Source organism: Oncorhynchus mykiss, chromosome 12 (assembly GCF_057628025.1).
Source record: "Oncorhynchus mykiss isolate SJ-2025 chromosome 12, ASM5762802v1, whole genome shotgun sequence".
Taxonomy (NCBI): domain Eukaryota; kingdom Metazoa; phylum Chordata; class Actinopteri; order Salmoniformes; family Salmonidae; genus Oncorhynchus; species Oncorhynchus mykiss.
Genome location: NC_143033.1, coordinates 75,325,544 through 75,469,722, shown reverse-complemented (window position 1 = coordinate 75,469,722; position 144,179 = coordinate 75,325,544). Strand labels below are relative to the sequence as shown.

General features: G+C 42.0%; 6 protein-coding genes across 16 annotated transcripts; 1 reads left to right on the top strand and 5 right to left on the bottom strand.

The window, feature by feature from the left end:
* Positions 1-32,065: 32,065 nt before the first annotated feature.
* Positions 32,066-47,421, bottom strand: micall2a (mical-like 2a). 6 transcript variants are annotated; one of them, XR_016485263.1, is made up of 20 exons: positions 47,045-47,421; positions 46,086-46,134; positions 43,980-44,121; positions 43,475-43,653; positions 40,008-40,141; positions 39,421-39,927; positions 39,132-39,289; positions 38,701-38,776; positions 38,336-38,534; positions 38,021-38,226; positions 37,791-37,901; positions 37,640-37,699; positions 37,402-37,466; positions 37,108-37,225; positions 35,898-36,000; positions 35,733-35,806; positions 35,237-35,351; positions 34,534-34,567; positions 33,435-33,481; positions 32,066-33,358 (listed from the first exon to the last, which is right to left on the bottom strand). XR_016485263.1 is itself a non-coding variant. In XM_021624939.3 (18 exons), the coding sequence occupies exons 1-18, from the start codon at positions 47,185-47,187 to the stop codon at positions 33,276-33,278; spliced, it is 2,370 nt and encodes a 789-aa protein (XP_021480614.3). In that variant the 5' UTR covers positions 47,188-47,421; the 3' UTR covers positions 32,066-33,275. The 6 variants fall into 6 exon arrangements, 1 of the variants encoding a protein (XP_021480614.3); XR_016485262.1 differs by lacking the exon at positions 34,534-34,567; XR_002475706.3 differs by lacking the exon at positions 38,336-38,534.
* A 3,827-nt stretch (positions 47,422-51,248) lies between these two features.
* LOC110538241 (visual system homeobox 2-like) lies at positions 51,249-53,357 on the bottom strand. Its single transcript, XM_021624938.3, has 3 exons — positions 52,693-53,357; positions 52,197-52,354; positions 51,249-51,876 (listed from the first exon to the last, which is right to left on the bottom strand). Exons 1-3 carry the CDS (start codon positions 52,925-52,927, stop codon positions 51,436-51,438), a joined length of 834 nt encoding a protein of 277 aa, XP_021480613.2. The 5' UTR covers positions 52,928-53,357; the 3' UTR covers positions 51,249-51,435.
* Positions 53,358-59,087: 5,730 nt separating this feature from the next.
* On the bottom strand, positions 59,088-81,004 carry LOC110538240 (integrator complex subunit 1). Of its 3 annotated transcripts, none has more exons than XM_090193314.1 (48): positions 80,092-81,004; positions 79,576-79,657; positions 79,194-79,478; positions 78,884-79,080; positions 78,657-78,794; positions 78,393-78,558; positions 76,884-76,989; positions 76,570-76,756; positions 76,216-76,361; positions 75,776-75,917; positions 73,335-73,511; positions 73,062-73,170; positions 72,873-72,993; positions 72,657-72,734; positions 72,322-72,503; positions 72,101-72,197; positions 71,914-72,005; positions 71,747-71,807; positions 71,445-71,642; positions 71,095-71,224; positions 70,836-71,010; positions 70,516-70,670; positions 70,241-70,420; positions 70,002-70,106; positions 69,621-69,788; positions 69,318-69,429; positions 69,053-69,211; positions 68,778-68,924; positions 68,495-68,593; positions 67,942-68,063; positions 67,393-67,650; positions 67,041-67,200; positions 65,126-65,257; positions 64,397-64,577; positions 64,027-64,156; positions 63,828-63,943; positions 63,616-63,703; positions 63,207-63,478; positions 61,943-62,072; positions 61,699-61,832; positions 61,317-61,509; positions 60,895-61,022; positions 60,648-60,754; positions 60,347-60,460; positions 60,180-60,250; positions 59,975-60,066; positions 59,622-59,731; positions 59,088-59,455 (listed from the first exon to the last, which is right to left on the bottom strand). In XM_090193314.1, exons 2-48 carry the CDS (start codon positions 79,628-79,630, stop codon positions 59,340-59,342), a joined length of 6,621 nt encoding a protein of 2,206 aa, XP_090049440.1. In that variant the 5' UTR covers positions 79,631-79,657; positions 80,092-81,004; the 3' UTR covers positions 59,088-59,339. The 3 variants fall into 3 exon arrangements, with proteins under 3 accessions (XP_090049440.1, XP_021480610.3, XP_021480611.3); XM_021624935.3 differs by having other exon boundaries at positions 70,516-70,665; positions 70,838-71,010; positions 80,092-80,135; XM_021624936.3 differs by having other exon boundaries at positions 64,027-64,153; positions 70,516-70,665; positions 70,838-71,010; positions 80,092-80,129.
* A 5,786-nt stretch (positions 81,005-86,790) lies between these two features.
* On the top strand, positions 86,791-96,522 carry mafk (v-maf avian musculoaponeurotic fibrosarcoma oncogene homolog K). Of its 3 annotated transcripts, none has more exons than XM_021624934.3 (3): positions 86,791-86,931; positions 95,444-95,522; positions 95,610-96,522. In XM_021624934.3, the coding sequence occupies exons 2-3, from the start codon at positions 95,478-95,480 to the stop codon at positions 96,045-96,047; spliced, it is 483 nt and encodes a 160-aa protein (XP_021480609.1). In that variant the 5' UTR covers positions 86,791-86,931; positions 95,444-95,477; the 3' UTR covers positions 96,048-96,522. The 3 variants fall into 3 exon arrangements, with proteins under 3 accessions (XP_021480609.1, XP_090049439.1, XP_036794192.1); XM_090193313.1 differs by having other exon boundaries at positions 86,906-87,032; XM_036938297.2 differs by lacking the exon at positions 86,791-86,931 and adding an exon at positions 87,504-87,734.
* Positions 96,523-104,975: 8,453 nt separating this feature from the next.
* tmem184a (transmembrane protein 184a) lies at positions 104,976-122,472 on the bottom strand. Its single transcript, XM_021624933.3, has 9 exons — positions 121,962-122,472; positions 117,438-117,665; positions 114,149-114,314; positions 111,370-111,460; positions 111,003-111,078; positions 109,935-110,026; positions 109,550-109,719; positions 109,213-109,419; positions 104,976-107,015 (listed from the first exon to the last, which is right to left on the bottom strand). Exons 2-9 carry the CDS (start codon positions 117,663-117,665, stop codon positions 106,777-106,779), a joined length of 1,269 nt encoding a protein of 422 aa, XP_021480608.1. The 5' UTR covers positions 121,962-122,472; the 3' UTR covers positions 104,976-106,776.
* Positions 122,473-127,759: 5,287 nt separating this feature from the next.
* On the bottom strand, positions 127,760-129,047 carry psmg3 (proteasome (prosome, macropain) assembly chaperone 3). Of its 2 annotated transcripts, none has more exons than XM_021624931.3 (3): positions 128,902-129,047; positions 128,236-128,466; positions 127,760-128,104 (listed from the first exon to the last, which is right to left on the bottom strand). In XM_021624931.3, the coding sequence occupies exons 2-3, from the start codon at positions 128,449-128,451 to the stop codon at positions 127,952-127,954; spliced, it is 369 nt and encodes a 122-aa protein (XP_021480606.1). In that variant the 5' UTR covers positions 128,452-128,466; positions 128,902-129,047; the 3' UTR covers positions 127,760-127,951. The 2 variants fall into 2 exon arrangements, with proteins under 2 accessions (XP_021480606.1, XP_021480607.1); XM_021624932.3 differs by having other exon boundaries at positions 128,236-128,461; positions 128,902-129,029.
* Positions 129,048-144,179: the final 15,132 nt, after the last annotated feature.

Sequence of the window (144,179 nt, the reverse complement as noted above, 5' to 3'; positions counted from 1 at the left end):
GTCATTTCAAATTGTGTTTTAAAATGTCAGCATGTATTACATTGCACAACAACAGTGCCTTGTAAAGCGAGAACTGTACAGTATGTAAAACAATAGGAATTCTCTGACAAAGCCACACAATACATAACCAAGAGCTGCAATGTCTATATTCTCCAGTATTAATGGCTTTCGTCTAATACCATATCCTGCTGTTCTGAGATTGAGACAACATGGAAATACTGTATCTACAAACCTACTGCAAATGACTGAGCTACATTATAAATAGGCATCCCTTTGGAAATATCAGTGTACTGTACTGACAGACAGAGACAGTGAGACAGATACACACACTCACACACATACATACAGGCACTCACTCCACTATGAATATTATGCTGAGAAAAACTTTAGAACTATTGAATACAGAAATGTATTAAAAAATAAAATGCAATATTGCTCCTCCGTGAACAAATGACTATTTCTCATAATTCTCGACTGAAAACAAATTCCAAAGAGCAACACATCCGGCAGTCATGTCACATCATGAACGGATTCATGTGTATTAACATTCAGAGAGGATACAGTGGGTTGTTGTTTTAAATGTCATGGTGAAATAAACAACGGAATAAATATCTTTAGGAAATTTGTTTTGGCACTGTGCATCAGAATATCAGATTTAGCTATGTGAACCTCCGCTCAGTCATCATATACGTGCCCTCTCTGCAGCTACATTTGTTTTGAGACTGATAAAGTTATTACGAGTATGTCTATAGCTACCTATCACCAATATATGGCCACACTTGATACTCTGCCAGGGATCAGGTGAGATATATAAACATAATAAGCCCTACTACTTCCTCTGATTATCTGACACAAGGTGCTGGCAGCTCTTCACAGTTGACATTTCTATTGATATTGACACTGGAAGTGATAGCAATGACATAGACTTACTCTCTTCTGCGTTAGTGTGCTGCTTTACGGCCCTTATCGTCAACATTTCAATAGGTAGAAGGAACGACCTGTCATGGATCACATTTCAGAGGTGTTTTCTCGGTCGTTTCAGTTGTTTGTGACCAGGCCATACTGCTGGAACTGCTGAAACAGCATTAGCTACAAACACACTATCAGTGGTAAAGCATCACTGTAAAAAAAATAATAAGCATTAAAACAAGTACTAAATCTAATGGACGTAGGGTCACTGGGTCAGTATGTCTATGTGGTGGTCATACCATTGACATTGTGAAAGAGAGTTGAGTTCTTTTTAGAACCATTATTAGGGCACCCGTAGTAGAATAACTCGGCCGTTGTTTACCATAAAATGACAGCTGAGGTTAAAAATAAAATGCTATGTTGCATTAAAATCAGGCAGAGAAAAATTAGCTTACACCTTTTACTCTAATGGATTTCTGGTATTCTCTGAAAAGTACACACTTCTATGTGGAGGCAGAGGTATTTCCATGAATACAAGGCAATAATTAGAGCACAAGGTCACAGGCTATGAATTCATAATTCAAATGATTTGCCTAAGTAGAATATTACAATGAATGTGGGAAAAATACACTAGAAACAGAGAATTTTGGTAAGCATTTAAAATGTACTGTTTACATGTCTGTATGGAATTAATGTAGGGTGTATTTTAAATCTTTAAGTGGCCTATATGGCTTTTGTCATGCTCCCTACAAAAGTATAGCAGAGATTTTAACTATTTGTTTCACACTCATTGTGTGTCTGGTCTAGTCTTTAGTCTTTAGATTAGAGCAACAAAATAATATGAAAATGTTCTACCTCTAAGTGGATAATGGATTTGGTATTGAGCTTTCCCATGACATTTAGAGGTTAATTTGTGCTGGTTTCATGGTTACTTATTGATGGTCGGCCCGGAAATTTCCATTCATCACGCTTTTTATTGACAGAAATGATTAATATACCGTCAAATCAAACAGGATGGTAAGTCTGAAGTGGTGTTGTGCCATAAACACACAGTGCTGAGACTACTTTTTCACGTCAAATTGCACATACTATTATACTAAGGCCAGGCATCAACCTCAATCTCAGCTCTTTGAACTCAACAGCTCTCAGTTCCTCAATCACATTACCTGTAGGAATAAAATAAGTTCAACATAACCCCCGCTTATAGCTATGTCAAGGTCAACCACATCTGCGTATTCAATCAAAATGGGTATTTTGTGGTAAACATACGATTTAGATACAAACCTAACATTTTGTCTGTGTTGAGGGATGGGTTTCTTCCTGACTGGTCAGAGATGTATGGCGAGAGGTCACAGTGTCACCGAACCAGCATGTCCAGCTTTGATCCAGCCTATCAACTCTACCTGGGAAGACAGAGGAGAGGAAGTAGGAAGGAGAGATTATTCACAGCCTGGTATCAGCTCCTCCTGACCACAGATTTGGTTCCCCTCTCTGCCAACCTTCTGACAGCCCTGGAAAATCAATTGTTTCACTTTTTGCCCCTACACCAAGAATGCACTAGCCTCTGATAAGGTTTTCCACTGTTTGTTAAATTCCCCTAACTTTTTTACCCAGTTGTTGTCACATGCATTGAGTCAGTGAAGAATTGTTTGGGATTGAAGGTGTAATCAGATTATTTTAGATGCTGAAGAAGTACACTGTGGAACCCTCCACCATATGCATTAACAATTAGGAAGTCGCAGACACTTCATCAGACACGGCGTTGACACTTGTAGTCAGCACACATGAAAATGGATGGCATTTTTGTCTGGGAAATTTGTTCAAGTCATAAAACATACAGCTCTGTGATTCTTAGCCATCTTCTTTATAGTTTCGCCTTCCGTCTCATCTCTCATCCACTAATTCCAAGCGGTTGTGGCCAAATGTGTATAATTTCACATCCACAGATTCACACGGCATGTCACCAACTCGGAATGAAGTATACTTATGTTCAAAGGAGTCCTAATATGGAGTGATGGGGGGCCTACAGTAGCTCAGAGCGCCTGACACACAGCTGTCTTTGCTGTAAGTCTTGGCAAATCCACTCGACAAAAAAATCCTCTCTTGAGAATTCTTTGTGTGGTAAATTACGTCTGCTCTGAAAAAGTGAAGTCAAAGTGAAAAGGTAATGTAAGAACTTTCCTTTACCATTGAATGGTAGAAAACATGAAATGAATGATTAGACTCAAATGTATGAACGAAAGGCTATTAAATAACATTTCCAATGACCTACTAAACACATCAACTGTTTAAAGATATTGACATTTGGTAAAAAAAATGTCAAGAAGTAAACACGTTAGATACATAGCGTATGGTTACTAGACAAGGTTAATCTCTTGGGTTAATAAATACAACATTATTTCCCCATCTTAATAACAGGCGTGGCCTTTTTGGAAGTTCCTCTATCTGCAAGCTTTGTCTATTCAGGTGGGCACGTTAATTGTATGATTGCATTTGTCCTTTGTGCTCACCCTTGGGGTCGAGAACAAATTACAGCGCTCACTGTGTTAGCTTTATATTTGTCCGTCTGCAATGCAAACCATGGCAAAAGTTCATCTTTTTTGTGTAATGAACGTTACATTATTTATGTCATGAATTATTGATGAACCTGAGGGGAACTTCACATTCCTGAATGGGGATCGGGCTGATAATCAATCCCTGTCTGTGGCAGCTCTCCAACAAAACAGTCATTAGTGGCTACTTCTGTCACTCTCGTTGGTGGTTTGAATCATCTTAAAAAAAAAAAAAGAACTAACCTAACCACCTTAGTAATAGAGGCAATCTGCAATGAGGGTATAGATTACAGTGTTATCTAAGGTGGTGAAGCCGCTTTGTAATTTGAAAATAAGCACTGAGATATTCTACCTGTCTCATAAAGACTCAGACAGTGAAGTCCCCTGGTGCTTTGAATATACGGAATGCAAGTTAAATGACAGAGTGCTTTGAATTAATACACTGTACACTTCCCATGCACTGCTATGAAGCACTGCTACGAAACACTTCTCATGCACTGCCATGAAGCACTGAGCTGAGATACTGATGAGAAAACACCATTCATGGTGTTTTTCAACCTCACCACGCTTTCTTAGCTTATTTGATTCCCCATTCTCCTTTTTAGTTGATTCAATACATTTCCTATTTGCATAAAACTGTCCGGTAAGATTATCTTCACTTATTCGATCTATCCTAAGAGTCACCTTGTTCAGGATCTTATAGGAATAATGAGATTTTAAATTGGAAGACACTCACACAGAGAATGAGCCATTTACAGTTAATTCATCTCATTGAGGTACATTGCTTAGAGGTATTGGAGGGTTTAGATTTTCATTCAAGCATCATATTTAACAGTGTCTGCTTGCCTCCACTTTACTTGCATTGAAATTTAAATGGCCTGAATCTGACAGATCCAATATTGCGGTCCACCGTTGCTATTTTCCTGAGAGCAAATATATTGTCAGAATCCCTTTATTCACAGAGAATAAAGAGTCAGAAAGAGGGTGATCACATGGGAGCCACCAGTATTTTTTACTGTCCCTATTTATAGGTAGACTGATTCACATCAGGAGTTATTGATTCTCATCAACTCCATAGTGTGGGAATTTTAAAATGATTTTGTATGATCATTGGCTTTGTTGCATGATGAAACAAACCTGTTGGCAAATTAAACAACATATCTTCAATTACTCAATTAATATCACACAAAATATACACACTGTGAGTGTGTGTGTCCGTCTGTGTGTGTGTGTGTCTGTGTGTGTGTGTGAGAGAGAGAGAGAGAGAGAGAGAGAGCACGAGCGAGAGAGAGAGGGTGGGGTTAATTGGCTTTTTATGACTCCAATTAAATAACATTATGCATATACTGGCTTAACGGCTTATATGTGGCCTCCATTAACAATGTCCTCTTGATTGGTTCTTGGGCTTAAGGTCTTCTACAGCTCAGCTACTGCTTGTCATGGACTTTAAACCCATATATGAAAAAAGCTTTGAAAATAATAATAAAAAAGATTCATATTGGATGTGCTTAAAATCCTGAAAAGGAGAAAGATGATGAGAATACCTCTGTCGGGGCACAGCACCTATGGCAAAACAACATTTGCGCATTGCCAACCTTCAAATGACAATTAAATGAAATAAATCTCCAAATTAAGGCACTAGTCTGTTATATTTAAAAAGCGGTCGCGGTGGAGAGAAAACAAGCATTTGCCTGTCCTGAAGCTGAAGCTGAAGCAAAGCTGGTGAGGTGTTAACTAATCTCTGGTGGCCAGTCTATGCACTGCCGCCTCTAATTGCTCCCTGTATTTCAGTCTGGTGTGAGAGCAGCCTTTGTAGCAAGCGCCCAGCTGGCCCCCAGAGGTCTCACACCTTCATTATCACTCTTTATTGCACAACCTTATACGGGCACTCAGCACCAAACAGCCGGCCCGTTAAAAATAGAGCCTTCTCTCCTCCTCTCCTCCATCTCCTCCCTCTCTCCTCCTCTCCTTTTGGTGGTTTCAGTTTTAATTACCAACACGGAGCCAAAGCCAGAGTCCTCAGCAGGCTGGGTTTTTTTGTTCACTAATTAAAGTGAGGAGAGAGTTTATTGAAGGGACTCTGACTCTGCTCTCTCATCTATTATTAAGAGGGCAGGACAAATCATTTTCAAATTTAAACGCTGAAACCTGTCCAGGGACAGCTACAGCACCAGGGCTGGCTGGACGGCTGGTTGGGGGAAGGTAGATCGAGGTAAAGTTGACAACATAGTAAGACAGTCAAGGAGGCAGATTAAAAAGGGAAGGGGAGGAGAGAATGGGAGTGTTTTGTTTTCAAAGGAAAAATGCAGGCTCACATTTTCCTTCAAAATACACATATACAGGTCAGGTTTAAGTAGGTGTACCACAAGGGTGCACCCTAGGTCCAATCACTTTTGCTATCTGTTTTTGGGGACACTTCAACTTTTATTTTACAAGTGGAAAACCTAACTACACTACAAATGTACCACATCACACAACCAGCATCAACAAATCTAATGTAGTCCTGTCAGGATTGATTGCTGGACCCCACTGTGTGCTCTGGGTAAACAGTGGGCATAAATACCAAAACAGCAGGCTGGTAATGTGAGAGCACAACTTCCGAGACAGATTGATGTTCCTAGTGATTCTCTAACCCCTCCTGTTTCACATTTCTAATTGTCTAAACAGCCATGGCCCTGACAGCTGCACAGGTACCTCAGTCAAAGAGCTCCATTCAGAGAGGACTCACTGAAAAAAGAGACAAACAACAAGTTTGAGATGTGGCAAAGCCAAATAGGGGACAACAAGTACAACAGTAAAGCACTGCAATCTTTTCATCATTTACAAAGTATATGTAAAATATAAAATGTCAATAAGATCTTTTAAATAATTACACAAATAAGAAACACATTCAGAAGTGAGCATGAACAAAATAGCCTGTTTCCTAATATATTTTAATCTGCTATTCTAACCTTCATAGGAGAAGGTGCGGTGAAAAGAAAGGGAGAAATAATGAATTTCGCTCGGGTGAGGAGCCAGTGAATCTTCCTTTGGCCTAACAAGCAGCTCGCGTCCTTAGGGCAATTAGTCACTGTCAAATGGGGGCATATGTGGAACCCTCTGCATGCTTGTTAAGTAAAAACCTACATAGAGGTCACTGACATTAAGAAGAATGCAATGTAACCACGTAGCTACATAACATTGTCCAAGGTATAATGTCAGATAAAAAATAAATGAAATCTAATTAAATATTCTTGCTAGTATTGATACAAAACAATACTGAAACAGGTTTGTACTGTATTTGCTTAATTTCAATAATACAACAAAGTAGTGGATGCAATGACATCCAAAATTGCAATTGAATTCAGATACTGGGGTTATACACAAACACCTATAACCTATATTAAGAAAATAAATTGACCAAATAGGTGCATGCATTTGTTCTAAATTGGACAGCAAACACACATTTAGGTGACTGTGATTTAAAATTGAATTTCACAGGCGTTCAATGCGTCGGATTGTTTAATTTCACTATTTATATGCATTAGAAAAAGGTACATTTCTTTCTGGGGATGGATTTTTCCAATATATAGAGGGGAGGATATATAGGTCAGAGACGTCCACGCCTTATCAGTAATTCACCATTGCCTGGTTATTAAGGACAGCTTAGGTGGAGAGGGCTGGAGTACCAGGAGGGGTTAAGGTGAATTGATTGCCTGTGGACATGTTAAACATGACCCTGTCAGGTCTCCACTCCAGTCCCAAAATGCGCCAACCTGTGCGCCTCACTCCAAGTAATCAGCTGTACAGATGCTTTAATCAAATTCAGAAGCCCCGAGAACTTCCCCCCAGGGACTTTTCTACCAACTTGGAAATAATCGAAACCCCCGGCAACAGACATTTGCACTGTTATCGTGTGAGAGCATAGAAAATGCTTCTTGATCTGAGCCTTCTTAATGCTTGCTCCAAAACTTAATTGTTTACGGGTGTAATAGAAACGGACGGTGTGTTGTTGTTGTTTAAGGTTAAACAGATCGGAAAGTAATCACGCGAGTGTCTGTTACTCTGTGTGCCGGGTTCAGATACAGCAGCTTGCGGCAGAGGGGGCAGTGGGAGGATAATTATAGGGTAACTTGGGCTCAATCTGTCTGTGGGCGCCCTCCCCCTTTCAAGGGGTGTTTCCCTTGATTAGCCCAACTCAGGGTGCAGCCCCCTCTGCGAACGGCAGATTGAAGTTCATCACGGGGGTCTCAGCTGCCAGTGTGTTGCGATGAATTGCCTGCTGTAAGAAGGTGTTGACAGGACCAGCTGGACATCAGAGAGTGATGATGAAAAGAAAGGGAAATTCACAGAGTCACCACAGACACAACGGCCCATTGGGGACAGAGAGGATTGGTCACCTGCTGGCAGGGGGCAGAACTGCAGCCACAGCCAGGCCAGAGAGGAGTGATAGGACCACTATAGGCCTACCTAGAAGAAGCAGGGCGGCCTCTTACCCCTTTGTGTGTCACTGTCCCCATTCACGGAGGTGCACTGAGACGCATACTGCTCTAGAATTACTGCCATATACACTGAGTATACCAACCCCCCCCACCCACCCCCCCACCCACCACCCCCATACTTTGCCCTCAGAACAGCCTCAATTCGTTGGGGCATGGACTCTACAAGGTGTCGAAAGCGTTCCACAGGGATGCTGGCCCATGTTGACTCCAATGCTTCCCACAGTTGTGTCAAGTTGGCTGGATGTCCTTTCGGTGGTTGACCATTCTTGATACACATGGGAAACTGTTGAGCGTGAAAAACACAGCAGAGTTGCAGTTCTTGACCCACTCAAACCATTGCGCCTGGCACCTACTACCATACCCCGTTCAAAGGCACTAAAATCTTTTGTCTTGCCCATTCACGCTCTGAATGGCACACATTCACAATCCATGTCTCAATCGTCTCAAGGCTTAAAAATCATTCCCTTCATCTACACTGATTGAAGTGGATTTAACAAGTGACATCAATAAGGGATCATAGCTTTCATCTGGATTCACCTGGTCAGTCTTTTCATGGAAAGAGCAGTTGTTCTTAATGTTTTGTATAATCAGTGTCTGGCTTTTGATAGTAGTATAGATGATCTACAGTCAGTTCACAGTACAATAGTGCTCATGTGTCCTCTTATCTCGCGCCAGCACATGTCATCACTGCTGGTAACTAATGCTATAGTGAAAATGAGGTTTTATGGTGAGTGTTTTGGTGAATAGAGCCTGGTTCTGCACATGCCCTGAGGTGAGCAGAAGCTATATTGGTGTGATTCTACCATTCAATGTATTAATGAACTGCCTAAAGGTGCAAATTAGGTTTTAATGGGTGTTACTTTACTGGGATGTGATGTCTCTACCTCAGACAAAGCACCCCTCATTCACAATACCCATTTTTTCTGCCTCTGCAAGAATAACCAATTACAGTTTATGACCACTCCACTAATGCCCAAATGAAATGCAAAAACATCATCATTTTTAACTTATTAAGATAAGATTGCACATTCATTTGGTTGTCATGATACTCAACTGAAATCTTTTCTCCTCTAAGATGGAATACATCACTCAAGTGGAAAATCCTTTTACCCCGAATGGGGCACTGGTTTATCGGGAACAAGGCCAAACCATTCCGTAGTTTACATTGTGGTTCCTGCTGTTTGAACCCTTTTTCTGCTTCCTTCCCTACCCAAACATCACTTGATTATTACTTTGGAAAGGCGTATCGTGTGTATTGTTGGGATGTATCCCCGTCAAGGAAAAGATGGTGAGATTTTATTCTGGTGCCAATTGCAGTATGTCTGTGTCCATGGTACCCTGGTTATGATAACATGTCTCTCAGCATCCCTGACACCAGCCACTACTTAATTAGAAACCATCAGCACAACCCCAGAGGAGAGGTAAGGACAGGAGAGGAGGGGAGGGGAGGGGAGGAGAGGGGAGGGGAGAGGAGAGGAGAGGAGAGGAGAGGAGAGGAGAGGAGAGGAGAGGAGAGGAGAGGAGAGGAGAGGAGAGGAGAGGAGAGGAGAGATGATTTATGATGAAGCTCCTTGGAAAGAACCTCTGACAAAACACAACATGTCACCGGGCGTGCTCCAGAGTGAGCTATGGATGTATTATCTCCTCCTTTAAAGCCATGTCGATTATTTATGAGATCAAACCCTGATTTAAGCTCTGATATGTTTATCAAGCTCTGTTGGTTCAACACAGTAGGAGCTATGTGATACTGTTTGTTTGCTTGCCTAAACCATATGGTTCCCCCTGTATGCTAAAGCCAAATTCAGAGCAGATATGCTAATGGGGGTGTCAGCCAAGGAAAAGAGTGTCCGAAGTCTATGGGGAAATTTGAAGAGCCCTGTCTCTCTTTGTGTCTAATGGTTGAATTGCATAGCATTTTTTATGGTTTGACACCTTGGCTAAAGCTCTGGGTGAATTGCAAAATCAATTGCTTTATTGATCTATAACTAATTAGGGGAAGATAAACGGTCTAACTACACACATACTGCCCCTCTGATGAGCCAATAGAGTATCATATATATTTCTCCAGTATTGGAGGATTTCAGGAGAGCTTTAGGAGGGATATCTAGAGGTATTTCAGGCCTTGTTAAAGTGTAGTACAGTATGATGAGGGAAATTGATCATCAAAGAGCATGTTTTGATATAATTTCTTATTAAGGAAAATGTACAGCGTTAGATTTGTATGTAATGTGCAGCATAATCATAGACTTCACTTCATAAAACATATACTAAAGCTTCCCTTTGTCTTCATTTTCTTACCTAATTATTTCTTTTTTTTTATGCCAATTTACAACCATAGGCCTATTAAAACTGCCTCTCTTGTGTGACTATTGCTTTATTGGTTGTTGTAACAGTCACAAGTGATCAAACCCTAATTAGTTTCAGCTGACAGGGCGTGCCCCTCAGGTCAAAGATCCTGACTGATGTCATGGGGATGATGGTGAGGAGAAAGGGTCAAGGAAGAGCCAAGGGTTCAACCCCTCTCATTACCGCGGCAACCGCTGCTCGTCAACACACCAACTAAATATATTTGTGCTTATAGTTCCTATTATAATCGCTTGTAGATAGTATGTTCGAAGAGACTGTTTTGGATGCTTGTTTGTCATGCACCACCTCTCTCATGTTCCTGGACATGTGTCTTGTGTAGCAGGACAAGTTGGTCCTCCTGGACAGACTTAGAACCAGGGGCTCCCTCTGTAGGAAGGTTCTAGAACTGTGCTCACCTCACAACAGTGCCAACACTCACCGCAGCTGAGCTCAATCTCAGACAAGACAAAATGCTCTCAATGCTTGATTTGTCATAACAGATGTTCCAAAAACTATTTTCCCCTTCAAGCCTAAAAATCAGAAGAAGTAAATTAATAACCACTCCCTCCCAAGTTAAGTCCCCCAGACTCAGTTCTTAGCCAGTACTAAGTGCCCTTGTTGACTCAATTGGATTAGCACTAATATGTAAACACAGGAGGTAAGAGGAGTAATCCTCTAATGAGAAGAGAACATCTTAAAAATAAATAAGTGGAAATGCCATGTCTTCCCTTTAACTGAGGCGGATGTCGTATGTAAGCTGGATTGATTGAAATTGGGTCTTAAAGTTCGGGCCCGGAGATGTTCGGAAGCAACTGTTTTGACCATCCAGTGTCAACATAATTACCCGTTAGTAACTTAGTTGGATAATAGGAGTGTACCCTCCAGGGGATGAGACAAAGACTTGTTAATTATTAAAAGCTTACATCAGCCAAGCGCCAGAGAGTTGCAATTATTAATGTTGTTGTTCTTGTTTGTGCTCAAACACTACCGCTGCTGTTAATATCCTCATTAACCAAAATGAATGATTTTATTACTCTTGATTTGGTTAGGGGTTTGTTAAATGCATCAGAGCTCAGTTGTCATTGCTTATTGAAGGATAAACAGTGCTGGCTCATGTCATGCTGCAGTGGGCCTCTGCTTTGCAACTTATCTTCTTTAATAGTTTTAAAGCTGTGTCCCAATTCAACCATAAACATCACACTGCTCACAAATGACATTTCCAGATTGATAATGAAATTCACCGCACTGTTAGCAGACGATGCTTGTTGATCATATACTGACTAAAGCATGACATGTCCTCGGCTGTATTATATTACTTGATGTTATTTTTATTGAAAGTCTCTCGACTGAGAAGGAAAACTTGGTAACACAAACCATGTTAGAGTTCAAAATGTATATTATGAAGATTGTACTTAAAATACATAAACGTGCATCTAATTAAGTGGCTTCTCCTCACACAAAATCACTTTCAACAGAAATAATCATTCTCATAATTCAAATTGTAAAGCTAACATAATCACTTCTGAGGCCATTAAATGAAAATGGCTTCGTGTTAATTACATTATGTCTCAAATATTCATTCTGATTAAATTACAGCATTACAAATTAAGAAAATGAATGCTTTTCATGTAATGGCCTGATTTATATTTTTTCTTGTCATGTAAAAGGCCTCACATGGTCTCCTTTATTTATTGGAAATAATGCTAAATATCATATTCCCGTAAATGGTCTAACTGCAGCACTATTGAACTAGTCAGTGCTACATCTTGCTTTCATGCTTCAAGGAAGGAGAGCAGTAGCGATATAAAAGTGTAAATTCTTGGTCCCTAAGGATCTAAGATATAGCCTAGCGGTATTTACAATCTTAATAACATCCCTTCAGATTGTTTGGGCACAGTGTTTGGCTGGTAATAGGTCTTAAACACAAGTGTTTCTCTTGCCTCTTGCCAATACTGATCACTGCGCTCCCTACAGTTGCTGCTTGAAAAGATTCTTTAATTGAGCCCATCTTTGATTCCCCCTAGTGAGGATGGAAACAGAGGATCTGTTAACGGGATCCATTAATCCTATGCAAGATCTCTCAAGATCTCACATCTGGCCTAGAGCCAACAGGACTCCATGGAACAACACTAGACAATAGTCTGTAAATTAAAAACAATATAAATATTAAAAGTTGAGAAACTACTTCACATATTTTGATGTATTGAGAACTATTTTGTGCCTCTATTTGTTTATTTCACAATATGTATGTTATTTTCAGTACATAATATACTGTATCATGTCCATGTTCTTTTCAATACCTTATATCAAACAGGGTTAACTATACATTAGCTGCTGACGGCTTTGTATCTTAACTGTTAACCCGAGTGTATTCCAAGAGCACAGATGCAAAGCTTCTAAACAAAGCCAAGACATTTGAGATGTCTCATATACACAAATCTATAAGTAAATCAAAAAAGCCCATACTATCGCTCCCACTCCCCATTGCAGAGCCTAATCTGAACCATATGCAATTTTAAAGGGTGTTCCTCGTTCTAATGGGTCCCTGGGGAGGAAGGGGTTAATTGATGCAGATGTTGATAGCTTCTCCATGTGACGCAGGGATCCGCTCCCTAGTGGCTCCTATTAGAGAGACTTTTAATGAAGTACTAAACAGAAGGCTTTCCCTTCAGTGGGATAATACTACCAGCAAACAAAGCACTTCACTGAAAAAAACAGGGTTCACCATTGATTTGCCTGCCAAATAACAATCATTTTTGCATCAATGCTGATTTCTTGACTTGTATTCCCTAATGAAAGACAAAGTGAGAGAAAGTCAATTGGAGAGCCATTATTTTGACTCTGAAACTTGACCAATGAGAGAGAACCTTGGTTTGGAACCATCATCTTGACTGCTCCTCTGTTAGATAATTTGCTCTTTCAGTCATTATCCAATTGCCACAGATTTAATAAATGCTTTGTAAAAGGATACAGGTCATTTTTTGTCATTTTAATTCAATATTTTAGAAGAAACTATAATCATGCTTGCCACCCATTGTAAAGTAAGGAAATTCAAGTACAATGAATATTTCAGAAATCCAAATAACAAGACATGTGCAAAGATATTTAACAGGTTGACTGAAATACATAAGACATGTAAATAACGTGATTGGTTTATGTTTAATAAAGAAGATCCTATCAGTAAAATCCTCCAGCCAGCTCTAGGAGATGGCAGTGTGTGGTGGTAAAAGTTGGCTAAACTGATGGTGGTGTGATGAGGCTTCACACTGAGGATTACTAACCCATAGTCACTAAATCCTCCTCATTAAAGTGACAAACCCAAACACATAGTTAGTCAGGCGTGATCTTCAGCTGTGTACGGCATCTGGCCCTGACGTCCCAGCCCTCGCCACCACCCCCACCCCCGCCCCTCTTCAAGAGCAACACACACACGTGCACACGTACTACACATGCACACGCACATTAACTGTAACCTCTATCCAATTTAAAACAATCAACATTCCTTTCATTTCTAATTTACCCACAAAACCCTATTAGTGTCCACTATGATAAACTAGCTGTGGTTTACGAAACGAGGCCACTATCTTCCTCTCCTTCAGTCTGGAGGAGTTCTCTCTCTTCATCCCTGTCTCCCTACAGTCTGCTTCTCACTCGATCCATCAGCCTCTTCCATCCTGATTATCAGGAGACGCCCATTTCAAAGAGACATCTTAATAGTGATGTCAACGTATTAATTAGAAGTGTTAATGAGCTAAAAGCAACCCAAATTAAATTAATGCAGCAATAGACAGAGAGTGAAATTAGCTTCAATTTCTGTAAATTATTCTGAAGTGTGCACAACATATCAGCCTGTCTGAACATTCCCATCCCCCAAAAGCTAATCAAGAGCTACATTGCAATTAGCTGCTTAATTAAAGCAACACTCTGCTCGGAAAATCCGGCACAATTAAGTAATGGCTGTTATAGCATGAAGACAGACTGTATTTTTCTTCGGGAGGAGAAAAAAAAGAAAATAGAAAAACAAAACATATTTTGTCCCTAATGGCCTGCGGGGGATTGAGCCAGCCAAGATGTGCCAAGATGGAGAGGGTTCCATCCCGTGCTTCAATGGGGTTCCTGTGCTCCAGCTGGAAGCTGTGTGAATCGATGACAGCTCGCCAGATCAAACTGCTTTGCCCAGGGTCTCCGAGCCATCTGAATTGGCAGTGACTTGGGCGACTGCGTCCTAATCCCCAGTTTTAGTGTAAGCAGCTCACTGGTTTCCAGTTGGACGGGGCAGTTACAGGCTATTAACTCTGTCTACATATTTCAACAGTGGACCTGTTACGGACCCCCAATCTAGTCCAACAACGACACTGGACACTGCTCTACTCCAGTTAGCACTGGTTAGTCAAAAGCCCTGGGAAAACACTCTCATAAAGTGATATTTTCTATAGCTCTAGTGATGAGTAGCATCAGCCTGTGAATCATTTCATACACCTGTGATAGTTGGAATGGATGAGCCATTAAATTGCTTGAATATGGCTTCGCTTGCCTACTGTGCTAGGAGTAACTTGATATAATTTTCATGTTTTTGTTTGGTAAGAGGTTGTATAGGTCATAGATTTAAATAGAACACAGGCCTGTACTCTCAACTGTCCATTTGTGATGACTTTGTCACGTTTTCTCCATCCAATAGATAAATCATGTCTGGGAAAGGACACATTATAATTGAGTGGAATTAGCTTTAATGTTCTGCCGTTTCAAACTACACACATTAGCCAACACTGTGCTACGATAGACATAGCTCAACAAAAGAGGTTCCAATGCCTTACAGGGGAAATGATAACATTACGTCCATAGTGACGGAGCCCCTGCAGTTGTGTATTCCGTTATTTACTGGTTTTAGAAACTGTGTGTGAGCAGAGTGAGCAGTGAGCTGTGATTAACACCCCACTTGGCGGTGGAGCCCAGGGATGGCAGTGTAAACGCCATCCTTCAGCAGGTGTAGGCCACAGCAGAGCATATGCCATCAGGTTGGATGGGGCTTCTCTGCAGAGACTGTGCTCCGTGATCGTTTCCCTGGGCCTGCCTCTGCTGGGAACGGGCGTCACTCACACAAACACCATCTGCCAGGAACAGGTTCACCTGCTAGGAACATTTAACAGAGGGCCTAAGAGTGGTGCCTTCCACTCTAGAAGAAACCCCATACACCTGCAGAGAGTGATGCCTTCCTCCACTAGAACCTGCAGAGAGTGACGCCTTCCTCCACTAGAACCTGCAGAGACAGACAAAAGGAGGACAACAAAAACGCTCTGTTCTGTTTTGCACTGTTTTTGCACAGCGACACGGGCTCTTAGTTTCTCTTTAGAAATCATCCATGTAAACATTATAACACCAGAGACAGGACACACGGGGGATGGATCCTCCGCCCCAACCCGAGACTGCTCCAGGATACCTTTCCCTTTGCTAAAGAGAGGGGAAAAGACACCTGAAGTGTTTGACGCTAAATTAGGTTTTCAAAGACAATAATTAGTTGTCTCCGCCTAAAGGTAAATTACCTGGTACCCAATTGAGCTGCCTTCTAATTATAGGCGTACGCCTCAGAGCCATTGCCAATGATTCTCGTTCCTGTGGTGGAAGATGTGAAACATGTTCAGATACACGGAGACGTGGTAACGAACGGCCTGAAGAAGACAGAGCTTAAACACATTGTGAGTGTGTGCGTATATGGACTCACGCTGTGTGAAACGCTGGTGTGAGCCTGACACTTCAGCTTCAGTGGAATGATAACCTTTAGTGATTTCTCACATGCTAATAATTGCATTGTGTAATGGCTATAGTATGGTGGCTCACTCACGGTTTTCCGTTATAAGTCAAAATTGTCAAATGAAATACATTTTTGTCAGACTATCTGTGCAGACTAGTTTCGGTCTTTTGCATATTGTAGGCATCACAACACTGCAAAGCGCTTTGTATAGATACAGGATGGTGAAAGGGTATAGAATATTTGCACTCACTGGGTAATTAAAGAGATCCAGTCTGTGATGGAGGTCTAGGTGCCCTTTGGGTCTTGGCATTTTCCATTGTTATGAGGACTCTATTCTCCGCATGGCGGCAGTGTGACTGCAGACTGGTAGGGGACGGGCTGGGGAGACACCGGAGAGAGGGGCCAGTAGTCATTTGAATTCATCACTGCTTCTGATTCCCTGACACTAATTAATATGTAAATTCCACATTGTTTGTTAGCTGCTATGTCAAACTTTGATGTGAGGAGCGGCTTCCAGGTTGAGATTTACTGTAGATTGAGGCCTGGATACCTGCCAAATATCCTAGCCAGTCGGTAATCGGTAATATTTTATTTAAATAGATAGACTAATAAATGTCTCTACAGCTTAGAACCTGGGAGACAGGCTAATGATATTTTATTAAGTCAGAGTAATTGAGGATCCCATCAAAATATGTAATTAAACACTTAAGCATAATTATGCAACACAGTAGGACCCCGGATGAATTCATTAAAGAAACGTCAATACATCCATTCATTTGAATTCCTTTGTCCCTTTTCTACTTGTCATGATTAACATTTTAATTGGCTTCATTTGTGACAGTGTAAAATAAATGTATACTTTATTTTTAATTAGCAATAAAGCTGAGAAATTAGAGCTGAGATGTGTTCATTGTAAAACAGAGGAGAAAGTTGTCATGGCCACAAATAGATCTCCTCAGTTTGAGGTCAAATGTGAAAAAGAAAGAAACTCAGTCAATTGATTGTCATCTGTTAAAATATGTCATGCATACCTACTACAAATACACATGTGATCCTGCTGCATATGCAGCAGCACAAACTATGTTGGATTGAATATGGGAAAAGTGTGCTTGTGCGTATGCATGTTAGTGTGAGTGCTTCTGTGTGCCTGTCTGTGTGTATGTGTGTTATCAGCAGGCTGCTTAGGTTTGATGCATACCTGGAGAGCAGCTTAATATCCTTGGGCTGCCACTACATGGCAGGCCAGGAGAAAGAGACACACACACACACACACACACACACACACACACACACACAGAGAGAGAGAGAGACAGAGACACATCCCTGGACCCGGTGGAGCCATTTACCTTTCTCCAAGTAGGTTCAAGATATTAATTAAGATAAATCTAACTCAATTCACACATTCTGCCATCTGGTTATTTATCAGAATTATGTTAATCATTTCTGTAGGGCAGGAAAATTATTACCCATTTTGTGTATAATTCATATTAATATTCAGAATGAAATAATTCTGTATTCTGGGTCCATATGGACCCTGTGCACCATAGCATCTCTTCAGCAGAGTATAATAAGTGGGAACACACAGACATAATGCATGTGTCAAACATTCTCCCTTAAGTGTTCTCACAAACAATATGGCCATGCAAAAACTGGAATCACATGCAACTGCACAGCCTGGAGTGATTATGATATAGGTCATACATTTTAATTGCCTTAGACTACTAAACAATAATTCTATTGGGCCAACGATCCATTCACTCTACTTAAAATGTCAGAGGAGCCAACCCACGATATGAGATTAAGTAGTCTGACAATGACATATTCTGCTTGAGTTGCTTATGATTTGGACTAATCTAAAGCAGCATTGTTGGCTGCTAGAAGCGGGCAGTTAATTAAACACAGAGGAGATAATTAAGATGAGACGACTGTGTGGATCACTGGTCAGTCTGCCATTATTTGGGGGACGGGCCTGGCAGGTGGCACAGCGCTCTGTCAGGTGACAGCTCACAGCCTGCCCAGCAGATCAGATCACAGTAGTCAGCTCACTGTGGTTCCCCCTGGTACAACCCCCTACAGTTACAGTGAAAATCTTAGTTCAACCAAGGCCTCATTTCTGGGCAGCTTTGAGCATGACTTTCCAGCTATATAGTTACTGGCTGGTCACATGCCTGGGGCAGGGGAGAGGCAGGGTTAAGGGGAGTGCCAGGGCTGAAGTAGATCACACTCCAGCACAAGCCAAGCACTAATGAGGGTGAGGCTGGGGCCAAACGACGGCCATGTGATTACATTTAGATCTGGGGGGAGATCTTGACCCATGGTGGCCCGCATCTAAGTGACATTTACCTTGGATAACCACACTGCAGCTGAGGCTTATTAACCTTTAATAGACACGAGCACCTCCGCACATCTTACTTGGCAAATGGATTATTAAATAGACCAACTTCAACATGTAGGCTATTTTGGGAAGTCCCGTGACCAACTATGCACTAGCTTCATGTAGGGGTTAAGTGTAGCAAAGTAGTAATCTTTTTCAATATTCCTCTAGCGATGTTATTTGAGACTTGTAGAGCACCGTCCCACAAGTACCAATGGTTCCCTGCAGGGAAATAATCTGGCATAGTTTCAGGAAGTCAATTTCCAGAAATGATATCCTGATTCCCTTCATAAATTGCAAAGTCTAATTTCTATATTTCAGCAATTTGGACCATTCAGCCGAACATGGAAGGAAAGCATGGATATCGAACGATTGTAGTTATCTCCTACACAATAAACAATAAATATTACATTTAAATGGTTAAAATCTGGATCACATTTGTTTTCAAATGTCGTCAATGCGCTGCCAGACAGACTGGGATTCTTCTTTTTAATAAAAAACAAAACAAAGAATGCATAAAAAGAAGACAGGAAAAGCTCCAGGCCTGTTATCATGCTTGTAACAACCATACCTCTGACTCCTATGTCTGAAATGCTATATAGCCCGTTTTCCACCCAAGCCAGAAGTCTTTTAAGTCATGTGTTTAAGTGTGCTGTATCCACCAGAGCCTGGGGTGCTTTGCCATGTCAAATCAATGCTTTCGAGTCGTGGAGAAGTCAGTCATATTTCACTCGGTTCTGCATTTATGAGTAAGTGGATCATACTTTAGGCATTGCCATGCTTGTGTGGCAAAGGCGTTCTCGTATTCAAATAGGAGATTATGGCACAGCGTGTGAGAAATGTCACCTAAGAGCAATGACCTACATTATGTATAGCGTTCCTTCAGGAGCCAGTGGCTTTACTCTGCCACCATCACTCGACGCTGGTCACCAAATCCAGACCAGGCCCCTGAGCCAAATATGGGCTCCGGCTTAAATGAACAATGCATAGAAGAAACGTTAGCGTCGGGTAATATAGTAACCGTTGAGCATCAAGCCTTTTTGTGTTCTGTAAACTAAAGATCTCACCTAATACATCTCTAGATAAGTATATTTGATAATGGGGCATTACTGAGATGTATAGACACTCCAAAAGGAAACTTCCCATAGAATTATTTTCTCAACACTCACATTCCCAACATTTGACTCCTGCATGATGTGAAGAAATGCGATGCAGATATTAATTTGTCAGTAGACTGTTACTTGCTACTAGTAAAGATGACCGGCAAGCATTCTGAAACGGAGTTCAGAGCCACAAGTCCCATCCATCTGAGATTGCAAGGTTACATGCATCTTTAATAATGCAAACGGATGGGCACAAAAGGCCTTACCAATGAGATCTAGAGTGAATTATAGCACCTTGAATGTCAGCATAAACATACAGGTAACTACCAAAATAAAGGAAACACTTGAGTAGATAGGTATTATAAGTATCAGCTAACCACATATGGTATATCAGTCGTATGCCTGACTGCATAGTCGATGACGTGACATTAAACCATTGGTTGAGCCATGCAACGCCTGAGCAGGGGAATGTGACCATGATGTGGTTAGCTGATAGGTAAATAACCTATCCAGGTGTTGTAAGATCTGGTGTCTGCAATGTTTGTTCAGAGGAACGTGCAAGCGATGCAAGACTTTGCTCTCACACAGTCACACAGAGTGTCTGTGCATGTGCACAGGTGCGCTTCACACTGCTACAAACGTGGTAGTTACAGGAACAAAACAGTAGAGAAGTTTAGCCTCAAGCTTCAACGCTCCTGGTTGTTGAGGAAATTGACCCAGTGCTACTGTTTACTTGGTGCTTCTACGTTATCTTGCCATCTAGTCTACCTTTAAACCCTGACCAAACCTAACATACTGTATGAACGGACCCATTTCCTTATAGATCACTGCCCCACAGTGGCAAGAAGTGACATCCCAAAAAATACAACACCTAAATGGTCCTAACCTTCCACGCATAGGCTACTTTGTCACGAACACTAAAAGTGAAACTAAATAATGTAAAAACGTAATAGATTTTGTTAATGAAACTTAAAGTAAATAAAAACGAGTAAATCAGATCTGAAAACTTACTGAAAATAAACTGAATTTGAAATACAAATCTTGTATTTGTAACTAACTAATAAACTTTTTTAGGACCTTGTCTTTCGTAAAAATCCAAATAACTTCACAGATCTTCATTGTAAAGGGTTTAAACATCGTTTCCCATGCTTGTTCAATGAACCATAAACAATTAATGAACATGCACCTGTGGAACGGTTAAGACACTAACAGCTTACAGACGGTAGGCAATTAAGGTTACAGTTATGAAAACTTAGGACACTAAAAAGGCCTTTCTTCTGACTCTGAAAAACACCAAAAGAAAGATGCCCAGGGTTCCTGCTCATCTGCGTGAATGTGCCTTAGGAATGCTGCAAGGAGGCATGAGGACTCCAGATGGGGCAAGGGAAATAAATTGCAATGTCCGTACTGTGAGACGCCTAAGACAGTGCTACAGCGAGAGAGGACAGACAGCTGATCGTCTTCGCAGTAGCAGACCACTTGTAACATCGGTACATCCGAACATCACACCTGCGAGACAGGTACAGGATGGCAACAACAACTGCCCGAGTTACACCAGGAACACACAATCCCTCCATCAGTGCTCAGACTAACTGCAATAGGCTGAGAGAGGCTGGACTGAGGGCTTGTAGGCCTGTTGGCAGGTCCTCACCAGGCATCACCGGCAACATCGCCTATGGGCACAAACCCACCGTCGCTGGACCAGACAGGACTGGGGCGGTGTGTCACAGCATCATCGGACTGAGCCTGTTGTCATTGCAGGCAATCTCAACGCTGTGCATTACAGGAAAGACATCCACCTCCCTCATGTGGTACCCTTCCAGCATGACAATGCCACCAGCCATACTGCTCGTTCTTGGCGTGATTTCCTGCAAGACAGGAATGTCAGTGTTCTGCCATGGCCAGCGAATAACTCAATCCCATTGAGCATGCCTGTGAATGGTGGATCGGCGGGTGAGGGCTAGGGCCATTCCCCCCAGAAATGTCTGGGAACTTGCAGGTGCCTTGGTGGAAGAGTGGGGTAACATCTCACAGCAAGAACTGGCAAATATGGTGCAGTCCATGAGGAGGAGATGCACGGCAGTACTTAATGCAGCTGGTGGCCACACCAGATACTGACTGTTACTTTTGATTTTGACCCCCCCCTTTGTTCAGGGACACATTATATAATTTATGTTAGTCACATGTCTGTGGAACTTGTTCGGTTTGTCTCAGTTGTTTAATCTTATGTTCATACAAATATTTACACGTGAAGTTTGCTGAAAATAAACGTAGTTGACAGTGAGAGGACATTTTTTTGTTGCTGAGTTTAGCTTTTATTTTTATCATAAAAACACAAAATAAAAATAAAAACCTTGGTAGTAATTGTAGTAGTACATTGACTGTGTAAAAAGTAGCCTAATAGTATTAGATGTAGATTGGTAGGTTTAGCTATGCTAAGTCAGGTAGCTATTGTAGTGTTTAGTGTGTTTCTAGTTTCAAAATTTGTCACGTGCACAGGATACAGCAGGTGTACAATAGTACAGTGAAATGCATATTTGCAAGCTCTTTCCCAACAATACAGAATATAATAAAAATGTATATAATAATTATAGAAATAGATAACACAAGGAATAAATACACAATGAGCAATGATAGCTTGGCTATATACATGGGGCAGTATCGCGTTGATGTGCGGGGGAGCGATGTAATTGAGGTAGATACAGTATGTACATACAGGTAGGGATACCTACAGTCAGAAGAAGTCAGAAGTTTACATAAACTTAGGTTGGAGTCATTAAAACTCGTTGTTCAACCACTCCAAAAATGTATTGTCAAGAAACTATAGTTTAGGCAAATCAGTTAGGACATCTAATTTGTGAAGGACAAGTAATTTTTCAAAAAATTGTTTACAGACAGATTATTTCACATAATTCCCCGTATCACAATTTCAGTGGGTCAGAAGTTTACATACACTAAGTTGACTGTGCCTTTAAACAGCTTGCAAAATCCAGAAAATTATGTCATGGCTTTAGAAGTTTGAGGCTAATGTACATAATTTGAGTCAATTGGAGGTGTACCTGACGATATATTTCAAGGCCTACCTTCAAACTCAGTGCCTCTTTGCTTGACAACATGGGAAAATCAAAAGAAATCAGCCAAGATTTTTTTTTTTTTTTAGACCTCCACAAGTCTGGTTAATCCTTGGGAGAAATGTCCAAATTCCTGAAGGTACCACGTTCATCTGTACAAACAATAGTACACAAGTATAAACACCATGGGACCACACAGCCGTCATACCGCTCAGATTGGTTGAGTCAAGCGGGCCAATGCAGATAGGTATTGGTTAACTATTTAACTAACTATTTAGCATTATTATGGCTTGAGGATAGAAGCTGTTCAGGGACCTGTTGGTTCCAGACTTGCCATGAGGTATCAGAGAGATCAGTCTGACTCGGGTGGCTGAACACCGACTGGTATAGAGGTCATAGATGGCTGGGAGCTCGGCCCCAGTAATGTACTAGGACGTACGCACTACCCTATGTAGCGCCTTGCGGTCGGATGCAAAGCAGTTGCCATACTAACCGGTAATGCAGCCAGTCAAGATGCTCTCAATGGTGCAGCTGTAGAACTTTGAGGATCTGAGGGAATATGCCGAATCTTTTCAGCCTGCTGAAAGGAAAGAGGCGTTGTTGTGCCTTCTTCACGACTGTGTTGGTGTGTGTGGACCATGATAATTCCTTAATGATGTGGACATCAAGGAACTTGAAGCTCTCAACACGCTCCACTACAGCCCTGTCGATGTGGATGGGGGTGTTCTCAGCACTCCGGTTCCTGTAGTTCACAATCAGCTCCTTTGTCTTGCTGACGTCGAGGGAGAAGTGGTTGTCCTCGCACCACACTGCCAGGTCTCCGACCTCCTCCCTCTAGGCAGTCTCATCGTCCTCATGATCAGGCCCAACACCGATGTGTTGTCCGCAAACTTAATGAAGGTGTTGGAGTCGTGCGCAGGGAGTACAGGAGGGTAATTAAAACTTCTTTGGGATCGGTGTCCCTTCCACAGGACGGTTGAGCCAACGTAGGCTAAAGCGATTAGCATGAGGTTATAAGTAACAAGAACAATTCCCAGGACATAGACATATCTGATATCAGCAGAAAGCATAAATTCTTGTTAACCCAACTGCACTGTCCAATTTATAGTAGCTATTACAGTGAAAGAATACCATGCTATTGTTTGAGCAGATTGCACAATTTTGAACATGAAAAGTTATTAATAAACAAATTAGGCACATTTGGGCAGTCTTGATACACAATTTTGAACAGAAATACATTGGTTCAATTGGATCAGTCTAAATCTTTGCACATACACTGCTGACATCTAGTGGCTAAAATCTAAATTGCACCTGGGCTGGAATAATACATTATGGCCTTTCTCTTGCATTTCAAAGACGATGATACCAAAAAAATACAAAAGAACGGTTGTTTTTTTCTTTCTATTATTTTTTTTTCTTTCTGTTATATTATCCTACATTCCTTTCACATTTCCACAAACTTCAAAGTGTTTCCTTTCAAATGGTACCAAGAATATGCATATCCTTGCTTCAGGGCCTGAACTACAGGCAATTAGTTTTGGGTATGTCATTTTAGGCGAAAATTGAAAAAAAGGGGCAGATCCTTAATTAAGCAAGCACCCCTGAGGGGCTCCGTGTTTAGGGTCAGCATGGCGGATGTGTTGTTGCTGCCCATCAGGAAGCATCATTGCCGGGGTTCAGCTGTGTGTCCACTGTGCCACCATTAGGCACATTGCCTTAAGATGTGCTACTTTTGTAATGTTTACTATGCTTGCCAAGTCAGAGCTCAAAATCAAACTGATATGCTTTGATGTATTTCATCATTTAAAAAAAAAAAAAAATTGTTACCCCCTTTTTCTACCCAATTTCATGGTATCAAATTGTTAGTAGTTACTATATTGTCTTATCGCTACAACTGCCGTACTGGCTAGGGAGAGACGAAGGTCGAAAGCCATGCGTCCTCCGAAACACAACCCAACCAAGCCGCACTGCTTCTTAACACAGCGCGCATCCAACCCGGAAGCCAGCCACACCAATGTGTCGGAGGAAACACCATGCACCCGGCGACCTGGTTAGCGTGCACTGCGCCCGGCCCGCCACAGGAGTCGCTGGTGCGCGAGGAGACAAGGATATCCCTACCGGCCAACCGCTCCCTAACCCGGACGATGCTAGGCCAATTGTGCGTCGCCCCATGGATCTCCCGGTCGCGGCCGGCTGCGACAGAGCCTGGCCTCGAACCCAGAGTCTCTAGTGGCACAGCTAGCTCTGCAATGCAGTGCCTTAGACCATTGCGCCACCCGGGAGACCATATTTGACCGTTTTTAATGATGTTGACTACTTTAAACGCCTTCTATAGAACCGCTGGCCCGATCGGCACCTAATTTGGTAAACAGCATCTATGGATGCACATCTTCAAATATATTCTAAGACTCTAGCTAAAACAATATGGCCGCTATGAGCCGATGGCTTGCACAAACATTTTTTCCTGTCCAACATCGCCACAATGTGGCCAAACTCAACTATACAGGTTAGCTACTCATATCCTTGAGAATGTGCGCCAAATTTCATCATTGAATCAAACAGATCAAGAGATACAAAACATGTGCCTGTTATAGCGTCACTGTGAGGTCGATATGAAGGTACTTGCATATGTTGAGTCTGACAGTGTTTGCAATGCGTGTACCAAGATGTGTTAAAATACGAATATCTGTGACTGACTTATGTGCCAGACCACGCCCACGTGAATGTTTATTGGTCAGTAGCGGTCATGTTGTTTGACATACTAGGCTGGAAAATTGTGGGTTGAGAGACCTTGGTCCATAGAGGCCAGATATCAAGTTTAGTGCAAATCAGTCATTCCCTGCCAGAAGAGTAGCATCAAATCCATCATGGCAGACTTTATGGGTCCTTGAGGCAAATGTGTTTCTTGTGAGGAGAGGGACCTGTATACCAAATTTCAATTGCTTGTTATAGTGCCGCCAATTGGCATGGCATGAGAGGGTGTGGCCCATGGATCTTTACCATCATGTCAAGCAGCAAATATAATAGGGTTGCACCAGCTTAGTTGCTGTAAGGTTCAGCGCAGAAAAATGACCCAAAAATAGTCATTAATATAGCTGCAGTGTTAGTGGTTGATGGGTGTGTGAATGGTGATGTGAGGGTGTGCGTGCAAGAGTGTCAGCGTAGGTGAGTGTGGGTAAAGACCAGAGAGTGTGAATAGAGTCAGTGCAGATAGTCTTTGGGTGAGGGTGGGCAGTCATTGTCAGCTGTTCCAAGAGTCTTATTGCTTGGGATAGAAGCTGTCTCGGAGTCTGTTGGTTTGAGACCCAATGCTAAGGTATCGCCTGCCAGAGGGTAGCAGAGAGAACACTCCATGGCTGGGGTGGCTGGAGTCTGGCAATTTTTCGGGCCATCCTCTGACACCGCCTTCCTGTGTTTGATTGTTACAGTGGGTTCATTTAGTGGGTTGGAGTGAGCTGTGGGGCATAATCTGTCTTGGAATGTGTTCCCCCTGTGCTATAATTATTTCAAAAATTGAAAGGCCCATTGCAGTTAATTTAACAATGGGAAGTTAGCTTAATGACAGTAGCTGATGCAGTTATTAAAACAGCTGTACCTCTTGATTGGTTATTTCTGTTCTGATTTCACATTTGAATAGCATGGAAACAGACCAAGATTTGATACTCTCTAAGTTTGTCTAAGTCAAGAGAAAATGTAGTTGATGTGGTTAATAAAACAGCTGTATAATTTGATTGGTAGAAGACAGCTGTTCTGATTTCCGATTTGACTACTTCTCTGCTAAACTAAGATTTCATACGCGTTAAGTTTTTGACTAAGTTGTTGGGAAAGTGGTCAAAAGTGAAATTGTTAAATTTAAATTAAAGGTTGGAAGTCATGGGAGTTAACAATGGGAGCTTTTGAATGTTGAAGAAGTCCAATTAAAGTGGATTAAGTCTTTTAGGAGGACACAAATCTTATTTTACAAGAAACCTATTCCAGACCAGTCTGCATGTTTAAAGTTTGAATTGAGTTTCTAGCTTAAAACGGCGTAAGATGAGCAGCGTTCCAAATAACAAAGTTAGAATTAAGTTGTACGTTATTTAAAGTGGGACTGTTGTCACAAGTTCCATTAATAAGAGCTGACATGCAACATGTTAGGCCTGGGCTAATTACTGCCCTAGGTTAAGTATAGCCCGGGGGCTAAGACTGCATTGCACTCAACCTTACAACGCATAACGGTGTTGTAGTGTGAGGGAGAGTCAACAGCTTCTTCTAATTGGCCTCAAGTAGGCTCTCTTTCATGCCTATCCTCAACATGTTAGATAAATGAAAGTGTACCATAACCATACAACATAGTTTGGGTTTAATGCTCCAAAGTCATGCTAAAGTGTACCAGCATCAGACGGCTGGTAAAAAGCCATGTGAAGAGGCTCTACTAAAGCCACAGACGTTCATCATGGCTTTTACCCTATCAAAGTCTAATCTGTTGGGGATTTCATGTGTGTTAACACAGCTACAAACGCAGAGAGCAAACACTTCGACAACAGTGCATAAATGTCTCGATATATTAAACAACCAGACAATAAATAACCTATTCAATTCCAGGGATTTGCATGAGAAATGGGAGTATTAGTGAACACAGACATCCTCAACATCTACTTTGAAAAGAAGACTGACTTCAAACATTATCCTGTGAGTGAGAGGAAAGGAGAAGAGAGCCAAGCCTGACAGAGAGAGAGCCATGTCTGCCTCTCAGTTTTTGGCATATCTGTGCACACAATACCATAGATTAGTACAGTGTCACCACAGATCTGCAATAAGCTAATTACTTAATTAGCTGACCCAATTCGAGAAGCTTCTTTTAGCATATTTACACATAACACATAGCTGTGATTCATGACGACTGGGTTTATTTACGGGGTTACAATTACGAGGGTGAAATAGAAAATGTTATGGTCAATAATGCTCCTTTCATGAAAGTTCTGTAAAATTACATTTGTGATCATGTAAAACATTTCCAGTCCATCACGTACTCATGATTGGAATGCTCAGACTACTTGATATGCGCAGCTACTTTACGTCCGCTATGCGTCAGTGTCGGTGTGTCCCTGTTGAAACAATTAAGTTGAATCTGGGAATGATTTCACTGCACTCGCAATAATTCTGGACAATGGAGCATGAGGGTTAAACATAAAAATAATTTTCTTATTAGGTTGAAATGGATTAATTTACATTTTCTCCTCGCATACTTTACATATACTGTATGATCTCTTGCACAGCGCAGGAAGGTTTGGGTAAAAGAGCACTATTTGTATAAGATGAACTCATCTATATGCTAATTCATTGGCATGTAGACCTGCTTCATTTCTCTGATTCATTCCTGTTTACCTATTAGCTGTTATAGATGCAATAGGAAATTGGAATATTAAAAACCAAAAAGCTGAGGGCTACAAAGCATTAGCAGTACATCACCTGTTATTATAGTCGTATTAGGGTGCCACTGTTGGCCTTTGTTTAAGCTGCGCCCAAGAGCCAGGCTCCAAGTGAGGTTTCGTAAATAAAATGAGCCATCCCTTTAGTTAAGTGGGACCTGGTGCACCTGACAAACCATAATGAGGTTTCAGATGTACCTAAGCCGAGACAATGTTTTATGGAAACGGGACCAAAGCCTGTCTTAATATGGAGCTAAGGTTTCTTTTCAGGGGGGGCAGTCAAACTTAGTGTCTCAAAGCAACTCTGTTACATGTGCTTAGAACTACTGTGCAAGTTGAATACAACTACCTTTACTAAAACGACACATGGCAACATCAACATGGGCTTATATGGGAGATGTGACAGATCATATTACAACCAGAGCCTAAATGCTAATGTAATTTCACATGAACTGGGCTTAAAGAGATCCAAATCGACCAGTCGCTGATACCCACTTCCGTTGTGTTTAAGAGGATGACAACCTCCCTCTTATTGTCTAAGTAATTCACCAAAATTGCCACTTACAGCCGCTCAGAGTCGTACGTTTCATCTTGGAGCTTCCTCTGGTCTTTGCTACTCATCCCATTCCGACTTCCTTCCCGAAAACGCCACCACTTCATTAACCTTGCCAAGCAAGAGATAAGACAGGCATTGCATCAAAGCAGTCTGCCCACAGAGAGAACAGAGCCCAGTCTCTCCACTACACAGCAGCCTTCACACACGCCCAAGCAGACACTACACAGACTCATGCGAAACTCACGAGCTTGTGTTCTAAACTATCTGTCACTCAGAGGCTGTCTGAGAAACTAACTACCATATATCCGTTATGTTTTAAACAGTATTGAGTGAGAAGTGTGTTTTTTGAAAGCAAGGTTAGCTTCCCACAATGCACTGTCCACAATTGGAGCACTGTCCAGAACACATCCAGGAGTCTGAAGGGAACATAACATATTGTACCATACTGTAGAGTACTCAGTTACACAGAAACACTGTCGATGTTGCATTGACCTCTGACCTTAGAGGCATGGACATGAAAGGAATGCTTGATGGAAAAGGCAGTGGAAAATAACTATTACCAAAATAAAGTAATTGGCTCTGACAGCAATAATTACTGTAGCAACATATTACAAATATTTACTAAAATAATTTACAAGACTTCTATTTCTACTACACGTTTGTTTCACTTAATCCCTCTGCCCACAATTTCTGAAAAAAAAATAAAGGGTAGAACATTTTCCTTTGGAGGAAACTGCAAATCCCTGTCTGGATTCTGTTAAAAGGCTTAAAATGTCACTAAATGCCAGGGCTGAGACTCCTGCTAACATGTAGGTCTTTAAGACAAGATGTTAAAGCGTTGAAAGTTACCTGAAATTGACGAGGTTAATATTCTTATCGCAAACTGAGGGGTTCTGTGAAAGTGGATATTGAAAAAAGGTAGACGGCACAGTAACCCTTCATATTAGAGGGTATCAAACAGGACTTATGCAGTGTAAACAGCAATTACTCATTGAATTGTTTATCATAGTCTTTAGATACTGGAATACAACAGCATAATTCAAAGAAATTAAATAACATGGAGAAGACATCACTATCTTCATATGGGGGTATTACTATTATATTACACCAACCAAACTGTTCTTGCATAGCAGACTGGAATTCAACAATAAAATCACTTAAAAACATCCCTTTATGGAACATCTGAAATGCCAAATATGTCCACAGATGCATCTCACTTATGATTAGCACACTTTCTGATATCAAAAGGACCAAAGGCCAAATTCTGTTCCTGGGTTTCTTTGGAGACCATCCTCTCTGGGTTTTCAGCCAAATGTGAATCGCAGGTAAAATACAGTGAAGTCCGTCATCCACGGAGCCAGCACATAGGCTGAGGAGAGTGAGACGTTCTGGCATCTATTAAGACTTACGTTATGTATATTGTGTTGGGAGGGGAATTTTACTGATCCATAAAACCAGCAGGAAAAGGATAAGTGTGAGAGTTTTATAAGACCCTGTGGTAAAGCAACTGCATTGCAGAATCTCTGTTAAGTTAAAAGTTGCTCTGGCGTTGAGCAGAAAGTCAGGAAGAATCCTGCATGCCCACTGATAACATGGTTGGATTAGGGATGTTTAAGGGAAGTGAAAATTATTCATTTGAGATGGATGAAAGCTGCACTTGTCAAGTCTACCAGTCATGTACTTTATATATTTAATTTCCAGTAGCCAGCACGCATAATTTCTCCTCAATGCAAATTTCTACACTGAAATTGTGAGCATATTTACCTCGGCTCGCTCAAAACGTTCTTACACAAAAAAAGTATTGTCTCTAAAAAATGAATTCTCCATTGAAGTCAAACAGTGAACAAAACAATGCGATTCGGATTGCTATATTGAGAAACTAATTTTACACATACATTTACAATTTAATGACTACACAAACTGTCATTTGAAAGTATGCTTTAAGATTAAATGAATGTGACGCAGTTTAGACCCTGGTTATAGCACATCTAATGACAACTTCTAGCACATGCTCAACTGTGTATAGTGTCTGTCAGTCCACTAAAAGGGTTGCAACTACTGTATGATAAGTCATAAAGTCTTTCCCTTTCACTTAGTGTTGGTCTTACAGCCTAGCAACTCATAGAACATTTCTCTCTGTACAAATATTATGATCTCTCTGATGAGAATTAAGTCTCCAGCCTGGATGGCCAATAAATTAGAGGCACGCTTCTCGTTTACTCATCAGAGCTAATGAGCCTGATAAAATTACCTCGAGGATCATAATTACAAGCTAGTGGCAGAGACTCTGGCACTCTGAATGAGTACAACACACACACACAGAAACACATTTTACACAGAGGGGTTTTTAAACACACAGGCCCTCAAATACTTACTGGTGCAATGTAACTATAGCAATTTAGGCTAAAATGATCAAATATAAATTACCCTAGATGGGTAGTGTACTTGATGTAAAACATGCAATACAATGTTCTTCTATGCCATAATATCTTGCGATCCTCCACATTGAGATTTACTGGTAAGAATACCTGTCTGTAGAGTATGGCACAAATCCATATAAAAAAATCATTTCAATTCATTGAATGTAAAACCCTGAATAAGTCAGTATAACATGTGTATTTTGTTAGAGCCAGTACAACACATTGCCACCCTTTCATAAAGATGAACCACTCCATCAGTAAAGGCATATTTTGATGGACAGCGTGGACACAAGAGCTCACCTCAGAGGATTTTGTTTCAGCACATTCACAGGACGAATTGTTTTACTTATGAATATTAATGTCCCTCTAATTTGAGGCCGTTGTTAATGCTTGTCGCTAGGAGCCTGGCAAATCAGGTCCCATTCCTGTTAAAACCATGTATTAGACACCCCCCTGACACTAAGCCCTCGCCTTTGATTCTTAATTGCAGAAGCGCAAGCATTTGCAGTAGATGGGGCGCAAAGCTTTAATTAACTCTATCACACGTATTCTGTCTTGACTGTCACCCACATCACGCATGGTGTACTGCACCAATACCATCCCCAGTTTCTCTCAGCTAGAAAGATGCCGTTCCAAGTTCATGATCACAATTTCATGCCTCTTCAATTGGGGATGTGTTTATAAGTAGCTGCAAATGTTGACGTGAACAAATTATCTTGATGCCTTCCCTAAAACCCACATTAAATGCAAAAAAGTATGTAGCTCTGAACAATAACTGAGTTTTGATACTTAAGTAGTGTCCCGGCATAGCTGGTCCAGAACCAAAACATGTTAGATGAGGACTGATCTGTACAGTAACAAAAAAAAAAAAAATCAGGCTGTAACTTTGTGCTTCTATGAGATAGAACTCAAGGATCAGTTAAGATTTTTCATTAGGAACTGAACAGTCTCTCACATGTGAAGAAATCAATTCAACATACATCCCCTACAGTTGAAGGAACATGTTAATTGAAACTATAAAACATCATGGCCGATAATTGCTTAAAGGCCAACTTAAACTTAAAAAGTTAGATACGAGTGCTTTCAAAAGAAAGGATGTTCAAATTATTTATTGGACAGCAAACTCATTTCAATGAAAAATATAAATACACATGTACAGATTCATTTAACATTCTTTCCAATTTTTTAAAGTCACGAGACACTGGGACCTGTGCATACCTCAAACAGCAGTTTCACAGATGACGCCAAATGCCAACAATGTTTACTTAAAACAATGCTTCAGCAGATCATTCTATACTAATGTATGTTTAATTAAACCAGGTTTAAGATTAAAAGCTCAATACAACCACTAGTCTATAAGCCTTTTCCTGTGCATAAGCTACTGCTCTACGTAAGCTTTCACAATGTTATTGCATCAGCAGAGTTGGAACTTTTTGCAGCATTTATAAAATTAGCAAAGAAATTAACTGTCTGTACTGTGGCGAATTGGATTCAGGTTCCTGCCTGGTTCCTATAAGGTAAAACCATGGTGCCACCTACAGCACGACAGGAGAAATACAGCCTTTAAAATGTGGCAGTGTAGAACACGCTGCTCACCACTTCACTGGTCTAGACAGATTCCACTCAAAATGTTACTGTTTGTAATAACATACTTTTTGGAAGCATAATAAAATACATTGGTATTAAAATAGACATACTGGAGCTAAAAACATCACTCAAAGGCACTCTTCTTTTGATACTAACTTCTTAAATCACAGTGATATGGATTCTCCTTCACCATTATCCGGTGCCACAACACCAGTTACATAATTTTGCATTTGACTCATTCTAACAGTGACTCTTGAACACCTCTTCACAACAATCCCAAACTAGATGTGTGGGGGGAAAAAAAGTTAAAGTTAAGCAAACCATGAGCTAAATTGTGATCTTAGATATACACCACACCTTACAAGGGACAAAAACAGCACCTTATGATCAGTCAAGTGTCATGAGACCCATCTCAAGAACAACTGAACACTAAATGAAGAGTGAAAGCCGGGAGTCTTCTCAAACAAAAAGCATTTCTAAATGAACCTTTGCGACGAAACCCCAACTTGATCTGATAAGTAGCTGAAAAAAAAGTTGGTCTTTGACCTTCAGATCTTTCAGGATGAGCAACAGACAATCTTGTTACTTATTAGCGCAACTCCAATACCAGCATGAACACAAGTTGGTGTACAGACGCACTTGAAAATATAAACCTTATTTAAATACGATCCAGACACATTGGAAAATGCATTCCCCCCCAGAGCAGGGTAGAACAATCAAAACACGGCGACCTTTTTAATACTTTTTCGTCTGAACAGCATTTTGAAGGACTTCCTCTTGATTTTGGATTTTTTAAGTCCTGTCCACCAGAACAGAGAAAATGACATTAAGGAACATCCCAGGGTTTACAGACAGTGGCATTTTAAAATACTCACCAAGAGTCTGCATCATTTCATTCAACTGCTGATCCTCTTCATCTTCCCTAAAATAGAGAACATGTTTAGGTTTTTCAAGTTACACATCCAGCTTGACCTCAGTGACCGCTTGAGACCATTGCAGATATTGAAATGCTCCTCACATTTAAAAAAGAAAATGGGTCACAACTAGAGGTCGACCGACTATGATTTTTCAACGCCGATACCGATTATTTGGAGGACCAAAAAAGCAGATACCGATTAATCGTCCGATTTTGTATTTATAATAACAATTACAACAATACTGAATGAACACTTATTTTAACTTAATATAATACATCAATAAAATAAATTTAGCCTCAAGTAAATAATGAAATATGTTCAATTTGGTTTAAATAATGCAAAAACAAAGTGTTGGAGAAGTAAAAGTGCAATACGTGCTATGTAAGAAAGCTAACGTTTCAGTTCCTTGCGCAGAACATATGAAAGCTGGTGGTTCCTTTTAAAACAAGTCTTCAATATCCCCAGGTAAGAAGTTTTAGGTTGTAGTTATTATAGGAATTATAGGAGTACTTCCCTCTATACCATTTGTATTTCATTAACCTTTGACTATTGGATGTTCTTATAGGCACTTTAGTATTGCCAGTAACAGTAAAGCTCCCGTCCCTCTCCTCGCTCCTCCCTGGGCTCGAACCAGCAACACAACGACAACAGCCACCATCAAAGCAGCGTTACCCATGCAGAGCAAGGGGAACAACCACTAGAAGGCTCAGAGCGAGTGATGTTTGAAACTATTAGCGCGCGCTAACTAGTTAGCCACTTCACTTTGGTTACACCAGCCTCATCTTGGGAGTTGATAGGCTTGAAGTCATAAACAACGCAATGCTTGACACACAACAAAGAACTGCTGGCAAAACGTACGAAAGTGCTGTTTGAATGAATGTTTATGCGCCTGCTTCTGCCTACCACCGCTCAGTCAGATACTGTATGCTCAGTCAGATTATATGCAACACAGGACACGCTAGATAATATCTAGTAATATAAACCATGTGTAGTTAACTAGTGATTATGATTGATTGTTTTTTTTATAAGATAAGTTTAATGCTAGCTTGCAACTTACCTTTGCTTACTGCATTCGCGTAACAGGCAGTCTCCTTGTGGAGTGCAACGAGAGAGAGAGGCAGGTCGTTATTGCGTTGGACTAGTTAACTGTAAGGTTGCAAGATTGGATCCCGAGCTGACAAGGTGAAAATCTGTCGTTCTGCCCCTGAATGAGGCAGTTAACCCACCGTTCCTAGGCAGTCATTGAAAATAAGAATGTGTTCTTAACTGACTTGCCTAGTAAAATAAAAGGTATATATATATATATATATATATATATATATATATATATATATATATATATATATATATATATATATATATATATATATATACACACACACACACACACACACACACAGCCTTGCGAAAGTATTCGGCCCCCTTGAACTTTGCGACCTTTTGCCACATTTCAGGCTTCAAACATAAAGATATAAAACTGTATTTTTTTTGTGAAGAATCAACAACAAGTGGGACATAATCATGAAGTGGAACGACATTTATTGAAATATCCAAACTTATTTAACAAATCAAAAACTGGGCGTGTGTGTGTGTATATATATATATTTTTTAATTAAAAATCGGCACCCAAAAATACCGATTTCCGATTGTTATGAATTTGAAATCGGCCCCAATTAATCGGCCATTCCGATTAATCGGTCGACCTCCAGTCACAACTCGCATCAAATTGTGCAAGCAATAAAGTTGCGCTAGTTCCCTACCTGAGCCTGTCTTCATCCAGTCCTTCTACAATGGCGTTTCTACAGTTCACAATCTCCATCAGCCTCTCCATCAGACTGCTCTCTCGCCGACGCTCCTCTGTCGACTTCAGATGATCTGTGACACCAGGGATAAGAAGACCTACGTTAGACATGGGAGCACTACACCACTACATGGGAGCACTACACCACTACATGGGAGCACTACACTACTACATGGTAGCACTACACTACAACATGGTAGCACTACACTACAACATGGTAGCACTACACTACAACATGGTAGCACTACACTACAACATGGTAGCACTACACTACAACATGGTAGCACTACACTACAACATGGTAGCACTACACTACAACATGGTAGCACTACACTACAACATGGTAGCACTACACTACAACATGGTAGCACTACACTACAACATGGTAGCTGCTGATCTGTTAGGGGGATGTAAAGTGAACAGTTGAGGTGCTGTGTGAACATTGTGCCTCCTACCTGGTTTCTCCAACAGTCTGCGCAGCTCACCCTCCACCCCAGGCTGCTGCTCCTCCAGGTCTTGAGTCTTAGCTCTGACAAATGCAATAAGTGATTTTTAAGCCATTGTAAACCCGAAATAGTGCAGATACATTTGGGTAACATTTAAACTTGACAAGTACTCACATGTACACAAGCTCCGACTCCCTCCTAATGCATGTCTGCTTCTTTTGGATCAGGTTGAACCAGTCAACCATCAGAGGGTCCATCAAAATGTCCCCCCTGCCCTCTGCAAAAGGCCAGTGAAGTTCATTGGCAATACATAAAAATAAATAACATCTATTTGTGCAGGACTTATGAACAAAATGAATCAGTGTTCCAGTCCAACATGCACATTGAGCCTTTGTCAGTGCCTAAGGGCTCTGGGTATACAAACACACCAGCCACAACCAATAGTACAAACTGGGCTGAGAGAGAGAAGAGTGTCCCATTAACTCCCCCTGCCTCCTATCAGCAGGACAGACAGGTGCATGTAAGGAGTGAGGGAGGGAGTAAAGCAGTGAACCGGATAATAATATTAATATAACTGTGCCCAGATGGTGACCTTGAGCAGAGCAATCAGGCCCCCCTACTGCTCCTGCTCTGTTTGCAGCCACAGCCAGTCTCTGGGGCTGGTCAGCTCTTCACCACCACCTCTCTATCACTCAAGGGAGATGGATAGTATCAGAGAGGGAGAAGGTGCCCTCATGTGGGCAGTGCCTGCCTCTCGCCTCATTGGGCCGTAGAGGAGGGAAATGGAACCTGTTCGCCAGTCACACCTCTCCCCTCCAGGCTGTGTGGGTTTGGATTCCTGTGTAAAGTCCCAGGTGGGCTGCAGGGATAACATGCTCACCATCAGAGCACAACTCAAAACTGAGAATAGTGGAGGGACTGGGCCATTTCAATTGAAGTACATTAATAAATATCTAATCATGAAGGCTGGTCTATTTGGAAGTTTACTTGGAAATAAACTTTGATAGAAGGGGAGAATCTCAATTGCACACTCTCCCCTTCTCAAAACCCATTGGAGAAGGTCAGAGGGGAGGGGCTTCTGGCTTTCTCATCCAACGGGTTGAGGAGGAGCAGGCAATTGAGATTCTCCCATGGTGTCCTTCAAAATCCTGTCCTGACAAAAGACCCAGTTAAGGTTGAAACATGGTCAGTCTTCTTTAACATAACTGTGTGCAGAAACACTTGTCATTTAAGTCCTTCAAAAGCCAGACCAGTCCCAAAACCAATAACTTAACTAAAACGAGAAAGTGTATGCAGAAGACCTCCCTCTCACTGGCAATCGCTATTAGTCAACATCAACAGAGGGAGGGACACTGGGAGTAAAGGGAAGTTCAATGGAAAGTACCTTCCTCACAGCTGCGAAGCCTCTTCTCCATCTCCACTCCCTTCCTCTCCAAGTCACCCAGGATGTCTCCAATCTCACACAGCTCCTTCACTATCTGGTCCATGGGGATGTGACGGGACTTACATTGAACAAAACAAAGAAAAACCCATGGTGTCAATTGCTAATCCTGTGTAATTATTTAACTGACATGAAAATATCATAAGAATGACATATTATCACATAGTAGAGCTTATCAGAGGAAATAACTATCCTAACATGCCACTCTTTATGTATGAGACAGAACTGATAACTTACCGAGGGTGACCTCATTTCAGACTGGGAGGTGTTTGTGGGTGACAAATACTTTCCATTTTTGGAGCCTAAGAGGTAGATAAAAGAGGATTATTACATATTTAATGGCTGACAATCAGGGAGCCATTGTCACACAAGACTTAACCTCGGAAAATAAACAAGCTAGGACATATATAAAAAAAAGATTAAAACATCAATGGTTGAGAATGTCTGGTAATAGAAAGTGAAGGCCCAGTCTAACCTGTGGAGCTCTGGCGAAGCGGTTTAGGAGATATAGGGGGAGAATTGCCATCCGTTGAGCCTAAAAAAAAAATGTAACAGATTAAACTGCAATATATAGATTACAAATATATTGTGGCAATGCAATCACTGAATGGAGTTCTTGTCTTTACCCGATCCTGCAAAGCTGTGGTGAGGCTTATTTGGAGTGGGAACCCTGTGCCAGACAGGAACCAGGGGAGGAGTGGACAACAGAGGAGTAGAATAATTACCATCTTTAGTACCTAGAAGGTGAAGCGCGATATAATTTAAAATCCCAACAAGTCTTTGAAAATGTTTAGGGTCTCAAATGATTGAGTAATCACTACTCTGCCAAGTATAGAGGATAATAAAAAGCATGTACCCAAGCCTCCAGAGCCGCAATGGGGCTGCTTGGGAGACGGAGCTCTGTGAGACACCGGGCCAGGTGGAGGAGGGTTGAAGGCAGGTGGGGGAATCGGAGGAGAGGTAGAGTGGATGTTGACGACGATACTAGTAGCAAAGGACTTCAAGATGGCTTCAGGTTTGGGTTGCTCAACAATGATCGCTTGGTTCTCAGAGTCAGAGGTCCTGGAGAAAGAGGGTGCATGTAAGGAGCAGGAAGATATTGGACTTTCCCCTGAAATCAACCATTTTGGATTGAACATACAGTAAGTAAAAAAAGAACATTCAGCCTCACCTTATATTTAGAAATAATGGAGGTGAGAAAACAGTGGAGGGGGTCATCAGGGGGAATTCTGGGAAACTAGTTAGTGGTGCACTAGGGTTCATGTCAGCCATAGCACTCCTTGGGACTTGTGAGGATGGGGGAGGAGAGTGGCTGCAATTTGAGCCAGTCAGCCATAACAGAGCAGGGCGAGGCAGGATGAATCCGCAGGCTGGAGGAGTGGATACATGAGACGCCCAACTGGTTAGCGCTCCAGATCAGATATATAATTGAATCTCTCACCCGGGTGACAATACCTGCCTTCCCTTTGTGTGGATGTACAGGATTAGAAAGAAAGTGGTTAATAAATAGATAACTGATGAGCAGTCCAAACTTACTTCAGTCCTGGTCCATTTTTAACAGGCTTGAGCTTTGATCGCCAGTTAACAGGAGCCTCTGCACGGTCTGCATTTACTGCCAAAGAAATACATTTTGAAAGGAGACTATTATTCAAGCTCATTATCAAATTCTACAACTCAATTTAGTGTTTAAAAAAAACATTAAAAAAAGAGGGCTAAACAAGCTGGGATGTGCAAATTAAAAAAGGATGTTAGTGAAGACTGCTAATGCACTAGAAGCTCATCTTATTTTCATGCTCTTAAAATAAACTTTTGTTAAACTGTATGGAAATGCTGTTCGCGGCTACACCCTTGTTTTAACAAGGTAATCGAAAGCGTTCCAGCTTTTGAAGTTTCCCTTATGACCCATTATAAAAACATGATCGTGATAAAAAAAGTTCTGAAAATGAAGTGGAATTGAAAAAGCTTGCCTTTGATGGTGGAGGATACGGTTGTTGGTCTGGCGCTGGCTTTGTTGACAGTGTTAAGCAATTCCTTATTGCTGGTGAAGAGTTGTCCTGCTGTGCCTGGCCCACATTCAGCCTGCTTCCAGCTGGGGAGGTCATCTGAGTTTACCATATCTCCAAACCTGGGAAGCAATACTATCACCATTAGGTTTGGAAATGTACATTTAATATTAGCTGACATCCACAAAATGAGATGAACTGTGCACACTTGAAGACTAAAAGCCTGTAGGTAAACACATAAGCCTTTTCTCACCTCCTTTCTGCTGGTCGGATAACAAAGTATCTGGTGTTATTGTTGTTGCAGTTCGCCTCAACTAGTTTCTTGGTAATGACGGCCCTGGCTCGGTTCTTCTCTTCCTCAGGACTCAGGGGCACCCTCGGCAGTACCGAGGGCTTCTGGCTGCTGGAGGGGGCCTCTGGGGTGGAGGAAGATGACTGGAAGAACCTCTGCCGTGCTGCCTGGGTTCTCTGGGCCGAGCTGGTCCATGGTTGGGGAGCTGGGGTGGTGGTCTCCACGGGCTTCAAGACACCCTTGATGGGAGTCAAAGGCACAGAGGTGGGGCGGGACACAGACTGGACTCTGCTGGTGTCACTTTTGAATTCAACGTTGGCACTTGGGCATCCGGTCTGGATGACAACCCCAGAGGGAGGCTTGTTGTAGTCATTCTTGGTGTTCTGGTGGTCATTACAGATGAAGCAACCTGGCTCCTTCCCTGGTTTATAGGCCCCAGCCAGGAGGACGTTGGAGCATTCACTGCACCTGGTGAAAGGTGCAACAAAGGTATCAACATGTTTTAACCATAATGATGGAGCTGCTGTCTGTTTAAAGCGGAGATTTACTTGAAGCAGCTCCTGTGGTAAAGCTTCCCATCGATGAAGTGCCGTTGGACCAGATGAACGTGGCATTTGCACACAACACATTTACTGCTGAGAGTGCCCGTCTTATTGGAGCTCTCCACCAATACATCTGTCTTCTGTGGAGGGGAGAGAGAACAATTAAGCGTTTGTCATGTACTCATGTAAAAAAAATTTTTTTTTTTAAGTCTGTCAACTGCATTTATTTTCAGCAAAAATGTCATGTTCATATAAATATTTACACAAGATTCAACAACTGAGACATACTGAACAAGTTCCACAGACATGTGACTAACAGAAATGAAATGTGTCCCTGAACAAAGGGGGGGTGGGTCAAAAGTAAGTCAGTATCTGGTGTGGCCACCAGCTGCATTAAGTACTGCAGTGCATCTCCTCATGGACTGCACCAGCTTTACCAGTTCTTGCTGTGAGATGTTACCCCACTCTTCCACCTAGGCACCTGCAAGTTCACAGACATTTCTGGGGGGGGGGGGGGGGGGGGCTAGCCCTCACCCTCCGATCCAACAGATCTCAGACAAGGTCCGGGCTCTTCGCTGGCCATGGCAGAACACTGCCATTCCTGTCTTGCAGGAAATCACACACAGAACAAGCCATATGGCTGGTGGCATTGTCATGCTGGAGGGTCATGTCAAAATGAGCCTGCGGGAAGGGTACCACATGAGGTAGGTGGAGGCCTTCCCTGTAACTAATGCACAGCGTTGAGATATGCCTGCAATGACAAGCTCAGTCCTATGATGCTGTGACACACCGCCCCAGACCATGAAGGACCTTCTACCAAATCACTCCCGCTTTAGAGTACAGGCCTTGGTGTAACACTCATTCCTTCGACGATAACCTCAAACTCAACCCCAACCATCACCCCTGGTGAGACAAAACAGTCAGTGAAGAGCACTTTTTGCCAGTCCTGTCTGGTCCAGCAACGGTGGTTTGTGCCCATAGGCAACGTTGTTGACGGTGATGTCTGGTGAGGACCTGCCTTACTACAACAGGCCTACAAATCCTCAGTTCAGCCTATTGCGGACAGTCTGAGCACTGATGGAGGGATTGTGCATTCCCGGTGTAACTTGGGCAGTTGTTGCCATCCTGTACCTGTCCCGCAGGTGTGATGTTCGGATATACCGATATTGTTACACGTGGTCGGCCACTGCGAGGACGATCCTGTCTCCCTGTAGCGCCGTCTTAGACGTCTCACAGTACGGACAATGCAATTTATTGCCCTTGCCACACCTGCAGTCCTCATGCGTCCTTGCAGCATGCCTAAGGCACGTTCACACAGATGAGCAGGGACGCTGGGCATCTTTAGTTTGGTGTTTTTCCAGTCAATAGAAAGGCCTCTTTAGTGTCCTAAGTTTTCATAACTGTGACCTTAATTGTCTACCATCTGTAAGCTGTTAGTGTCTATACGACCGTTCCACAGGTGCATGTTGATTAATTGTTTATAATTCATTGAACGAGCATGGGAAACAGTGTTTAAACTGTTTACAATGAAGATCTGTGAAGTTCTTTGAAAGACAGGGTCCTGAAAAAGGGACGTTTCTTTTTTTGCTGGGTTTAGATACATTACATGACCAAAGGTATGTGGACACCTACTCATCAAACATCTCATTCCAAAATCATGGGCATTCATTTGGAGTTGGTCCCCCCTTTACTGCTATAACAGCCTCCACTCTTCTGGGAAGGCTTTCCACTACATGTTGGAACACTGCTGCAGGAACTTGCTTCCATTCAGCCACAACAGCATTAGTGAGTTCGGGCACTGATGTTGGAAATGAGGCCTGGCTCACAGTTGGCAGGCCAATTCATCCCAAAGGTGTTAGATGGAGTTAAGGTCAGGGGTCTGTGTCAACAAAACAAAGGAGATGATCATGGACTTCAGAAAACAGCAGACGGAGCACCCCCCTATCCACATCGACAGGACAGCAGTGGAGAAGGTGGAAAGCTTTAAGTTACTTGGCGTACACATCACGGACAAACTTAAAAATGGTCCACCCACACAGACAGCGTGGTGAAGGCGCAACAGCGCCTCTTCAACCTCAGGAGGCTGAAGAAATTTGCCTCGTCATTCAAACTTTTACAGATGCACAATCGAGAGAATCCTGTCGGGCTGTATCACCGCCTGGAACAGCAACTGCTCCACCCACAACCGTAAGGCTCTCAAGAGGGTAGTGAGGTCTGCACAGCGCATCACTGGGGGCAAACTACCTGCCCTCCAGGACACCTACACCACCCGATGTCACAGGAAGGCCATAAAGATCATCAAGGACAACAACCACCCGAGCCACTGTCTGTTCACCCCGCTATCATCCAGAAGGCGAGGTCAGTACAGGTGCATCAAAGAGGGGACAGAGAGACTGAAAAACAGCTTCTAACAGCCATCACTAACATTGAGTGGCTGCTGCCAACATACGGACTCAAATCTCTAGCCACTTTAATAACTAAAAATGGGATGTAATAAATGTATCACTAGTCATTTTAAACAATGCCACTTTATATTATGTTTACATACCCTACATTACACATCTCATATGTATATACTGTACCATCTACTGCATCTTACCTATGCCGTTCGGACATCAATGTATTTATATGTACATATTCTTATTCATTCCCTTACACTTGTGTGTGTGTGTATAGATAAGGTAGTGTTTGTGAAATTGTTAGATTACTGCATGGTCAGAACTAGAAGCACAAGCATTTCACTACACTCGCATTAACATCTGCTAACCATGTGTATGTGACCAATAAAATGTTGATTTGATTTTGATTTGTCACTCCAGAGAAAGCATTTCCACTGCTCCAGAGTCCAATGGTGGCGAGCATTACACCACTCGAGCCAACGCTTGGCATTGCGATCTTAAGCTTGTGGCCGCTCGGCCATGTAAACCCATTTCATGAAGCTTCTGACAAACAGTTATTGTGCTGATGTTGCTTCCAGAGGCAGTTTGGAACTCGGTCGTGAGCGTTGCAACAGAGGACAGATGATTTTTACACACTACAGCGGTCCCGTTCTGTGAGCTTGTGTGGCTGACTACATCGCAGCTGAGCCGTTGTTGCTCCTTGGCGTTTCCGCTTCATAATAACAGCACTTACAGTTGACTGGGGCAGCTCTAGCAGGGCAGACAATTTATGACTTGACGTGTTGGAAAGGTGGAATCCTATGAAGGTGCCACGTTGAAAGTCACTGAGCTCTGCAGTAAGGCCATTCCACTGCCAATATTTGTCTACAGAGATTGCATAGCTGTGTGCTTGAATTTATACACTTGTCAGCAACGGGTGTGGCTGAAATAGCCGAATCCACTAATTTGAAGGGGTGTCCACATACTTTTGTATATATAGCGTACATTCAGTAGTTCACCAAAATGTATACCTGTCCAACATCTGATAAGTTTTTTTTTTTTTTAAGACATTAGAGACATGTGTACTCCTCTAACCTGAACAGCAGCTCTGGTTGCTTTGGGGGAGGTTTTCACCATGAGAGAGGAAGGAGGTGGACAATTCTCTATGACCATTTTATACACCATGGTTTTGGCCACCACCGGGAGGTTCTTCTTTCCACGTGGCTCCTCCTTGGAGCCCTCTGCTGGTCTTTTCACAGCACCCACCCCTCCAACTGGAAAAAACAACATTGGCCATCAGAAAGCAGAGGGTTGAGCCACAATACTCTAGTCTACAATACCTGAACCAATAGCTCAGTAGAGATGCTTTGTGCATGTGAAACTGAAATAATTTGGATATACAACATCTTATAAACCAATAACCATAAACAATTTGAAAAAAACATTTGCCAAGTTTTCACCCGAATGAACACAACATGACACCTGTGTACTTTACACAATCACCTTAAGTAACACCTCACCAGGAAAGGAAATACTTATAGTGCAACATATAGGCTAGTGCTCCAATGTAACAAAGCTGCCTCAAGTCAGACAGTCTTACTAGGGTTGCGCCCGTGGAAGTAGTTGTAGTACTGGGAGATGTAGGTGAGGACGCTCAGTCGGTCTGGGATCCTCAGGGCCACCATGTCCTCTGCATCCAGCAGAGCAGCGATCCCCAGCTTGTCCTCTGCAACCCGGAAAGCCTGAATTTAAAATAAAACACTTGTTTTAATAACCAACCATAAAGCCATAGAGAGCCAAAAATTAGAGGGGTCAGGTATATTGGAGTACCCCCTAGTAAGCAGAACACATAACGGTTCGTAAAAATGTACAAGATTTGCTTTGTAAATGTTTTTAAAAAAGCTGAGGTAGTAAGGAGAAAATCGTACATAATTTGAATAACACTTTCCCAATGTTCTGGAGGGTTTCTTAATATACAAAGCAGCTACTTAATTTAACTGTAAACAAGCCAGACAAAATGGTCTCTTCAGAAATAGAAAATCGTAAAGTCCAGCCAGCAGCTGTTTGTGGCCCCATGCTGGGGAGGTCTGGACAGGGGGTGAATAATGAATAGCACATTTCCTGTGCACACTCAGCCCTGGGAAGAAGGAGGGAGAACGGGGCATTGTTCAGGATCAACCTGGACGTGCTCATTAAAATGTTAAAGTACAGCCTTGCAGAACGGCATATCCGTTCATGTTGGAGGAGAATAGCCAAACAACTTCTACATTTGAGATTCTCTGTATAATAGTAACGGAATTGGCAATTGTTGCTGTACCGTAACGAAATAGAGTCTGGACAAGACAAATGCATATTTGTAGTCTGCAGTGACAGATATACCCACCACAGAGAGAAACCTGAGACACATGAAGGACTGGGACCTCCTTGTCATGAAATACAGAGGACTACTATCAATGTGTATAGGAATACCTCAGACTAAAAATAAATAGCTACACAAAATGAGTGTTTGGACTCCACCATGGGGGAATTCCTTCCTAGCTGGTTGGTCAAATAGACTAGCGTTAGTAAAACAGAGAGAAAAAATAAAATACTGGTTTAAAACACGTTCTTATGCAACATGCCAAGCACTGTTGTCTCACCATACTGTCTAACATTTGTAAATTGACCTTTTTCATGCGGATCGAGTAGCCCACGGATAACAGTAAGCCTCATTCATAATGAATAACCCAGGGAGTCTCTTCTGGTACTCAGGTTCTTAAACAGACGCTGTGGGGGATCGGCACGACTAGCAGCTAGTGTTTTGCAACAGATCCTGGAGTGCATAGAACACTATGAGGTCTGTAATCCTCAAACTGAGGAAACCAGCACAGAGAGAATGACTAAATTATGGACAAGTTGCAGCTGCTTGACTCATTCTTATCCCAACACACTTCCTGGTGTGAAGGAAATAGGGTGGGGGGGGGGGGGGGGGGGGGGGGGGGGGGGGGGGGGACGACAAAAGAGTTGGTCAAATAATTCCACAAAGAGTAAGCTGGCATCTGTCAAAGTATCAATATAAATGAGTGTAACTAGCCAAAGTCACTACCAAGTGAATTGTTTACATAGTGTAAGACTGACTTGACACACTCCATGCAACTCGCAGATGACATTCTCCTCACAATAAAACAGCAACATGGGACAGACCTTGCATAGCACCCCTAGCAGAGATGGTTTCCCAAACTACAGTTGGTATTTGAATAACCTTGCCTGGGACATGAAATCCTAGGAATAAATTTTGTCCAGTTATCAACTGGGAAAGACGTTCTGCATTTGGCCATTGCGTTTACATACTATGCATACTACAAGCTATGCATGCTACAAGCAATAAGTCACATTTATGGTGAGCCATCATTCTTTTCACGAGTTGCATTTAACATCACCCTTCAGAGCAAAACTTGTTTGCCCCAGTTCAAGAGACAAACCTCTGAGATATATAGCAAAATAACCATGAATTGACTTGTGCACAATTCCAGTCCTTTGGAGACTTCGCTAATAAAAATAGGCCTGAATGTTACAAAGGACTTGATGCATTTCTAACAATGCAATCCCCTCAAACACAAACCAACTGACTTTCTGATAAGATGGTCAAACAGTTCAGTATGGTCATGTCAATGTACAACCTTTAACTGTGATGATGTTACATGCATAAATAGACAGTAAATCTTACCAAGTTGTTGTTGTCAAAAATATCCTCTTTATTCAAGGAGTCGTAGTCTCTGAATATAGAACACAGAGAAATGAATAATTCACATTGTGGAGGTTGATCAAAGGTTATTCTCAAGTGAATTTGGGTGACTAACTGCCCTGTTCAAGGAAAATAACCAGGTTTCTGGGATACATCAAAAATAATATTCTAGTCCACTAGTTCAGCAATAAATCTTGTGGGAATGGTTATGCTGTGAGGTTTCTTTGTTTGCCTAGATAAATAGGTTAAATAAAAGTTTAAAAAAATATCAACCAAATTTTGTCAATACTTTGGCTAAAAGGACGCTGGAGAGGGGGGATTCCCGCCACCATTGTTAGACAGGAAGCCACTGGGAACACTTCAAAATAAATAGAACATGATCACAAATATCACTTTATTTCTATTATATGTAGTGTTCGAGGGATTACATTAGGCCTAACGTTACATGACAACATTACTTAAACAAAAAAAAAAAAAAAAAACATTATTTGAAGCTATAGCCTAAGCTACTAAATGTGTTTGCAAAGTAGAAGACAAAATGACAAAAAACATTAACTGTTTGGTTATGATAAGGTACGTCGACAGTAGGCCAAGGTTTCCCAAACTCGGTAACGTTGCACGTTTTGGTTTTCGCCCTAACATTACACAGCTGATTCAAATCAGGTAATCAAGCTTTGATCATCGGAATCAGCTGTATACTGTTATGGCAACAAACAAAAAAAAGTGCACAGAGTTTGAGAAACGCCGAGGTCGGTTATTCGTAATATGATTCAAAATATTACAAGTTTTAACTGTAACGTTAAAGCTAACAGCAAATGCCCATCGAAGTGTTTGGACCTATTGATTGTTTCCAGCTGGTAATGATTTGTTGCACCTGTAACCATTCCGTTGAACATCAATTCTCCACCCAAATCTATATTTTAAGTCATTATAATGCTTACATTAGGTCCGGTCTGTATTTATGGATAAGCGCACAGAACGCCAACCCGTCCCTAAAAGAAGTTGTCATGTTGATGATAGCCACATCTCGGTACCCATTGCACTGAAGTTTGCACCACTGTTGAAGCGCCTTGATGGCAGCCATCCTTCCCGGAGCGCGTCCTGTCAAATAAATGACTTCCGAAAAAAATATATACCAAAGAGAAGTATGCAACCAGTGGGTGTTATGTCTTATTTCAGGTGAGTGCAGGTAGTAGAAAGCAAGATACCGATTACCAAGAAAGAAAAGCCAGTTCAAACTGTTCAGTGTTCAATCATCAGCTGATGCTCGCGACTGATACGCTACCATTGCATACCTCATGAAAAAGTATATTGGCGTGACGCAAGGGGGCGAGGCTCTGGTTCAGTAGCCTAGTTAACGCTGTTAATTACCATTTTACACCGTGACATAATTGCATTTAATAATAATCATAGTGTGGCAATTAATCGGTAATTTTTAGTGTCTGTCCGGTTATTAAATATTCATTTGCATTATGTCCTGAATAGTCTATTTCAGAGAGGTAATAATTGGCATAAAAGTATATAATATCAATGTTTACACTATTGTTGAAGTCTGTGTGGTTTTAATATCAATAGTTTTCATGGACAAAATGGGCTATAGGCCTACATTAACGCACTAATGAGCAGACGTTAGTGTTGAAGCCTTAATGAGCAACTCAATTAGGCTATGAATACAAAGGATTCGGCTGAGCCCTTGTTTGCTCATTTGCATATGGGTTATTTGCATATGGGGCATTTTCATTCGAAAAACCAATGATACATATTTTAAGTTACAAGTTACAAACTCAGAAGAGGCTTAAGGTCTCCATTAAACGAATTAATCCAGACCCACATACCCATTTTGGGTCACCAATGGTGGTTTCAAATTTGAACCAAATGAGATGGGCCCAAATGAAGATTGGACAACAATCCAGAACAATTTGAGTGTGTCTGAAATTTGAGTAACATAGGAGAAACTGACCCACCAAGAACTCGACAACCTCAACTAGATGCATAACCTACAAAGAGATTAGATGGACATTGATATATTTACACACAGCAAAAAACAACATTTACTTGGTGTAAATAATACAAGTAGCCTAATATATAGTAGGAACAACATACCAATAAAATAAAACAAAATACATTGGGAAAAACTTGTGTAGTAACACTGCAATTACACTAAAACGTTTTATTAACATGTTTTTTTATATATTAATTGTTTTAACATAATAGCAAAATATTTGTTACCAGACCTTGAAATCTACAGAATATAAAGATATGGATAGTTGAATTATTACTGAAGCAAATGCACACTGGCAATAAATATGTGGCTGACAATGAATATACAATAATGATTGAGTAAAGGAAGGACAGTTATGATAATACCTATGGGGTTTTCTCGTTTGGGAAAAAGAACGTCCTCCGTCCTCTCTCCTCCATGACCAGGAAACCGATAAGTGGTCAAGTCATTATTGGCAAACGAAAGTGTCCTCCCCTTCTCGATAGCCAATTTTCATCAAGGATATTCATGTGTATCCTACCGCGGAAGTTTTGAAATCTTCCACACCCCCTTGGAATCAGCTTTTGTTTTGTCAGAGGAGAAAAACATGCACACGTTTAAAAACAATATGCTACTTATTGTTTGTTTTATCTACAAAATCTCTTGCACAATTAACTTAATTTGTTTTGATCACTTTACACTTATTTTGGGATCCACCCCAGTAAACGTAATTTTCCTAATGACGAGTGAGTGGAGAAGGACCGTATAATTTCAATTAAGCGCATTTCCACCCACGTTCACTCCTCGCCGACTGTCCTCGATTCACTTTTTCCTTTATCAAAGGAGGCAAGAGAGGACGGAGGAGGTGAGCAAATCAAATTGATAAAAGGCCCATGAATGGAGAAGAGATTCCATTACCAGAGGGGGGCACTGTTAGACTACAGAGAGACTTTTGAAAACATACCCTGGGCATAAGTGACATAGGCGCTTGACCCACGGCCTTTATGGTACCCCCAACTAAAAAAAATTAGTCGGGGACTCAACTTAATGTTGAGCTTCAGAATAGGATAATACACAAGGTGCAATGTCGTGCATTTTGCATTAGCAGTTTTCCTCTTGCTATGTCAGTCACTCAATTAGCTCGTCAGGTAGCATTTTTTAGATTGGTAAATTAGTCTACCTGGCTATCTAAACTTGTAGTAATTACCTACCGGGCATGAAGGGCATGTGTGCATGAGCCCCCTTTGATTTGGTTAGTCACTCTCAATCAGATATCATATTAACATGCTATAAGTCATGGCAAAATATGTAGAATTTCAGTAAATATTCTGTACAACTGCACATTTTTCTCTCTGCGCCATGGCAAAATGTGTAGAATTGCAGGAAATTAAATTTAAAACTTTAAATGTTTCTCTCTGCTGTCAAGAGGCTAAGGCCGGCCCTGCACTCAAGATTTACATTCTCCATTCATTAAAATCCTTCCAACTCCCTAGTCATATCCCCAGATTCTGCATTGGAATTTGCAGTGACCTTGGCAAAGTGGTGTCATATCCCATGTTTCTTCCACAGAACTAAAGGCTGTTCATGTCATACAGGAGATTGGCCATACAAAAAAGGCCAACGTCTAAGCCCGAAGGAAGTGCTCTGACTGTGAGGCTGAAAATCCATTAGACTTGGAACAGCTGCTCTTTCCATGCTCTGAAAATCAACATAATACAGTTTAGTAGGACAAATAGTGCCACCTCTGGAAAAGTAGTGATAATATACAGGCTATTCTTATAGTCCCATCCTGTAAATATGTTTTAGCCGACTGTACTTTTTTTAACATCGATATACGGTATAGCTCAAGACGATACAATATGTGAGTCGTCTTAATATACATTTCAACAATACCTATAAAAAATACAAACAGTGATAGCCTCTCTGATGTATTTAAATGACAGCACTGTTGTAAAAAGTTAATCTTTCTCAGCAAAAAACAACATGTATTTGCCTCTTAATCTTCAGAAAGCGTTCCTGTCATTGGGGCCAGTCATTTTTCAGCCACTTCCATTGTTTCCTACGAGGGCCTGTGGCAGCACGCAGACATCCTGCCTCTCGGTCTGCAGTGAAGGTAATAGGATAGCCCCGGCCAGGGTTGGGCTTGTCATCGATGAGATCATTGAGAAGTCATCAGAGCGTTTCCTGTTTTAATTTGACCCTAATCTGATGGCTAATGTAAGAGCATTTAGTCACCAGTAATACAGAAGAATATCTAAAGACCCTGGGGTGATGGATGAAGATCAGGACTGCATATCTGAGTTTTACATGTTTTATGTACATATTTATTTAGGTGTGAAAAACCATGAATGTATTAAATTAAGAATTTATTCTGAATTGACTCACCTGGATAAATAAAGGTTCAATAAAATGAACCACCTCAGTGGGGAATGTGAAACGATAACAATGACATCTTTGTCTCATGTGTTCAAGAGTTCAAGATAGTGAATGATAGAAACTGAAATTGTTCAGCCAAAGTATAAAGAAACATTAAGGATAAAATGTTAAGATGTTACTATGGATATACTATATATTTATAAGATGTTACTATGGATATACTATATATTTATAAGATGTTGTTATGGAAATACTATATATTCATAAGATGTTATTATGGATATACTATATATTTATATGATGTTACCATGGATATACTATATATTTATAAGATGTTGCTATGGATAACCTATATATTTATAAGATGTTGCTATGGATAACCTATATATTTATAGGATGTTGCTATGGATAACCTATATATTTATAAGATGTTGCTATGGATAACCTATATATTTATAGGATGTTGCTATGGATAACCTATATATTTATAAGATGTTGCTATGGATAACCTATATATTTATAAGATGTTGCTATGGATATACTATATATTTATAAGATGTTGCTATGGATAACCTATATATTTATAAGATGTTGCTGTGGATATACTATATATTTATAAGACGTTTATTCTATACATTTATAAGATGTTACTATGGATATACTATACATTTATAAGATGTTACTATGGATATACTATATATTCACCTCATCCTAGTCTGAGCATTTAAAATACACGTTTAGCGTGATTGTTGATAGAAAAATATGTCCAGTACAGAAAAATAATGGCATTTCAAAACACAATCATTTTTTTTAATACTAAACAAAAAATCAGCACCTTTTGTAAATGTTAGTTCATATCCTCATTGAATAACAGAATGAATAAAACCAAGGATGGGGTATTTAGGCAAGTTGCCTCAACCATGATGAGGTCTTAGGGACCTGTTTGCAAAAGCCATGCAGAGAGAAAGAGCCATATCAGTTGCTCTCTCTGTCATCAGTGTTCTGTGTTTGTGTCTGCAGTGCTGATGTCTCTCCTCCTCCTGACCTGGCCACAGTGCTATGGATCTCAGCCTCGTGCTCCCTGGCCTTGGCCCTCAGCTTGGCAATGCTACAGCAGCGGAACTCTTCTGGACTGGGCCCCTCCATCCCCTCCCATTCCCCTGCTGGCCCCTGAATCATACCCTGTATGGGGGTGGTCATCACAGCAGAACGAGGTACTTTAGTCCAGGGATAGCTTCCTTTGTCCTGCCTCCTCTCCCAGTGCTCGCTGTCAGAGCTCTCTAGCTCCGGTAAGCTCTTGTTGGGTTTGTCTGTTGTTGTGTCCTCGGCATTGTCCTTCCTGGGAAAGGGCTCTCCTAGCTGGCCCTGCAACTTCAGCTGCCTCCGCATCTTAGCCCGGCGATTCTGAAACCACACCTGGTGAAAATGGAACCAATGTAATATGTAGTATATGAGAGAGTGAAATCTCTTACAATGCAAAACATTCGTTTTGAAAAATGTTTCAGTATCCACTAGATTTAACAGTTTTTTTGATGTATTCATAAACAAATATATATATATATATATATATATATATATATATATATATATATATATATATATATATATATATATATATATATAAAATACAGTAACATTGTGGCATGAAAGCTGATAGAAACAAAGATGGCTTCTAGAAATCAGTGTTCATGCATTAGTGACAATGGTTTGGAATGAAGAGGGTGTTGGGACCGTACCTGCACTCTGGCCTCGATGAGGTCCAGTCTGAGGGCCAGAGCTTCCCTCATGAAGACGTCAGGGTAGTGGGTGTTCTCAAAGGTCTTCTCTAGCTCCTCCAGCTGCCAGCTGCTGTAGTTGGCCCGCGCACGACGCTGCTTCACTGGCCTCTGTTCATCTGGAAAGCACAGCACAACCACCAATTACACAATCGCCAACGGTTGACAAGGAACTAATGGCTCTAGATTGGATAATTAGCGCCGCCGTTCATTAGGCCCTCTTTAACCGTGCTTGATAATTGATTGTTTGTTAGGAGCTGTTAGGAAAATCTTTTGTAAACATTTACACTGCCATTAGACAGTGCTCAATGAGTCTCTATGAGAAAACACATTCCACCAACTAATAAGCCAACACGTATCTGTAATAAATTGTCACACATGAATGTAAATATCCATGTGCTCTCCAAAGTTACAGTAATTCTGACATTCTAAAGGCAGACTGTTGGTTGGAACTCACCCATGCTGGCCGTGAACTGCCCCATCCCAGCTGCCTGTGTGGCCAGGAACAGAGACTCTTTGCGGTGCTCTGGTTGCAAGTAACTCCGCAGGGACTCATAGCTGATCAGGGGCCCAGGGATCAGGATCTGTGGAGGGGAGCCCAGTCTGGTGGGGAACGCAGGGAACAAGTGAGCTGCGGAGGAGTGGAAGACTGCAGGTAGAAGAGTGGAGACCAGCTGCCCAGGGCCAAACATTATCCAAAAGCTCTTAGAGGAGTCCCGAGTCTTAAGTGTCAATCCACTGGTATAAAGGGAACAGTCTGATACCAAAACAATGGGACGTATCTCAGGAGCACTTCACAACATCAGACTAAACATTCTTGTTGAGGTTGGCACAAGATGGAGCAGAGCCAAGTCTTGAGGCTTCTTTACCACAGTGAAATCAGATAGGGCTGTTAATGAAGTACATCACCAGATCCAGAAGGAAAGGAATCACAGAATCTTCCACCATCAATTCTGAGGGATGAATTGCAGTCATCAGCCATACACTGACTCTCGATCCAGAAGGCTACCTAAGATGAAGGTTGAATTGGAGACTCAGGAGGAGTTCAGGTGAGATGCAGGTGATGGGTGGGGAGGCGAGAGAGGACTGCACTCAGCAGGTAAGGGGGTCTCACCTTAGTCTGGTGAGGTTCTCTCTCCTATCCTGCTGTTCCCCCCTCCTTCCTTAGCAGTCACATGACTCACAGTGGGCCCAGACTGACTCCTGGGTGTGAGAGAGAGGGCTGGGCTTCAGAGAAATGGAGACAGGAATGTGAATCTGACCCATGATCCATCTCCAGGTAGATTTTCACACCACGGTATCATTCAATCAAAGTCCATTTAGAAACACAATGTACACTTTATCTTCTTCAACACACCAATCCCATACAAGGTTTTGCATTCAACTTACATTATAGCAGCACCTTCCACTCTCCATTTAATGTTGCACTCTGCATGGATTTGGTGTCTGAGGTTTACTTTGAACAAGTTAAGACATCTTTTAGCTTCGTAAATTTCAATCAAAGTGATGGATCAGACATCAAAGTGTGGAAATGACATAAAAAAAAACAGCGCTTGAACGTTCAGTTGAAACACGTATACCACAAATATTTGAGAATATCGCTCGTCTTTCAATTAATAGTTGTCAAGCAGCAGAAGAAGAAACGATTCCGATGACAAACTGGTACAGCCCTTCGGAGATGATCGAAACAGGCTCAAAGGTGCCAAACACAGAGCCACTGTTGCCAAGGTAAACAAGTTCACGCTAATTACACCACCTAATTGACATGAAGTTGAATGATGACAATTAGCTGGATCGAAAATGTTTACCTAACACTTATTTCCTGATCTGATGTTCATTTTGGATGTTAGATACACTAAATGCAGTCATTATACACTCCAGAAATGTATGCAATTAAAAAGAATTGCTTTCCTAATAGCTAGGTCTAATCTTTCAAATGAAACGTTCAACAAAAACAATGGAAATGCTGTCATTAAATGACTAAAGTGGTCCCATCTAGTCTCTACTAGTCTTCCATCTAAAATGGGATCACCTGTTCAAATAGAAGGTTTTGTTTAGTCTTCGACTGAAGACAGAGTTCACTGACAATGGCTGTGGGTCAGGGCTCCTTGGCCTTTGAAAACAGATTGAGCTTTTGGAATTTGCACCTATTTCATGTCACCCAGATTTGTATTTTTTATTAAAACGTCTCCTCTTTCTCTCCAAGTAATATACACAATCCTAACATAAAGACTATAACAAATACATTGACAGAGATTCCAATCAATAGGGAATTAATGGGAATAACGATCACCGCAAGCGTTGGAATTGTAAATATTGTGAATTTGTATGATTGTTTGCAGGGCTCCCTTGGGTTCAATGGGATTTTCCAAGTTGAAAAACATTTAAATACAATCGAATAAACCTATAAAAAAAGGTATTACCAGTGTTATACACATATGCAAGCAGGTTTTGTTACTGTGTAATATGTTAGAGTTACTCAATCCCTCTTTCATGTCATCAGGTAAACTGTCCCAAATCACAGCTTAGTACGGGGCCTCAAAGTAAATCTCCACACGTGCTGGAAGGAAGGTAATACAGCACTGTACTCCAACAGACCGTGACAGAGAGAGAGCATTCTCTCACATAAGAGCTACACGTATCCACTACAAAACTTATACACAATAATTAGGTCTCATACGTTCACACACACACTCTCTCTCACACACACATGCACGCACGCACACAGACAGAGAGACACACACTCTTTCTCTCACATAAGTCAACTCACGTTGCTGTGCATACTCTTAAAGATCATCCACACCTTTCCCAAGCAGCCCAGCTGTGGCCCCAGTGTTGAAGGATCTCTGATGAGTTGATCATGATGGGGACTGACTGTCTATGATGTGAATGAAACACAGGTGTGTCAATTAATCCGGAGATACGCATCACCTAACACACCCCGCTAAATGCTTATCGGATCAGACGGCGGCTAGAACACGCCACTGTCATGGTTGTCACCACAGACTGGCGGTTTGAACTGCATACCTTTGATCAGTTCCAGAACATCAGCAGGAGACATCTGGCCAAAGCCATGCTCCCAACACCAGGGGAAGGTGAATCACTGTCTAGTCAGAGGACAGCACCTCTCTCTCCTCTCCAGTGGGGCTTTCATCCACACCTGTTCAAACACTTAATAAAGCCGACGCACAGGTATAGAGGTCAATAGACAAACATCAGAAATGCCTGGACAATCTCTATGTTAAGATGAATCTGTGAGCATGTTTATTGGTGCGTGTGACAATGAGGCATCAACGTTCACTCTGCTCCAGCAGCCCCCAGTCATTTCTTGGCTTTGCCATTTCTCCAGTCATTTCTTGGCTTAGCCATTTCTAAAGAAAAAAGGAAACTAGATTAAAAGTGTCTAGTTTGAAGGGTGGGTAAATAAACATTGTTTGTGGGTTAGCACTGAATACTGAATGGCCATCTCTGTTCCATTTGTCCTTGGCACACAGGTAGACAGAGGGATTTCTGGGATGTCTGAAAGTGCTGCGTTTGGTCTGTCCCGGGTTCCTCTAATGCCCATTGATCCAGCTAATCAGGGGAGAAATTGGTGAAAAACCAGCAGGGTGGTTTAGCCATCAGTAAGGGGCTCGTGTACAAATGAGCTGCTTGTGGATAATTGAAGGAGGCATTAGGACAACAATGGCAGTGGCTCACTCCAGTCTTCACTGGTCTCTCAGGTATTCCCAGGTCCCTGGATCACATGGCAGCCTGTGAAATCCACAGTAGGCTTAAATAAATATCACAGCATCATTAGTGGGCATTCAACATTGGGGGCAAAATACACATTCTCCATGGATTTTAAAAACCCACCAACGTTGTTGTGCCTCATTTTCTATGACTGACTTTAGTTTGAAATGGGCTTGTTTGAGATCGTATATATGGTTTACAAATGTAAATGTAAAGGGATAGAGGACAAGAGAAGCAACACAAGGAATGTTGGAATGAGAAAAGCCAATACTCTGCAGTATAAGACCAACACAAAGAGAAGCTCTTTAGATTAGTGCAGTGTTCGGCAATACATTTACCATACATAACAAAAGCCTTCAATGTTATTTTTAAAAGGACCTTTGAAACTGGCTCAACTATCAGATTTAACTGTGGATGTGTTAGTACAGGACCTTAGATGACAGAGATTGGGAACAACGCACAGTCATTAGAATGACACTTCAAAACATCCGACTAAAGTTCTGCCAAATGCCTTGTGAAGATGGATGATGTTCGTTGGTGTCATGGGACTGTGCATATGGCTGGTGTCATTTGCAGTCTGTAATAAGCAGCAAAGAACACTGATAAGATCAACTTTTAATGAGAGCATAAGTGAAGCTTAAGGGTTGCTAATGACTTTTCAGATTGCCCGGCAGATTTTTCAGACAGGGTCGACCTAAACTACACATTTTTATTTCCGATTCATTTCAAATTGTCAAAAAAAATGCCATATGAAATCACAGCAAGGTTCTCTCATCATCGGTTGCTTGTGGTTGCACTTACTTTCATTGACCAACTTGAACTTTAAATCAAAGCATGGCAGTACAACTGAATTCTGTCTGTTATTTAATGATTGTGATGGATGTGTTTGTCACATCCAGGGAAGACAAAGGGACATGTGTTGTAGAGCAGAGGAAGCCCCTATCTGCTCGATGCCTCACTCTCTCTGGTTGCTAAGAGTATCCTGCAGAGAGCAGGCTGATTGGTTTAGTCCTGGATCACTGGCTATGGGATAAAGCTGAGAGCCCAACCTGCTTTTCATGACAAAACGTTCAAGGGAAAGCGGCCACGATCCAAGAGCAATCACACTTTAGGCTTCAAAGTGCCAGGGGAAAAGAGAGGCGAGAGCCGGTCCACATTTCTTCCACGCCGACCAAGTACAACTCATGCGTGGAGGAAGACGAGATGATCTAAGGAAAGGAAGACAGGTGTGCTGGGCAGGTAGAGGCACATCACAGCCCCTCCCAGGGGTGAGTGAAAGACAAGGACTCACCCCCACCTTCCTGCACTGTCCACTTTCACATGAACTAGCAAATCACCATTAAAACAACTCTTTAAACTCATCTTTATGGGTTTGCAATCTGTGACTTTTCATAAAACCATGATAGGGCTGTTACAAAATACCTCATGTGCAGCAGTAAAAATGATTAACTCGGAGCATGGCACATTGAGACGGCTTTAGTACAGACCGCATCACCAGGTGCTTCTGAGGGCATCAAACGCTAGTCTGATGTGATGATGAATCAAGGCAGAGGTTATTAGCATGTCAGTGGCCCATCAGGCTAGTTAATGACAGCCCTCTCTTTCCATCTCCTCCTCCTCACTGGCTGTCACTCATCTCTGTTCCGCCTCACTGCCACCAAGCCAATAGGATGCTGGCGCCTCACCAAGAGCCCAGGCAGCTACGGCATCTGTTGCTAGCTGATGGATAACCACAAACACAACTTTCAACTCCAGACTGTGTGAACTAGAGAACACCTTACAGGTGCAATTAACTCATTAACCAAAAAACAAACAGTGGGAGGAGAGCACAGACAAGTAGAACAATTGCAGTAGATAGTTTAAAAGCAATAGATTTCTAACAAATTTGGAAAAGTATAGATATAAAAATACACTCAAAACAAATGCGAGGCAACATGTTTTCAAATACAAACTAAATAATACAAGAGGCTTTTTTTCTGAAGAAATTGTAGCACAATTGTTTGCACTACAAGCAATAAGAAACATATTTGGACAATTAGTCAACCCATCCAAGAGTCTTTTTCATTCCAATTGACTATGCACAGCAGCACATATAACAGTGAAAACCATGATGGTGGCAGAATCACTTGCACATTTGAAGACATATCCACCCCAAGCTTCCGATCAATTATGACATGTTAAAAGGGTAGCAGCGAGCAGATCATTGGACATGTGTGGACCTCATTGAAGGAGGCTGCTTTCATCATCCCCATGTGTGCAGTATGTAGAGTGGCTGTCAGTCCCAATGGACAACAGCGTCCCCTGACCCACCAGTGTGGGCATGTTCCACCTTCACATAGGATTCTCCCATCACTAACCAACTGCTTCCTCTCCATGTCTCACCATGTAATCCAACACCAGCAGAGTACATTTCAGTGCTGGCCAAAACAGCCTGCCCACATGCAGCCTTCAAAACAGCGCTTTGGTCTGTATGATTGAACAATTACTGCCTTGGTTAATTTCCCATAAATGGGCGAGGAAGGAACACTTAGCTGGGTTACCTGCATGCCTGCACGTTGTCTCGTCTACCCCTTTGACTCCATCGCGAGGGTTTCTGATGAAGTCAGTGACACTGGGCAAAACAACTCACACTTTCATGGCAAATTGGTTTCCATCGCATGCCTTTAATTTGTCTTCTACACCCCAGTGAAAAGAGTACATAACTATGACAGCCATTTCAAACATGATCTGGCTCAGAGAATGCATGGGATGAAATATGAAGGCACCAGGGTCTTGCTCCATTAACTGTTGCTCCGGTTCTCTTGTTTGAGGTGGTGAAACATTGATGCCCAAAAGCAATAATTAGTTCTGCTGAAATTCCAAAGATTGTGCTCCACAATTTCAGCTGGTAACTGACTTCTCTTTTAAATGTTTAAACATGCAGCACAGACACCATTTTAGTCTGAACTCTGAGGTTAGAAGCAACAGAAAAGACATGTCATATGGCACCGTGGTTTTATGTGATGTTATTCCTATTATACGAGAGACAAAAATCCATCATTTCAAAAGTTTCCATTTCTGACAGTGGTTGATAGATAGTGCTTCTATTATTTTTTTTAAATAATGAATACGGGCTACCACTGCAAAACAAGCATGAGTGACTTTATTATTATTTTTTTTTTTACAATAGTCATTATCACCATCTTTTGAATACTTCGATATTACCGTTGAATCAAATAATCAGTTCGTATCAATCCATAAATCCTGATGAAATGACCAAATGGATAAAAAGAACAGAGCAGTTGTGTATGACACGAGTCTAAATCTACAGTACAAAAACGTTACGGTGACACTGCCTCCCGTCAGAGGAGAAGGACTTGTACCTCCGGGTCCTCATGTTGTTGCCTCCATGTGCAGGACCTTCATGGACTCAGAGATCATAGAGCTGGTGTCAATCTGCCCATAGATCCCCACCAAGAAGGCCTTGTGGAGTAAGATGTCTGCATGCTCTGAGAAGAAAAGCACAATGAAGCAAAACAAAAAAACATGTTTGAGCGTGAATCCTTATACATCTTTAAAACACAGAACAGTTTACTTTCCAACTTGCGAGTTTAGAGCCATAATAAAGACCAAGCACAGAAGCTGTGTAGTGCTGAGAAGATAGGACAATCATACCTTGACAGAGCAGCACGTATTCTGGCAGGTTCCTAAGCGCCGTCTGCACCACGTCAAAGTTCCCGCTGCCCATACAGTACATGAAGGTGGGCAGGAAGTCTGCTGCAGTGCTGCAGCACCACCGAAAAAAAAAAATCTTAGGACACACAACTTTAAGGACACACAACTTTAAGGAAACATTGTTTTACATGAAAGACAACACCTTACAGGTATCACTACAGCAACATTTGCAGCTAAACATTCCTAGACAACGCATCGATAAATTAATATCCAGCCAGACGACTGGCGCGCTCGCTCTCTCGATTCCTATAAAAATAAGCAGAGAAATCCTAGTGTCAGCATTCTGATCTTACCACGGGTTGTTCTGGATGCAGCGCAGGGCCAGGCTGAAGGCCATGTTACGACACAACTCCTCAGTAGAAGTCATCAGTCTCTGCAGGTCATTCTGAGGGCAGCGAAGGAAATGAAAACCTGTTTACTTACAGAGTGGTGCAGCAGAGTGTGTGTTGGGGGATTATTTGTTCATAATAAAGGTGTGTTATTAGAAGGCGAACTTACAGTGAAGTACTGGATGATCTCAGGATTCCTCTTGGACTTGTCCTCCACCTCGGTCAGAACTTCCAGCACGTCTGAAACACAGTGGGGAGCAAAATGTTGGTAAAGTTCAGCAAAATCCCTGAAGTTACGTGTTAAACTGACCCGAGAGTGTATTATACGTTAATGACCTTCGATGGCTTCTCCCCTGGAGATCTTCTTCAGGTACTTGGTCATGTCAGCTGCAGTCAGTGGAACGGAGGCCGAGATACTGACCATGGGCAGGGAACCAGAGGACGACTCATCTGATCGGAGGAAACCCAGAGACATGTCAAAAACACAGCATTTAGCGAGATGGTTGATTCGTATGCATCTGTACGCAGTCAAAATGTGTCATTCATATATTATACATGTTTTCATTTGCCAAATTGCTGATGTGTTCACTTATGTTTTTTCATTCAAGGCAAAGTTCTCACGAGTGGATAAGCTTACCATCTCTGTCCTCTGCAGAGCTGTCAGAGGAGCCAGTCTTCACAGGCAGGGTGAGGCCAGCCAGCAGGGATTTGAGCAGCACGTCAGGGTGCTCTGACGAGAGCCCCCTAGTGGGACAAACAGAGAAAAACAAGTCACTCCTTCGTTGCTCCACACAATGTAAAATAACAACTAACATTAATGCAATTGTGTTGCCAATCCGAATGTCTCAATAATCATTTTTTTTAAACCCAGTTCAATGACTTACTGTAGGATATCGGAATGCTTCTGTAGATAGGGAATGGCTGTTGCTGCATCGTGGGTAATATACTTCTGAATGAACTGCACATATTTACTGAAGACGGCCAACGGATGCATACGAGGTCTCCTGAGGTTCTGCAGGGAATATGGACCACAACATTATTAACTCCATGATCAATAAGATAGTTATTTTAATGCACAAAGCAGTTGACCTTGTAGAAATACTACTGTTCTGTGAAAGGACATTAGATCTAGTCAAGATATCCAGCCAACCACAGCTGTAGCAGTGGCAACAATCTATTCTTTCTCCACCTATGAGAAGTCAAATAACTCTGAAACGCTAAAAAGAAAAACACAAGCAAATGTCACCAAACCAAATGGAAAACCCTGAGGCTGATCTGTGAGTGCGTTCCGTGTTCATTCCCTCACCTGCAGGATCTTCATGAAGGAGAGCAGGCAGTCCTGCAGCGCCCTCTGGTGTTCATTGTGGAACACTAATGGCTGCAGCAGCTCCAGGATGGCCAGCACGTTGCTGAAGAATGTCAGGTGGTTCTGGCTCCGGAACTCCTGGAAGTTGAGGTGGATGCGTCCGTGGAGAAGCGCTCCGATCATTGGCAAGTGTCTGGAAAGTTAAGAAAGGTAAGCTGTGATCATTCTCCAGACGTTCCACCTTACTACAGCAAAGGTGAGAACAAAAACATTGACAAGGTGGTTTTAAATAGTGTCTGTGATCGTAGCTATGGAGCTACAATCTACCATAAGAGGTGCATGAATTCATATATCCTATGTTTGTAATGAACATGGTGTTCACCTGAGGAGGAGGACAGGGTGGGACACAGCCAGCTTCCTGCAGGCCAGGTTAGCGTCTGACATCCGGTTCTCAGCCGACTTTGTGTCTCCCGTATCGCCTAGCAACGTGACCAGACGGTGAACCAGGACGTCGTGCTGAGAGGGAGGGATCACACATCAGTCCTTAAGACCTCTGACGGCTTCTGTGCCAGCCAACGGCTTTGAGAAACAGTTAAGCGACTGAGCCAGCTGAAGGTCTTCTCTACCTTGCATGTGGTGCCGTCGGCAGCCCCCTCGCTGCTCAGGGTGGCGTCAGGTAAGGTCACGTGCTGGATGACCTCTGGGAAGTGCAGGTAGAGCTGGAGCAGGAGGTTCTGGCACCGCTTACTCATCACACTAAGGAACACACAATGGCGTCAGCTAGCACACATCAGACAACAGTTTCCACACAGCAGACAGTCACAATGGTCTCCTACTACAATGCTCTCGTCTGATGTAGGCCTGGTTAGTTGGCTCATGCATGTCCGACCGTCTACGAATCAACAGGATTTGTATTCACAGGTCATCACTGGCGGTGTTTTCCAGAAACAGCAACAACCTTGACCAAGAGTCAGATTCCACTGTGTCTTCAACAACCATCATGTAATTGGAATAAACACCAGCTAATCTAGCGATGAGCCTTAAAAGAAGAGGCTTTAAAGAGAATGCCTATCACACAGGGAAGTGTTTATCCCACACAAGGCCAAACACAAGTCTGCTTTGTAAGATGGGTTTTAAGCAACCCATGTTTTCAGTCGCAACTATTTGTACAAGACAGCTTAGCTGTGCATAAAAATATTGTAATTGGATAGATAATTTTGCTGCTTGACCTTGGCCAGAGTTTCCCCATTAAAATTGGTTTAATAACCAGATGCAGACTCATGAAAGAAGGTTTGGCTTCCACAAAGAGAAGTTGCACCCTGATCTCTGACAGGCAGCTAAGTCGGAGCAGGAATCCACAACACAGGCAGCACGTTTAGAGCTGCAGCCCTAATCCTCTTGGCTTTATTATAATACACTGAGCTTTTAAAGAGATCACAGAACACACGACTTCTGGTCGTTTTAATTTCACACCAATAGACCTAATTATCGCCTTTCCCCTGGTCCACACAGCGTTGTGTCTGACAGAACATTCAGTCTGTGAATTTCATCTGTTCCGTCTGGGGGTAATCTAGTGATATGGCCCCAAGTTTATCAGCTCAGTTTAAAAGAGGCCAAAGACCAAGTTCAATACTGGGGCTAATTAGGGAGGGTGAAAAATATGTCTAACTAAATGAACTGTGGGCACTTTAGTGAACCTTATGAGACCAAAATATTATGGAGTGTCATGTCTGCTGTTGCTGAAGGAACAGATGGGGTATTGAGAAAGAGAGGGCGTCTCTGTCTAAAGTAGATCACATAGCAAACAGATCACCCTGTAAATAGTATTAAACTCCCATTGGACAAGCCTGACTAAGTATGTCAGTCCGAGAGCCAACAACCCACCCATACCTGTCTCCCCATTTCTTTGTGCAGTTGATGAGGTATTCCGAGACTTTCTTCACTCTCACCAGGTCGCCATGGCAACAGCTGTGGAGCAGGGGCAGCCGTGACTGGATGAGGGAGCAGGAGGTTTGGTCCAGGGTGCTCTTGGCCTTGTCGGGGGCGTTGGCAGGGGGCGAGGAGTCGCCGCGGCTGTTGAGCTCAGACTCTGACATGATGAGGTCCACCAGACTGATAAGCTCCTCCGGGTTCAAACGCAGGACAAACGTATCTGTCTGTTTCTGGAGAGAGGGAGAGAGCACAAGAGAGAGGTGTTGGAAGCAGTCAGGCTGAGGGGGAATAGTGCTCTTTGATTTGTGTCATGTGAGTGGATTAATTGAAGTCATTATTTGAGGGCTAGACTAGTGTACCGTGCTACCTGTGGGGTCTTCTGGTCCCGGCCCTGCCAGATACGAGGGATGTGACTGCAGGCCCACAGGAAGTCCAGAGCAGAAGATGGGTCCAGTCTGGAGAACAGCATACACAACACCACTACAGAATATTACAATACAACTTTCACTATTTGGGAAACACTGTCAGTGTGACTACTACTGCTGAAGGTAATGATTTGGGATTGATATATTGTCTGACCGCTGGTCTTGCTGCTTGCTGAGAAGAGCACTGATGCACTGATGAAGAGTTGTCCAGTTGGACTGATGGGTCAGCAATGCCAAAAGGTATGGTCTGTAGGAGGGAGTTCCTTTACCCTGGAATAAATCACATGAAGTAAGGTGGTGAAGTACACACACACACACACACACACACACACACACACACACGCTGAGATTACCTTGTTGAGAGCAAAGAGCAGCTTACGCTGAAGGTCTGGACACACAGATGTGACCTCAGGGTCAAGAAGTCCCAGCCAATCAACAAGCAGCCCTGAGCTGGACCCAGTCTTTGTCACCTCGGAGCTGCTGCTGAAAGGGAATTGAATAGATCGACAGGCTCAAGGTCAGGCTACATGAATGATGAATCTATACAATCCCTCAGTCAAACAAAGTACTGATTATTAAACATACAACAGTAATATGTCTAAGGCATTACAAAACACATAAGATGCCAATGCCACAGTTAACCAGATTTGTATGTTGTTGTTTGACTAAGGGCAAAAAGACAGGTCTTAAATGATTTAGGCGTGATAGAATTTACATGCTTACTTGTTTGTATCCACCTCCATTTTCACAGCTTGCTCTTCAGTCTCCTGGAGAAGCAGCGCTATCACCATGGCAACAGGGCCTGCGGTGGTAGAGCCGGTCCCCGTCTCTGTTCCAATAGTCATTAGCAAGGCCAGCAGTTCCTCCAAATATGGAGACTTCCCCTCCACTAGCCCCTGTAACACTGGGAACAACAAACAAACAGTACTGAGTGTTAAGTGATGTGATGGTTGTGCCATTCCCTCAGCTACGGTGGAACATTCAGAAGTAAAAAAAAACAAAAAAACAACCTGGCCATGATGCTGAGCTCAGGAGAAATCTTGTGATTCAGAGGAAAAATAAAACATTGTAGGGGCAAGTCAAAAACCACACACCAAAACTATGAACTACCAACTACCATTATCGCATTTCTGCGTAACCTAGATCACCAGCTTGGCCGCAACCAGTTTAAAGTCAAAACATCCTTCATCTGGGCTTGATGGAGAGCTGAGCCCACATTGGACATAAACAAACTGGAAGCTGCTGGTCTGGTTTGGTTTCAGAGAAGAGCTTATAAACTCATAAAGGAACAGGTCAACAAAGGAAAAACAGAGACTCAGACGCGGCAATGAAACAAACAGATCTGGGGAAATTGAGTAACATCAGCCACCACATCCAAACTGGAGCAGAAATAGTGAGGATAGTTGATGTTCTAGGTTGAGAGAGAGTGAACGACGCACTAAAGTACCATACCTTTGCCTATCAGTTCCGGCTCTGCATTACATCTCTCCCCTGCCTTCAGTGTGGCGATTATAGCCCTCACGGCCACCTCGGAGTCCCTCTGATAAGCCAGGGCCTCAGCCAGGTGGAGGAAGCCTGTACGAACTGCAGAGGATAGGCATAAATCAGTTATCATCACACTGTTAACAGTCGATTACCTGACCATCTGTGACTAGGCCCAAGTATGTGTGTCTGTTTCATAATTATATACAGTTGAAGTCGGAAGTTTACATACACTTAGGTTGGAGTCATTAAAACTCGTTTTTCAACCACTCCACAAAATTCTTGTTAACCAACTATAGTTTTGGCAAGTCGGTGAGGACATCTACTTTGTGCATGACACAAGTAATTTTTCCAACAATTGTTTACAGACAGATTATTTCACTGTATCACAATTCCAGTGGGTCAGATGTTTACATACACTAAGTTGACTGTGCCTTTAAGCAGCTTGGAAAATTCCAGACAATTATGTCATGGCTTTAGAAGCTTCTGATAGGCTAATTGACATAATTTGAGTCAATTGGAGGTGTACCTGTGGATGTATTTCAAGGCCTACCTTCAAACTCAGTGCCTCTTTGCTTGACATCATGGGAAAATCAAAAGAAATCAGCCAAGACCTCATAAAAAAATATTGTAGACCTCCGCAAGTCTGGTTCATCCTTGGGAGCAATGTCCAAATGCCTGAAGGTACCACGTTCATCTGTACAAACAATAGTACGCAAGTATAAACACCATGGGACCACGCAGCCGTCATACCGCTCAGGAAGGAGACGCATTCGGTCTCCTAGAGATGAACCTACTTTAGTGCGACAAGTGCAAATCAATCTCAGACCAACAGCAAAGGACCATGTGAAGATGCTGGAGGAAACAGGTACAAAAGTATCTATATCCACAGTAAAACGAGTCCTATATCGACATAACCTGAAAGGGCCCTCAGCAAGGAAGAAGCCACTGCTCCAAAACCACCATAAAAAAGCCAGACTACGGTTTGCAACTGCACATGGGGACAAATATCGTACTTTTTGGAGAAATGTCCTCTGGTCTGATGAAACAAAAATACAACTGTTTGGCCATAATGACCATCGTAATGTTTGGAGGAAAAAGGGGGAGGCTTGCAAGCCGAAGAACACCATCCCAACCGTGAAGCACGGGGGTGGCAGCATCATGTTGTAAGGGGTGCTTTGCTGAAGGAGGGACTGGTGCACTTCACAAAATAGATGGCATCATGAGGTATGAAAGGTATGTGGATATATTGAAGCAACATCTCAAGACATCAGTCAGGAAGTTAAAGCTTGGTCACAAATGGGTCTTCCAAATGGACAATGACCCCAAGCATACTTCCAAAGTTGTGGAAAAATGGCTTAAGGACAACAAAGTCAAGGTATTGGAGTGGCCATCACAAAGCCCTGACATCAATCCTATAGACAATTTGTGGGCAGAACTGAAAAAGCGTGTGTGAGCAAGGAGGCCTTACAACCCTGACTCAGTTACACAAGCTGTCAGGGGGAATGGGTCAAAATTCACCCAACTTATTGTGGGAAGCTTGTGGAAGGCTACCTGAGACGTTTGACCCAAGTTAAACAATTTAAAGGCAATGCTACCAAACACTAATTGAGTGTATGTAAACTTCTGACCCACTGGGAATGTGATGAAAGAAATTAAAGCTGAATTAATTCATTCTCTCTACTATTTCACATTCTTAAAATAAAGTGGTGATCCTAACTGACCTAAGGCAGGGAATGTCTACTATGATTAAATGTCAGGATTTGTGAAAAAAATGAGTTTAAATGTATTTGGCTAAGGTGTATGTAAACTTCCGACTTCAACTGTATATGTGCAATGGGGTATAATTTTGTACGCAGCCAAGGACATGATAAGGACCACCCACCATCAGTGAGCCGGTGCTTCTGGGAATACTGTCCAGCGAAGGACTTGAGCAAGGCCCGCAGCGGCCCCGCCTCCACGGCCGGGTTCTCCAACCATGTCATCATCTCCATGACAGCCTTGAAGAAGAGAGAGGAGAAGGCCACGTCCTGCAACACCAGCCGCTGAGTAGAAGAGATGGAGGAAGACCGAGAGAAGGAGAAAAATACAACCCAATACATTCACATCTGTTTGGTGTAATGACAGACATGCATGTATTCTGTCGTAGTGGTGACTGATGAAACACATACATAGGCTACAGAGAGAGACAGAGATTCAGCACTGTCTAGAAGGACAGCAGAGTAAATCAATCATACCTGGTAGAGATGCAGCTGGCGCAGCATGGGGCAGGACAGGGCGTGGCTGCGGTTCATGGCCATGACGAGGGCCCCGGCGTGGGCAGAGCTGAGCAGGGCAGCCAGGGCCTGTAGGAGACGCACTGACACCCCATCCTGCTGGGGGTGCCCCCCCTGTCTGGCACGCACCAGCTCTTGGGCCAGAGCCTGCTGCAGGGCCAGGGAGAGGGGCCGGGTAGGGGGGCTGGGCCTGCGGTGGTCCACCTTCAGAGGGAACATCTGTGGAGACAAAGGCAGAAGTATTAGACCCTCAGTCAGCACTCTGAAAAACAGGTGGTAGGTCTGACTATAGTACTACCCAAACAACTCTGTCAGCTAGGATAATCAATCACTTTACTGTAGGCTACTTGTGCAGTTATGATTAAAAAAGCCTTGTGTGTCTGTTTTATCAAACTACAAGAAAATGGTTGATGAAATCGGAGAGAAAAAATGATTTGCTCCATAAACTTCAAAAAGACTTCAGACAGGTATTAATGTGTCATCAATCTCCAGGCAGAGATATATTCCTACCTGAAGCAACATGCCGGTGAGGTCATCCTCAGGCCCAATCACTGGGATCTGATTGGCTCTCATCTTCAAGGAGCCACTAGGAGTTTCCACAGTAACTTTGGCTCTGTTCACCTCAGTACTATCTGTAAGGTTAAACGTCATAGTCTTCGGTTATTTACCGGTATGGACCCAAAATACCAAAACTGTGTTTATACTGGGCTGTTCCAAAACATTTATAATAAAGGTAACACAGAGAGGCATAAACAAATGTAATCACGTCGTAGCAGTAAGAGACTGTATGGGGTGGCAGGTAGCCTGGCGGGTAGGAGTGTTGGGACAGTAACCGAAAGGTTGCTGGATCGAATCCCGAGCTGACAAGGTACAAATCTATCGTTCTGCCCCTGAACTAGGCAGTTAACCCACTGTTCCCCGGGTGCCGAAGACGTGGATGTCGATTAAGGCAGCCCCCCACACCACTCTGATTCAGAAGGGTTGGGTTAAATGCGGAAGACACATTTTAGTTGAATGCATTCAGTAGTACCACTGACTAAATATTCCCCTTTCCCTGACTGACCTCTGCGAGGAGGGAGAGAGGAGCTGAGCAACCCGTGGAAAGTGTGCCCCCCTGTGGCGCCTCGCTCATGCTGCACCTCCACCAGATGAGCCATGTAGTCTGTAGCACAGGACATGCAGAAACATCAGGAATAGAGAACATACCGTCAGCGCTAAATAGTCAGATTTATGCACAGAATCTTCAGGAATAAATCCTATGAGCACTAGCTACATAACTGATGGAAACATTATCCACGTGGCATAGATATAGTGTAGTAGGATAGTTTGTGGTCAAGTTCTCTCACTCTTGTCCATGATGTTCTGTTCCAGTGTCTGTGAGTCGTGGGATACAGCCTGGTCCAGGTACTGCAGCAGCTTACTCATACTGGACACAGGGATGCCAAATGACTGGACAAACAGCAGCAGCTGCTGGGGCTCCAGATCCTGCAGCGCTGCAGAGGACAGACATTGTATCATAAATGGCAGAATTATATTTTTTATACACGGTCGTATTTTACTCTGTTAGACCTACACCATATACCCTTCTACCTGCATGCATTTAATGTGTTTGGACTTGTACCTGCATCCACCAATCGTGAAACCTCTGACCGGATCATCCTCAGCTTCAACCAATCAGGTAGCAGCAGGGCCTCCTCGGAGGTGTCCACCAGGAAGGCGGTGGGGAGGGGTTTCTTGTCGGGGAACCAGATGTCCAGGAGGTTGAAGAAGTCACTCTCCTCTGAGAACAGAGACACATGAATCATACTATACACTGAAAACCCAGACTGAGGTACAGTAGACAAGCCATGTTTGTAACAACAAGTGTGGTATTCAGAGATACATACCTTTGGGTGGCCCGAGCGTCAGGAGAATGACCATGGCATGGACCACCAGAATGTGCATGGTGGCTGTCTCCCCTGTGGTCCAACGCAGAAACACCTGGTCCTGAGATTCTGACTATAGAGTTCAATAGTCAAAGGAGTAATGTAATTTCAGTGACAACTGTATTGACAGCAAGCACCTCTAGTTGAAATGATCGCTAAGGGTCTACCAATATGAAACCATCAGTCTGAAACCATCTTCCATTTAGATGTAGAAAATGTGAGGTTACCCCCCCACCCCCTCCCGTGTAATGGTCCAATCCTCACCCAGCTGTAGAGGTCCTCTCCCTCCTTGGTCTTCCTCATCCTCCTGATGTAGCTCGAGAAGATGGAGATGAGGGCTGAGAGCACAGCGTCTGACTCGGGCCGGCAGGAGTACTTGGAGAACAGGCTGTTCATGATGGTGGAGCGCTCGACAATCAGACGGGCCACATCCTAGAGGATCCCAAATCAAACCCACCTCAGTATCTAACTATGAAGGCAATACAGGGTCGTGTTCAGTAGGGAAGAAAACGTTTTGAAACTACCTGAACTTGTTCAATAAGAACACAGACTTTAGTTGTCTTTTTGCTACGGGGTGCTCGACTGAACACATAACCCAGGTAAATAATTGGAGGTATGACTGAGGATAAGAGGTGTCAGGGCTACCAGAGCGAGGTCATTGTGAGACGCCTGCTCCTCCACTGGTGCATGCTGGGACAGGTAGATGAGGTAGGCGCTGATGGTCTGTGGGTCTGTCTCCATGTGGATGGCCTGGGGAAGAACAGAAACACAACACACATTCTTACCACATCCCTTCAGTGAAAAAAACTGTCAGCTACAACCTGACAATGAGGCTAAATACGGTTCACATTGGTACGAATGATCTAGACCAGTTCCCTACTGACCTGCTGCAGAGCTGTGGAGGTCATGCCCCGGACGCTGTCGAACAGGGGCAGCTTGGGGAGGTCCTGCAGGAGCCACTCGTATCCTGGCAGGAGCTCAGCATCTCTAGAGTCCTCCTCCATGGGCTGGTCCCTCTCCTCTCCATCCTTCAGACCCCCCTCAGTCAGCACCAGAGACAGACCCTGAACAACAGCAGAACAACCAAAGTAGATGAATACATCTCCTCAGCAAATCAATGAAACACTCATATTAGCGTGTCCTGTCTCTTATAATGCACCTTCATAGCCAGGACTCTTGACGCCACCTGAGAAGAGCTGAGGCGGCGCAGGAAGTAGTCCAACACCTCACACGTGGTCTGTTCGTCAGCTTTAGGACCCAACAGCAGATCCTGCAGCCGTCCAAGGAGCTGCCGCTGCTTTTGTTGCCTCTGGTGTAGCGAGAGAGACAAGAGAAAAAAAATAGCATTTGTTGTTTTGTGTGGATTAAACAAAACATGACAAGTGTATCCGTTGAGATGCTGGAGTCAGGGATTTCTCTGACCACAAAAGCTATTCAGAACAAACTAAAAATATGACAGCTGTTAAGAAACGCCGGCATACTTGTCTTTTCTTGGCTCTCTGCTCTCTCCTTCCTCGTCATCCTCGATGGGCAAGTTGTCATCTGCAGCATCGTGAAGCAGGAATTCACACAGGCACTGCACAGGCAGCACGTCTAAGGACCCCTCACTGGACTGCACCAGGTCAGCCAGCCAGGGCATTGACTGAGAGGAGGCCTGTGGAAAACATAGAACACAGTTGTAGAGTTCCTTCCAGAGAGAATACTTTCTATTGGCAAGAGAGGATGTGCTCTTGTTTACCTGTCTCTGGATGATGTTGAGCAGGAAGTCAGGGTTGCGAGAGCGACAGAGGAGGTGACCCAGGCGAAGGGACTGGTTAAGGCTCTTCACCTGCTCCTGGACTGCGGGTGGGGGTTTGCGAGGGGGGCCCCTAGAAAAAAGAAACAAGTAAGATTACCACTTATTATCAAATGAATGAAAACGGGCCAGTTTCCCAGACCCAGCTTAAGCCTAGTTGTGGCCTTAGAAGACCATCCAATGGAGATTCTACCATGTAGTATACTTTTTTTTAGTCTAGGACTAGACTTAATCTGTGTCTAGGAAGAGTCCCTAAAAGTAGTCGACAAGGTGCAGGTATTAAGGAGTATTACTGTGGGTCCAGACTGGTGAGCTGGGACAGCAGCAGGCTGTTGCTCTCTGTGATGGTCTGCTTGGTGGAGGCAGCCGCCAGGTGGCTCTCGAAGGCCAGGATCTCCTGCTTCTCTCTCTGGGACACCTGCAGCTCCCTGTTGATCATCTCGGTCTTGGTCTCCTCATCGGCCACCGTACATGGAGGATAGGAGTAGTTACTGCCAAGCAGGAAAAAGGGGGAGGAGAAAGATGAGCTTCGCTGAGTAGTTAGTCTGGTATGTGTTGGGTTTAAACAGATAAACGTTTCATACATGTGACTTACTTTGTCATGACCATCTCCATGAGCATTTTCAGTGTGGGATAGCCGTCCCAGGCAGCCAAGCCTGGAGAGAAATACATGGTTGATTGTAACAAAAGGTCAAACTTGTGTCTAAGGTTCTAATATATATACACTGATGATTTGTAGGGAAACCTGATTGAGACTCATACCTATTTGCTGTGGATTGAAAGCGGCCACCACAAGTAGCAGGAGCCACGCTTTCCAGTAGAGTGTGGCTATCGCCAGGTTCGGAGGAGTATAGCTTGAAAAATATCAAACGTGTTATTTACAGAAAACAAACATCAACTCAAAGCTGGCTGGCAAGTTGATTAATTACACTAAAAGAGAGCAGCATACCCCGCAGGAAGCTGAATGTTCTCTGGGTGGTGGTAGGTGCACAGGTTCAGCACTGCGTCAATCAGTTGGATCCGCTCCACTCTCAACACATCCAGATCTACAAAAGCAAAACCAGGAAACAAGCGAAATATCCCTCTTGATGTAAAGCCAAATAAATAAAGTTCCCTCAATGTCATCTCTTTTCATGAAAATGTTAACTACTGTAAGTAATCTCTGCTTACCCATTGCTGTTGCAGATGTTGTACCATCAGACTGGACCCCGGCTGCCCTCTTCACCAGGTGGTCCGCCAGCTCCATGGCGTCGGCCGGGCCCAGGGGCAGGTCACGGGACAGTCCGATGACCAGGATACGCATCAGAGTGTCCTCCAGCAGAGGCACTTCAGAGCACAGCCGCAGGAAGAAACTGCCGGAGGTAAAACATTTAAGTGATGTCAACGGAGCAGGGACAGACAGCAGGGACAGACAGCAGGGACAGACAGCAGGGACAGACAGCAGGGACAGACAGACAGCCATAAATAAAACTCATCTAAAACAAAGGTTGGGTAGAGATGCTCACTTTCTGTCGCTCTCAGGGGGCCAGTTATCCCACTTGTAGTAGGTCTCTGGTTGCTCTGTGAAAAGCACCTTGTGAAGACTGGGGAAAAGAAACAAGTATATTTTCATTACATGGGTAGAATTTTATCTTAAGTAACTATTGTAGGATGTTAATTAACTCCTCCTATGTTTATCTTTTTGAACAATCAAAGTGGCACGAAAACTCCCAAACACATACCAGTGTATGTAGTCCTTGGATGGCACTTTGGCAATAGTGGGAACAACAGTGTGAAGCCACCACACAGCATCCCTCTGAATGGCAGCGATATTATTCTGAAAGGATCTCAGACCATCCAGATCTGAAACAGACAAAAGGGATGTTCAAAATGCCCACATCGACGACAACCACAGAACTACAAACACTTACTCTTCTTCTCTCCTTTGTCCCACGCAACGCCAGCCTCCTTGACCTGAGCTGTGATGCCCAGCATCATGGAGCACGTGAGCAGGTCTGTCACCTGGATCACAAAGCGTTCCTGTGGAAAACAGACAGAGAGCATGAGCTCAGATCCAAAGAGAACACAGAAGTTATTCATCGATGAAGAGGCACAGAAGAGCATGTAACTAGGTAGGGGGTGAGTTATTTAATGGTACAGGAGACAGGGACAAGGTGGGAGTAATATAAAGATCATGAGCTCACTTTGAACTCCATGTCGACGTAGGTGGCCTCCTTCCTTTCCTGCATCAGACCCAGGCAGAAGGACTGGAAGTTGATCTCGTGCTTGGTCTGTTTGATGATCTCTCTCAGCAAGGCTCGAGAGGCACGCAGGTAATCATCCTTATTGGTCAGCAGGTCCTGGAACACCATGGCCAGGAACTAAGGAGAGGATCAGAAGGGAGAGGACAGCTTTAAGCGGTTTCTAAACAACATCTCCCTCATGTGTTTCAGTTATTAAAAATAAAGTAAAAGTGTGATCAATCTGAGAAAAAAAAACATGCACTTCAATCCAAAATCGGAATGTAGTGTACTAGTGTAGTGATCCTTCTCTAGTCCTGTATTAGAGGAAAGGTACAGCCGTGTGTAGCCCGGATTATACTGGTTTGAAGAATGCTAAGCATTTGGATCGCATGCTACAGGAGGAATGAGCAAAATCGTGACATAGACAAAAGATATTTAGGGAGACATCTTTTTCGAATAGCCTATTCCACTCAGGTGGAGCTGTGGCACAAAATAAATGTGTATTAGCCTTTCTGGCCATCTGTGTGTCTGTGAGCGGGCAGATGGAGCGAGTGACACACAGTCAACGAGCCATGCTGGCTGTGCTCTTGTTGCATCATGTGATGGGATGTAACTCATCATGGGCTCCAGAGGAACTCTGCTTTCCTCAGAACTGGATAATTACAAACTGATTTGCATATATTCCCCCATCTTCCTCTCTTATTAGGCCGTGGATACTTTATACGTTGTAGGTAGGTTGCACACACTGCATCATTTCTTTCATAAGCTTTCCTCTGCTGTAGCATACGTTTTTTGGACTCATCATTAGATTTTTCGATCTCAGTATTGTTCGCTCAATTTCACTCTGTGGCCTAAAATAAATCTGTGATTGAGAATAGCATAGACTCCCCACTTTCAGAATTATTCCCATTTACAAGCCGCAACTTTAGGACATTTAAATACTTTATTAGAATCGTTTGGAAAACAGTCTTCATAACTTTAATTGGACTTAATGCTTTATGATACTTTAATTAGTTGGTTCGCAACTTTTTTCCCCCAACCTCACATGCATGGATAATTTCTGTCTTTTAATTCTTTGCTCAACTGTAAGGTTTGTTCAAAATACTCATTTGATCTTTATATCTTGCTATTATTTTTTATCTCTCTGTGACGACCCTCCCACTCTGTCTGCCGTATTCTCTCTTTGTTCTTGTTTCCTTATTAGGATGCCGGTGGGCGGAGTTAGGAGGGTCGTCAGTTACATGGGAAACACCTGGGCCCGGTGTGTCCCAGGATAAATACACCACTTCCCCATTCATGGAAGAGACTCTCTCCATGCAGACACCTTTAAAGATTTTGTTGTGTATCTTGGTGGTTTTTGGTTGTTTGATTTGGCACCTTTCAACACCCTGCATTATCACATTCATGCAAGCAAAACACTCACTTACACTACTGATTACACACACCATTGCATATTGTACTTAGTTTACTTAATAAATATATGTTTTGTTACTCCTTATCTCCACGTTGTCTCCCTTTTGTTACGGGCTTTGAGCCAGTTCGTGACATCTCTCATTATTACCTTAGGCCTCCCCTGTTTGAGTTATTTAAAAGCAACTTAAAAACTTTGCGATCATGAAATAGCACGGCAAGAGAAAACTAGCAAGTCATTAATATCAAATGAAAATGTGGGCTTCTATAACAATAAGACACTGGAGTGTCCTCTATATAAATAGACTTTGGCTATTGGCCCAGATCATCCGACATTCGAGAGAGAGAAGAATATATATATTCTGACTGGATATTTTGTGCTGCTTTGGTCAGACTCTTACACCTCGATCACACCGACAGCATCATTGCGTTTTAGTACAACAGAAGTACATTCCTGGACCGCTGTGTTTGCCCTGCAGCATTGCATTGTAGAGGCAGTTGCAGTGCTTTCTGTGTGGTGCATACGTTGGATTTATCCAACGTATGCAAAAAAATTGTATGCATAGTGGGCTTGACAGAAATGGTAGTGGAAGGTGAATGTTTAACTTTTGTTGCACACGTATCCAGATGATGTACCATTTTGCGCAACGACACTGTTGGTGTGATCGAGGCGTTAGCTCTGTCTACACTGTTCTCTTGCTTTGTGTAGATAAAACATATTGATTGAAATAGGCTTTAGCAAATAGGAATATAGGCAATTTACTCAGAATGTCAATTGTTTGATATTGATTTTTCTACTTGTCCATTCGGACAACTAAAATCTAGATTCTGGTTGACAAACATTCCTTTTTTTATAATTTTTTTTATTTTTAAATTTGCCCCAGACAAGCCTTAATTTCGAGCACTGTGAACCACATATATTTACTTTCCCCACAGTAACAATTTTAAAAACTTTTCCTCAGCTGTCATGTCAGCATGGAATACTCCCTCACCTTAGGGGCCTGCTCTGGGCTGTGCTGGAGCAGTGTGTGAAGGACTTGCATGTTGTTGGGGTTCCTGGCATTGGACAGCTCGTTGAAGATCACCAGCTTCACCATAGTTCCCAGGTTGTCTTTGTGTGCATTCAGTAGCTCCCTGGTAATCAAAGGTCAAACAGCACAGTTAAGTGTATGAATAAAGCGCTCTGCACCAAGGCTTTTGAAATATAAATGGTCCATGTTGGATGTCCAGACTTACAAAATTGAACACAATCAGGTATGTTGATATGCAACAACTTGTTAGGGTTGAGGTTTGGATTGAACCAGGATGAGGACATGAAGCTAGGGTAAGGGTTTGTGGTTGAGGCCCCTGCGTACTTGGTTGAACATCTATAAACCATGTGTAGGGGACTATCCAAACTAAATCATATGGCCATAAGAGAAGACCTGCAGACCTGACACAGAGCATGTAGTGATTGAGGATGACTTTAGGTTTCAGACGGATCTTGATGAGGTTGGAGATCACCTCCATGTCGTCCGCTCCATGGGAGTTGCAGTTCATACAGAGAGACATGAGAAGGTCCTGAGCTGGACGGGTCAGCTGCAGACAAAAGGCTTCATTATACATAACAGAACACTAGTTCACTGTCAGATTCAATTTCATGCAAACAGATGCATTTACATGTTAGATTTGAGTTTGGAAGGCGATGGCTCTAATGTCCACTTTAGACCATAACTGCCAATGAAATGATGATTCCTGTTAACTAGTGATGGTGATGTGGGTAGCCGAGTGTTACTCCTCCTCTCACCTTTGGATTCTGCAGCCACATCTCTAGCCTCTGCACAGCCATAAGCCGCACCTCCTTGTAGCCACAGGTGGCAGTGAGCAGACGCAGCAGGTTACGGGACACATTGTCCATGGGCTGCCTGCGGTTCAACTGGTCCTTCAGGACATCTAGAACATAGTCCTCCACACTCTCAGACAGCTCCTCGTACCTACAATGAGTGAATGAACACAAACGGTCCAATAAACGGATCGGTCTAAGTAGAAGCAGACAGACAATACAGACAGGCAATCAATATGTTACTGCTACTGTATATGTAGTAGCCTTTGGCCAAATACCTTGGCATAACTTGTCCATCATCTTCAGGACTAAGTTTCTCCTCAGCAATCAGCAATTCAGTCTGGCTGTCATCCTCATCTGGGGTGGAGGGGTGAGGACTGCTCCCTGGAAAGTTGACATTCTAGTCATTTAGCAGACGCTCATATCCAGAGTGACTCAGAAGAGCAATTAAGGTTAAGTGCCTTGCTCAAGGGCAAAGACAGACTTTTCACCTAGTCGGCTTGGGGATTCGAACCAGCAACCTTTCGGTTACTGTCCCAACGCTCTTAACCGCTAGGCTACCGCCCAATGTTAAATGACGTAGTAATGATTAAGAGTCAAATCCAATGTCACAGGATTCACACCTGAACAAACCGGTAGGTACATACAGTTGAAGTCGGAAGTTTACATACACCTTAGCCAAATACATTTAAACTCAGTTTAACAACTCCTGACATTTAATCCTAGTAAAAAGTCCCTGTTTTCGGTCAGTTAGAATCACCACTTAATTTTAAGAATGCGAAATGTCAGAATAATAGTGAAGAGAAGGATTTATTCCAGCTTTTATTTCTTTCATCACGTTCTCAGTGGGTCAGAAGTTTACATACACTCAATTAGTATTTGGTAGCATTGCCTTTAAATTGTTTAACTTGGGTCAAATGTTTTGGGTAGCCTTCCACAAGCTTCCCACAATAAGTTGGGTGAATTTTGGCCCATTCCTCCTGACATAGCTGGTGTAACTGAGTCAGGGTTGTAAGGCCTCCTTGCTCACACACACTTTTTCAGTTCTGCCCACACATTTTCTATAGGACTGAAGTCAGGGCTTTGTGATGGCCACTCCAATACCTTGACTTTGTTGTCCTTAAGCCATTTTTCCACAACTTGGAAGTATACTTGGGATCATTGTCCTATTGGAAGACCCATTTGCAACCAAGCTTTAACTTCCTGACTGATGTCTTGAGATGTTGTTTCAATATATCCACATAATTTTCCTCCCTCATGATGCCATCTATTTTGTGAATTGCACCAGTCCCTCCTGCAGCAAAGCAAACCCACAACATGATGCTGCCACCCCCGTGCTTCACGGTTGGGATGTGTTCTTCGGCTTGCAAGCCTCCCCCTTTTTCCTCCAAATATAACGATGGTCATTAAGGCCAAACAATTCTATTTTTGTTTCATCAGACCAGAGGACATTTCTCCAAAAAGTACAAGCTTTGTCCCCATTTGCAGTTGCACACCGTAGTCTGGCTTTTTTATGGCGGTTTTGGAGCAGTGGCTTCTTCTTTGTTGAGCGGCCTTTCAAGTTATGTTGATATATGACTTGTTTTACTGTAGATATTGATATTTTTGTACCCGTTTTTTCCAGCATCTTCACATGGTCCTTTGCTGTACACAAAGTAGATGTCCTAACTGAATTGCCAAAACTATAGTTTGTTAACAAGAAATTTGTAGAGTGGTTGAAAAACAAGTTAATGACTCCAACTTAAGTGTATGTATGTAAACTTCCAACTGTACATACAGTACTATACCTGCACTGATATCTCCACCGGAGCGGCCAGTGTCAGTCTGCAACTGCAGCAGCATACTCTTTGGGGGCATTTTGGTACTGAAGGCAGTCTGGATATTGTCCACAAAATTCTTACAATGGGAACTGTCTACCCAAATTCGCTCCCCTAAAGAGTCCTCAATGTACACCTGAAAAGAACAAGAACATGTTAAAGAGCGCACAACAGTGGTAACAATGCAGCTAGAATACAAACAGAAATCCAATAGGAATGAGTAGTGATTCTCACTTTGACAAAGATCTCTGGCCAGTTCTCATCCTCCTCATAGGCTGCCATCAGCAGGTTGCAGGCTAGCACAGACACCAGACTGTTGCCCTTTGCTTTGAAGTTGATGGAGGCATCCCGGCGAAGGAGACTACACAAGGCCTGTCCGCAGACAGATAGAGAAAGTCATGAACCAATCTGTATAACAATGGTATGGAACTGATTGTAAAATGTTGGGTTCCAAATCTCACCTCAATAATGCCTTCAGTGGCGAAGAGATTGGGCTTAATCTTGGCCAGGAACATGAGGCTGAGGTATAGTGTTATGTCAGGTTTAGCCCGGTTCATCTTCAGCTGTTTGACAGCTCCACAGAGCACCCCTTCAATGCGATCATCATTTCCATCCTGCTCTGCATTCTCAATCTCATCCAGGAGCACTGCTGGGGGGACTGCAAGAGAACCATTGTGTTAGTAATATGCACAGTCACAGCACATCACAGACACAAGATTCACCACTACCTATTCCACTGAAAAACATATTTGAATTGAAACTGTTTCCTACCTTCTATGGGCACCACTGAGGGCTCCTTGATCGAAGGCGATATAGCCCTTTTGTCCACTGCTGCCACATCAGCCAGTCGTCCTAGGGCGCTGACAGGAGGGGTAGAGGAGATCTTGGGGCGCTTCACGAGGCCGGATAGGCCAGAGGAGGATGGAAGTGACGAGGAAGTCTCTCGTTTACGGTCAGTGGGTAAGGTGGACGCTGGCTTAAGGAGAACTGCAGGTGCTTTGGACTCTCCGCCACTCTTTGACCCCAATGCTATGAAATCTCCAGGAGGAGGGTGCCCTATTGGCAACATTTTGAAGAGAAACACTTGTAATATTATTGTATGTTTGACAAAAGTAAGATAAAGTGGGTGCACATAGCTAGATACTGTACATACCTGAGGGCTTTGCTGCACTAGGCCGCCTGATCGTTGTAGGCTTGGGACGATTCATTGTGTACACTCACTGCCAAATCATGTACTGTGTGGGTGCAGAGATTTCAACGTGAGACACATAGATAGCTAGTTAGCATAGCTACCTGGAAACTGGTCGGTAAATAATTATCTCATCTCAACATCGAGGCTGCTGATTTGTAAAGCATTTTTACATCACGATAACGGATTTATCCCCAAAAAGTGCCTAAAACCTTTGGCATTTGTCAAACTGAAAGGGCTAAGCAGCAGCTATTAGCTCGCTAACTAACGTTACTGTTATTGTGAAGCATTATAGACAGCGGCTACCTAAGGTTACCGGTATGTGAGTTAGCTAGTAACTAGCTACAAGCAATTACATCGGAAAAAGCTGGTTAGATAAACAACTACGTGTTAGTTCGTTTCCAACATGCATGGGTAATTATGACTGACTGTTGGAATTGCAAACTATTGAATATCAAAAAGAAATAGACCCGTTCTCACTTCCATGTTGTATTCCCGAACGGAAGTTCCCGCGTCTCGAACGGAAGTCCCGCCCGTGCAATGGTAAGCGTTGAAGAACATCAAATCAAATCAAAATGTATTTGTCACATACACATGGCAGATGTTAATGCGAGTGCAGCGAAATGCTTGTGCTTCTAGTTCCGACAATGCAGTAATAACCAACGAGTAATCTAGCTAACAATTCCAAAACTACTACCTTATACACACAAGTGTAAAGGGATAAAGAATATGTACATAAAGATATATGAATGAGTGATGGTACAGAGCGGCATAGGCAAGATGCAGTAGATGGTATCGAGTACAGTATATACATATGAGATGAGTATGTAAACAAAGTGGCATAGTTTAAAGTGGCTAGTGATACATGTATTACATAAAGATGCAGTAGATGATATAGAGTACAGTATATACGTATGCATATGAGATAAATAATGTAGGGTATGTAAACATTATATTAAGTAGCATTGTTTAAAGTGGCTAGTGATATATTTTACATCAATTCCCATCAATTCCCATTATTAAAGTGGCTAGAGTTGAGTCAGTGTGTTGGCAGCAGCCACTCAATGTTAGTGGTGGCTGTTTAACAGTCTGATGGCCTTGAGATAGAAGCTGTTTTTCAGTCTCTCGGTCTCAGCTTTGATGCACCTGTACTGACCTCGCCTTCTGGATGATAGCGGGGTGAACAGGCATTGGCTCGGGTGGTTGTTGTCCTTGATCTTTATGGCCTTCCTGTGACATCGGGTGGTGTAGGTGTCCTGGAGGGCAGGTAGTTTGCCCCCGGTGATGCGTTGTGCAGACCTCACTACCCTCTGGAGAGCCTTAAGGTTGTGGACGGAGCAGTTGCCGTACCAGGCAGTGATACAGCCCGACAGGATGCTCTCGATTGTGCATCTGTAGAAGTTTGTGAGTGCTTTTGGTGACAAGCCGAATTTCTTCAGCCTCGTGAGGTTGAAAAATGTGCTGGTACTGTGTAGATCACAAACTAAATGCAGATTAGGCTATAGGCTAATAAGGATAGAAACATCTGCATTGTGTTATTAATCAAAATGTATTTAGATATTTTTCATTAAAATCATGTATGACTAATGTTCCCATTGTAATTGTATTTATCCTATATGTAATTTCCCCAGTTTCACAAGTAGGCCTAGGCCAAGTGTAATAATGTCTGGCAGTGGGTGTTGTTATGGGTGGCACTATTTGCCTGAAAGCTTTGGAAAAGGAATAAGGTTTCCAAGAATCCTCACAATGATGTCAGGCATGGAAACATACATTACTGATTGTGCCAGACAAAGAAAACAGACCTGTCACCCAGAAAGGCACACACTGTAAAGCACATATTGGGGGAAAAAAAACATGTGCTTGTAATCTAGCCTTGTTAGTGAAAATGCTTTAGCTCTTGTATCTGGTTAAAGTTACTACTTATGAAAAACGGCATGGCAATTGTGCTCTCCTTTCATGTTACACATTCCATTTATCTGATGACACCATTATAGTGCATAACAAAGCCTTACTATTCCCAAACCAAAAGATGAGCCTTTTATCCTACATGCGACACTGTTACAGTATTCTCCATGCTATTACATCAGACATGTTTGACACTTTCTCTAATAGCAACAAACTAGCCTACATCTTATTCAGAGACTATATTGCTGAATACTAGTCTTTCATAGCAGACTACTAACACAAACTGAAACTGCTTCACCACATGTTTCCATAGCCCTGTAACCTGACAGTGTGTTACATAAAGTGTTTTTAATATTACACATATTTTGGACAAATCAGTGGAATGCTTAGTCATGTTCCAAATATAAATCTTGTGTCACATGGGAGGTCCACAAACCTGAAAAAACAGTTTGTGAGTAGTCTGTTTCTTCAGAAACAACTCATGGGTAACTATGAGTCAATGTTTTTAAGGAGAAATCCACCCAAAACAGAATCTCCCATTTTGTTTGCACCTCAGGAAGCTAAAGTCAATGTTGAAGTCATATTGCTATGACAATTGCAAACCTTTTAATTTGTTTTACTCGGTACCCAGGGTTGAGTAGGCTACTTTCTTTGTAATATGTATAATGTAATATCTTTTTTTTTTCACCTTTATTTAACCAGGTAGGCTAGTTGAGAACAAGTTCTCATTTACAACTGCGACCTGGCCAAGATAAAGCATAGCAGTGTGAACAGACAGCAACACAGAGTTACACATGGAGTAAACAATAAACAAGTCAATAACAGAGTAGAATTTTTTTTTAAATAATAATTTAAAGAGTCTATATACCTTGTGTGCAAAAGGCATGAGGAGGTAGGCGAATAATTACAATTTAGCAGATTAACACTGGAGTGATAAATGATCAGATGGTCATGTGCAGATAGAGATACTGGTGTGCAAAAGAGCAGAAAAGTAAATAAATAAAAACAGTATGGGGATAAGGTAGGTAAATTGGGTGGGCTATTTACCGATGGATTATGTACAGCTGCAGCGATCGGTTAGCTGCTCAGATAGCAGATGTTTAAAGTTGGTGAGGGAGATAAAAGTCTCCAACTCGTTCCAGTCACAGGCAGCAGAGAACTGGAAGAAAAGGCGGCCGAATGAGATGTTGGTTTTCGGGATGATCAGTGAGATACACCTGCTGGAGCGCATGCTACGGGTGGGTGTTGCCATCGTGACCAGTGAACTGAGATAAGGCGGAGCTTTACCTAGCACGGACTTGTAGATGACCTGGAGCCAGTGGGTCTGGCGACGAATATGTAGCGAGGGCCAGCCAACTAGAGCATACAGGTCGCAGTGGTGGGTGGTATAAGGTGCTTTAGTAACAAAGCGGATGGCACTGTGATAAACTGCATCCAGTTTGCTGAATAGAGTATTAGAAGCCATTTTGTAGATGACATCGCCGAAGTCGAGGATCGGTAGGATAGTCAGTTTTACTAGGGTAAGTTTGGTGGCGTGAGTGAAGGAGGCTTTGTTGCGAAATAGAAAGCCGATTCTAGATTTGATTTTGGATTGGAGATGTTTGATATGAGTCTGGAAAGAGAGTTTACAGTCTAGCCAGACACCTAGGTACTTATAGATGTCCACATATTCTAGGTCGGAACCATCCAGGGTGGTGATGCTAGTCGGGTGTGCGGGTGCAGGCAGCGAACGGTTGAAAAGCATGCATTTGGTTTTACTAGCATTTAAGAGCAGTTGGAGGCCACGGAAGGAGTGTTGTATGGCATTGAAGATCGTTTGGAGGTTAGATAGCACAGTGTCCAAGGAAGGGCCAGAAGTATACAGAATGGTGCCGTCTGCGTAGAGGTGGATCAGGGAATCGCCCGCAGCAAGAGCAACATCATTGATATATACAGAGAAAAGAGTCGGCCCGAGAATTGAACCCTGTGGCACCCCCATAGAGACTGCCAGAGGACCGGACAACATGCCCTCCGATTTGACACACTGAACTCTGTCTGCAAAGTAGTTGGAGAACCAGGCAAGGCAGTCATTAGAAGAACCGAGGCTACTGAGTCTGCCAATAAGAATATGGTGATTGACAGAGTCGAAAGCCTTGGCCAGGTCGATGAAGACGGCTGCACAGTACTGTCTTTTATCGATGGCAGTTATGATATCGTTTAGTACCTTTAGCGTGGCTGAGGTGCACCCGTGACCGGCTCGGAAACCAGATTGCACAGTGGAGAAGGTACGTGGGATTCGAGATGGTCAGTGATCTGTTTGTGTACTTGGCTTTCTAAGACCTTAGTTAGGCAGGGCAGGATGGATATAGGTCTGTAACAGTTTGGGTCCAGGGTGTCTCCCCCTTTGAAGAGGGGGATGACCGCGGCAGCTTTCCAGTCCTTGGGGATCTCAGACGATATGAATGAGAGGTTGAACAGGCTGGCAATAGGGGATGCGACAATGGCGGCGGATAGTTTCAGAAATAAAGGGTCCAGATTGTCAAGCCCAGCTGTACGGGTCCAGGTTTTGCAGCTCTTTCAGAAGATCTGCTATCTGGATTTGGGTAAAGGAGAAGCTGGGGAGGCTTGGGCGAGTAGCTGCGGGGAGTTTGGAGCTGTTGGCCAAGGTTAGAGTAGCCAGGAGGAAGGCATGGCCAGCCGTTGAGAAATGCTTGTTGAAGTTTTCGATTATTATGGATTTATCGGTGGTGACCGTGTTACCTAGCCTCAGTGCAGTGGGCAGCTGGGAGGAGGTGCTCTTGTTCTCCATGGACTTAATTTAAAGTTATCTGTCCAAAATTGTAATCAGTAACTTAACTTTTGTATTACCCAAACTCAGTCACCAAATCTTATGACTTTCAGTTATGTTTGGATTACTTTCTCCTTAAGAGGCATTAGAAGATGATCCTTTCTGAATTTAGAAGTAATTAGCTAGTTTTTCAAAAAAAGAAAATAGCTGGTATCCTAACTGATGAGTTATTTTTTTGTAATCAGTTTACAAGTAAACAGTTACTCCCAAACCCTGCTAATAACTAGACTTAAGAAGTTAGTGAAGTCATCATTTATATGTTAATCTTTAACAGTCTGTTGGGGTACTGGAGGTTCATTTTCCAACCTTCTGTAAACAGTCGGGGGGGGCTCTTTGTTCTAGATAATTTTATCCGAGCTCGGCATCATACATCATTGGTGGGATATCGTGGGCATAAAAGCTAACACCTCCTCTGATCTTTATTGTTTCATATCCCAGTACACTACTGTGTAATATTGATTTAGTCAAAACAAAGACATGAACAGACAAGTCCTGCCTCAGGTAAAGGCTTCGACACTGCTGGAGTGGAACATCTGGGGGACACATTTTTCTAATAAATCGCCACATGATCAATAAAATAATGAATTGCAGACAGCCCAACTATACACCAAGCCAAACAATCCCATGCCACAGTGCACATTCAATTACATTTTTAATTACAAGAATGCTCAGGGGGGGATTACAGAGGCATATAAACTATTGCGAACATAACCTGATGTTAATTCTGTTGACAAGATGTGCTCTAATAAAGCAGGTTTGGGCATTGCTTTAGAATGAGAACCACCCATAACACAAACTTGAGTAATTACTCATCTCAAAAGCTTCATTTGCTTTCAACTTTATTGTACTCTGCATGAGAGATCCCAGCACATCAATGTACAATTTAGTCCATATGCCTCTCCTGAGGAAAACGCTCATGTGTTGAATCACCCCTGACAATGGTCTTCCACAGAAATACAACCATACACCAACCTCCTGGCTCTAGGCCCAGCTACAGTGGGTGAACTCTATGGGAGTTAGTCAGTTCCTTTGCTAGGAAATTAGTGGGAATCTTTTTTCTTATTGTTTACAGTGTAATGGACAGGTCCTCACTAAAGACATCCTGATTTGAACCAATGTATGAATGCATATTGTAAGGAGCAAGTTGATTATTATATGAATATCATTCAGTAATTTACAACCCTTCCATTTAAATTGGACCTTTTCCATTCTCAAGCCTATGCAGTGCAGTCTATGGTTGCATTTACACAGCCAGCCCAATTTTGATATTTTGCCACTAACTGGTCTTTTGACTAATCAGATCGGATCTTTTGCCCATAATTGGGAAAAAGACCAGAATTGGAATGCCTGTGTAAATGCAGGCAATGCGTGTTTATTGTTTCAATACTTCTATTGGTGCATCTAAATATATGTGGCAACCTTACGCAAGTGAATAAATACTGTTGAAGCCAATTAGACCACAGCCTTAAGGCATGTCAGCACTGCTTATCAACTCTGTGCTCAGTTTGAGGATGTTCAATGAGATGAGCCCTAGAGTTAGGCTGTTAATGTATATCACATACATACACATTTTAAACATGCAGTATTAACATTTGTAAATCATTTTTAGAAGAATATTTGATTTGTCTGTTTAAAAACATTAATGCAGCGTATGACCGGACTTGTTCTTGTAGACTTACAACAAGAACAACTGAGAAGCACGTTGTGGGAGTCCTTAGTTGGGGGGGTACTACTAGTTTATTTTTGGAGATGTGTCATGTTTTTTTTCTAAAGCATTTCACCTAAGAGAATGTCTGTCACCCTTCTCAGACTATATATTGTCTTGCATGAGAATGGTCTTGGGGCAGTAACGTAAGTGGTTAGTAAGAAGGCGGAATAGGCAAGCTTATAGTTGGCCTCAGAGCCTTCAACATTATGCAGCCTGTAATAAATCCATAACTCAAAATAAATGTTGGAAGGACAGGACATTGGTAAAGACAGATGGCGCTGTTTCTTATATTAACCAGTGAGGCAGTAACTTTAGGGTCAGATTACCTTAAAAAAAAGATAATTCTGTAATATAAATTATGGGAAGTATGTGGGATAGGGTTTCTCTCATACTGATTTTGTCACCAGAAGAACAAACATTGTGCAATCATGGAATTATTGAATTGGCATATAAAAAGCTAAAACATGTGCTGACATTGTCTGTGAAGTATTAACAGCATATTCATAGTTGGATAGCCATAATTAGTATAATAATGATTTAATCTACACATTATCTCGTCAATTTTCCCAAAAGTATTCGCAAACTGCATCTACCATCTATTTCTGGCTTCCCCTAGTTTCCCGCCTCGTTTACGTCAGCAGAAAGTTATTTTCATGAATGGAGGGGGCGGTCACGAGGAATTGGTGACGTGAATACTTGCGGAAGCACAGAGTGGAATGTTGATACATTGTTGTTGTTTTGTAGTTAATTTAGTACGGGGATACATTTCGGTTCGACTGCTGGACGCCTTTCAGAATCGCGACAAGTAACTTCCACCCGTATAGGACGGCAACTTCACAAGCTTTACGCTTTGCAGACGGAGAATATCCGCGTTCATAAGGTGAGAGTACGAGCGCTTTTCTGGGAGATGTTTTGACATTCCTCTCTAGAATTGCTGATGCTATCACGGTGACAGATTCGATTTTACGCATGTATCAACAAGTAAGATCAGGCTTAAACAAACATTTATTTACATGTTATCAGCGGACTTGGTACATTTTGTAGGCATATCTTAACAATTTGAAACAATTTACAAACGTTTATGGTTATTTGCAATTATTTTTCTGCAATATGGACACGTATTGGAGTAGTGTAACGCATGGAATGAACTTATTTCACTCTTGAAGTTAAAATGTAACAATTTAACAAATCGTGTTTTTACGAATTGTTTCTATTGATTTTTTTGTCCATCTATTTACCAATTGTAATATTTTGAATTGTAATATGTTTTACTTCTGCCTCTTAATAACTTGAATAAGTGTAGTATTTTCAGAGATCTTCGATTAATTACTATATCCATATCGTTGTCCACAGCATACGGTAGCCTACTTTTATATTTACGACGTAAGGAAACAACACGTGGTCTGGGTTTTAGAATTCTGAGTCAAAGGGCATGGTGTGGGTGTAACCGATGCTTCGTGGGTGTCAGTTGTTGATGTGTGCAGAGGGTCCCTGGTTCGAGCCCGGGTATGGGCGAGGGGACGGACTTTAAGTTGTACTGTTACATGGGGATAGACCACCAGGAGGATAGTAAAGGGGACAACAGTAATGGAGACAACAGTAATGGAGACGAGTTCTAAAACGTTGCCTTTGCTTCACACATGATGAATTCTACGATTAGCTTGTTTTCCTATATCAAGACCCGTAAGTGTTTGGGCTACTGTAATTTTCAGCAAGTATGGCAGTTTTTATTTTCCTCGAATGTAGTATAAACTGTAGAAGTTAGGTTTATGTTCAGTTTATTATATAGAATCTGCAATATTACAGTGCCTTAAGAAAGTATTCACACCCTTGACCACATTTTGTTGTTACAGCCTGAATGTAAAATGAATTAAATTGAGATTTCACTGCCCTACCACACACAATGCCCCATAATGTCAAAGTGGAATTATGTTTATGCTGCTACGGTACACAATATTATATTTTGTTAGACAGAATAGCAAAGACAGATCGTGCTCTTTGGTAAAAGGGGTACATTGGAATTATGTTTCTTTTTTTATATTTCTTTTTTTATAAATATGTTTACAAGTTAAGTAAAAATTAAAAGCTGAAATGTCTTGTTATGGCATGCCTAAATACACTTCAAAAGTATGTGGACATCTGCTCTTCGAACATCTCATTCCAAAATCATGGGCATTAATATGCCTGGAGGTGTGTTTTGGGTCATTGTCCTGTTGGAAAACAAGTGATAGTCCCACTAACAAATTGTTAGTGCTGTATCAGTGATTTCAGTATTTATCCTATACCCTGGTTTGACAGTAGAGAGAGGAGAGAGTGCCATAGTTGGCCCTGGTTCAGCAGAATCTCTTTTGGAAGCTGCAGTGTCACAGGCCAATATGAAATTGAATCTACGGGCCTGCTGTCAAAGCAATAATTTTTAGATGACACTCACACAAAAAAAAGCTTGTTGCTATGCTGATTTTTTTTCTCTGCCTCGGTCCCATTGCTCAGCTTTTTTAATTTTATAAAGAGAAGAAAACCTTATCAATTTCATATTTTGGTGCTGATTGCATGTCTACAGACTGGGATCATATTATTGGACATTTGAACTTTACTGTCATTGTGATTTATATGGAAAATATGAGAGGAGTCCTTTCTCATCCAAAACTTTCCACATTGTATGAGGGCCTTGAAATCTTGTCGAAGAGGCTGACTATGCCCCGAGTCACTGTTGATGAAGTCGGAATACATACACTTAGGTTGGAGTCATTACAACTCGTTTTTCAACCTCTACACAAATTTCTTGTTAACAAACTATAGTTTTGGCAAGTCAGTCTAATTAGTCTAATTTGTGCAAGTCATTTTTCCAACAATTGTTTAGAAACAGATTATTTACTTATAACTCACTGTATCACAATTCCAGTGGGTCAGAAGTTCACCTACATTAAGTTGCATTTAAACAGCTTGGAAAATTCCAGAAAATGTCATGGCTTTAGAAGCTTCAGTTAGGCTAATTGACTTCATTTGAGTCAATTTTTATTTACCTTTATTTAACTAGGCAAGTCAGTTAAGTACACATTCTTTGTTTCAATGACAACTGCCCCCTGGGGCAGAACGACAGATTTGTACCTTGTCAGCGCAGGGATTTGAACTTGCAACCTTCCGGTTACTAGTCCAACGCTCTAACCACTAGGCTACCCTGCCGTATCTGTGGATGTATTTCAAGCCTACCTTCAAACTCAGTCCCTCTTTGCATCATGGGAAAATCAAAAGAAATCAGCCAAGACCTCAGACAAAAAAAATTGTAGACCTCCACAAGTCTGGTTCATCCTTGGGAGCAATTTCCAAATGCCTGAAAGTACCATGTTAATCTGTACAAGCAATAGTACGCAAGTATAAACACCATGGGACCACGCATCCGCCATACCGCTCAGGAAGAAGACACATTCTGTCTCCTAGAGATGAACATATTTTGGTGTGACAAGTGCAAATCAATCCCAGAACAACAGCAAAGGACCTTGTGAAGATGCTGGAGGAAACAGGTACAAAAGTATCTATATCTACAGTAAAACGAGTCCTTTATCAACATAATCTGAATGGCTGCTTAGCAAGAAAGAAGCCACAGCTCCAAAACCGCCATAAAAAATCCAGACTACGCTTTGCAACTGCACATGGGGACAAAGATCGTACTTTTTGGAGAAATGTCCTCTGGGCTGAAATACAACTGTTTGGCCATAATGACCACTGTTATGTTTGGAGAAAAAAGGGGGAGGCTTGCAAGCCAAAGAACACCATCCCAACGGTGACGCACAGGAGTGGCAACATCATGTTGTGGGTGTGCTTTGCTGAAGGAGGGACTGGTGCACTTAACAAAATAGATGGCATCATGAGGGAGGAAAATTATGTGGATATATTGAAGCAGCATCTCAAGACATCAGTCAGGAAGTTAAAGCTTGGTTGCAAATGGGTCTTCCAAATGGACAATGACCCCAAGCATACTTCCAAAGTTGTGGCAAAATGGCTTAAGGACAACAAAGTCAAGGTATAGGAGTGGCTATCACAAAGCCCTGACTTCAATCCTATAGAAAATGTTTGGGCAGAACTGAAACATTGTGTGTGAGCATGGAGGCCTACAAACCTGACTCAGTTGCACCAGCTCTGTCAGGGGGAATGGGCCAAAATTCACCCAACTTATTGTAGGAAGCTTGTGGAAGGCCTGAGACGTTTGATCCAAGTTAAACAATTTTAAAGGCAATGCTACCAAATACTAATTGAGTGTATGTAAACTTCTGACCCATTGGGAATGTGATGAAAGAAATAAAAGCTGAAATAAATCACTCTACTATTATTCTGAAATTTCACTTTCTTAAAATAAAGTGGTGATTCCAACTGACCTAAGACAGGGAATCTTTATTAGTATTAAATGTCAGGAACTGGGATACACCTTAGCCAAATACATTTAAACTCAGTATGTAAACTTCTGACTTCAACTGTATATGTGGTGGTGGTGACCTCCCACACCAAGTGCATCATATCCATGCTCTGTTATGAGGTTAACACGTGGCTTGGTTACCAATGTGATGTCTGGAGGAGGAGAGAGGGCCTATCATCTTCTGCTCTCTCACTTCCCTACCCAATATTTCAGCATGATAATATGGTGTATACATACTCATAATGGTTAATGATGCTCACAGTTTTCATAGTATTGAGTGTTCAGGGGGTGGAAGAGAACCCACAGTTGTCATTGTGGGTTTTGCAGTGTGTTGTGAAATGACTGTGGTTAGTTAAAAGGTATGACTCAAAAGGAAACCAAAGTCAGATATTTTGATGTGTAAAGTTCCTTTTTAACTTAATTTCCTTACTATGTGTTCTGATAATTTATTTCTAGAGACAAAGACCGTGTCATAAGAATTACATAGACATCACAGACAACCAAAATATTTACAGTACTGTATTACATGTACAGTTTAACAGTCCCGTTACCAGGTTTACACCGAAGCATGGAGAGATATACATTGGCATCTCTCCACAAGTGCCTCTTAGGTGCCTGTGTTGTACCAACCACCAGGATCTGCACCCAGCCCATTCCCGCTTTTCTGGATGACTTCCTGGATCTCAGACCAATGCTCTCGCCCACACGGTGGTCTGGGGGCGTGGAGGGATCGTCTCGAGTAAAGTGTCTTGTTTTTGTAATTATGGTATTAGGTGGTATACAGTAAACAAGGAGAAATGTCCTGAACTTTCTCACTTTTACATCTGAGAACTTGGGTACTCAGACTGAATAAGAATATTAACAACTTACTGGAGAGCCGGGATTGAATTAATGACTCCTAAACTCCTTTGTTATTTGAAGTTGGAAAATGTAATAGTATATTTTTTTCTCATTGATTGTCATTGTTATTCAATGTGTACTATGGAATGGCTTTAGTTAGGTAATAACTGGACAGCTTTGTCTTTGTTGTGTGCATACTTGACATTCTTTTCAATCCCTATGTCCCCAGTTGGAAAGTCGCTTCGCTCAGATATCTACCTCTCCTCCCTTTTCCGCAAAAAAGTTCCGGCGGGTATGCCAGCCGTTTCCTGTACTTTTCCTTCTGCCCTGCGGAACAACGTGATTTTCCAGGAAACGTCAGTTTGGGAGGGTGTGATTCCCTGCCGCTCGTCCTAGTTCTTACCAGTAAACAGCATGACTCATGGCTCGGCTATGCTCTCCATTTCCTTTACATAACATCCCTCCAAATGTGCTGTGCTGGAGTGCAGAGCAGAGTGCACCACCACAGCATAGTCTGGAGGAAGGCTCTCTTCTCCCCAACTCCCTGAGCAAACAGAGGAGACATTCTGTACAGAGGGGAGCTCCATCAAGCTCTCTCTCCTCTCTCAGAGGAACATGGCGTATCTGTTTTCCACCAAACCCAAACTCCAAAACTAATTGAAAAGAGAAGGAAAACAAGTAGCCAAGACAAGCCAACACTTCACCTATCACTAGGACCTGAGCACTCAGCTCTTTGATGTGCTCTTTATTTTAGCAAAATGTCGCACCCCAGAGCAGTACCTGTCATAACCCAAGCACACAGACTTGAATTTGAGCTGAGGTCTGAATGACAAAAACTAAATGGAGTCACATTTCACACATTGTCTCTGGACTAATACCATAACAGGCCTGCAGTTTATTGGTTTGTTTTTCTAGCCAGGTCACAATCAGTGCTTTAAATAGGCAGTTATTCATCCATTATTAATGGTTACTGCCTGGGCTGATACCGTGGTGCTGATTTAATATGCACCTTAGTAAAACTCATTCTAGAGTATTTTAGCAAAGCTGTAGCCCTAGTTCTTGGCTCAAGCTTTGAGTAAGTCATTGATGTCAATTACACTGAATGACTAAACAACAAACTATGACAATGGTTATGTTCACTTTTTCCAACAGAGTTCAATTGGGCAGAGAACAGTGATTATTAGCAGTGGGCTGCATCCGGAGCCTACAGTAATCTTGTCAGTTGGACTTGTGTGAGTTGATACGATGAGTAATTTCCTCATGATCTGGACTACGTGAGCTGATGAAATATGTCGCTGAAATCATCAGACCTTTCCTGTGGCCTGCAAATATTTAATATTTTCCATCTGTTTAGCCACCACCTTGTGTGTAAATGCTCCCTCTCTCATCATGAAACGTAAGTGTTGTCTAACTAAGTTATTTGGTTAGGGATAGTACTACTCTGTATCCCTGTTAGTCGTCAACACTTGATTAATTCTGGCTGTTGTTAGACTTCGATATGAGACACATCTGAATTTCAGTCATTTGGAAGATTTTACAGCGATATCTTTACATCTGAATAGACTAAGCCCCCCTTCCAGAGATGGGTGCATTACACAGGACATATTCTGAATGCATTTATCCTCCCAAATGAAACTTGGGGCCTCTTTCCTTTGTGTGTGTGTGTGTGTGCGTGCTCAGTCAGGAATGTGGTTATGTTATCCACACTTAAGCCACATTCTATGGCTTTACTTTGAGGTCTTCTCCGACACGAGTAGAAGCACTCAAAAAGGTGAAAAGGGAAATAGTTTTCTGGAGGACCGTCAAATGTGCACAGTCAAAAGCGGTACTGAATTGTAAAATGTGCCTGTTGCTCGTCCTGAAAGATGATCAAAACAGGGATTTGGCCTTGGAACATTACTGCTCTTTTCCTCTCTGGAAGACGGAAAGCCGCAAAGTGGGATCTTAAGAGCTCGACCTAGTGCCATTTGCTAAAACAGAGAGGAGCACATGCAGAAGGAATTTGAAGGAAACAACGTGGCCTCTGAGCTGTAAAGCTTGAGCACCCCGTGTATGGAGAGGGAGGCCTTTTTACATCCCCATTTCATGATATTCGAGTCGCACGGAATATTACCCAGGGTCTCCCCTTGATGCAACAGTTCATAACAGGCTCTTTCAGCCAACTTGCTGGAACATTGTCTTACATTTTTGGCTGGCTGTGCAGTGTTGGATTCAAAGTTGCATACATGTGCCAAAATAAGGCAATGCTGTATGCTTTTCTCTACTCTGTTTCCTATAGTTAAGTTGAAAACCCAAGTGAATTTCAAATGAGGTTCAAAGGGGATGGCCAAAACAAGTAATCAGACGTGATGGTTCACCGAACATGTTTTCATGTGGTTCTTAAATCCACACAAAACAGAGTCATCTATTGGTTTATTTTCCAAGTTAGGATTGTGTGAGTGTGTACACTCCACATTCATGTATCCCTTCATTACAGAAACATGCGGCCAGGCATAGGCTGTACCTCCGGTGTGGTTTTACAAAAAGACAAAACAGATGGATGACTAAGAACTTATTAGTGATCTGTTCTGCTTCAGTGCCAAAGCCGGTGAACCTTCCATTATTATCCGACCAATCACTTGGCATTCTGCCCCTTTCCACTTAGGAGCTCTAAGACTTTCGATGCAAGAACAGTATTTCTATTGTAGATACAGTGCAACCACTTCAGCTCAGGTCAACCCAGCAACAGCTGTCAGAAACGGCAGAATCTATATTTATTTCCAGGGGCATGAGATGAACTTCCCTAAAGGAATAGTCATTTAAAACCTCACCCTTTGGGTTGTTGTATCTTGTTCGAGAAAGTGCACCTTAAAGCGCCGGATGGAATATTTGGCCTCTTAATGAGGTATCGCTTATCACATGTTCACCTAAATTGTTTAGCTGGCAGAATTTTGTGTCAGCAGCACAGTGAGCTAAATATATCCAACAGCGTTAAATAAGGGCATGTAGCAGCTCAGGAAAGCCAAGTGTAATAAGAGCCAGACAACCAGACACAAGTCCTAAATGAAATCGAGTACATTGTCTCACTACAAAAATACACCCATGACTGTAAGGGAAACTATTCCTCTGTCACACGATCTTCAGGAATTTCCCACATATCTACAGGACTGTAAAGTTCAGTATGACCATAAATGTCAGCTTGTGTTTGTTGGGTAGTTTTACTGTTGACATAGGCATATGTTCTGTGTTATAAAGAGGAGACTCATACGGGCCAATGTAGGCCATGTTAGGTTGAATAGTGCTGTATCTAAATGGAAGAGACTATGCATTGTTCTGAGTTTATGAGACTGTTATTGTACACACTCCCTAAATTATTGGTGGTTTATGAGACTGTTATTGTACACACTCCCTAAACTATTGGTGATCCTCACTTAGTTCTTCAAACTGACCTGCCCTTGTAATTTCTACCATGTGTATGACAGGGTTATGAATGAGACTTGTTTACCCTTTGGATGACCATGTGACTATACTCCCACACCCATTTGCATGGCGTTTCCATGGCAGCCGTTGCTTAGGGAGCAAGTCAGGGTGCTGAAATGGATCCTTGGGAGAATGTGGGCTTTTATTCACAGTCAGGCACACAGCAGTCTCAAAGGCATGTGTTTCACTGTAGTGTTCAGATAGGCCTTTTTCTAAAAAAACGACTTTGACCAAAATAGCCCATGCCCAGTTTCTAAGCAGAGGGCTCAGACAAGCTGTGTGGTGAGAGCTGACCTGTTTCTATTCTTGCGCTCTTGCTATGGTCTAGTGAACTACATTGTGAGGGCCCTCCCTACAGCAGCAAGTAAACAGGTTTGCCCAACAGTCTGTATATTCATTATCATCTTTCAGTGTTATGCTGACCTCTGCTGGCAGTCTCTGTTACTAGAGAATCTACTGAGCTGGTTCCAGAGACGTAACTAACTCAGGAATGTTGTTGTGGGATCTCATCGATAGATTTCTTGGGAAAGGGGAGTGGCTTCTTAGGATGGCTGTATCTGAACTTGGCTACACTCATAACCGACACTTTAATTTCACAACGAATACACTATATTATGTATACAAATATATTTGAATACATTTTTTTTATTCCAATCACAATTTTCCCTTCTTTGTTTTGCAGTGTTGACGTCTGTGGGATTCTGGCCAGTTTATGCATGCAGGGTATGACGACTCAGTTTAAAGCAAACAAGACTTTAAAGGTAATTTTGTATTCGTACACTATGTTTAATGTGAATGATGAGTTCAGGAAAGGGCCAGACTCTCATCAATGGCTGCCTCTCTTGCAGGTTAAGAAGGAGGTGGGTGAGAATGCCCCGGCCCTCAGTGATGATGAGCTGGTGGTCATGTCGGTGCGCGAGCTCAACACACACCTGCGCGGGCTGACCAAGGAGGACGTGGTGCGGCTGAAGCAGCGGCGGAGGACCCTGAAGAATCGCGGCTATGCCGCCAGCTGCCGCATCAAGCGGGTCACCCAGAAGGAGGAGCTGGAGAGGCAGAAGCAGGAGCTGCAGCACGAGGTAGACAAGTTGGCCCGGGAGAACGCCAGCATGAGGCTGGAGCTGGATGCCCTACGTGCCAAGTATGAGGCCCTGCAGTGCTTTGCCCGGACTGTCACCTGCGGGCCTCTCTCACCAGGCAAGGTGGCCACCACCAGCGTTATCACCATCATCAAGTCTACTAACAACCACAACTCCAGCCCAACCTCCTTCTCAGCCCCCTCCTAGTGCTGACAGGACTGGGCTCTCGTCTCCCCGTCCCGCCTGGTCCTTACCGGTTCCGACCCGATCCAGCCTGAAACCAATGTCACCCGACCCATGCTGAGAGGAAGCTCAGTAATTTGACTGAGGGAAGGGGGTGGGGTGGCCACTAGCTCTGTGTGATGATAACAACATGATGCTGCATTCATTTTCTACTCTCTTTCTCTCACATACTGTACATAATCTACATTGTCTGTGCACTGTGCCACAACCTCCCCAGCACCGGCAGGGCATTGGGCCTCTCTGACTGACGGCAGAGATTAGCTCATACTACAGTGCGAGTGGGTACTTGATATTATACCCCGTGATGGCAGCACTGGTCTGAGACAGCTCTGATGCCTGTGGTATCTTGCATTTACAGAGTATAAAGTAATATATTATTGTAATAATTACCGTATTAATACATTATGAATATTTAAAATAACACAAAACGCTGATCTAAGCCTAAAAGCCTTCTTTCTTCTGTATATGAGAGCATATACTAATGTCTCAATGAAAATTGAGGCATTGAAGCTTTTGCCTTAAACTGATCTAGGAATGATCTCTCAGTAATATTCATTTTTTTGTCACACTCATACAGTATGTTCAATAATTTAAGCTTTTATATTTCCAATTTCAAGGGCAGCTTGAAAACCGTAAAAAAAAAAACAATACAGTGGGGCAAAAAAGTATTTAGTCAGCCACCAATTTGGCAAGTTCTCCCACTTAAAAAGATGAGAGGTACATCATAAGTACACTTCAACTATGACAGACAAAATGAGAAAAAAAATCCAGAAAATCACATTGTAGGATTTTTTATGAATTTATTTGCAAATTATGGTGGAAAATAAGTATTTGGTCACCTACAAGCAAGATTTCTGGCTCTCACAGACCTGTAACTTCTTCTTTAAGAGGCTCCTCTGTCCTCCACTCGTTACCTGTATTAATGGCACATGTTTGAACTTGTTATCAGTATAAAATACACCTGTCCACAACCTCAAACAGTCACACTCCAAACTCCACTATGGCCAAGACCAAAGAGCTGTCAAAGGACACCAGAAACAAAATTGTAGACCTGCACCAGGCTGGGAAGACTGAATCTGCAATAGGTAAGCAGCTTGGTTTGAAGAAATCAACTGTGGGAGCAATTATTAGGACATGGAAGACATACAAGACCACTGATAATCTCCCTCGATCTGGGGCTCCACGCAAGATCTCACCCCGTGGGGTCAAAATGATCACAAGAACAGTGAGCAAAAATCCCAGAACAACACGGGGGGACCTGGGACCAAAGTAACAAAGCCTACCATCAGTAACACACTACGCCGCCAGGGACTCAAATCCTGCAGTGCCAGACATGTCCCCCTGCTTAAGCCAGTACATGTCCAGGCCCGTCTGAAGTTTGCTAGAGAGCATTTGGATGATCCGGAAGAAGATTGGGAGAATGTCATATGGTCAAATGAAACCAAAATAGAACTTTTTGGTAAAAACACAACTCGTCGTGTTTGGAGGACAAAGAATGCTGAGTTGCATCCAAAGAACACCATACCTACTGTGAAGCATGGGGGTGGAAACATCATGTTTTGGGGCTGTTCTTCTGCAAAGGGACCAGGACGACTGATCCGTGTAAAGGAAAGAATTAATGGGGTCATGTATCGTGAGATTTTGAGTGAAAACCTCCTTCCATCAGCAAGGGCATTGAAGATGAAATGTGTCTGGGTCTTTCAGCATGACAATGATCCCAAACACACTGCCCGGGCAACGAAGGAGTGGCTTCGTAAGAAGCATTTCAAGGTCCTGGAGTGGCCTAGCCAGTCTCCAGATCTCAACCCCATAGAAAATCTTTGGAGGGAGTTGAAAGTCTGTGTTGCCCAGCAACAGCCCCAAAACATCACTGCTCTAGAGGAGATCTGCATGGAGGAATGGGCCAAAATACCAGCAACAGTGTGTGAAAACCTTGTGAAGACTTACAGAAAACGTTTGACCTCTGTCATTGCCAACAAAGGGTATATAACAAAGTATTGAGAAACTTTTGTTATTGACCAAATACTTATTTTCCACCATCATTTGCAAATACATTCATTAAAAATCCTACAATGTGGTTTTCTAGATTTTTTTCCCTCATTTTGTCTGTCATAGTTGAAGTGTACCTATGATGAAAATGAAAGGCCTCATCTTTTTAAGTGGGAGAACTTGCACAATTGGTGGCTGACTAAATACTTTTTTTGCCCCACTGTATATATTTGATAACTGACCAAGTATGTTTAGCTGGATGAACCAGGCCCTTTTGACATTGGAAAACGTTTATCTGGTTTAGACTGTAGATTCGACGTGCAGGTATATAGCATAGCCTACATTTTAGAATACAAACATACTCATGGGTTATCCTCCTTACAGCTGAGGAACTAAATCTACAGTACAAGTGAAATACTAATTAGGCTATATCAGACAAATTTACAGATCATTGAATGGCACTTACTATGAAACTGTTAGATCACAGTGTAAAAGTACCAAAATCACTTGTTTTGCAAATGTTACAAATCATATAGCTGCAAATTTACATCTAAAATCATAGGACACCTGAAGCATCTTTTTGGGAAATACCGCATTCCACTCTGGTATTTCTTTAGCAATGGGAGATTGTATGATGCTGATCATAGTTTGTGGTCTATCCCAGAATTGCTAAAGTTGCAGCCAGTTTATAACTATTTTATGTTATTAAGACGAGCACTTACCTATGATCTTTTGCCTCTGAACTATCCTCTCCATGCAATGCCATATTTTATGGTAGGTAATCCATATTGGATGTAGTGATAATGGGAGCTGCCTTGACAAATGAAATGCAATTCAATGAATTCCTGTATATTACAGACTTAAGCTAGAGCCTTTTAGTTTCAATGCAAGAGAAGGAAAATTGAAGCTCTCAACTGCCTCCTGTCACTTTACATTAAGAACTCCGTCCTCTTAGAAATCATTCCTACTGTTGGGTCGTCTGAAAGTGCTGCTGCCGGTGTTGGTAACTCTGAAACAGTAGACATTGAACATATGCTTTTGACACAGACTCTTGGGTAAGAGGAATCCTGGCATAAAACTCAAGAGGAAAAAAAACTATAGGAATGGTGTCATGACCACATTCAATTAGCTTCAAATGTTACCCATAAAAAAGCACATGTTGAGTATACTTTTTGAAGGTTATACGTTTCAGTTCTAGATACTTATCTAGAATCTATAGTTCTTGCATTTCAGCACTTATCAAAGTTAGTCACGAGTGAAGTCTAGAGTTGGCTCTTGTCAAGGTTTTCTCTTACCCTAGTGGACATGACTTTTCCTCCTCCCCTGTTTCTTAGTTGTAAAGATCACTAAGGGGGACTTAGCTGCTGCATGGCCCTCTGCTATTTCAGGCAGGGCCATTGCTGTGCTCTTATCATTCTCATGTTGTATTTTCATTTGGTATATTTGTTACTACACCTTAATTCCCATGTTTTTATATGTGTGTATTTTTCTATAATTGTTGCTTTATTACTGGGATATTAAATACCTGGGAGTGGTGTGATCTTGTAATCGTCCTCTGACGTAAAATGATTCTTATTTATTGGCCTATCTCTGCAGGATAGTTCAATTATTATCTAATTAAATCATAAGGAATCTATTCTGCTGACTTTATAGTTGTATTTGTGTCTTTTTAAGGTCAGTTCATAATTATTACCTGCAAACTACCCTCGGCTAGTCTGCAAGTTAGGCTCTGCGTTTACACTCACGGCTGTTTTAGAGTAGGTGGATTGGGTGTATTTTGATAGGAAAGACTTACTTTGGTAGCTAATTGCCATATGCCCACATGCTATTATAAGGAAGTTATGTTTGTATCACATTGCTAAACTCCAAGACTTTTGAAGTTTGAGTTGATGCTTTTGTGACAGCTATGAAACAGATACAAGTATTGTTGTTTTGGAGACTTGCAATCCAATTGCATATCAATTTAAGACTTTTATCCATTTAGTTATTGCTTTCAATTTCATTCAATTCTGTTGTAAACAAAGCCACAATACTGTCTATATATTATTGTATGACTCATATTCAAGTGCAAAACATATACTTTTGTGTCAAAATAAACATCCAACAAGGTAGATTAATTTCTATGTATCCCAAGCTGCTGAAGATGGAGTATGGAAGCACTAGTAGTTATGCTCTTCCTGCACAGCAGGTGGCTGTGTTATCCCTCAGTACCCTCGATCTAGAAATAAAGAACTTTGCTCCTAGAGTTTGATTTAACATTGATGACGGCAAATTCATATGCACAGGGCACTGTAATGAAACTGCTAGCAACTCGAGGGCAATGTAGATAAGATGTATTTCTGCCATGGTTGATTGCATCTTCTCTGATATGAGCCATTATAATGCAACGGTAAGGAAATTGGATAGATGGTTCAGAAAGCAAGTGGGCACTTTTAAATGTTTATCTTGTACGTTTTGCTATATGTTGCCTTTTAGACTGGCGCGGTTAAATTATTGTATTTTCTTCACCTGATTTATATCTACGTTATGTTTTATGTAGGCCTACACATCTTTCCTATATTTGCTCTGTCAGTCCTACAAGCTATTTACCATAAACGCACATAGAACATACATGTTATATATCCTATGTTCAGCAGATGTACTTATAAATTAGTTTAAAAAAGTTCCATGACATATAAAGTATGCTGCTCCAAATTAGTACTTTGTACAAGTCAACATTCAAATGAGTAAACATGGTGGTGGTGGTGGGTGTAAGAATCACAGTTTTAATACAATGGATGTTATACTTTCACTCACCATCTTCCATCTTGTATCACACAATTGTATGTTAACTTTTTTTTTTTTTTTTAAGTTATCGTGTGGACTTTCACAATGAATGGGATCTCAAGTTTTAATGCACAGCCACGACACAAGATTAGATGCTAATTTGTCTAGTTTGTGGTAGTTAATGAGGCATGATGATAGTTCTATTATACCGCTTTCTAGCTGAAGGTGAGTGAAAATAAAATAATAATGAGGGAACACTGAAGAGAATCCGTACCCTTTGTGACCTTTCATTACTCTGCTACTAGTATGTATTTGATTTGAACTTCAATATTTATTTGATTGATTTTCCATAATTTGTATTTTCAACATCTAAATTATTTGATTTACATTCATTTATTTACATTTTGAGTTAATGAAATACCCTCCTGTACAAATAATACTTCTTGTTTCTGTTTCGATTGAAAACAAGGAGGTAAATTATTCCTGTAAATAGACGTGTGCTCTGTCTGTTTTTGTACTTTTAAATAAAGCTTTTTTCCTCATTAAAGAAAATGGTCTGTTTAACTCCTTGAATGATTTCAAACACTATAGGGTGATTCCTCACGAAACCAGGACAAAAAATACCATGATTTTTGGGCATGTTCACATTTGAATCCATAGAAAGGTCCTGTGTGGGAAGGATTGTTGACAAATATTTGACATTTATATCAAAGCCTAATAGAGAAATAATGAATCAATGTTGGCATATTTATAACAATTTGGCCTTACCCAGGTCTCCTTTAAAGGTGCTACAAATAGGATTTTCGTTTTTTTGAATTTTTGCATTGTCATTTCCGAAAATGTCCATAATATAAGTGGCCAATGTAGAAATCGCTGTCATATCCTGGTTACAAATATTCTACACGTTTTTCTCAATTTCAGTAAGTGTTGTAAGCGTTACCAACTGAGAGAATGTGTAAATGGACAAAAAATGATCGCCTGCTGTTGGTGATTTTCAGGATGTGCAGTGATACAAGTAAAAGGAGGGCTATGATTGGTTACATTTTCTACAGAGAAATTGGTACAGTAGGCAAAAGGTCATAACTTTAAAACTAGCAGAGATCCCACTCTGGAAAATTGATATGCCCATAAAGTACAGTATGCTCAATGATATATATAAATATTTGCATGTTTTCTATATTCATGTTTATATTTTTCAATATTAATAAATTAATGTAAGAAAAATCTAAATACTACCCATATATTCAGAGCAAGCAGTAAAGCTTCATTTGACACAAATATTTGCTTTTTGGAGTTGGTATTATTTCTCAATTACGCTTTTAGTTACAAATGTCAACAATCCTTCCCCCAAAGGTCCATTCTATACAGTAGATTAGATTTCCTTATTAATTTTTTTTTTTACTGGTTAAATGAGAAATCACCCTTTAATCTACAATGAGGTGCTGAGAGAAGGACAGTGTACTGTCTATCCATACTCCCAAGTACTTGTATGAGGTGACTACCTCAAGCTCTAAACCCTCAGAGGTAGTAATCACACCTGTGGGGAGAGGGGCATTCTTCTTGCCAAACCACATGACCTTTGTTTTGGAGGTGTTACCTAATTAAGGTAAGACAGTAATTCTGCTCATACACTGAACAAAAATATAGTGCATTCGGAAAGTATTCAAACCTCTTCCCTTTTCCACATTTTGGTACGTTACAGCCTTATTCTAAAATGGATCAAAAAAAGTAAAACATCAATCTACACACAATACACCTTAATGACAAAGCGAAAACGTTTTTTTGAAATGTTTGCAAACATATTAAAAATAAAAAACTTAAATACCTTATTTACGTGAGTATTCAGACCCTTTGCTATGAGACACGAAATTGAGCTCAGCTGCATCCTGTTTCCATTGATCGTCCTTGAGATGTTTCTACAACTTGATTGGAGTCCACCTGTGGTAAATTAAATTGATAAGGCATGATTTGGAAAGGCACACACCTGTCTATTCAAGGTCCCAAGGTTGACAGTGCATACAGCTTCGAGACAGGATTGTGTTGAGGCAAAGATCTGTGGAAGGGTACCAAAAAATGTCAACAGCATTGAAGGTCCCCAAGAACACAATGGCATCCATCATTCTCAAATGGAAGAAGCTTGGAACCACCAGGACTCTTCCTAGAACTGGCCGCCCGGCCAAACTGAGCAATCGGGGGAGAAGGACCTTAGTCCGGGAGGTGATCAAGAACCCGAGAGTTAATCTGTGGAGATGGGAGAACCTTCCAGAAGGACAACCATCTCTGCAGCACTCCACCAATCAGGCCTTTATTGTATAGTGGCCATCTGGCCACTCCTCAGTAAAAGGCACATGACAGCCCGCTTGGAGTTTGCCAAAAGGCACCTAAAGGACTCTCAGACCATGAAAAACAAGATTCTCTGGTCTGATGAAACTAAGATTGAACTCTTTGGCATGAATGTCAAGCGTCACGTCTGAAGGAAACCTGGCACCACCCCTACGGTGAAGCATGGTGGTGGCAGCTTCATGCTGTGGGGATGTTTTTCAGTGGCAGTGACTGGATACTAGAAAGGATCGAGGGAAAGATGAACGGAGCAAAGTACAGAGAGATCCTTGATGAAAACCTGCTCCCGAGCGCTCAGGACCTCAGACTGTGGCAAAGGTTTGCCTTCCATCTGGGCAACAACCCCAAGCACAAGGCCAAGACAATGCAAGAGTGGCTTCGGGACAAGTCTCTGAATGTCCTTAAGTGGCCCAGACTTGAACCCGATCTAACATCTCTGGAGAGACCTAAAAAATAGCTGTGCAGCGACGCTCCCCATCCAACCTGACAGAGCTTGAGAGGATCTGTAGAGAAGAATGTGAGAAACACCCCAAATACAGGTGTGCCAAGCTTGTTGTGTCATACCGAAGAAGACGCAAGGCTGTAATCGCTTCAAAAGTTGCTTCAATAAAGTACTGAAAAGGGTTTAAATACTTATGCAAATTTGATATTTTGTTATTTTTTTTTAATAAAAACCCTGAGCTGTTTTTGCTTTGCCATTATGGTCTATTGTGTGTAGATTGATGAGAGAAAAAAAAACAATTTAATCCATTTAAAAATAAAGCTGTAATGTAACAAAATGTGGAAAAAGTCAAGGGGTCTGAATACTTTCCAAATGCAACATGTAAAATGTTAGTCCCATGTTCCATGAGTTTAAATAAATAATCTTCCAAATGCACAAAAAGCTTAATTCTCTCAAATTTGGTGCCCAAATTTGTTTACATCCCTGTTAGTGAGCATTTATCATTTGCCAAGATAATCCATCGACCTGACAGGTGTGGATAATATCAAGAAGCTGATTAAACAGCATGATCATTACACAGGTGCACCTTGTGCTAGGGACAACAAAAGGCCACTTTAAAATGTGCAGTTTTGCAAACAGCACAATGCCACATTTGTCTCAAGTTGTAAGGGAGTGTGCAATTGGCATGCTTACTGCAGGAATGTCTACCAGAGAATTGAATTGAATGTTCATGTCTTTACCATAAACTGCCTCCAGTGTCATTTTAGAGAATTTAGCATTGCGCCCAACTCGCCTCACAACCACAGCCTAGGACCTTCACACCCGGAGGTGCGGGTGCTGAGGAGTATTTCTGTCTGTAATAAAGCCTTTCGGTGGGGGAAAAACTCATTTTGATTGGCTGGGTCTGGCTCCCCATGGCTGCACCCCTGCTCAGTCATGTGAAATTCATGGATTAGGGCCTAATATATTTATTTCAATTGATTGATTACCTTATGATCTGTAACTCAGTAAAATCTTTGAAATTGTTACATGTTGTTTATATTTTTGTTCAGTATACATTGTGCATATGTAAACTATAGAAAAAAAATAGATATATGCACATCCAACTTATCAGGTGCAGGACAGAAGAACAAACCAAAGACAAAAGGAATGTGCGCAACTCTGGTATGCTCCCAACTCTGGTATGCTCCCAACTCTGGTATGCTCCCATGGTGATTTAATCAGATGCACAATAAAGACAAAGTTTCAATCAGAGCTGGATCTTCGTCAGATTGACCTGAGTGGCGGACATTCCTTTTTTTCTTGCATATTTGCATATATAAACTACACATTGCACATCCAGGCCAAAAAAATACTTTCGTAGTCGCAAGAGTTCCGGAACATCTCTTTAATTGTTTATTTTACCTGAGTGCAAAACTGTGACACAACCAAATAAACCAGAATTCAGTAATAGACACTATAGTTACACTACATCTCAGTGATCACTTTATATCCAACTCTACATCTGTTTCTGCTTTCCCAGTAAGGCAGCAATAATTGGCACATGAGGGTATGGAAAAAGTGATTACATTGCACTTAATTTCCCTAACTTAAACGCAGTTCAAAATGATAGGGTAGATGGTGTCCCTCTATCACAATTTGCCACAAACAGAAACAAAATATATATATTTTCTAATGACATGAAACCAACTTAAATATCATGAAATATCAAACTGATCTGCAGAAATCACTGAAAACACATTGTTAATACTACATAGCTTATTTACAATATAGCAATTTATCAAACTTTGTCATTAAGGTAAACATAACAGCAAACATGTCTTAAAAATTAAACATTGAGACCAAAGTACACTGCATAATTTAACATTTAAACCAATCAAACAATTGCTGTACAAATGTTATCTTCAGTGAATTGAAAGGAACAATAATACGAACATCAGAAACTATAAAGGTTCTACTCAAACTATTTACAATACTGCAAATGTTTTTTTTAGGGTTAACATTGTAGAGCTCTGCTGAATTATACACTGAAATCCATGCTGAGAAAATTAATGAGAATACCACAACCCTCCAAGTTGGTGGGAGTCGGCCTTATCCTCCAATTTGTCTGTGGCATGTTAGATACAAAGGATTTCAAAGCGCCAAAGTCTAGAGTTTGAAGTTCCTGCTCCAAAGTCAGTTGTGTCTTTGAAAAAATAATTCAGTTCGTCAGGAGACCCAACAGAGGACTGCTGAGCAAATACTTCAAACACGCAAATGCAAGAGATGGTCCTTGAAGTGTCAGAGCCAGCCATGACGGGCACGATTCCTGGGTTCCCTCCTGAAGTCGTACATTAATCAGCTCCTATTTGAAACTCCCATGAATTAGAGAGCGTGGAGTACATACTTCAGCGGCCAGAGAAGAGCTCAGTCACTGCTACGATAGAGACCGAACCAGGATCAGGGAAAATACCAAAATAAAAATTGCATCACTACCTGCCATGTCTGAAACGGCTCAGCAGACAGGCTATTTTCCCATAGTATCATGACTAGCAAGGCAGAAACAAAAGGCATCTCATAAGGTTATTAAAATCTCAAATTCGGTCCCCTTCTTGATCTTTCCTGCAATAATTATTCATTAAATTAACTGTCCAGGGAAAATCTCACTTTTAAAAGTTCATACTCTCTTAACTCGTACCCAAATAATATTGTGTCGAAAGCATCAACTGGAGAAAAACACTTCAAAAACCTCACCTCAAACATGTATTTCAACCAGACCGTTTAAAACATGCTCGCTATTTCATAGATGATGTCATCCTCCTCAGCTGGCCAATCAGCTATCTACTCGCATTAATATTTTTACCTCACCATTCTATTGTTGGGGTACGCCGACACCATTCCAACACAGAAAAACTGCATACATAAACATTTTTGGAAGGAAAACTTTCACAAATTTTGTAATGAATTATATATAGATCATATTTCATAGAAACACTGGACAGTTACTTTAAAACCAGGACTAAAGTAAAGAGTTAATCTTAAGAAATGAAATGAAAGAAGATGAAAATGAACCACACAGACGGATGCCAGGTCTGACAGTGGGATATGCTGTGCCAGTGTTGTCCTGGGTGTGGTGAGGAAACAAAGACATGGACACTCGTGGTGGTGGGCGACTCCTTAGAATTCGTCATCAGAGATAATCAGCAGGACTTTGTCAGATTTCTTGGAGCTCTTGCTGCTGCCGCCTGTGCCTGCCTTGCCGTTGTTCTGACTGGGCTGTACCACCTCCTGGGTGGACTGCTGGGTGTACTGCTGGTAGGCTGGGGAGAAGTTGTGGATGGCATCCTGGACCATGTCCCCAGGGTTCATCGTCTCCTTCAGACCACTGGAGATGCTCTGCATGGGGGCGATGTTGTCTAGAATAACATAACAACAGACACATTTTGACAAGGTCATTCAACTTGTTTATAGGACATAACTTTGATCTGAATATCAAACCACAGAAAATACAATATACAACATGAGAAATACAAGAGTAGTTACGCTTATGAAAACTAAATTCATCCGTTTTTGAAGACAAGGTGCTGACAGAGACTCATTAGTCAAAACTCCCTAGTCCAGAATCACAGTTGATACGAATCTCACTCATTGGTTTTAAGACTGCTCAGTCCTTGTGCCCAGTGTTCCACCACATGAGGACCTCTTGTTAGTGTTCCTCTATTCTGTGTTGATGGATGAGAGCATAGAGAGAGATGACAGGGGGTCTGCAGCAATTTAGTGGGAGTGAGGAAGATGTTTCCTCTCCTCTGTCTACCTTCCCAGTCACTTCCCCGACTGAGCCCCTCCAGCTGTGGGTCAGGCTGATACTTGACCCTATAATACCAGGGTGTCTCATCCAACGTCCCGGGAGCAGTCCGGTGCAGACAGAACCAACGCAGCCTTCTGTTTCAGGGTCAGCGACAGTGCAGTCTAGGCCAGGTCTCTGGAGGGAAGGCGGCACGGCGGAGGGTTCCGCTGTGCTTCAGGGTCAGAGTAGTGGTTAGGCATGCTCTCCTGAGCTTCTCCTCACAGCTGGCCTGTTTTGCAACTAGGGCTGGGGCTGGCCTCAGTCAGGGTTGGAGGAGGACAGCCTGGAGGTATATAAGCCTCCCAAATCTCCACAGGCATTGAAAACACCACACATGAATGACCTTTTGACACTTCCCAGCCCAGGGAGGGTTGGATGGGGCTGTGACTACAACTCTCAGCAGCAATATCAAAAGGCTAGACTAGTCTTAATGGGAATCTTTCTGGTTCAGGTAATATTTGTGCAGTCCAGTCACATACTATAGCACTGAATTATGACCTTTGAATTGGTGCTTTGGTAGAAAATAACAACTCAGTGGGGCATATAAGAAATGTAGCCCCAACACCATGCATCCCTTTGAGAGGGAAAATTAACTTTCAAAATCATACTTTTGGAAACTCCTCAGAGAATAGTCTGGCTTCAGCTGCATTTCATTTACAAGTTTAGACCACAATAAGAATCTAATTTGCTGCTTAACTTTCTGCGGCTACATTACCATTCGTTTTAAATGAATAGCAACTATAGCAAATTAATAATACATTTTGTACGGGAGCACGAAGAAGGCCGAGCATGGGAGAAATCACTATTCATTTTGTCACAAGGTTCTTTTGATCACTCGGCAACATGAAGAGAACACTGTTACCGGTCAAATGTAATGGACATGGAAACATTTCACACTTAATCAGCATTCAGCGATTCCGTTTCTTTCTGCACGTCTGTCTCCTATAGCCCAAGGCCTCAGCAGGACTGCTGTTGCACGAGGGCTGAGATGATTGATATCTCCGCAGAAGGCTTTTCCCTTGGTCTCCATTTGTCTTCTGCTCATGTGAAAGGTATTGACGTCAGAGCGGTACTGCTAGTTCCTGCGATTAAGCGTATAGTGGCTATGAAATGCTCTTTCTATAGTGTGCTGTGCTAGCAACCTTCCTGTGAGCCATGAGTAATGATGAACACCCTGAAGACCATTCATCTACTGACCTCTGGCCTGCCTGGTTCACACTGTTCACTCTTGCCATGTCTCTCTGACTCGTTTCCCATTCCCTGTTTACAGCCAGGGAATGGGACAGAAAACTGCATTGTCACCTACAGGCAACTTCCAAAATAAAGGAAACACTTGAGTAAATGGGGGATACAAAGTATATTGAAAGCAGTTGCTTCCACACAGGTGTGGTTCCTGAGATAATTAATACACTAACATCCCATTATTTTGTCTACCATGGCTCGGTGACTTTGAAAAAGGGGTCTCAGAGGAGCATAAGGGGTTTAAAGTGTGTGTGTGGGGTCACCAGATCGCAACCCAATTGAAAACTTAAGGGAAATTCTGCAGCAGACATATGGTGAGCCATATGTTTGGAACATTGAATTGCAAAGAAATCCCTGTATCGAATCGCAATACATACAGAATCGTGAGAATTGCAATACATATCGTATCGGTACCCAAGTATGGTGGTAATATCGTGTCCGGCAATTCCCAGCCCACCTAAAGACCATTTCATCAGCTCCAACAGATACCTTCCCTCTCTATGGACGTGTAGAAGTGTAGTTACCGTGTGTCCCTGGTAGATCGTTCTTCTTCTCCTGGTACACGGTGCAGGTGAAGGCGTAGCGCAGGGCGATAGCAGCGAAGAACATCTCGATGCAGGTGATGAAGTTCTGCCAGCCTGCTGCCACAGTGCCGGCACCCACCTCCTGGCCGTCGATAAACAGGGCGTTAGGGATGACCCCACAGCGCTCCAGGATGGCCAGCAACATACCTAAACGACAAAAAGACAACACCTTCACCTGCTACTCCAGTCTAATGTATCAATTACAATGTATTTTGTAGACTTTTCCAACCCCATCAGGGTTTGAATCTGTTGATATTAAGTCAAGGGACCAACGCACCCTGCCAGAAGGACAGGAAGATGACAGATTTGATGGTGAGGAATTTGAGCACGGGTTCATAAGGCCTCAGCAGGTCACTGGTAGCGAAGAAGAAGAGGAAGAGAGCGTACAGGGCCAGGCTGACAGAGATGTTGTAGATGATGGTGATGTAGAGGTATCCTCCATTCACACTGCAGATGGGAACAGGATCAATACAGACGTTAGTAGGGATCTATGTACATTCAGTTTCTGAATTTCCATCCAAATGGAATACTCATATTGTAAATATCAATGTCTAATAGATTCATGTGAAATGTAAAAAGCAAAAAAAAACACAATGAGTAGTACGAGCATGCAAAGGGAAGTTGAATGGGTGAAATGGAATGGAATGAAAGGTTGTGCTCACTTAAAGTCTCCATCATGATATTTGCCAAAGGCCTGCAGGAGGATGGTGATGACGGCCATGATGGGTTTGACGACACAGAACTGAAGAGTGGCCTGCATGACATCAATACAGGATGGGACATGCATTGAACACAGAAACAAAACAAGGAACAATGCAGGTGACAACTACTTCATGCTGGTTATTGGATTTGAAAGGTAGCCAACTGTACGTCTTCAAACACTGAGTAATCTATGAAATGAATGAACATTTTGTGGAAATTGTGTGTCTATCAATTTGCAATGTATGATATAATATGTTAAGAAATCTCAAAAATATGCATGTATTGACATTATGCCAAAACAATGTACTGTCTGAAGTAATGTTAAAGTACACTAAGGGGCATGTGATTGAGTTTCAAGGGTCAGTAGTTTTCCTTACTGGGGCTACCTTCAGACCTTTAAATGGGAAATGATATAGCAACTTTAGGACAGGCTGGTGCTTTTGGATTAGAGGTCCTCCTCTTGAAACCCGGAGTAATCTCTAAATGCAGTTATTGATTCCATTCCCTCCAACTTGTCGTCTCACAGAGCAGATATAGTTCTATCCCTTTCAACTCTGCTACCGAAAGGAAGAGAACAGCAAGGTTGTGCTTTGAAACCACCCCACGTAGGTGTCCAGCCAGAACATGCCAAGTGTTAATCAGCTCCATTTTCTGGACATCTATTCACTGTTCTGAGGACATACCTTTCAGATCCAATAGCCATCAGGGTAAGACTCGGAGCACAGACTGCATCCCCAAGACACTATGGGGACAGTCTCAAGCTGACAGCTCATGTTATTTCTCTGTGCTTATTACAGAGCTGCTTTTACCTGTTCTCAGATTGCTTTCATTTTCCTTTTTAACCAGTCAACCTTATCCTCTAAAAAGTGGACAGCCAATTATAATGGCTGTCATTTCGCAATAGAGGAGCGATCTTGCTTTTGAAAAAAGTTCAATGAGGTGACATTGAAATAACAAATCACAATTTCCTATTTCCATATTTTCAGAGTGCTCTCATCACCCAAGCAGGGAGGGAGATGGAAACTCACCTGTTTACAGAATCTTAAAAAGCCAATAGAGTAGCTTATTCCACCTAAGCAGCAGGTACCATACATACAGCTCGACCTGGGAATGATAGAAAATGTGTGGTCATAAATGTATCCTTTGAATGTGTACGAGATTTAAAGACATCATTCTAGTGTCCAAAATACAAGACAGCATTATCCTTGAAGTCAGACTACCTTAAAACAAGATCAAGAAGTTAATTCGAGGAAATGACAGACTGACCCTGGGTGACTGCAAGACTTGCAATACGAACTGAAAAATCCACAACATTCTGGGTGGGTTTTATGAAAGCTACTTGCATAGCGTGTAGTATGAGACCATGGTATGGGGGATGGGACTGGGAGCACTCACTCAATGGACTTCCCTCGGATCTCGGACATGATGGCACTCTCTCCCCCGAGGTACTCAAAGGACAGGCTCAGGAAGTTGTAAATCACAAATGCTGTCACGGAGAGAAGGGACAAAGTCACTCACATACATTCCTGTACATTATGATGGAATGTTGTTTACAACACTGATTCTAGGTTTTGCAAGTGGGGGTCATTTTCAAAAACAACAATTCAACGTCACGGGTCAGTCCGTTTGAAAATGGAATCCGTAGTAGAGGGAAACAGCACCACTGGCCGCCCCACCACCACAGTTATTGTTTTTGTTGCTGAGCTGAGGAGCGCTGTGCAGCGAGGTAAAACATTTTTTTTGCAGTAGATATTGTGCTCTTCCGCGCATTCAATGATGTTGTAATATCACAAACAGATGTGGCTGTTTCACCACTAACTCTCTACACGGGTGGGAATTAGCCTACATGGAAAGGGCTACATTTCTTTCAGGAGAAATATGAAATGCATAACCATGGTAGCAACTGAAAGGGAACAGTTTAGAGAAAAAGGGGAAATTATTACACCAAATAGGTGAGGACACAACAGTTCACCTGACAACACTGAATCCAAAACATTACACTGTTGATTTTATGTGCATTTTACATTTACTGTACTTTTCACCGCATCGGTTGATTCCGAAATCAGAAAATACTCTTGATACATTCAGTAACATGATGAGAATATTCCCTGGAAAATGTGGGGTAGGCGCAACATAAGAAAAAAAAATGACAAGGGTTTGAGTGAGAGGTGGCTACACACCTCTCCAAAGTGTAGTTTCAATGCACGTTTATGACTAAAAGAAGAGTCTTCCACTGTAAAGGTGCTTTTCGCTCTCCTAGCTGTTCCGTTGAGGAATTAGAGCAAGCATACTTCTAGTTATTTTGTTTGGAACACAACCCTGCCATCACTCAATTACTGTTGTCGTTTACGCAATCCAAAAACTGACCATTACAAATCACGATCTGGGTCAGGTGGGCATCATTTGAAAGCCTGTTCTTTTGCCAACATGACTAGCTAAATTATAAAATATCATCTTACAGTGTTAGGATTTCACAATGCAATACAGGAAAACAGATCAGAATTTTGTTGCGCATAGAAAGGTGTCACGACTGCATTCAGGTGCGTGTGCCACAGGGGAGTTTGTCACAATAGACAAACATAGGCTTGTTCTGTTCACAATAACCCTGGGTGTGTCATCATCTCAACATGTACATTAAAGTGATTGATCATAAACGTCGACACTGTATATGACATTAGTTTTATGATATGAAAATGTGAAGTCGCACATTTGGACTCATGGGTGTTTGGCCTGCTTGTATGACATCAAAGCAGTGTTTATTATAATCCTCAACTTCAATTTCAAAATACATAGAGTTCTCTTAATTTACTGCACTTCCCTCACTCAGACAACAAAACATTTGCTAAAGTCGTCCAATTCGCGGGAGGGACGGGAGTGACACCGCCTGGGCGCTCAAGTTCAGCACGGATGTCGGAACCCATACAGCACTGAAGTGCATGTATAGCATTTTACTGCACAGCCAATGCCTTCCAATTTAGCTGTTTATTGGTGCCCAAATCTGCCATTTCAACCCGTATACGGGTACGAGTGTAAAGGGCTACCGATTCCAGCTAATCTCAGTAAATATTCATGTTCTGTCTATATAAATCATTCCTCATAAACATGGGTTTTAAAGATAATTTGTCAATCTGTGAGCATTCTGTGCTGCAGGTAATATTGTGGGCCAGATTGTGATGAAAGCACTGTAGAGATCTTCCGTCCTAATTTAGAAGCTGTGGAAACTGAAATTATACTTTGGTGAGAGGGTTTCACTTTACAATAATCATATTTTTTTACCAATCGATGGTTCTCTGTCCTTCAAATCATTGGTTGCCATTTCAGGAGAGGTTTAAAAAACGCAAATGGAAGTTACACTCTCAAGTATCAGGGGCACAGAGTTTCACACAGTTCTTTAGCCCTGGCCATGCTGACTCAATGCAATGCAACAGTTACCCTGCTTTCAGATGCTGATTTTAGAGAGCAATCTCCACCACCAATCATAAACTTGTCTCAAACACTAAATTAATCTGGTCAATAATGTATGTGAAATACTAATAGTTTTGTCCATATATTAAATGACACTTAAACAATTCTGCATGTGATTCTCTCTGCCATTGTTAAAGTACTACAGTCTTTTCTTATTGCTTCGGTACATAATGACTATTAAAGAAAGGCTTTTCAGAGGAAAATTTGTGAGACATTAATAATTAAATGTGAAGAATAGCTATGAGGAAGATGAACATTTCCTTTAAGTTTGAATTAAAAACAACTCTTAACTAGTTTAGTTTGGATTAGAATGATCTGAACTAAAGTACATCCCTTTTCCACCTTTTGCAAAAAATAGAATACAAAAACCACCAAGCCCAAGAGGAAAAAAGACAGGTCTGAAAGTCTACACGCCCTGGAAACAGAACACCACGAACAATAGGACCTCCCTGCCCATAGGGCGGCACTGACAGGTGAGGAAAAACAGGTTGGGCCAGTCCGTTTTAGCTTCAATCCTTCTAGCCATTAAATGTTTTTTCAGAACTCATAATAGGTCTAAATGTCATTACTGGCCAGACAGAACTCGCCCGGTGTCTGAATACTGCCGCCTGTACAGGTGCTTATAGAGTAAACCGCTGTCAAGGCGCTGGCTGAGATATGAGGCAACAGCGAAAGGGAGGAGAAGGGTGGGGTGGTTGGTTTACCGTACCTTCATAACAGTCTCGGACGGAGTCAAAGTAGACATAGTACTGGTCGTTGCTGATGAAGAGCAGGCTGAGCCAGGAGTCGAACGCATAGATTGGCACGATGAAAAGAATGCGAATGATGTAGCGCTGCTCGTTAGGGACCGTGTAGGACCTCAGGTGTGTGTAGATCTGGAAAAGGAACAGAGAAACAAAACAAAAATAGTTATTAAAATAACAAGAGCACTGACTAGGCAAAAGTGCATTGAGGTATTCAAATCCCAGTTTCAGCCCCTAGACCAACCATTATGAATAATTGAGCTAAACCTGACGAGCAGTATTAGGGGGCCAGTGCTTCAAAGAGATGGGTTCTTATGAATAAACGGCACTTCCTCGGAACCCTCTCAAGGCACGTTTTGGCTATCACACAGGGCCCAACAGGCTTTAGAAGGACAGCATTACAGCATTGACTAAAATATATTTAAAAAAGGACCGTGTCTGTAGGTTTGGGGTCGAGAGGTAAGAAAAAGATAGAGGAGGGTAAAAATGAAAACCCAGAATGATAACACTGCATAATTGGGGTAACAAGGTGAGCGGGATGAATTTCTGCTGATCAAGGCAAACGCTTGACTGAAAAGTGAACGTCTGTGTTATAGAATCAACTCTCCTAGAGATGTGTTAGACGGACGTTTTTACACTTGGGAGGGAGAACAGAAAGAAGTAGAGGGGTGCACTGCTTCAAAACTTGTGTCTCAGACAGTTGAATTTGATTGAACTCTTCAATTTCACTGAATCATTTAAAAACATAATGCAGTATGTGAATGCTAAATGGTGTAGCATGATTCCCTATTCTAGGAACCAACATTTTTCAGAATTGGAGTCAAGGCCATGGGGTGAAGGAAAGTTCAGAGCATCCATTATATAATTCAGTTTGTGAAGCACATAATCAACTACATATTTTCAGGGGCAAATGCCAAAGGAAACTAAAAGCAATGGTCAGAGTTGAGTATTGCAGTTTGATCCATTTCAAGTGGTGCACCATGGCATTTCTTGACTTCAGGTCCACTTACACAGACTCATGCAACATGATTAAATGGCCATTAGAGGTGGCACATTAGAGGCTGGCCAATGCCAGGGCGTGATGCATGGGGCTCTCCTGAGAAGTGAAGCAGGCTGCAGACTGATGTCCTCCATTTCCCCTGAATGGCTGGTGGAAAGACTGCGGTCCTCCAGGCTCCATAATGCTGAGCTGACAGGCAGACAGACAGAGCTGTGCCCTGGGTAATGACTCTGCTCTAGCCTGACTCAGACTCAATACCCGTCTTCCATAGTTGAGCAGTAACCCAAGTCCATCCCCCAGCTAATTTCAGTTGGTCTGTGAAAGGCGTATAACTCTACCTCATAACACTCCCCAGCCCGCCCCTGGCACTGACAGCTGTGACACACCAAACGTCCATGTTGGAATGAGAAAGTGTGTGGAGTGTCTCGCGTTTATACCAAGCAGTGTCCATGAGAAAGTGAGAGGGGCGCGCACTGAGCCCGACAGCTCTATACAGAACACCCAGACAGAATGAGAAGACCACACATCACACTGACTATAGTGTGATATTATGACCCTCCTCTCTCCATGACAAGCTGCCCCGGGAAGTGGGAGGTCTGAACAGTGTAGTTTGTCAGAGAACATCAGTAACACTCCATAGCACTGTAACACCTGGTGCTTTGGACCACAGTGAGCAGACTGGGATATCTAAGATCAGCATCGACCAGCATACAGTGTTAGTATGCAGAATTGGGAGAGGAGGAGAACTCTCCAGAGACAGTCTTACGGACGAAAATCTGATGATACACCAGAATACTAAATAAAACCAATCCTGTTGGGAAGGCTGTTTTTAATCTCCCTGCGTGTTTGCCTCATGCAACCCTGCAACTATCTCACGGGCCACATATGTTCATATCTGGCCTGCTTCGATGGGGAGTGGATGGGAAAACAAAGTACTCCAAAACTAAAACAGATGGACGGAACGGGAGACTCCATGGAATGCCAAATTGACAGTATTTTTTGCGTGTTGTAAAAAAAACATCTAATTAAAAAATTGTAGAACTCCTTTTATGAACAATTTCAATTTTATAAGACATGTTAAATCTAGTAAAAAAAAAAAAAGGGTATGCTCGTTATGCCAGAGGTATGCCTACTTCTGCTTGATGTATTTTCAGTAATAAAGTATGAGCTGATGATAATGTGAAACGTATCAGAAATGTTGCAACCAGCGTATAGAAAAGGTCAGCACATGAACCCTGAGGACAATAATACCATCATATTCCTATCTAGAAATATCGTGATCATCTAAATCTCCAACCAGAGCCAACACAGTGGGACTCCCTGGGGGCTTCCTGTCTATACAGCCGCTAAAGGTTGGATGGACCCATTCTCAGCAGCACACAGGTTTATCGGTTCATCAGCACAATATGAGAAGAGACGGCTCGCTCCCCAATGCTGAGCAGCATAAAACACACAGGTCATTCGCTGATTGCCCCTCGCAAAACGTGATCCTCTCTTTTTATTACGTCGCTGGAAATGTGACCTCGACAACACCTGCACATCTCTGCTGATAATGCATGCCATTCAAATGTACACCCTCTGTGCAGTTGATGAAACCACAGTCTGGTGATAAGTATCACCATAGTCTCCACTGAAAGATTACAGCAAGAGACTGAGTAAATAGCAATAACTGAAGAAAAAACACCCTTCAGTAAGCCTATAATGAATGTGAATATAATCATGGATAGGCCTTATTATACTTGGTTAAAGTTATATAACTGCCCTGCCCAGCCATTTGATCGATGACGGCTCTGTTTGCATTGTGTTGTTATCAGTGGTAGTCACGGTCAATGGAAGTGCCCGCAAACAGCAACACTAATGGATCACCTAGTAACAATTAAGAAACAATGACACACTATGTACAAACTGTCACTTTACAGATAGGAGCCAATTAACTTTCAAACTCAGCCTTGCCTCTCAATGATGGAGACGGCGAGGAGAAAGTAGGTCTGGTCAACACCTGATACTGGATCAAATGTAGAAGTGAAAAACACAAAACAAAATGTATTGTCTGGCTGGAGTCTTCACCCTCTGGTAAGGGTGTAGGCAACCCACAACACCTTCCTAGCTCCCATTTCATATTTGCATTTGTTTGCCTAAAAGCTGAGTGATACTGACAACGCCTGGAGCCATGCTTTTAACTTGCCCCTGATTTTGTTCACTAGATTCACATCAAAACGAGTACAGAGGCAGAAAACTGATAAAATGTAACCTACCTGATGGCAAGTAAGGAGCAGTGCTGACCAGACAAAGATCCCCGACAGAGCTTGAGCAGCAGTCGTATTCAAGAAGATATCGTGTGCCACAATAGTCCCATTCCCTGTTTGAATTATTGTCATGTTGGATATGTCTGACTTGTTAAGAATTGGAGACGCGAAACGTATGAGAGACTCGTTTTGGGGGACCTCCGAGTCCATCGCCATCTCCTCTGAGGTGCTGTTCATCTGAAACAATAAAAAGTGTTGTTTGGGTAAATGAGGAAGCTTTAGGCCAGGGATAGTCAAATAGATTCAGCCGCGGGCCAATTTTTTCTTGAGTGGATAGTCAGGAGGTCAGAACATAATGACAAATAATTTGTAGACTTCAAATTAACCGCAAGAAGCCTAAACAGATACAATATTTGACTAAAACATAAATCATTTCAAACCTTGCTAACATTTGAAAATGATCACTTATCACTTAGAGCTGATTTGCAGGTGTTTTTACACCCCCCCAAAAAACGATATATACACAGTGCATTCAGAAAGTATTCAGCACTGAAGGTCCCTTTTTCCACATCTTGTTACGTTACAGCCGTATTCCAAAATGGATTTAAAAAAAAAATAACAATCATCAATCTACACACAATACCCCATAATGACAAAGTGAAAACAGGTTATTTATATTTGCAAATGTATAAAAAAAAAAAAACTGAAATTCCTTATTTACGTGAGTATTCAGACCATTTCCTATGAGACTAGAATTATTTTTTAACCTTTATTTAACTAGGCAAGTCATTAAGAACAAATTCTTATTTTCAATGCCTAGGAACAGTGGGTTAATTGCCTGTTCAGGGGCAGAACGACAGATTTGTACCTTGTCAGCTCGGGGGTTTGAACTTGCAACCTTGCGGTTACTAGTCTAACGCTCTAGCCATTAGGCTACCCTGCCGCCCCAGGGTTGAACTCAGGTGCATGCTGATTCCATTGATCATCCTCCAGTCCAGCTGTGGTAAATTCAATTGATTGGACATGATTTGGAAACTGTCTATATAAGGTCCCACAGTTGACAGTGCATGTCAGAGCAAAAACCAAGCCATGAGGTTGAAGGAATTGTCCATAGCGCTCCGAGACAGGATTGTGTTGAGGCACAGATCTGGAGAAGGGTACCAATATATTTCTGCAGCATTGAAGGTCCCTAAGAACACAGTGGCCTCCATCATTCTTAAATAGAAGAAGTTTGGAACCACCAAGACTCTTCCGAGAGCTGGCTGCCGGCCAAACTGAGCAATCAGGAGAGAAGGGCCTTGGTCAGGGAGGTGACCAAGAACCCGATGGTTACTCTGACAGAGCTCCAGAGTTCCTCTGTGGAGATGGGAGAACCTTCCAGAAGGACAACCATCTCTGCAGCACTCCACCAATCAGGCCTTTATGGTAGTGGCCAGACAAAAGCCACTCCTCAGTAAAAGGCACGACAGCCTGCTTGCATTTTGCCAAAAGGCACCTAAAGACTCTCAGAACATGATGATGAAACCAAGATTGAATTGTTTGGCCTGAATGCCAAGTGTCTGGAGGAAACCTGGCACCATCCCTACGGTGAAGTATGGTAGTGGCAGAATCATGCTGTGGAGATATTTTTCAGCGGCAGGGACTGGGAAACTAGTCAGGATCGAGGGAAAGATTAATGGAGCAAATTACAGTGAGATCCTTGATGACAACCTGCTCCAGAGCATTCAGGACCTCAGACTGGGGTGAAGGTTTATCTTCCAACAGGACAACAACCCTAAGTACACAGCCAAGACAACGCAGAAGTGGCTTTGGGACAAGTCTCTGAACGTCCTTGAATGGCCCAGCCACAGCCCGGACTTGAACCCGAATTAACATCTCTGGAGAGACCTGAAAATAGCTGTGCAGCAACACTCCCCATCCAACCTGACGGAGCTTGAGAGGATCTGCAGAGAAGAATGGGAGAAACTCCCCAAATACAGGTGTGCTAAGCTTGTAGTGTCATACCCAAGAAGACTTGAAGCTGTAATTGCTGCCACATTTTCTTAAAGTACTGAGAATACAGTCTGAGCCAGGGGTCTGTTACTTGAACTCTGGGAAGCATTTATTTGGGCTGCAATTTCTGAGGCTGGTAACTCTAATGAACTTATCCTCTGCAGCAGAGGTAACTCTGGGTCTTCCTTTCCTGTGGCAGTCCTCATGAGAGCCAGTTTCATCATAGCGCTTGATGGTTTTTGCGACAGCACTTGAATAAACATTCAACATTTTTCTTATTGACTGACCTTCATGTCTTAAAGTAATGATGGACTGTCATTTCTCTTTACTTATTTGAGCTGTTCTTGCCATCATATGGACTTGGTATTTTACCCAATTGTGCTATCTTCTGTATACCACCCCTACCTTGTCACAACACAACTGTTTGGCTCAAATGCATTAAGAAGGAAAGAAATTCCACAAATTAACTTTTAACAAGGCACACCTGTTCATTGAAATGCATCCCAGGTGACTAACTCATGAAGCTGGTTGAAACACAATGCCAAGCGTGTGCAAAGCTCTCATCAAGGCAAAGGGTGGCTACTTTGAAGAATCTAAAACATATTTTGATTTGTTTAACACTTTTGTTTACTACATGATTCCATATGTGTTATTTCATAGTTAATGTCTTCACTATAATTCTACAATGTAAAAAAAAAAAAGAGCCTTGAATGAGTAGGCACCCAAACTTATATATATATATATATATAAAGGCAACATGTAAAGTGTTGGCCCCATGTTTCATGAGCTGAAATAAAAGATCCCCCCCAAAATGTCCATACACACAAAAAGCTTATTTCTCTAAAATTGTGTGCATATTTGTTTCCATCCCTGTTAGTGAGCATTTCTCCTTTGACAAGATAATCACAAAACACAGGTGCACCTTGTGCTGGGGACAATAAAAAGCCACAAAATGTAGTTGTCACACAAAACAATTCCACAGATGTCTCAAGTTGAGGGAGCGTGCAGTTGGCATGCTGACTGCAGAAATGTCTACTAGAGCTGTTGCCAGAGAATGTAATGTTCATTTTTCTACCATAAGCCAACTCCAACATTATTTTAGAGAATTTGGCCTCAAAAACGCAGAACACGTGTAACCACGCCAGTCCAGGGTCTCTGCATCCGGCTTCTTCATCTATGGAATTGTCAGGACAGCTGATGAAATTGTGGGTTTGCATAACTGAAGAATTGATGCACAAACTGTCAGAAACCGTCTCAGGGAAGCTCACCTGCATGCTTGTCGTCCTCACCAGGGTCTTGACCTGACTGCAGTTGGCAAATGCTCACCTTTGATGGCAAATGCTCACCTTTGATGGCCAACTGGCACGCTGGAGAAGTGTGCTCTACATGGATGAATCCAGGTGTACCAGGCAGATGGCAAACAGCGTGTATGGCGTTGTGTGGACGAGTGGTTTGCTGGTGTCAATGTTGTGAACAGAGTGCCCCATGCTGGCGGTGGTGTTAGAGATCACAGATAGAAACTCAGAAACCGTGGGGGGCCAAATAAATTATTTGGCCAGTGGCTGCCAGTTGGGGAACCCTGCTCTAGGCTCAGTTGTGGAAAAAATATGCAATTATCATACTTGAGTAAAAATAAATATACTTCAATAGAAAATGACTCAAGAGTGAAAGTCACCCAGTAAAATAGTACTTAAGTAAAAGTCTAAAAGTATAAATAATTTCAAATTCCTTCTATTAAGCAAACCAGAAGGCACCCACCAAAAACACTACTTAAATTGTACTTTAAAGTCTTTTTACACCACTGTCTAGGCTACATACATATAGGAAATCATATTTTAAATGTCCTAAACATTTGCATGACAATCAGCTGCTGGTTTATGAAAAAGCGCAGGTTCTTTGAGCTGTTAACTTCTTAATAACATAACAAAAAATATAAGATCACAACTGCCGTATACAATACCATAAAACACTAGCAGATCAGCTCCATGTGATTTTAATTTGGGAACTCTGTTCTAAAATGTTCCACGCATAATAGAGAGATATATTTGATCGTATACAAATGTGGACAAGGGTTGAAATTATTATGTTTTAGGCTTCTTGCGGTCAATGTGCTATCTAAAAATTATTTGTAATTATGTTCCGGTGTTCTGACAGATGGGGAATTTTCGGCACAACACCCGCCCATGACCACCCGCTCAAGAAAAAAATAGTCCCGCGGCTGAATCTACAGTAGTTGATGATCCCTGTGATAGGCCTATGTGAATTATCAAGAAAAAAACAACCACAACTTTAATAATCTGTCTGAGAAACCTGTTGCATGGGCAAGTCATAGCCTACACGCCTATGTCCAAACAAATATTTGTAATTACTTAGTTATATGTAAGCAAACATAGGTAAAATACTCTGGAGTATCCATTTTGAGCGAAATAAACTTAAAATAGAACGGGCAGGTATAAATCGTGCCCTTTCTCAAAAATACATTTGGAATGGAACAAATAATAGAAATAAAGATTATTTAGCTGTGTTATCGAATACAATTACCAGTGAGCTTGCTGAGAAATGTCTTCCTTTCAAAACGTACGACGAAGGATTCAATACTTCCTTGTTGTGAAGACAGGTGTAATGGGAGTTCGAAGTCCACAGAGCCGGTGAAGGTTGAACTGACTCAGTCAGTGTAGGTTATTCGAATAAAGGAGGATGTAGGCCTATGTTTTAATTAATTTTCTAATAAAAGCGACACAGATAATACCGAATATAAACTCTCTGGACTATTGCCCCTTCTCAATAAACTGCAACATCAGGTATTTATTAATTGCGTTGTTTCTGTTTCAAAACGTTTCGTCGCAACAGAAACCGTTAAAGCCAAAGGAAAAGGTTTTGCAACGATAACGAGTTTCAATTGGACAAATTCAGATAGGTCCCTCCCAATTTCCGTCCGTTCGCTGTTTGCGTCCGTTCTTACACGGTAAACGGTTTCCGTTGCCAGACTCATGAATACACCCCAGGTAAACACTCGGGTGGAACATGGACGTAGAAGCGGTCATCGTCATGTGACACAACCATAGGCCAAGTAGCATATACACTCTTTGCATGTCCATCCAGTCGTGTGTGTGCAATAAGTGAGAACTTTGTGGATAAATGTGGTCTGTGGTTGAGGCCAGTTGGACATACTGCCAAATTCCCTTGGATTTTTAAAAATGTATTTCAGCTCATGAAACATGGGACCAACACTTTACACTGAAAAAATATATAAACGCAACATGTAAGGTGTTGTTACCATGTTTAAGGAGCTGACAAAATAAAGTCCAGAAAAGCTCAATACCCACAAAAAGCTTATTTCTCTTAAATTTTGGGCACAGCCCTGTTATTGAGCATTTCTCCTTTGCCAAAGTGTGACATATCAAGAAGCTGATTAAACAGCATGATCATTACACAGGTGCACCTTGTGCTGGGGACAATAAAAAGGCCACTTTAAAATGTGCACACAACACAATGCAACAGATGTCTCAAGTTGAGGGAGTGTGCAATTGGCATGTTGACAGCAGGAATGTCCACCAGAGCTGTTGCCTGTAATAAAGCCGTTTTGTGGGGAAAACTAATGTTGATTGGCTGGGCCTGGCTCCCCAGTGGGTGGGCCTATGCCCAACCAGGCCCAAACACGGCTGTATCCCTGCCCAGTCATATGAAATCCATAGATTAGGGCCCCAATGAATTTATTTCAATTGACTGATTTCCCTATATTAACTGTAACTCAGTAAAATCTTTTGAAATTGTTGAGTGTTGTGTTTATATTGTTGTTCTATTTATGTACAGTTGAAGTTGGAAGTTTACATACACTTAGGTTGGAGTCATTAAAACTTGTTTTCAACCACTCCACAAACTAGTTTTGGCAAGTCAGTTAGGACATCTACTTTGTGCATGACACAAGTCATTTTTCCAACAATTGTTTACAGACTATATTATATTTACAGATTTACAGATTACAGATTACATCACTTATAATTCAATGTATCACAATTCCAGTGGGTCAGAAGTTTACATACACTAAGTTGACTGTGCCTTTAAACAGCTTGGAAAATTCCATAAAATGATCTCATGGCTTTAGAAGCTTCTGATAGGCTAATTGACATCATTTGATTCAATTGGAGGTGTACCTGTGGATGTATTTCAAGGCCTACCTTCAAACTCAGTGCCTCTTTGCTTGATATCATGGGAAAATCAAAAGAAATCAGCCAAGACCTCAGAAAAAAAATTGTAGACCTCCACAAGTCTGATTCATCCTTGGGAACAATTTCCAAATGCCTGAAGGTACCATGTTAATCTGTACAAACAATAGTATGCAAGTATAAACACCATGGGACCACGCAGCCGGCATACCGCTCATACCGCTCTGTCTCCTAGAGATGAACGTACTTTAGTGCGAAAAGTGCAAATCAATCCCAGAACAACAGCAAAGGACCGTGTGAAGATGCTGGAGGAAACAGGTACAAAAGTATCTATATCCACAGTAAAACGAGTCCTATATTGACATAACCTGAAAGGCTGCTCAGCAAGGATGAAGCCACTGCTCCAAAACCACCATAAAAAAGCCAGACTACAGATTGCAACTGCACATGGGGACAAATATCGTACTTTTTTGAGAAATGTCCTCTGGTCTGATGAAACAAAAATACAACTGTTTGGCCATAATGACCATCGTTATGTTTGGAGGAAAAAGGGGGATGCTTGCAAGCCGAAGAACACCATCCCAACTGTGAAGCACAGGGGTGGCAGCATCATGTTGTGGGGGTGCTTTGCTGCAGGAGGGACTAGTGCACTTAACAAAATAGATGGCATCATGAGGCAGGAAAATTATGTACATATATTGAAGCAACGTCGTGGCCAAAAGTTGAGAATGACACAAATATTAATTTCCACAAAGTTTGCTGCTTCAGTGTCTTTAGATATTTTTGTCAGATGTTACTATGGAATACTGCAGTATAATTTCAAGCATTTCACAGGTGTCAAAGGCTTTTTATTGACAATTACATGAAGTTGATGCAAAGAGTCAATATTTTTTTCAAGACCTCTGCAATCCACCCTGGCATGCTGTCAATTAACTTCTGGGCCACATCCTGACTGATGTCTGCCCATTTTTACATAATCAATGCTTGGATTTTGTCAGAATTTGTGGTTTTTTGTTTGTCCTCTCACCTCTTGAGGATTGACCACAAGTTCTCAATGGGATTAAGGCCTGGGGAGTTTCCTGGCCATGGTCCCAAAATATTGATGTTTTGTTCCCCGAGCCACTTTGTTGTCACTTTTGCCTTTTGGCAAGGTGCTCCATCATGCTGGAAAAGGCATTGTTCGTCAACAAACTGTTCCTGGATGGTTGGGAGAAGTTGCTCTCGGAGGATGTGTTGGTACCATTCTTTATTCATGGCTGTGTTCTTAGGCAAAACTGTGAGTGAGCCCACTCCCTTGGCTGAGAAGCAACCCCACACATGAATGGTCTCAGGATGCTTTACTGTTGGCATGACACAGGACGGATGATAGCGCTCACCTTGTCTTCTCCAGACAAGCTTTTTTCCAGATGCCCCAAACAATTGGAAAGGGGATTCATCAGAGAAAATTACTTTACCCCAGTCCTCGGCAGTCCAATCCCTGTACCTTTTGCAGAATATCAGTCTGTCCCTGATGTTTTTCCTGGAGAGAAGTGGCTCCTTTGCTGCCCTTCTTGACACCAGGCCATCCTCCAAAAGTCTTCGCCTCACTGTGCGTGCAGATGCACTCACACCTGCCTGCTGCCATTCCTGAGCAAGCTCTGTACTGGTGGTGCCCTGATCCCACAGCTGAATTAACTTTAGGAGACGGTCCTGACGCTTGCTGGACTTTTTTGGGTGGACTTGATTCTACAGCAAAGCATGTAGAGGTCTGTAATTTTTTATCATAGGTACACTTCAACTGTGAGAGACGGAATCGAAAACAAAAATCCAGAAAATCATATTGTATGATTTTTAAGTAATTAATTTGCATTTTATTGCATGACAAAAATATTTTATCACCTACCAACCAGTAAGAATTCCGGCTCTCACAGACCTGTTAGTTTTTCTTTAAGAATCCCTCCTGTTCTCCACTCATTACCTGTATTAACTGCACCTGTTTGAACTCGTTACCTGTATAAAAGACAGCTGTCCACACACTCAGACTCCAACCTCTCCACAATGGCCAAAACCATGGAGCTGTGTAAGGACATCAGGGATAAAATTGTAGACCTGCACAAGGCTTGGATGGGCTACAGGACAATAGGCAAGCAGCTTGGTGAGAAGGCAACAATTGTTGGCGAAATTATTAGAAAATGGAAGAAGTTCAAGATGGCGGTCAATCACCCCCGGTATGGGGCTCCATGCAGGATCTCACCTCGTGGGGCATCAACGATCATGAGGAAGGTGAGGGATCAGCCCAGAACTACACGGCAGGACCTGGTCAATGACCTGAAGAGAGCTGGGACCACAGTCTTAAAGAAAACCATTAGTAACACACTATGCCGTCATGGATAAAAATCCTGCAGCGCACGCAAGGTCCCCCTGCTCAAGCCAGCGCATGTCCAGGCCCATCTGAAGTTTGCCAATGACCATCTGAATGATCCAGAGGAGGAATGGGAGAAGGTCATGTGGTCTGAGGAGACAAAAATAGAGCTTTTTGGTCTAAACTCCACTCACCGTGTTTGGAGGAAGAAGGATGAGTACAACCCCAAGAACACCATCCCAAACATCATTCTTTGGGGATGCTTTTCTGCAAAGGGGACAGGACGACTGCACCGTATTGAGGGGAGGATGGATAGGGCCATGCATCGCGAGATCTTGGCCAACAACCTCCTTCCCTCAGTAAGAGCATTGAAGATAGGTGGTGGCTGGGTCTTCCAGCATGACAATGATCCCAAACACACAACCAGGGCAACTAAGGAGTGGCTCCGTAAGAAGCATCTCAAGGTCCTGGAGTGGCCTAGCCAGTCTCCAGACCTGAACCCAATAGAAAATCTTTGGAGGGAGCTGAAAGTCCGTATTGGCCAGCGACAGCCCCGAAACCTGAAGGATCTGGAGAAGGTCTGTATGGAGGAATGGGCCAAAATCCCTGCTGCAGTGTGTGTAAACCTGTTCAAGAACTACAGGAAACGTATGATCTCTGTAATTTCAAACAAAGGTTTCTGTACTAAATATTAAGTTCTGCTTTTCTGATGTATCAAATACATGTTATGCAATAAAATGCAAATTAATTACTTAAAAATCATACAATGTGATTTTCTGGATTTTTGTTTTAGAGTCCGTATCTCACAGTTGAAGTGTACCTATGATAAAAATTAGACCTATACATGCTTTGTAAGTAGGAAAACCTGCAAAATCGGCAGTGTATCAAATACTTGTTCTCCCCACTGTAAATATACACACACACTACCGTTCAAAAGAAATGTCCTTGTTTTTGAAAGAAAAGCTATTTTTTTTGTCCATTAAAATACCATTAAATTGATCAGAAATATAGTGTAGACATTGTTAACGTTGTAAATTACTATTGTAGCTGGAAACGGCAGACTTTTTATGGAATATCTACATAGGCGTACAGAGGCCCATTATCAGCAACCATCACTCCTGTGTTCCAATGGCAACCTAATGCAAGTTTATTATTTTAAAACACTTTTGCAATTATGTCAGCACAGCTGAAAACTGTTGTTCTGATCAAAGAAGCAATAAAACTGGCCATCTTTAGACTAGTTGAGTATCTGGAGCATCAGCATTTGTGGGTTCGATTACAGGCTCAAAATGGCCAGCAACAAAGACCTTTCTTCTAAAATTAGTCAGTCTATTCTTGTTCTGAGACATGAAGGCTATTCCATGCGAGAAATTGCCAAGAAACTGAAGATTTGGTAAAGTGCTGTGTACTACTCCCTTCACAGAACAGCACAAACTGGCTCTAACCAGAATAGAAAGAGAAGTGGAAGGTCCCGGTACACAACTGAGCAAGAAGACAAGTACATTAGAGTGTCTAGTTTGAGAAACAGACGCCTCACAAGTCCTCGACTGGCAGCTTCATTATATAGTACCTGCAAAACACCAGTCTTAAACAACATTTTCTTTCAAAAACAAGGACATTTCTAAGTAACCCCAAACTTTTATATCACAGAAATGAATCAAATACTATTTTGCATGGGAATTTCATGGGAATGAGATGCATTCGCTCCTTTATGTTTGTGTTAGTTGTGCACTAACAGTATTCAGAGTGTGGCTTTAAAATTGAGATGGTTGTCTCAAAAAGAATAGGTTTGTGGCCATTGGCTTCCACTCAATCCACAAAATTCCATAGGCATTTATAATGCATAAACTTCCCATTTATATGGCATTTATTTCCACATCAAGCTTAGACGTAACAACAGATAACAAAATACGTTTTTAAAGGATGCAAAAACATTGAGGAAAAAATTTGTTAAGTGTATGAAGCCTTTTCTGAAATTGTCTTTCCAGGTAGGTTATTCTGTTGCTCGTTCCCTGTACCAGTAGTTACCAGACTTGACAACTTTTGATTACATCTTTCATGGCCTTTATTGCTTCTATGGAACTGTCCTTCAGTGCCAACCCCAGTAGAACAGGCCTGTTGCCTGCCTCTTGTGACACAAATGTTGCCAAGTTTTTCGCACAGACGTGTGTCAAAGCCTGCAGAGAAATAAAACAAGACCGTGTGTGAGGAAGAGTGTGGGCAGCCACATACATACTCATAGCAGTCAATTACGGTAATACAATGCTACTAATATTATGAAAAATTCCAGTGGTGTCTAGCTGCTTACCTCTTCTTTTCCCAACAATACTTTGGTGGTGAACATGGGAGTGCTGATATCACCTGATCTGGAGTCAGGTGTGACTGATACTAAAGTGCCAATCTTTCCATACTGTGTGAGAACTATAAATATGTAGTTACTGAATTCTGTGCAAACAACCTGTGTGGATATTCCATTGATTGATTTCTCTGTCTGCTTTGATCTGATGAGAGGCTGAGTTGACATGGTTTTCTTTCTGTCCTGAAACAAGAAAAGACATAAGCAACACATTGAGAAAAGTAAACATTACGGAACATGATTATTCTATTGCAAAATAAACATTTTCAAAGAGTATTCTCAAGCATTTATCGCTAGCATTAAGTCAAAATACAGCATAATGAAAGTACAAGAACATTTTGACCAAGCTTTCATTCGACAACTTTGACCAAGCTCTCCATTACAACAACCAGAATCTCAGACTTGTTTTGGGTTAGATAACCTTCTACTGGGCTAATGCAGGCTGAAGAGCCAAAGTCTCGCCCTGCTGCTGTGGCATTTCATATCGGCAAGCAGAACTAGGATATTCCGAGGCCGCACTAACATATTGATGTCAGGCTGCTGCTATAGCTACGCTTGTTCGGAAAAAAATAGTCAGATACCGATAGATTTTCTAAATAGTGGTGAAATATTTCTCACCGTGTGCCTGTTTGGATCCGTTTGCCATGAACTTCAATAATAACCTTTATTGAAGGCTGTTAATTATAAGCATTGATATCGTCTGCAGTTTCTCAAGCGTCCCTCTCTAAATTTCGCACATGCGCACTGCCACTAAAGAATGAAATGACGCTGCAGGTCCTGTCGCTTCTAAGTGCAGATCTGAGATCAGCCATATTGAGCCTGTGTGCATTGGTTTTTACATTTGTAAACACAATCATGATTGTGAAAAAAAATGATTTTGGATGTGTCTGAACTGAAGGTATAGCAACGGCATATTCCATCTTCGGAATATGAATTCTAGTCTGGGTATCAGTCTGTTTCCACTCATTGTCCAACTGCATATTGAACATTGAAATTACCGAAAGGCCAGGCTCTTTGGCATATGACACAGAGCACAAGGAGTGGAAACTGTGATAATTACCTGTATTCAAAGGGCGGGAAATGCTATAGAGACGCAGGTTCAACTGTGGGTATACCCGTTTTCCCACTGAAAGTTCGGAAAATAGTTCATTTTGTGTGTTAAAGTAGGCACAATAATATTGAACCAGCATAGCATATTGTTTTCGGTTTAGGCCGCACTACACCACAATGTTTAGAAGGTAACCTCGAATGCTCCTCTTGTGTCAGGGAAAGGAAAAGTAGCCTAGGGTCACTGTTCAAACACTTAAAAGACACACCCTATTCCCTCAGCTCTCAAATGAAGTGGACACCTCTGATAACGTTTCATGACGTCTGACGAGTATACACTTGCTGGGCAAGGGGTGAGGGAGGAAGGAATGATTCTTAAATGGACCACCCTTGGCTGGAAATTTGTCCCTCATTCATCCCCCGATGATTGTGTTTTTAGCCACCGGTAGCTTGTGGGTGCTTTATTATATGCACTAGAGTCAATGATGAGTGCATGTCTACTTATATTAAATAAATAAATATTAATATATACACCTACTGTATGATAGCTAGCAAACGAATTAGCTAACTAAAGTTAGCCTGCCTAGCTGGAACTTCTGAAGAAGGAAAATGTTTTATTTCTGCAATTTTCAAAAGATAACCAAACAAAAACATATTTACTCTTTACAAGACGTGTTTGTGCCGTCATGTAACTTATTTGCATTCGTTTTTGCTTACACTTGTATGTTGACTTCTCCATTGATGTTGTTTACGTTTTCGCTGACTTTTCTTAGGGGGGGGGGGGGGGGGGGGGTACAATCGTTGTGCATTGAATGATGGGGATAATCTCACACCATACACCTTTGTACCCTATGTTTTTATTTATTTACATCAGAGTTGGACCCTTTCCCTTTCAAACAACAAGGAGTTTTTTTCCCTGCTAGACCTGCTATCTGAAAGCGAAACCCCAGGTAGCGGGACTCAAGGACACCCGGCTGAGGTGTGCTTGATAAGGTGAAACCTCCACGAAGAACTCTCCTTTCATGTTATCTTCGTCCTCAGTCTGAGTGTCCCGCAGGAGAGCGCTTAACAATTCTGCTGAGCCTGGTCTATTTGACATTTTGTGTCATGTTCACAGTGATGACTCTTTGTGCATCATCCTGGCGCTGCACTGGCAGACTTCAGGGGAGTCTCGCTGCATCGCCTCCACCTGAAAAAAGTTGCAAAGCTTGCATTTTTGTCACCAGGGCTACGTTCCCTTCATTTGACTAACATAGGCAGGCCCCTCTCTTCACTCATCTCTTCCTGACTGAAGGAACAGCTGTCACCTTGTAGACCATATGGATGTGGCAAAAATTGGGGGCGTAGTAGCTCTGCTTGCTGTTGATGCATATTAGCTGTTAGCTGTTGCTACATGACAGTGCCATTTTTCAAATACCTTCAACAATTAAGATGTTTGCCTACATTATAGCCTACAACGTTAGTCTGCTTTTCAAGAACAGAATGAGTCTAGCCCTGCTGTGTTTGGTTCTCCAATCTCCATTCTAAGGTGTGATGTAGATTCGCACAACCCCCTCTCCCAGCATTTTGTATTATTCTGTTTGTAAATCCAACACAATTTAGAATATGATACTGTATGTTACATTTCATATGTGTAACGTGTACGCTGGGAGTTGGGAAGCAAGTTCAGGGAGTGTATTTAATAACTGAATGAACATAGAACAAAATCAGAAACAAGAGTAGCGAACAGACATGAACACTGGAACAGAAACAATAATGCCTAGGGATAGAACCAAAGGAGAGACAAACTCAGCAAAAAAAGAAACGTCCTCTCACTGTCAACTGCATTTATTTTCAGCAAACATAACATATGTTCATACAAATATTTACACAAGATTCAACAACTGAGACATAAACTGAACAAGTTCCACAGACATGTGACTAACAGAAATTGAATAATGTGTCCCTGAACAAAGGGAGGGTCAAAATTAACAGTGTGGCCACCAGCTGCATTAAGTACTGCAGTGCATCTCCTCCTCATGGACTGCACCAGATTTGCCAGTTCTTGCTGTGAGATGTTACCCCACTCTTCCAACTGTAAGTTCCCAGACATTTCTGGGGGGAATGGCCCTAGCCCTCACCTTCCGATCCAACAGGTCCCAGACGTGCTCAAAGGGATTGAGATCCGGGCTCTTCACTGGCCATGGCAGAACACTGACATTCCTGTCTTGCAGGAAATCACGCACAGAATGAGAAATTGGGCTGGTGGCATTGTCATGCTGGAGGGTCATGTCAGGATGAGCTTGCAGGAAGGGTACCACAAGAGGGAGGAGGATGTCTTCCCTGTAACGGACAGCGTTGAGATTGCCTGCAATGACAGCAAGCTTAGTCCGATGATGTTGTGACACACCGCCCCAGACCATGACGGACCCTCCACCCCCAAATCGATCTCACTCCAGAGTACAGGCCTCGGTAACGCGCATTCCTTCGACGATAAATGCAAATCCGACCATCACCCCTGGTGAGACAAAACTGCGACTCGTCAGTGAAGAGCACTTCTTGCAAGTCCTGTCTGGTCCAGTGACGGTGCGTTTGTGCCCATAGGCGACGTTGTTGCCCGTGATGTCTGGTGAGGACCTGCCTTACAACAGACCTACAAGCCCTCAGTCCAGCCTCTCTCAGCCTATTGCGGACAGTCTGAGCACTGATGGAGGGATTGTGATTTCCTGGTGTAACTCGGGCAGTTGTTGTTGCCATCCTGTACCTGTCCAGCAGGTTTGATGTTCGGATGTACCTATCCTGTGCAGGTGATGTTACACGTGGTCTGCCACTGCGAGGACGGTCAGCTGTCCATCCTGTCTGCCTGTAGCGCTGTCTTAGGTGTCTCACAGTACGGACATTGAAATGTATTACCCTAGCCACATCTGCAGTCCTCATGCCTCCTTGCAGCATGCCTAAGGCACATCCATGCAGATGAGAAGGGACCCTGGGCATCTTTCTTTTGGTGTTTTCAGAGTCCGTAGAAAGGCCTCTTTAGTGTCCTAAGTTTTCATAACTGTGACCTTAATTGCCTACCGTCTGTAAGCTGTTAGTGTCTTAACAACCGTTCTACAGGTGCATATTCATTAATTGTTTATGGTTCATTGAACGAGCATGGGAAACCGTGTTTAAACCCTTTACAATGAAGATCTGTGAAGTTATTTAGATTTTTACGAATTATCTTTTAAAGACAAGGTCCTAAAAAAGGGACGTTTCTTTTTTTGCTGAGTTTAGTTGCTAATTAGTAAAAATGGTCAGTGATGAGATTCGAATACGCAACCTTTTTTTTGCTAGACGTTTGTGTTATAGCCTTACCTAACCTTTTGTCTTATGTAACCAAACCTAACATATCCTAATAATTTGATGTTACTATGTTACATATAATCTATGAGTCCAGGCTGATTCATATGTAACACCGAATGAATGGTACTGAAGGGCAAATGAAACAGATGCAGTGAAACTGACATTAGTATTTTTAAAGGTAGACTCAGCGAAATGGGGTTGCAATGAGCAGCACCGCAGATGTTGAGATGAGATGTATGACTTCGCTCTCGTACAGTCACACACAGTATCTGAATGTGCACGGGTTTGCTTCACGCTGTCACGGCGTGGTAGTCACGAGACCAAAACAGCGGAGAAATTGAGCCTCGTTGTTCAACATTCTTAGTTGTTGTGGAAATTAATCCACTATGCTGTTTACTTTCTGCATATATGTCATATCGCCGAGTCTACCTTTAAGTCCAAATGTTTCTTCTAACAAAATGCAAATCCATTTGTATTCATGCACTCGTGCAGTAGACTTGCTGAAAAAATTATTCATCATTGCACACTGCACAGATACTGTACATAACCTTTCCAATTAGGACATTATAGACTTTAGTTTTGTGCCAGGAAGACAGCGAGAGAAAAGCATGGGAGTGGCCGATCGTGCAAATTAAAAAGAAAGAACAAGCTCATTCATTGTTCATGAATACCTCTGGAGGTAAAGCACTACCATTTTAATATCTGTTTTATGTTCTTGTAAAACTGTGTATGGAGTTGTGTCTCTTTATGCGCCCCCACATAGGGGAGATAAGCGCGATTGTCTGACTCTGGCAGGATTTAATTAAAAGTACATTTCATCCCCAGTGTTAACTCCTACATTTCAGCACATACCTAGCCCTCTTTTGTTCCCATTCTCAACTGCATTTTCTCAAATTCATTTTATTTTAAAGCTGGTTTCTAATGACAGGGATTATATAGCCATGATTGACGTATTAAATCCATTGAATGCCTCCATTTAATAGCGAAGATACTTAAGACCAGGGCAATTAAAGTGTGATTGTCTTTATTAATTGCTATAGCTGGACATTTTTTAACAGCTATTCACATTAAATAATGTACTGTACTAGGCCTACTGACAGAATCGGGAATAATTTAATTGAAGAGAGGAGTAGGCTATTCATTTTACTGTTAAATATCATAAATATCATATATAACAGAGTTCTATTTCCTTTTATTCGTTGACATGTTTTGATAGTTCTACTGCATAACATGGACTGCTCATTGATGCACCTTTCTTTTTGCATGTATTTATTCAGCCGTCAGCCAGAGTTGAAGTGAAAAACAATGTTCTTCCGGCAGACATTTTTGTTGGTGCAATCTAAGTACATCGTGAGGTCCTTTCTCTCTTCCCGGTCAATTTAATGAAGTACTTTATATGGATGGTAAACAATACATATCAAATGTTCACATTAACTGGAAGTTGTTTGTTGCAATTATATTAATAGAGAACCTGAAAAGCACCCTATTGCTAAAACCTGGTTGTCACCTCATCATTTGGCTAGTGCCCTAGCCGGCACAATAATCTCTCACTATAATGCAGGCTGCTGGCTAAATAAGCACAGCCTTACACCTAATGGTTGTCCCAGTAATTAAGAGAAGTGACTTGGCCCTCTTATGTAAGTAACTCTTTCATTCAATAAGCAAAGGATATGGAGGGGTCATGGCATCCTTGTTTTGGCATGGTGAAAAATGAGCTCTGTTCGGGTTAGTAGAAGCCTTTATGGGTCACCTACCTCACAGATTACATATAGATTGATATTACAAACACCCTTCAACCCACACACACACACACACATACACACACACACACACACACACACACACACACACACACACACACACACACACACACACACACACACACACACACACACACACACACAGATGAAAGCTTGCAGTGTCAAAATGTCATCTTAACTGTGAGTAATTATCTCCTAATTGCAGAAGTCACTTCCTTCCCTCCCATCACTACACTGCATTTCAAATGTATTCAAATGTGTTTCTTCTATGTGTAGCCTCATCAAGTCTCTTCGATACTGTATAAATGGATATTATGTGTTCTTTCTTTGCATATCTTTGAATGACACCTGCTTGACTATTATGTGATGTGTGATTCATTTACTATTATCTGTAAAACACAGATTCAAAATGTAATATGGTGCTTAACAATATGTTTAATTGACATTTCTGTCCTAACATCTGGAGTCTAACATCAATGATTAATTCATGGAAATGTATGGGGTGGAAATTGAGTGTACCTTCATGTCACAGTATTGAAAAACACAGCAATAGAATACATCTCTTGTTCTTGCTCTCTCTCTCACACGCAACCATACACACACACACACACACACACACACACACACACACACACACACACACACACACACACACACACACACACACACACACACACACACATTCCCCTTGTGACCACTAGAGTGCTGTGCTGTATTGCTGATAGAACTGGGGCTACTTGTCTATCTTAACAATAGACCAAACTCAATGACTATGGTCTGTATGCTATGAAACCTGGTATTCTGGGTTTCCAAATAATTCACACAAGAACACATTTAGACGTGATTCCAATAGCTCAGTTGGTTGGAGCATGGTGTTTGTAACACTAGACTGGATGATTGCAGAAAGCAAAACTCTTGAGGACTTTGCTGTGGAATGCATGGGCTTCTTTTTAATTGGCTGCCCTCTGTCATGTACATTGGTTTGTATAAGCCTCTCAGCACAGGTTAGTACATTACTAGCCTTATTTACAGCACTATTACCCGGACTACTGAGCAGGGACTGGGATTACCTTCATCAATATACAGTAGGTTAAGAGTGGATAAAATTTAATTCTCATTATTTATTTGTTGTGGTTATTCTGAGCCATGGTACTGAGTACTTTTATTCTAATTGTGGCTGGTGTTTTGGTGTCAGGGATAGTAATATTTCTTGGCAGAATCCTCCTAAAAAATCTGCAGAAATCTGCTTCACCACAATTGATGCGCAATTTGCAAAACTGCAAATCTTTGTTGGACTGTATTTGTGATGAAGGAAAAGGAGTGTCAGTGTCAGCCTTAAACTCTCTGGTGTATAGAGCTCTATCGTTAACCGAGTAATTACAACTGAGGTTTGTGAATCAGCCATGGGTTTGGCCAGTCTCTCTCTGCTGTTGCTGTGTGGACCCACCGAGGAGGGGCTGACTAAGAAAGGGAGAAGAGGAGAGGAGAGGGAAAGAGGAGGGGAGGAGAGCAGAGGGGAGGAGAGGAGAGAGGATGGAGAGGAGAGAAGGCTGAGTCTCTCCCTCCCTCTCAGATGGTTTGCCTGTCCCGTTTTCTTTTGAAATAAAGTGCTTCTTCCCACAAAATACAAGATTGTTTCACTGCAGACCATAAATCTTCACAGCCAAGGAGAGAGAATGTTAAATTCCAGGGGATTCGGCAAATTAACATGTTAACTACTGAGAGTACCGGAATATAATGCAGTATATTTCCCTTTAGGAGCTAAGTGGTGGCAAAACATGAAGTCATTGTTTTTTCTTTTAACAAAATTAATTTCTGTTGACATGCGGTAGACTGTACATTCTCACAAGTACAGGTATACTGATTGTGAAGGGTTGCAGCTTGGATGGAGAATAAAATATTTTCCATTTCGGTGCAGCCCACCAGGTTGCCTGGTGTGGTGTTATGCAATTACAATCCCCTAGGCACTTGCAGTATGTTCTTTAATGCTGTTAGCATGAAAATGAGAATGATTAACATTCTGTATTTGAATGATTAACATTCTGTATTTGACTTGCACACAGTATTCCTGGGCAATAATGTCTTGCCCCCTATTTGCTGTGGATCACCATGCAGATGTCTAGCCCCATTAGTTGCCCAGTTATCGAGGTGTGTGCACCTCAGTGCACTGTCTGCTGGTAATGGCACCCCTCATCATCTTGATTTGGACAAAGAGAAATACCCCTATTACCAAGACGCTGTTTCCAATGTGGAACAGCTCTGCCAGGGTGAAGTGACAGCAAGCCTCGCTCCACACATGATTTTGACTTGCTTATATTTCAGGGATACTAGTTGTATTCCAAGGCTACTATTTATTCAATGGATCATTGTGCACATAGACCCATTTCCTTGTTACAGAACATATTGTGAACATTTCCATAATGCTCACATTGTGCATTAGAGCTGGGTTTGCAACCTTGCGTGTCTCCCAGTTTATCATCGTAACAGGCCTCTGCTACCTCTTATCTTGGTTAACTGCTGCCTCTATTTGCTTTGCAGGGTGAGAGCCTGTGCAATTATGAAAACACAGTTACCATGAGATGGCATCAATGTCAGTTCCATCGCAAGTAAGGAGAAATTAATTAGTTACTATGACAGGACCTAAATAGTTGAATAAATTTGGTTGATGAGTTCATTAACTGTAATGTATTTCAAATGCCTCTTGACATATGTATGTAAATTACACCAAAGTAGTATGCCCTTTGGTATTGTTTAAACTCTTGGAGATATCTGTAATACCTGATTAATTTGAATAACTTTATTAGTTTGTGCCGTTGAGTGTCTTTCTGGTTTATGATGCAGCACCTCATTAAATGCAAATTGCTCCAAGGCATTATTAATGCTTTAGTTGATACATTGAAATACCATGGAATATTCACAGCAATTAATATCAGACCTTCAGTTAGCTGCAGAGCTTCTATCTAGTTCATTATTGATTGATTAATAACCTGTTTAAAGGATTTACAAAGATGGACAGCTTCACTATTGTTTTGCATACAAAGCAGTCAAGTACCTGTTTTTAAGTATGCACATTTATCATAGGATGCATTATTGCAAGGTACATTTGACTCCAGCGATATTAAAAACACAACATAATTTCTTCCAATCTTGCCCCATTTAAGTGGTTTTAATGTATAAAAAAAACAACCGTTTTATCAAAAATAGATGATTATTCTAGAGGAAATGTTTATCAAAATGGAACTTTTACCAAGGGAATCTAATATTTCTCAACTCCCCACAACAATTATATCATGTACTTTCACTAGATTCATGTTGCCCTTTCAGTCCTTTCAGTTGTCAGCATTGACCCATATGCAGCTGTTTGAAGTCAATTGTGTCGCTGTTTCTTTGGCAGTGTCTCCAGCATTTTGATCTCTCTCTCCTCATTTTTCCTCAGCGTAATATTCACACAGGATTGTTTTGTTTCATGGCACCTCTAAATCTTCATTTCAAATGTAGACAATTCAAGTGTTATCTGCAGCCCTGGGTGTACCCTGAAACACCCAGCGAATCCAAAGCAATTCACTACTGAACAGTCTCAAGGTGGCTACATTTTTAATGACTTTTGGTTTTTAATTGAACACTGAGACATTCTCGAAGCCCTGAAGAGGCCAGGGTGGAGGAGATCCAGAATGTGGAGCAGTGCATGCATAGTCTGTTTTGTTTCTCTTTATTATATGAAATTAGAATAGACCTCCTTTAATTCCCAGTAATTTACAATCTCCAATTAAGTTCAGCTTCCACAAACATAGATACACAACGTTATCTAGAATAGACCTCCTTTAATTCCTAGTAATTCACCATCTCTGTTTAAGTTCAGCTTCCACACATATAGATATAGAACGTTATGAGATGACGATGACAAATGAGGTAAATAATGTAATATAGCTTACAGCATTTCACACTTCTGAGAGGGGTGTGAGACTTCATATTTCATGTTAGATCAAACCACACATGGTATAAGATGTATATATCAGAGAGCTCAGACTCATAGTTCAGGTCCCATAGCCTGCTTTCTATTTAGTGTAGATACGCATCTGATTAAACCCAGTGATGAATGCATTTTATCAAGATGCCATTAGAAAGGCTGCTGTGCACTAGTGATTGGGGGAGAAATAGATAGTTACATATTGGGATATTTTTGGGGGACGTTATATCATATGGTATCATTTTGACAATTTTGCAGTATTATTTTTGTGCTAGTTGGCTGTACCTGCACCAAAACTCTAGTATTTTTCCTTCATAGCTTGTTCTGCATATTCCTTTTAATTAGGGGGCCATTTTCAGTTCTTTTATTTCCATATCTGATTTCAAAACTTGTTTTCTCATGGCTTTCTTCTTTCTCACTTGTTCCTCTACAGCAGACATATGGTGAACAATATGTTCGGAACATCGAATTGCAATAAAATCAAAGTATCGAATTGCAATACATATAGAATTGTGAGATTCGCAATACATAATGTATCAGCATCTAAGTATCGTGCTAATACCTTTGTACAAGATGGCGCCGGAGAACAAGGCTGACGTTTTATGTTTCCTAACCAACTGTGTTTTTTTTGTTTGTTTCTTTGCCTTGTTTGTAACTTATTTTTTTCTAACCTATTTTGCACATAATGTTGCTGCTACCATCTCTTATGACCGAAAATAACTTCTGGACATCAGAACTGTGATTACTCACCACGTACTGGCAGAACCCTTTTTTCCTTTAACGATTCCGACAAGCCTGACGTGAATGATACACTGCTTTCCCTGGAACAGGCCCAGATCCCCGTCATTTGTGCGAAGAGAAGGCAAAGAAAAAGAGGCGGGCTGCTTTCTGAGAATTCGTAGGCGATCGAATAAACCCCCACTTCCTTCCATTCTGATAGCAAATGTGTAATCTTTAGAAAATAAAATCGATGACTTACGCGGAAGACTAAACTACCAACGGGACATTCTAAACTGTAATATCTTATGTCTCACGGAGTCATGGCGTAACCACGACATTATCAACAAACAGCTGGCTGGTTATATGTTGTATCGGCAGGATAGAACAGCGGCGTCTGGTAAGACACGGGGGGCGGACTATGTATTTTTGTAAATAACAGCTGGTGCACGATATCTAAGGAAGTCTCAAGGTTTTGCTCGCCTGAGGTAGAGTATCTCATGATAAGCTGTAGACCACACTATCTACCTAAAGAGTTTTCATCGACACTCCTAGTGGAGGGGACTTTAATGCAGGGAAACTTAAATTCGTCTTACCAAATGTCTATCAGCATGTTAAATGTGCAACCAGAGGGAAAAAACCCTGGACCACCTTTACTCCACACACAGAGACGCATACAAAGCTCTCCCTCCATTTGGCAAATCTGACCATAATACTATCCTCCTGATTCCTGCTTACAAGCAAAAATTAAAGCAGGAAGATCCAGTGACTCCATCAATAAAAAGGTGATCAGATGAAGCAGATGCTAAGCTACAGGATTGTTTTGCTAGCACAGACTGGAATATGTTCCGAGATTCCTCCGATGGAGGAGTACACCACAACAGGCATTGGCTTTATCAGTAAGTGCATCGATGACGTTGTCCCCACAGTGACAGTACGTACATACCCCAAGCAGAAGCCATGGATTACAGGCAACATCCTCACTGAGCTAAAGGCTAGAGCTGCCGCTTTCAAGGAGCGGGACTCTAACCCGGAAGCTTATAAGAAATATCGCTATGCCCTCCGACGAACCATCAAACAGGCAAAGCATCAATACAGGACTAAGATCGAATCGTACTACACTGTCATTGAAGCTCATCGGATGTGGCAGGGCTTTCAAACCATTACAGACTACAAAGGGAAGCACAGCCAAGAGCTGCCCAGTGACACAAGCCTACCAGACGAGCTAAACTACTTCTATGCTCGATTTGAGGCAAATAACACTGAAACATGCATGAAAGCACCAACTGTACCGAAAGACTGTGTGATCATGCTCTCCGCAGCCGATGTGAGTAAGACCTTTACACAGGTCAACATTCACAAAGCCGCAGGGCCAGACGGATTACCAGGACGTGTACAGCGAGCATGCGCTGACCAATTGGCAAATATCTTCAGCCATTTTCAACCTCTCCCTGTCCGAGTCTGTAATATCAACATGTTTTAAGCAACATGTTTTAACACCATAGTCCTTGTGCCCAAGAACACTAAGGTAACCTGCCTAAATGACTACCAACCTGTAGCACTCACGTCTGTAGCCATAAATTGCTTTGAAAGGATGGTCATGGCTCACATCAACACCATTATCCTAGAAACCCTAGACCCACTCCAATTTGCATACCATCCGAACAGATCCACAGATGCAATCTCTATTGCACTCCACACTGCCCTTTCCCACCTGGACAAAAGGAACAAAAGGAACTGCTATTCATTGACTACAGTTCAGCGTTCAACACCATAGTGCCCTCAAAAATCATCAATAAGCTAAACACCTCCCTCTGCAACTGGATCCTGGACTTCGTGACAGGCCACCCCCAGGTGGTAAGGGTAGGTAACAACACCTCTGACATGCTGATCCTAAACACAGGGGCCCCTCAGGGGTGCATGCTCAGTCCCCTCCTGTACTCCCTGTTCACTCATGACTGCACGGCCAGGCATGACTCCAACACCATCATTAAGTTTGCCGATGACATAATAGTGGTAGGCCTGTTCACTGACAACGTCGAGACCACCTATAGGGAGGAGGTCAGAGACCTGGCCGTGTGGTGCCAGGACAACAACCTCTCCCTCAACGTGATCAAGACAAAGGAGATGATTGTGAACTACAAGAAAAAGAGGACCGAGCACGCCCCCATTCTCATCGATGGGGCTGTAGTGGAGCAGGTTGAGAGCTTCAAGTTCCTTGGTGTCACCAACAAACTAACATGGTCCAAACACACCAAGACAGTCATGAAGAGGGCAAGACAAAACCTATTCCTTCTCAGGAGACTGAAAAGATTTGCATTAGGTCCTCAGATCCTCAAAAGGTTCTACAGCTGCACCATCGAGAGAATCCTGACTGGTTGCATCACTGCCTGGTATGGCAACTGCTCGGCCTCCGACCACAAGGCACTACAGAGGGTAGTGCATACGGCCCAGTACATCACTGGGGCCAAGCTTCCTTCCATTCAGGTCCTCTATACCAGTCGGTGTCAGAGGAAGGCCCTAAAAATTGTGAAAGACTCCAGCCAACCTAGTCATAGACGGTTCTCTCTGCTACCGCATGGCATGTGGTACCGGAGCATCAAGTCTAGGTCCAAGAGGCTTCTAAACAGCTTCTACCCCCAAACCATAAGACTCCTGAACATCTAATCAAATGGCCACCCAGACTATTTGCATTGCTCCTCTCCCCAATTTACACCCCTGCCACTCTCTGTTGTTATCATCTATGCATAGTCACTTTAATAACTCTACCTACTTGTATATATTACCTCAACTAACCGGTACCTCCGCACATTGACTCTGTACCAGTACCCCCCTGTATATAGTCTCGCTATTGTGATTTTACTGCTGCTCTTTAATTACGTGTTACTTTAATTTCTCATTCTCATTCGTATTTTAAAAAAAACTGCATTGTTGGTTAGGGGCTCGTAAGTAAGCATTTCATTGTAAGGTCTACTACACCTGTTCTGTTCGGCGCATGTGACTAATTATATTTGATTTGGACATCATATCATGAGGTCCCTGGCAATTCTCAGTCCTACTGTGCACTTCAGAGTGTTATATTGGCCTGTGACTGGAAGGCGCAGCCAACAAAACTTGAACCCTACATCATGGTGGCTTCGGTGAGGATGGGTGCTTTTAATTTTCTGTGCGGCTTCTCAATCTTTCAGTAGTTTCTCTCAAAGTTGGCTGCTTAGCAGGGGTGTCTCTGGAGAAAATCTGTTGTCTTTCTTGCCTGTCCCAGTGCCTGCTGGGGAAGTGGCTGAGGGGAGTTTCTTCAGAAGACAAAAAACCTATTAATTACCGATGTAGTCTCAGAGCGGGGCTACGGTAGCAGGTAAATTAGATTCAGGAGGAGCAGCTGCAGCTCATCTCCTGTGTCTAGCTATTCTTAGAGACTAAAAAGCTGAGGGAATGGCTTTGGGACAGGACCAGGACCGGAGAAATTAACACATTATGTTGCTATGTGTTTCTACACAGCAAAAAGCGCCTGTGTTAATTCAACTTTAGTTGTGTAAGTAAAATCTATATTGTCCCCACTCAATAGTTTCCAGACTTGTTCAAAAAAAGTGTTGGTGTTTAAATGATTTTTATCTAATTGATGTCATCACTCATAATCACACATTATTTCCCACCCTCTTCCTTCTCTGACAAGGAATCTGCCAATGTTCCTAAAAGTAAGGGAATCACTTTAGACATATGATAGAGACCCCCCTTAACTTAGCAATCATTACCTGAATAATCAGTGCACATTCCGGACTATAATGATCTTTAAAATGTCCTAATTCCTACAGCAAAAGTAATTCTGCATTCTGATACAATTCTAGCCTATCAGTATCTTGACATTCATTCATCACTATTGGGTTAATGTTTTCAGACCATTTAGCTATTCCCTTTTTGAGGAAATAATGGGTTCAATACTTTACAATGACACCGCCACGCCGTTGTAGGCGGCCCTCTTTAAATTCATACATCAATCCGGTGGCCTCTGTTTGATGATTGGGCGGCATTTTGTGAAGACTGAGTACAGGTGTGATGACAGGTCTGTGATTCTGCCTTGGTGTTATGTACTGCAGCGGTAGGCACACAAATACATTACACACCTCTTGGAAAAGGTTGTGGAGAGAGATGGAGAACAGCATTAAATTGCCTCTCCATCACATTATCGGCCTTTCATGTTACCAAGTCGGTCATATAGGCTCATTGTGAATGCATGCCTCTGATTGAGTATGAGCACATCGACTAGTTTGCATTAATCTGCATTTGGTTCATTTACACTGTTCAATAACATCATTATTCGTTTCTCAATAGGATGATTGTTCCAATGATTAATCAAGGACATTTAGCAAACAAGGATGTGTGACACATTTGACCGTAAATGCTCTCGAAATGACTCTCGATCAATTAAACTTTATGGCCTATTCAATCAGTCATTAGGCAGGATGTAGATTGTCATTCACACTCTCAAAGTCTTTATTTCAATATCATAGAGAATATCCCAAGGTCTTATTTATGTTTGTTATGTGTGTTGTTATGGTTCTGGATGGCCAGATAGCTACCAACAATGACAAGAAACTGCCAGGTGGTGAATTGTAAGTGGCTTGTTTCAGCTCGTTTGATCTTGTTCTTGATACCATGTCTTGTTTTGAGGTATTTTGACTGATGTCACGTCTACTGTATGCTAATATGGCAAACATGTGCTAGCTAGCTAGCTAACCAACAACTATACTGATGTATTTGAGCGACAAGGGCTCATTGTGCAACTTGATTTATGTTTTCAATAAACATTGGAGACAAAATATAGTTTATATGTTATCAACAATCTAAGCCAAGCCCATCTGTTTTGCCCCATAGTTACACATTTTTCGTTTGGCCAAATCAAGTCTGCAATTTCTAAGTGGAAATTACAAACTTTTGAAGCATTTTTAAACCGTGAATACAGTACAGGTTTTCAATTCCTGCGGCACAGGAACATTTCTCCTGCAACAGGGTGGTCCTGTTCAGGATCCTGTTTTGGCCTAACAACCAATGATGTGTATTGATAACAACAAACAGCCCAGCAAACT

What these genes read in the sequence shown, in the direction of transcription:
- micall2a (XM_021624939.3), bottom strand. Translation starts at nt 47,187, where the DNA reads ATGGCTGCCATCAAGGCGCTTCAACAGTGGTGCAAACTTCAGTGCAAT. An exon ending in GAGTCGGAGCTTGTGTACAT is followed by an intron (nt 35,807 to 35,897) that starts GTGAGTACTTGT and finishes TGCATTTGTCAG; the next exon opens with AGCTAAGACTCAAGACCTGG. An exon ending in CTGGATGAAGACAGGCTCAG is followed by an intron (nt 33,482 to 35,236) that starts GTAGGGAACTAG and finishes TCTCTATTTTAG; the next exon opens with GGAAGATGAAGAGGATCAGC.
- LOC110538241 (XM_021624938.3), bottom strand. Translation starts at nt 52,927, where the DNA reads ATGTTTGGCCCTGGGCAGCTGGTCTCCACTCTTCTACCTGCAGTCTTC. An exon ending in GCAGTTCACGGCCAGCATGG is followed by an intron (nt 52,355 to 52,692) that starts GTGAGTTCCAAC and finishes TGTGCTTTCCAG; the next exon opens with ATGAACAGAGGCCAGTGAAG. An exon ending in TCATCGAGGCCAGAGTGCAG is followed by an intron (nt 51,877 to 52,196) that starts GTACGGTCCCAA and finishes CATTTTCACCAG; the next exon opens with GTGTGGTTTCAGAATCGCCG.
- LOC110538240 (XM_090193314.1), bottom strand. Translation starts at nt 79,630, where the DNA reads ATGAATCGTCCCAAGCCTACAACGATCAGGCGGCCTAGTGCAGCAAAG. An exon ending in TAGTGCAGCAAAGCCCTCAG is followed by an intron (nt 79,479 to 79,575) that starts GTATGTACAGTA and finishes TGTTGCCAATAG; the next exon opens with GGCACCCTCCTCCTGGAGAT. An exon ending in GATGGACAAGTTATGCCAAG is followed by an intron (nt 76,757 to 76,883) that starts GTATTTGGCCAA and finishes CACTCATTGTAG; the next exon opens with GTACGAGGAGCTGTCTGAGA.
- mafk (XM_021624934.3), top strand. Translation starts at nt 95,478, where the DNA reads ATGCAGGGTATGACGACTCAGTTTAAAGCAAACAAGACTTTAAAG. An exon ending in AAGCAAACAAGACTTTAAAG is followed by an intron (nt 95,523 to 95,609) that starts GTAATTTTGTAT and finishes CCTCTCTTGCAG; the next exon opens with GTTAAGAAGGAGGTGGGTGA.
- tmem184a (XM_021624933.3), bottom strand. Translation starts at nt 117,665, where the DNA reads ATGAACAGCACCTCAGAGGAGATGGCGATGGACTCGGAGGTCCCCCAA. An exon ending in TTTTAAGATTCTGTAAACAG is followed by an intron (nt 110,027 to 111,002) that starts GTGAGTTTCCAT and finishes GATGTCATGCAG; the next exon opens with GCCACTCTTCAGTTCTGTGT. An exon ending in CTTCCTGTCCTTCTGGCAGG is followed by an intron (nt 109,420 to 109,549) that starts GTGCGTTGGTCC and finishes TTTGTCGTTTAG; the next exon opens with GTATGTTGCTGGCCATCCTG.
- psmg3 (XM_021624931.3), bottom strand. Translation starts at nt 128,451, where the DNA reads ATGTCAACTCAGCCTCTCATCAGATCAAAGCAGACAGAGAAATCAATC. An exon ending in TATTGTTGGGAAAAGAAGAG is followed by an intron (nt 128,105 to 128,235) that starts GTAAGCAGCTAG and finishes ATTTCTCTGCAG; the next exon opens with GCTTTGACACACGTCTGTGC.